Consider the following 133,195-nt stretch of genomic DNA (forward strand, 5'->3'; position numbering starts at 1 on the left):
TGTATGTATGTGGAGGATGACTCGTGTATATGTTACGATGAAGAGACCCACACATAGGACCCATCATAAGGGGGCCCGACTGTGACTGTTTGCTACGTGCTGCTGATGACGCAGAGAGGAGCAAGAGGCAGAGATCACACAGAATAGGGGGGATAGGAGTTTTTAAATAGACAAATTAAGAAATCGAGTTGGAACATGGCAACGTACTTACATGCATATTTAAAAATGTATTTCAAATTGTAGAAAATATAACAAAAAAGAAACAATTTTTTCTTGTTCTCTATAAAATCTAAATCTCGTGGCAAAATTAATGTGTCATTCGCATTTATGAGTCGTAAAAAATATTTAAAAGTACGCTTCTACTGTATACAGTACTCAATACAGTCAAACTTCTTGGAGAGGAACCACTAATTAAAAACAAAGAACTTGATCGTGATTATAAGAATATTTTAGATACAGATAGCACGAGTGCACGCCAAAAGGTCTTCTAGCTAACATTTCAGATGAATTCATATTCACATTGTCGCATAATCGAAGCTCAACTGTAGTTAATAAATATACGTAAATATAAAGTATATTAAAAATGCAACCGTCAAAAAACAGTCTTTGTTATTGTGTCTCGCAGACGGAAAAAAAAGAAAAAGTGCAAACTGAGCGCTTCATCGATAAGATCAAGTCGCAGTGAGACAATCATCTGATGGTGCGAGAATTGTATTATTGTTAAAAGTGCGCTGTCCTTTAACATAAAGGCTCTTCATGTTAAGTATATCTAAGAAATACCTTCAGTCCAACTTCAGCCAACTTTCATTGCAAAGCAGAGCAGAGCAAATCGATACACGAATAACTAGCCAAAGCAATAATCATAAAGACAGCCCACAGACAACAGACGAAGAGAAGACACCAAACGAAGCTATAAACTCGGGCATTGCGTTCGGATCATCAATTAAAATGTGCCAGGCATGTAATCAGGCTGTGCACCAGCTCGAATTCCAAATAACAGTCTCGTCCCTCTGCCATTGCCACCCCTCGACGAGCTCGACGATAGTGAAAAAGTGAGCTGATCTAGACATAACATTAATTAAGCTCCGGCCAGTATTTTCTTTAAGTGTAGCCACACACTCACACACACACACAGAGCACACTTACGCATGCGCCACTTGACAGCGCGAAGAAGAGGTAGCCAAACCGCAGAAGGAGGCTCGTCGTCGTGATCTTGGGAGAGGCTGCGGCTGCGGCTGCGACTGCGCGGTTGCTGCACTGACAATGGCCCAGACCAAGGTGTATCTGTGTAAGGTGATGCGATAGCTGGGTGTGCATTATTACTATGTAAATGTAAATGTGTAAGTCGTAAACGTAAATTGTAAATCGCTTCATATTTATGCAATATTGGATATAAACAATAGTACTCTCTGGACATATGTACCTTACTTTTGAACACCTTGGACCACAAAATGTGGAATCGTGATCGAACTGACCTCAAGTGGTCGCTGTCGCGTCCACACTGGGATGGGAGAGCCGTAAGGAGACTGGAATTTGCGCGTTTAAAGTTAACAATTTATTTGCATTATTAATTTTCATGTACCTGTACCACGTACCTCGTACCTCGTACCAGGGCAAGTTGGTCAAGGCAGGACTCGCGGACAGCCACGTCTTCTATTTTAGGTCTAACTAGTTGGCTGCCAGCCTCCTTTACTAGTCCGCCGGGGCCGGTGCTGCTTGTGGCCTGTAATTCAAGTTAGCTACAAAAATAGAACCTTAATTTATTGTTGTGGCTGGCTTTCGTCCGCAGGTAGCCATCATCTGCCCTTACATGGTCATATCATTTATATTCTGGCGTCTCTAAAGTCTTTTCAACGAAAGTGAAAACACCACAAATATGGGTATGTTATTCTGTTGTAGAATTACACAGTTTACAGATTGTTCCTCTCGAATGGTCCACATCACTCGAACTTTCGCTGCGTCTGGAATAGAGCTCCATCCTCTGTTCTTAATAAATTCTAATAATTTAAAGTGCATTCACCCCTTAGGGTTCCCTTTCACAGTTATTGTACCAGCAGCAACGCTCTATAATTTTTAATTGATGAAGGGAAATTGTTAATTACACATTTATCAACACTCAGCATGGACAGAACTTATAGCTCTAAGCAAGAGCCACGCCTAACGTATCGCCATGCCCAGCGCCTTCTGGGGGTCAAGTGTTTAGTTCCGAAACGAAATATTGTGTTAAAAACAAACGCAAACAGCACTAATTGAAGAATTCCAAAAAAATAGATTGGCGGTAAGTGTCATCTCAGCGTTCGGCGAAAAATTGTTGCCAAAAAAAGAGAAATAAATAAATGTAAATAAAAAATTGACGGGCACATGCTAATGAAGGTAAGCGTTCGCCATAAATGAACCTGATGAGGTTTATTGGGTTTTTGCTTGATTGCCGAACAAAAAATAAATACAACAAAATGAACAACTCGAAAACGCATGAAAACGTGTTTAAATAAAAATCACCTCCAATATGGCTGTCACGTGAGCGGCTGTCAGCGGATGAGTCAGCCACACAGTCAGTTGCCCCGAATCGATTTCATTTCGCGGGGGTTCATACATAAATAACAAAAATATTCGTTTTCAGATATTTGTATATACAGTTGTAGGTAGTACAGTAAGTGAGTAAGTATTATGTACCGCTGGCGTTGCCCTTGACCATGTTTTGACAAGCGCAACATTAGCACATGGCCAGCAGCCGAGCAGCCGACAACGGTAACATACCTGGGACCGTTATGCGTCGGGACAACCGATCTATTGTGTATTACCAATAATAATAAATCACTTTTTGGCATGTGCTGATTGACGGACAGATGTTTTAACCGCACACGGCAGAGGGACGGGACTCTGTTCCAAGTCGCTGTGGCCTCTACCTGGTTCTGGTTCCGTTTAGATCTTGCCAGATTCTGCCGGCTTGTTTACGAAGTAGCGCTCAAAGCATAATGGCAAAATGAAATGGAAACATGAACCCTGCCAGGGCCGCCACCAAAATACTGAGTACACAATTGCAAATGGCTAAGAACCCTCCGCCTGATGATGATCTCTAATGATGAGGAAGTGCCTGGCAGTAAGGCACGGGATCATTCAAAAGGGAAATAGTTAAATCACAGTAGACTTTCTTTCTTTGCTTGATACTTTTCATAGTCTGCTCTTTTTTTACACACAAATCGGAAAGCAAACCAAATTTAGGGCTGGTAAAAAATGCCATATCTGTATGGCATTGCGGACACCAAGTTTCTGGTGAGGAAACTCAAGAAGAAGGTACGCACCAGTGTGCCACCCATCAAATTTCGACGCAATGAGTTTCTCAAGGAACGCCCCAAGGTTGATCTAGACGATGTTCCAATTCAGTTTCGTGCCACGCCGTCTTCCCTCGTGGAACTGTGCGTCAGTGTGGTGGATAAGCTACCGATTCCATCGATCTATGAGTGGAACGAGATGGATATAAGGCGTTGGATCAAGAGATATGGTTATCCCGAATATATGGTAGGTCTCGGCACAAGACAAGATATACACAGAATGCTTGATCCATCTTCGGTATATTTTAGAACACTTTTCGCGTTAACATGATCAGGGGGCGAAAACTGCTGCTGTTGGATGCTTCCGCCATGTCGGCGATGAATATCAAGGACTTTGACCACATTCGTCACATTTCTTATGGCATCCGTAGCCTGTTCCACTTCGAGCTGGCCAAGTTCTCGCGCAGCATCACCCTGCCCGATGAGGAGCCGAATGAGCTTTACCTGCTCTTCCACACACAGACAGGAGTCAACTACGATGAGGTGCGTCGCTCGGATTTGTATCGCCGCATGCAGGTGATACGCCAGCGCTCCCAGAACCTGGACCACTGGGATCTGCTGGAGCTGTGGCTGCGCCGCGAGCGTGAACACAACTACACGGAGCTGCTGGGCATGATACCGCGCTTCAGCATGTACAAGTGCAAGAAGGCACCGCCAATGGAGCCACCGGAACTGCATCCCGAGGATGTCATGTGCAAGGAATGCATTCCGCCCTGCGACTGTGACTGGACGGAACGTGACCTGTGTCTTCCCTGGCGCCTGAACGTCCTAGCGCCACAGCTGACTTTGACCCGAAGCAAATGGATCGCCATGGAGAAGATCTGCACAGCCTGTATTCCACCTTGCGAGTGCCGCTGGCCACCACGCTACTATCTCACCGGCACGGTCATCAAGTGTCTGCAGCAGAAGTTCCCCGAGAAGTTCTGTCCCATCTTCGACGAGCGGATGAGGGCCTCGGCTCGACCCAGTCTTGTGGAGCGTTGGACACGTTTCTCCATTTGATCTTGCTGCTTGTTGTACAAACATATTTTATAATTCTAATTAAACTTTCATTGTTTCAGTGAGTGTGGGCTTAATGTAGCTTTCTGCCCCTCCGCTCCCTGCATGAGCAAAATCATCATTCTGCAAGGGTATCCAAAGCTTTCGCCCCGAAACTAGCCTTCCATTCATGTCGTTAATTATATTTTTGCAATCAGATCGATCTGGATAATTATCGGCGCATTGAGAAAGTGAGCAAAGGAGAAAGAAACAGCGAAGGAGAGGGAAGAGATGGAGAGAAGCAATCACAGGGGCACCGTAACAACAGCGAAAAGCAGACACAAAAAATAAGGTACAGCATAAAAATAAAATAAACGGCGCAAGAATTTGAATTTTGCATCCCACGAACAACAACCAGCAGCAGCGACAGCGGCGGCGACTACGTAGACGCCGACGTCAGCCGAGGCCCCAACGCAAGAGACACTGTAAATGGCCCCATCGGAGCGGAGCCGAGCGAAGCGCCAACGGGCTGTCAACTTCGTCGCCGTCGTCGTCGTCGCACGACGCTGCTGCCGCTGCTCTGTCTGTACGTTTCGGTGAGCAAAGCAAAGAAAAAGCCGCTGCCGCGCAGGCAGCACTTTCAGTTCACTTCCAACGCTCCGAGTGAGCCAGCCAAGAGCAACAGCAACAACAGCAGCAGGCAGCAGGCGATTCGACTCTGTGTACGAAATCTAAAAGTGTCTGCGCATGCGCCAGAAGTTTCTGTTTCAAAAATAATCAACAGCTGTCTGTACAATACTCCAAAATCTGTTTTGTTTCCCGGAGTGTGTGTAGTGTGTGATTCATCTCGGGTTTCTTGCTGTCTTCGAGTTTAGTGTCAAAAGTGCCCTCGAAAAAGTGTTTTCTAAACTATCAAACAAAATCAACAATCGTGCACGTGCATTTCATTTGTGTGTTTCTCGATTTTTTTATGCAAATCGCTATAAATATAATTATATTCAGATACAGATTGTTAATCGGTTTGTGTTGAACAAATTATATAATTTGCCATAAACAACTTCCATTTACAATTTATTATTGTCGTCCAGTGCAAGGTGGGTTCATTTTCGATATCTATAGTAGCTGCTAACACATTGTTCTGTGTGCGCTACATTTATTCGAACTACGAGTAGCAATTAGTCTTAAGATTTGTAACATATAAATGTACATTTATTCAGCAGTTAAATAAGTAAATATTTAGCAAATCATAGAACTCTTTGTGGAAATAATTAACGCATCAACGCAAGCAATTTAAAATATCCACAACAATATTTGAGATAAACAAACACTGAAACCGATAGGTGTATCAGGAAGTGTTGAAACTAAACAACACAAAGATACATTACATTTGTTTCTAGATTTTTTAATAGCAATTACATGTTATTTTTCATGACTAATATTATTGGTTAGCTATTATTGTTTTTATAAGTCATTTACCCGATACACTGAACTCCCACCACCTCAGGCCAGAGCAAAACCGCGAGAAAAGTGGCGCGTTATGGCTATGCCTGATTTTCACTTGTCGTACATAGGAATCGAAACAAGTACAGTTGGAAGATGACGTACAAGCATGTGACCATATAGAAGTCGTATATAGTCAATGCCCAAGTCAAACGCACATTTTTCTCGCTGCCAGATGCCGCTTTTCATTCGCTTAATAACATGGCAATATGCAAAGGCAAGGCTAATCATGTCAGCCGGCAAGGACAATAATTTGGTGTGTCATACGAGAAACAGGAAAATATATGTGCCACATATGGGTTTTTGATACACTCACCATTTTGCAGGATCGGTTAGCTGACATGTTAGCGATTTACCTGACATTCGTTCATTTTTGTATCTTTAGCCAGGTAACAAACCCAAAAAGGGGCTCCAAAAAACCGTACAAACCCGAGCTCTAGAGCTGAACACTGAAAACCAGCAATTAATGTTCTCCTAGCTGCAAGGGTATATAATTTTCGGCACAATTATAACTAAAACTAGATTCCTTGCATTTTATGTTGTTGCCAAGACGCCTGCAAATATTTGCACAACAAATTGGTCAGTCATTAAAAAACAAACCGCAGTTAAAGCTAATTGATGGGGACTAAGCTTCTCATGCTCGGGTAACATGTTGCCAGGCGCTGGCTGGGGCTGCTGACTTATAGACTTGCATACACGTGTCCGTCTAGTGGGAATTAGCATGCAGAAATCGCATACGACGAATTTCTTCGACCGATGGGTTCAATCATTTATAGCGGCGCCAGCAGATTCAAACAGAATAGAACAAAAGAAATGAGCAACACTCTCTTGCAGTGGCATGGGAAATGGTTTCTCTTCGCTCTGGTCTCTGGTCTCTGGTCTCTGTGGGTGTGTGTACTGGGTGGGTGAGTGCGTGTAGCGGTCCCATATTATATTTAGCATTCCGAATTTCGTTTCTGTCCGTATGGCGGCGGCATTTGAAGACACACACAGACGATGATAATGGAACGAACAGATAAGAGACAGGGAATTCGGTTAGTTATGAATGAGCTAACGCAAACGCAAACGCGAGGCCCAGTCAGTGTGATATAACTATGCACACCTTGAGTCATGGGACAGACAATGCCCACACTGGCGCCGAAAGTTCTTTGCGGACACGTTCAGGTACAAACACGAGACGACAGCGTTCAGATAAGATAAGCGATAGGGGGACAAGCCGTGAGTTACTCCGGAAAAAGTTTCATTAACTTTCCAGACCAATAATATCTCTTTGTTAGATCTTTATCACTGTCACTCGTCTCTAATTTGTTGCTGAAATGGTTGCTCATTCTGGTATATTTCCACTTGCAGAGCGGCTGCGGCGTCATGTCTAACACGGAGAAAGGAGGCCTGCACAGAATCAGAGGTAAGTGGAAGGCAAACCAATTGACTTCATGCAGAACATTGTCCAGTATCAACTTACCCAAACTGTGGGTCGCATCGAAAATTCCAGAAGCCCAAACGTATCCAACCGGAATCCCAACCAAGTAGAGCCGAGCCGAGCCCCTTTTTTCTGCGCGTCTAGATAACAAACAGCAATAACCGCATGACGGCTCCCAGATTGGGGCGCGCCACGGTAGGTGGCGTGCGGACGAAATGTCCGAGGTTCAATTGAAATACGCAACGCGCACGCATTGAAACTCAGTTACAATAAACAAATTGATTAGGTTCAGTCACTCGATGTTCCTAGTCGATCTCGATCCACTTTGGAGGCCAGTTGACAGTTTGACTGCAAGTTGAATTGGGGTTACAAATCAATTGGCTGCCTGAGGAGAAGATTGAATTGCGGTTCCAGACAGTTACTCCTTTGTTTATGGCAAATGAGTGGTAAATTAGTATACCCACCACAGCTGTCACTATGTATCCCTCGCGTGACTTGACACTCCTCAACTCTGGTGTCATCGATAGGGACGCCCACAACTGGTGACACCTTGACTACGCAGTTGGACGACCTTATGACGCCATTGTTATGACATTTCCAAGGAGCACGTAAAATATGCAAACAAATTAGCACAGTCACGCTAACTGAACACGTTAGTTGGGCTCCCTACCTCTCTCTATCAATCACAGACTTTCGGCTGAGTGGAAATTTTAGTTCATGTACCAACTTCTGAGTACATTTCGGCCCGTCTGTACGGTTGTGTACAATTTATGTTGTTGTGTCTAAATAAAGGCACAATTTTAATAGCCTATCAGCGACGGTCATCCGAGTGTTTACTATTTAATTCGTGCTTTCGAGCTATTTAGCACTTTAGTCGCAGACGCACTGCCACAGCCACAGACATCGAGGAGCGGGGCAATGTGTCTGGCCAGGCGGGCGGCATCGTATGCCCGAGTGCACATTTTGACGACCCCCGGCCGATAACGCCCAGCGGTTAGAACCAAAAATCAAATCTGCCAATTAGCACGGCCAAACAAGCGAATCGTTCAATGATGGAGGGTGGAGGGGCCCAGAAGTCGCAGGAAAATATGTTTCGCACTTTTTCTGGAACTTTTACAATTTTAAAAGGATTTTTCGGACTCCATATTAACCCCACTAACAACTATCGAAGGCGCGTGTTTAATTAGGAGGTACTTGACAATAATTGCTGCTAATTAGAGTGCATTTAATTGCATTTTTAATTTTCATTTAGTGAAAACAAAATAGAATGCATTTCGATTAGAGTCAGCAGCGACTCGTGCAATTAACACCCACGCCCCATTCCGACTAACCCACTTTATCGGTGCTTATGGGATATATGTAGGGCAGGTGTGATTCATAAACCGATTTATATGACTTTTTATAGTGGCTTGTCATTGCAATTGGTTTTATAGCTGAAGGTTTTGTAATGGCATTAGGCGAATTATAAATGAAGGACTTGATTAAGGTGCTATAATTTGTGTTCATAAACGACAGCCAGGAGGTGTACTGCGTCATTGATGGTGGCAAATAATTGAACTATAATTACCCTCCCCCCAATTTCACGACATATCCATTTCATTTTTTTACCAATTACAAAATAATTAGGTTATAAAAAGAACAAAAAAAAAGCTTTTAAAACCATTAAAATAATTCCCATTTCCTATTTCACAATCAAAGCAAAATAAATGTACCCCAAATGCCCTTATCAGAGCTTCTGTGTGTGTGTGTGTAATGCCCCTATAATATATGGAACACATTTGAATTTTATAGTTGAATCCGTAGGGCTATTCACCCCTTGGCAACAGAGACATCGAGTTGGAGAACAGAATTAATCAAGCCAGAATCGAGCTGAGCCCAGCCAGGCATGAGTAATGAATGTCTCAGGCAAATGCACATGTACATGTACATGTATAACTGGCTATAAATTGTTATTAAAGTTTGTGTGTTTACTCGTAGACTCGTTGCCGTTGCTCACTCCATTGTGTTGACTTGTGGGCAAAAACTCCCCCAGGGCAGGGCATTGTCTCTGTGTCTTTTCTGAATATGCATTAATTAAGTCATGCTGTGAGGTCGGGTCCAGTTTTTGATAAACAAAACAAAACACAAAGCAGAAAACTAAATTGTTATTAATTGACGTACATTCGATTCTTGGAATTTTTCGGAGTTGTTTGCGGCGACATTTGCAGGCCCCAAGTAGGCACTTCGGAGTGCACCTTGCAGGCAGCATTTATTTATAATTTCATGTTTCCCATGTCACTTCCGTTCCACATGGCACACGTTTTTTTTCGGGTTTTCAATGACACTTGTCGGCTGGCATTAATCAAATAAAAAGCGCGAGACAGCAACGAGAATTAATGCTGACTTTGAACCTGGCTTGGCCCCTAGAAGTGTACACTGATGAGATAAGACAGTACCGGAGACAGCCTCCATTGATGGACTAGAAATAATATAAATATTTACTCTGCTCCACAGTCAAGCCCCCATTCTGTGCTTAGCCAAGGCAACGCGTGTCTTCGCTTAATGGCTTCAAAGTGCCAAAGTTCATAAAATAGTTTCCGAAATAGATTTTGATAACATTTAAGCGCTGCAAATCAATACGTCCGATGCCTAGCAGGGCCCATAAAACGCGTAGTGACGAGCCCCTTTTTGTGCTATAAAAATTATACACATGCATAGGCGCACGTAGTTATGGAGATAGAGGGCGACAGGGGGAAGAAGGAGACTTGTTTACAACCTGTGGCACCTCATTAGCAGGCACGTGCACGTCTGAAATACAGCGAGGCAATGGGAACAGACCACTTGCAGATAACTCTCAGTAAACACAAGCCAAAAAGGATGCTAAGCAAACTTAAATTCGAAGAAGTTATATTCATAATAAATAATACAAAAGAAATGCTTGGGCACTGGCTTCAGTTATCTAAAATTCCACTTGGCAACTGCGTTGCCCGTGGCTCCACCTGCCATAATAAAAGGTTTCCACTTCCTGCACACTCGACAGCTGTAAACTCATCAGACAATTGCACTAAATTCCAAAGACTTATCGTCATAGCCGGTGAGGGAAAGGGAAGAGCGAATTCTTATCAGTAAGAATAGCCGTGAATCCATTGTAAATCTATATAAATCGAGTAACTGAATGATACAGATACTCAGACGTAGGCAAGTGCAGCGCCCAATCTCTCTCTCTCTCTTTTTCTCTCTCTTGGAACCAATTGTAAATTTCCATGGAAAATTTCTGTGTGCGCAAAGTGAAAGGACCGAAACTAGGACAATGCTGGGGAGACCCAACATGCAGAGACGCAGACCCTTGAGTTGGCTGGGGAAAAGGGCAATAAATAGCAACAATAAAACGCAATCAGACAACAAAAGTGATAAGCGGAGCAGACGACACACAAGATGTCTGCAACCGAATGGAGCGGGAGGGGTTTGGGAAGCAAGTTGGGGGTGCACCAAGAAATTCAACAAGTAAATCAACATTTAATCAAGCTATTGTTCGCGCTGGAAGTAGAACCAGTTTAGATTCAAATCAAATCAAATCGAATCGAATCGAACGAGGCCAGTTCCGTAAATCAGTTAGCAACGGAAATGCAGTTAGGCAGCAAACAAAGCCAATAATTGCTGCTCGGAAGGCAAGGCGAGGCGGCAATGTCATTCAATTGATAGATATGGGCAATAAATGCAACAAGTACAGTGCGGTACACAAACATATATAACTTTTACATCAGAAATCGTTGCATCAGGAGAGCTAACGCGCTGTCGGGGGCCGCCAAAGCAATCGACTTATCTGGCCATTTTATACCATTTTATAGCAATTTTATAGCAACCAATCTGGATCTAGTTGGTGGTCTGGGTGTGGGTGTAATGGATACAGCAGTGTACTCTGCCCTCGCATCTGGAAAGTGGGCTCGTGTGTGGTGGGTTAGACAGTCGCGCCCCTCCCCCCCATAACTCACGATGCAACAACAATTTCCCACTTGGCACCTTGACAGAATAATGTGACGTCGATGCTCGACAAAAACTGTCCAAATTTTGCAAAACGATAAACAGCAACGTCAGGCGCCCAATGATGGAAAATTTTCGATGGCAAATCGCTGGCCCGCCCACGCGGTTTATGAGGACATTCCAACGCCTTGATCCGATCACATGGCGAACCCGAAACACACTCAAACCACGCGGAGAAAATAAATCAGAGTCGCTAGAGGCTGGTGACGACTTGATCAACATTTTACTTTCACCACGAATCACCCTGTCTGTGCACAATTTTGAAGGTCAGGAAGCAACCGAGAGAGAGAGAGAGAGAGAGAGAGAGAGAGAGATCAGTGACACACTCGTAGACGATTTGAGATTATGGTAGGAGGGTGGTGTACCCACAGTGCTATAAATAGACACGAAAAGAGTGTAAAGGAAGCGAGATTCGTACACAGATAGAAAGCAGCCAAATAAAAGAGATTTTCGGTTGGAAAATGTACTTAGAATTTTGCATTTGCGTCAAATAAAAGTGCCGGATATGCGTCTTTCATAAAACGTTTCAAAGCCAAATATATGTTCATATCTATTCCGTTTATAAATTGTGAATTTGTATTTAAATAATTCTTTGAACTCACTTTTCCAATCAACGAACCCGAACTTCACTCAACGAACTTTCGTGGGAATTCACTTGTTGTTGCTGCTGCTGCGTCTGTGGGTTTGGGTCTCGTCTGGGTACCATAAAATGTAATTTAAGTATCACGTTTGCCCCCAAAAAAACAAAAGGAACTCTCCACGTTTATTTACTTGCGCAGCTATTTTTAATTTTTGCCGTTCTTTGATGGCCTTTTCATGTTGTGCCTCAGACCTGGAACTTGTTTCAAGTAGAGTACAAACGAAAGCCCATAAATGCTAAAGATCAGTGCAAAAAAACAATACCAAAAGGCAGCCAAAATCAAATAACATTATGCATGAGGCAACCTCAGAGACAGACAGAGCCACAATCGGCGTCTCAGCTCAAATGTTTAATCTATAATTCCGAGAAGAGTTTGTCAAAATCTCCGACTTGACCCGCCGGTGGGAAACCTAAATAAAGTTGAGCAGCTCTCCGGCAGGTTTCGGTTGTAAACATCAGCTTCAGCCTTCACATAATTTATTGCCAAAAAAGTATCCAAAATGCTTGTCGGTAAACAAAAGCAAAGCCAGCTTCCCCTCCAAGTGAAAGACAGTGTCAGGCAGGCGACAATTAATCAAGTAGTCGGCCCTCCCGCTCGCAGGCAAAACTTGTTTCAACCATTAAAATTCTCGGAAGGAGCTGCTGCGATGACTAAGATGTGCTTAGATTAACTTTGATAACTGGAATTAGGTAACTTAGGGCTAAGTATGCAAACTTTCGGCTGATTTGAATGAGAATTGTATAGGAAATGTTTCGATAAATGGAAGTCAGTTGATGGAAGTAATTTATGGCACACGCACGCTCTCTTAGCATTGATTCGAGACAAAGTGTCAGATAAATGTCTAAGAAATTAACAGAAGGGTAACTGTTAATGATCTAAAGTTTCCCACTGACGTACAGCCGCAGGCACAGCCACAGCCACAGCCGCAGTCACAGCCACCAGCCATAAATGCTAATCACAGATCCTCTGATCCACAAATTGCTATAACTCTGGTCCCGACTAAACCAATCTGAACCGATATATGAGGAACTGGTCCAAGATGAAGTTACCTTGCAGTTAATTTTGTGTCTTCTTCTGAAGTGTATTTCGGGCACGTTTTTCTGGTTATATGGCATATTTTGTTTTGTGATGATTCGCTTTGCGGTTGCTTACTTTCAAGTGCTAATTTGAATAGAAGTTGAGCGTCGCTTAGCAGGCAGTCGATGTCGATGTCGATGTCGATGCCATGTCTAGACGAGTTGAAGCTATTTTGCATGACATTAACATGATATTGGGGCAATAGTCAATGAGGTGGGCGTGTTCCGACCAGACAGCCGATAGACTGGCCCCGATAAAAGCGTTTCCTCCACCTGATAACTATGGATGGGTGGATGGGAAAGTGGTTTAGAGCGCAGCTAAGCCAGTTTATCTTCCCCCCTGCACCAATAAAGCGAACAGCTTATACATTTAGTACACACGCTCGCGCTGAATCGCGAATTGAAGTGGAGGTTCATCGAAGTTCAACGGCATTCGAAATGTATTCGGAGATTTGTGTGGCCGAACAATGCACTTTGCCACTTAATAAGCGCCCAAGAGCCCATTGACAGTCGAGATGACAGCCCAGCCAGAGGAGCACACTTAATGGCCACATAATGATCATCAAGTTGTGTGTTGCTTGGGCCCAGGTCCAGGTCCAGGTCCAGGTCCAGGTCCATTGGCCTGTCCCTTCTTATGTAGCCGATCCTCAAATCAAATTCATGTGCCATTCGGTATGCTATTGAGGTCACATTCTGACAGTTTATTGTCATTGGGTTTTTATTTGCTCATTAACATGGGTAATTAATGTGTTTATCTGAGTTGGATTGTGTAAAGAAAACAAGCGATTACATCAGATATTGTAATGGAGAGGGAACGCGCGTGATAAGGTTTCATTTTGCATATCCAATAACTAAAGAATTATAGAAATAGTTCCTCGACAGAATGAGCCATAAATGCGCCATATTAATTTAGCTATAATTTGCTATAATTATGCTTCTTCGGTCTAAATTGTAGCATTTGATGTATGGGAACGTTCTCGATTATTCCAAGAACTTTCGTTTCGAAATTAATGAAATTAAGTAATGTATCGTTATCAGGGCTTCGATCGGTTGTTGTCGGAATATTCTCTTTGGGAATATTCCACGCGAATTTTAAGCACCTAACCTTGGCGACCCAGACAAAATGAGTATTAGAATAATTTATGTACTCGCCGCACACTCGCCGCATGAGGTGACTGCCCGAAAGTTCCATTGAACCTCCGAAATAATTTCATTTCATACCATTCTTCCTTCCAGACGCTCTATCATGTCGCCAAGTACTCAATCTGCTGACTATGTTCGGCTTCATGCTGAACTACGCCCTAAGAGTAAATCTCACCATAGCCATTGTGGACATGGTGCGGCCGGCGAATGTTAGCGAATCCCTCAACGGCACTCTGGCGGGGAATAGTACAGGAAATAGTTCCTCTTCCGACGGCGTGGAGGTGTTCGAGGAGCGTTTCGCGTGGGACACCTACCAGACGAACTTTGTGCTGGGCTGCTTCTTCTGGGGATACATTCTCACCGAGCTGCCTGGCGGCCGTTTGGCCGAACTGATCGGCGGACGTCGCGTCTTCGGACATTCCATGCTGTGGGCCAGTCTCCTCACCCTGATTACGCCGCTGGCGGCGCACATCAACTACGTGGTCCTCATCATTGTGCGCGTCGTGCTCGGCTTTATGCTGGGCGCCTCCTGGCCGGCCATTCATCCGGTGGCCGCTGTCTGGATTCCACCCATGGAGCGCTCCAAGTTTATGTCCAACATGATGGGTGAGTGCAGCAGAGTAACAAACCCAAACGAATCCATGCCAATTATTCCCTCTGTCGCCTTGCAGCTTCCTCGCTGGGTGCCGCAATCACCATGCCTGTCTGTGGGTATCTCATCTCCGTTGCGGGCTGGGCCAGCGTCTTCTACTTGACGGGCGCCGTGGGTCTGGTGTGGTCCCTGTGCTGGTTCACCTTTGTCTACGAGACTCCGGCCACCCATCCACACATCACCGTGGAGGAGCGACGCGAGATCGAGGATGCCATCGGCACATCCACCTCCAAGAAGCGCCCCAGCCACGTGCCCTGGGGCCAGCTGCTCTGCTCGCCCGCCGTCTGGGCCATCATCAGCTGCCACGGCCTGGCCGTGTTCGGTTTCTTCACGGTGGTCAATCAGCTGCCCACATTCATGTCGCAGATCCTGCACTTTGACATCAGGCAGAACGGACTCTTCTCCTCTCTACCCTATCTGGGCAAGTACGTGATGGCGGTGGCCTCATCCTACCTCGCCGATCATCTGCGCAAGAAAGGAACTCTCAGCACGACAGCTACAAGGAAACTCTTTACAACATTCGCTCTGGTCATTCCTGGTCTGCTGATGATTCTGCAAGTCTATCTGGGCTACGATGCCACCTGGTCTGTGACGATCTTCTCGCTGGCGCTGTTTGCCCATGGAGCGGTCACCGCTGGCTATTTGGGCAATGGCTTGGATATTGCGCCAAACTTTGGTGGCACCATTTTCGGCTTAGCCAATACTTTGTCTTCGTTTGGTGGCTTCCTCTCTACGTGGATGGTTGGCGCCCTCACTTACCACGATGTAAGTGGCGAAATTAACCACTCTTTGGGTATATGTCTTTACTAATTGAATAACTCCCACAGAAATCTTTCCATCAATGGCAAATTGTGTTCTGGATACTGGCGGTCACCTATATTTCGGGAGCCGTCGTCTTTGCGATCTTGGGTTCGGGCGAGCTGCAGCCGTGGAACAATCCACCGGAGCGCAAGAAGATCAGCGATGTCACCCAGGAGGAGGGTGTGCCACTCAAGAACGAGAAGTAACTTCGCACAGGTTGAAGAATCGGAGTATCGAAGAACTCTACCTTTTTTGAGCATCCCACCACACATCATATGCACAAGTTACAGTAGTTTCTACTGCACATTTGAGATCCACGATGTCAGCCACACACTAAAACACTGCAACACGGAAGACACATGATACGAAAGACATTACTTTTATAAATACTTTCTCGCACACACACCCTACCAACACACCATTCACACATGTCTGCTATATGGAAATTGACTATTTTAATAAGTAATATTTACTTTAGAGCTAGCTTCGTCAAGCTAACTACTTCTTCTATGTACTACGTCTATAACTTAGCATAAATACTTGTATGTAAATGTATGTGTAGCCTAAATGATGTATAGTATTCTGTATGTCCATGGAGTGCCGCCGTGCACGAAATGCTTTGTCTAATTTATAATTTAGTCCTTAATCTTGTTAAGTTTAGAGGAACAAAATACTTATGCTAGTAGCTAAATACAATAGACAATATGCGTGTCTATGTACTATACTTGATTATTTATGTAATTAATTGAAGCAACTTTTAAGTTCACAATAAAGCTTAACACCCAAAAGAAACCATAAACCAATTGGTACTTATTCAATGATCAAGTGTATCCGTTGCCCATCGGTTACCTACTACCATAATCCATTATGTACATTCTCCATGTGAATTGTATGTATGTTACTGAATTGGACACTGATCGTGATTTAATTGGTAATTGGTTTAAGTCAGAAGGGACTATGTGTTCATAATCTATATTCTAGATCCCTGCTGATCGAACTTTCTGTGTTGATTGCCTTGGCTTCACCGATAAATGCTTTACAAATATATTTCAGAAAATCTTCTTGACAGCGGCCACTTTTTGAACTAACAAATTTCAGTTGCTTACATTAAAAAGCTCATTACTGTGGAACTGCTGATGTCGTGCGGTCGTGTAGAAATTGTGTAAATTTGTACATGTAGTGTGTAGATGTGGTGATCTTTTGGTACGGGATAAGTGTACCTTCTCGTAATCGGTAGAATGTCCCCGATCCGATCGAACATTCTGTTTAATTAGTAAAGATTTGTGTTTATTTACAGAGAAAATTGTTAAGCCACTATTTACAGATTGCCTAAGCTCACACACAAACATATATATGTGTGTGGTAATTGTATCAATTAGTAACTAAAAATTGTGCACAACCTAAGCCTCCGTCTCCAGGCTGACATCCATGAGCTCCTTTGTGATTTCGCTCTTGCTCCTAGCCGGACCAATATTGTTTAAGGCGTTGGAGTCCTGCTCGAGCGCGGGCGGTGGCAGCTTGAACCCACTGGGGCCACCCAGTTTGAGGGCACCACCCGCATAGGACGGAGGCGGCGCTGTGGTGCTGGTGCTGCTGCTGCTGCTGCTGCTGGTGGCCATCTTGAATAACTGTTGCAGCTGCTGCATGGCATTCTCTTGAATTTGTTGCTGCTGCGGAAGGTTGGGGGCCTGGCTTTCTTCCACCGGACGAATTGTACCACGACTTGTACCCTTCGCCGTAGGCTTCTGTGGCTGCATGCCGTTCGACCAGCTCTCCAGCCAGGTGGCCCCATTTCGCTCCGTAGAGGTCATCAATCTTTCGGCCTCCTCCTTCAGTTGCTGGCGGTACTGCTGGCGCAGCAGGGCCTTTTGCTCGCTGGGTGTCACCTGACGTTTGCTGAACGACATATCGTCCTTGTTGGGCTCCCCAATGGGTTTCGTCTCCTTCTGGGGCCCCAGCTCAAGGAGCACTTGGAAATCGGCATTTTCGCCAAGACGAAAACCAAAGCCAAGACGCGAATCGGTTCCTGTTTCAACAATCATTTAATTTATTATAGAAAGTAGCTCGAGTCATGTTTCATACCTTTCTTGAGCGCTGGAATGTTGGAGTACACTAAGGCCAATAAGCTGGGTAATTCATTTGGCACAAGGAAACTGGACGCATTTTGTGCTGTAACGAAAAATCATTTTAGGTGAATTTCGTGTGCCATAAACAGAGATGAGAGACCAGTTTGCCAAGCCCTTAAGCACTTAAGCTGTAGGCCTGTTGCTTATGTAAGCTTTTGATGACTGATTTAATGGCTTACAATGCGGATGCATGTAGGGTTAGGCAGTATCAAATATATTTAAATAGTGTAAAGACATCTCCCTATTGAAGGTCATACGTATAAGATGAAACTTTTGTATTATACGCATAAATCCTGTGACAATAATTCTCTAAACTCTTATAACTGTAAGGTATTTCCCAAATATTGAAACACACACAAAGATCTTTCTTATAAAAACTAAACTAAAACCTAAACCTAAACTTTGAGCTTTAGCTTTACTAATGTATTTTTTATGCTCTTCATAAGCACTTTGATCAAGAATAAATCCCAGACTTTGCACTATAAAAATGTAGACAGAAACCCATGTGAGGCATTCAGCCGCATTCAGCTATGTGAACAACCAAACATCGCTGATCCAGCGACCTTGACACAAAGAGCAAGACCGGCAAGCGCTTGGGTGCCTGGTGCCTGACCAGGCCAAAGTCTGTTTTGAAGCCAAACCAAACTCCAACAGAGAGAGAGAGAGACAGACTGTCTGTCGATGGGATCTGTTGATGTCGTCAAACCGGTTATAAAGCTGTGCCTCTGGGCTTCGATAGCTGCAATCTAATGGACCGATTTTCGGTTGTCTGTACTTACTGTAGAGCAGGCTGAGGAGCAGCGGCAGCAGGAGGCTAGCAGAGCCCGGGCATTGTTTTGGCCAAAACATGATCAGCAGTCAGCAAACTTGGGCAGCTGGTTGCCTGCATTTAAATGTTCCAGCTAGATTGCCAAAAGTACGGGTAACTGCAACAAGAAACACAGCACACAGAAACGATTACTTCATGCCATAAATTGGTGTTGCGTTTTTTCGTTAACAGAATTTTCGTTAAGTTTGCGCAACACTCAGTAAATGACCGACTGCCGAGTCTTGAGGTTGGTCAGTTGCCCCGCAGCAGGTGCGTCATTTGTACCAAAAATATTTCAAATATTTAGTCAAGTTTTTGTTTGCGCGATTTCGATATGCAAACACAGAGACGAGGCGGTCCTCATGCATAGGCATGTGAATGTGTGTGAGTGGCGGTTGATGGCATGGCGTGAATAAAATCCACAACAACAGCCACAGTCTGTTTGGAAATCACTCTCACTTTTGTTCAATGAGTTTGTTAAGGTTGTTTTTCGGTCTGAGCGCTAACTACTGGGCTCGCCTTGGGCTCTGAGTTTTTGTTTTTTATTACAGCTTTACTCGGCCTTGTCTTATTTCGTTTAAGATTGATTTGCGGCTTCTTTCGTTGTAAACTTTACACTCCACTCGACTTGGCGCGGCTCAAATTCCCGCTAATATGCAGGGCAAACATCGCACGCAGCTCCGAAATATTTTTGATATTGTATAAAAAAAGGAAAGTTACTTTGATGGAAAGCTCTGCTATTGCTTGCTATTTTTGGCAGTGTAATTTCTGTTTCAATTTAGGTTTTGCGTCTCTTTGGCTTAAACACAACACACAAAGCACATACGAATGGCATAATTAAAACTAACGTAGGTAAATATTTCGCTCTATCGATTGCTGTTCGAGTGCAGCGAGTGCGTTGACAACCTGCCCGATGCGCGTCTGTGCCGCAACTGAAATGGAGAGTGAGTGAGTGTCTCTCAGTCATGCCTGCTCCCTCTCAGCCAGAGTTTTGGAGCTAAATCACGTAACGTTTCTCTGCAGCCGCGCAGGCGCACGCTCTCTGCGCTCTCCCCGCTGCTCCGCTGGAGACCGGCTGTTGGTGTCTGCTCCATTAACGTCATCTCTGACTCAAATTGGTGTACTTGGCCTGGCTCTTGCCTTCTGTGGTCTTTCATAATTTGTTGTCTTAAAATTATTTTTTTGTTTTTTGGCACATTTTTGTGGTATTGTGAAAGGTGACTACAGGGCTGGGTGAGCCGCTCATAATCGGATCATCTTTTATGATCTATGAGGCAGTACCAAATCGGACTTCATTGGAGCTACAGTGGAGATTGCTTGCAGGTAAACAAATCTAGCAACGAATTTAAATTTCCAAGCCCATTCAAGCTGATTTGTCGCCAATATATCAGGTTCATTGCACCCCATATTACCATAAGTACCGCCCTGCACTTAAGTCCCTCTCTACGTATTATTGTACTCAGTGAACCCCGAGGTACATATTGATGTACATATATTTCTTAGGTACGAATACATATATTTTGCATAACTCATGGTAGATGGCGGGCTAACTAAATTCCACACGCCCCCTTTAACGACAGCCAGTCTAATTAACAAAGACACACGACGTTTCTTTATGGCCATACACTTTGTTTAATTACCCAAGCATAAACCATACACACACATTATGGTACATTATAGCACAGTACAGTACGAGTACAGTCCGAGAGCGAAGCAAACAATTTATGTAATAGGCGTTACCTGCCACACCACACTCTAACAGAAAGCAGCTGTCCGAAAAACAACAACGGTCAATGCATGAAAAATGCAAACAAAATGTCAAACTGCGTCTGCATATTCCTAATTGCCATTTCAATGCACTGCCTTGGCTCGTGTATGTTTTTTGCTTGGCTTTTGTGCTGCTGCATTAAGAAAACACAAAAAAGAAATATCACAAATACTCGTATGCAAAATATTTACACTTTTACAACGTCTTCGACTCTAGCTGAGTCTCGTGCTTCGTGGCACACCAATGCGTATGGGCAGCGGTTGACAAGAAAAAGTGTTAAGAGTGTCGAGACGTTGTCAGCTGCAATATCTACTAGTATATATAAAGTTGTATTTAGGTACCTTATATGTATGTACAACTACTACCTAATGACAAGTATGGTACTTTTTTGGTACATTTTATGGTACAGCATATTTTTTTTGGGTTTTGGGTTTATTTGATTCGTATCCATACATACATTTAACATTTAACAAATTGTTTCACAGTTCAGCGACATTATTAATTGTAAATAATTAATTTAGTTGTATTTTATTTATTTCTTATACTTGTTGTAGGTTTGTTGTTGTTTTTTGTTTGGGTTTTGCTTTTGGTTTTGTTTTGTTTTGTTTTGTTTTGTTATTTCGACTCACACTACACTAACAACGATGTGTAAAAATAAATGTATATTTCTAGTATAATATTCTTCGTTTCGGTTCTGTCTCTGTGTGGGGTTTCCTTTTAGAATCTGTTTAAATATATAAACTCTCTTATATAGACAGGCTATAAGATTATTGAAATTCCTTTCTCTAGTTTTTTGGGGTCGTGCTGTTTCGGTTCTGAATGGTTTTCCACCTCGATCTGCAGCTGTTGAACATGACGAGCATATCGCATATGTGGTACAGTTTCAATAGGTAACGAGGTAAAGTGCGCCTTGTTCCGAAATCGACACAGTCAATTCCCATCCACGCTGCCCAGTGCTGGGTTGGCTGTCCAGGGGCCCTTCATCAATGCCACGCGAACAGCGAGTGCGAGACCAGCAGATAGCCCGTGGCCACAATAATGCTACCAATCATGATGGGAAAGCCCACTCTGTGGATGGGAATACGTGATTAAATTGGGAGGAACTAGATAGATGCAATGAACATACTTGAAGAACTGCAGGAAGGTGAACTTGTAGCCATGCTGCTCGGCCACTCCAGCACAAACAACATTGGCCGAAGCTCCAATCAGTGTGCCATTGCCTGTGTGCGAGAAATCATTAGAAATTAGAGTAAGGATTGGAGGACATGCTGCACTACTAACCTCCTAAACAGGCGCCCAAGGCCAGGGCCCACACCAGTGGCTGCAAGGGCAGATTCAAAGTGCTATTCTGCGCCAATGATATGGTGATCTTGACCATCATCGTGGTCAGTGGGATGTTGTCCACAAAAGCCGAAGCCACAGCAGAAACCTAACGAGGGTATAAGCAAACATTTGGCAAGAGCAACAAGCAGTACACATGGCACAAAACTCACCCAAAGAATGATTAGAATGGCCACCATCAAGCGACGATCTTCGCCAACACCCAGAATGATTCCCTCCGTCATATTGCCGATCCACTCAATCAGGCCCAGCTCCGTCAGGGCCTCCATGAGGATGAATAGAGCCGCGAAGAACAGCAATGTGGACCATTCGACGCGTGCCAGTATGGCCTCCATGTCCTCAATGTCGGCTAGGATGATGAGGAAAATGGCACCCAGCAGGGCGGTCCAACCCAGGGACAGCCGCTGCAGCTCTGGCACCGAATGCAGAAAGAACAAACTGATCACAAAGAGCAGGGCAAAGGAGCACTTGACAAGCAGCTGCTTGTTGCGTATGGGATACTGCAAAACAGAGAAAGAGAAAGAATTAGCTTCAAATTCGGTCAGAATTAGTCTAGAGATTGGTCAAACCTTTGCCTGAAGATTGGCCAGTGTTTGCTGATAGTTGGGTGCCGGCTCAATCACAGCAGTCATTCGCTTCTTGAGGCTCCTCTTCAAGCGGTTCACCTTCTTCATGAGGGTCTGTCGCACCAGCTCCTCGTCCTTGGAGTAGGCTGACAGACTGGCAGCAGCGCGCTTCCACACATGGATCTCGTGGCGCAGCTCCTCCACCTCCGGTGAGTCCTTGAACTGCAGGTCGCTGATGTTGCGGAACTTGAAGCGCAACTGGATGTAAGTCTGGACCATGACCAGCAGCACGCCGGGCAGCATGTGGAGCGTGAAGACAGCAAAATTGACGCCCTGCAAGGGGAAGGCAGTTCAGTTCAGAGTTCAGTCATAAAGTTTCCAACTTACATTATTGGATATGTAGCTATTGGAGGCAATGATGACATTTGGCGGATCACCAACTGGTGTTAGGGCACCCCCGATGTTCGAGTAGATGACCATGCACATCAGTATGGGCACCGGATTGAGGCACATCACCTCGCAGAGTCGTATCGTGACTGGCGTCATGAGCAGCACTGTTGTCACATTGTCCAGAAACGAGGAGAGCACCGCCGTGAACAGGCACAGGCAGTTGATCAGGGGCCACACATGTCCGTTGGTGATCTTGTAGGCGTACACAGCCAGATAGTCAAAGACGCCCGTCTCGGAGAGTATGGCCACCAGGATCATCATGCCGAAGAGCAACAGCAGCGTCTCCACATCGATCCAACCCATGATGGTGGCCATGGAAGGACGCGAATTGAGTGCCGCCAGAATACCCACCGATAGCGTGGAGGCGATGATCGCGGCAAATGTTCGGTTCACTATCTCCCAGATAATCATGATGTACAGTCCGCAGAGTACGGCTGCCGCATAGATGACACCATCCCGCTTGTAGATGGGCGACTCGTCCACGTTCAGCTGCAACGGCAGCTCGCCCTCGATGCTGCTGACAAACTCAAAGCTCAGCTCCGTCCTGTTGGACTGGGCCAGCCACAGGGGATCCGTGGGATTGAGCTCGAAGGTGCGCTGCTTCTTGGTGTCCACGGTGCCGTCCATCAGATCCGGATAGACCACATCCAGCTGCCACAGCTGGCTGGCATTCTCGATGTACACCTCCAAGCCTTCGGCATCGAAGTAGCTGCGCATCACCTGCACCTGCAGCAGCGGCAGTGGCACACTCTCGTTGATGGTCAGCTCGTTCTCCTGCAAGCGGAAGGGTCCACGCAGGCCCAGGCCTATGCGCTGCAGTGTGGATGTGGCAATGGAAAACACTAACGGGAGTGAGAAATTCATGAATATTGGATTAATTCCGATGCATTTCTTATAGCTACCTCTGGTAGAGCCATTTCTAGGAACACTTATAAGGCTCAGCTGGTCCACATGCTCGTTGTTGGACATGAGGAAGGCGGTGAAGACGCCCCAGACCACCAGGAGCACAGCTATCTTAAACCAAATCAAATACTTGACGAGCTGTTGGTAGATAAATCAGATAAGTAAATGATAGATCTAGAAGTAACTCCAGGCTCCACTCACTGTGCTCTTGCCGTGCGTTTCCACATCATCGTGCTGATCCTCATTGTTGTTCTCCAGATCCCTGAAAGAGCCGGGGAATCACAGAAAACTGGTTGCACTAATTACGTAAATGACAATCAAAGTGCACAGAACAACGAACCTGCCATCGATCACTCGCACCTGACCCGCCTCATTGGTCACATTGATGCCGATCTGTGTAAAGGCATGGGGGTCCAGTTGCGTCTGCTCCTGTGGCCCGTTCTGTGGCTGCTCGACTGGCTCCCCACCAGCCCCAGCCCCAGCTGCCTCCTCTGGCGGCACAGGATCACCATCTGCAATAAGGAATATAATTTCCAATTTATGTGTCTCAGCCGGAGTTGACTTTACCCGAGCCCGGGACCAGGGAGATTGGCAAATATTTGTGCGTAAATTGCCTCATTCGTTGTTCTAGCAAGGACACCGCGCGGACAACTGTCGCAGGAGTTTCCTTCAACCTGCCACTTGCCACGCGCTCACAATATTTTATTACCAAGTCTAAAAATACCTATAAATGGCCATGGCGAAGCTCGTGGACTCGCCGAGTCAGCACAAATGGTGCGAAAATCCTTTTCAATTTGGAATATGTTCGAATTGAATTTGAATTTCTTCTGTTTGCTGAAGGCTTAAATAATCGTCTGCATTGTTTTCTTCTAGACAGTCACATAATCTGACGGAAATAGGCTAGACCCATTCATTACCATAATTTAGTACACCTCAAATAGTGCGTCCATCACAGACAATTGAAAATACCACTTGGCCGCAAGTCGACTTGGGCGTTTTGGTATGCAAATCAGGCGGAACCCAGGCCCCGGAGTGGACTTGCAGCAGCCCAATGTCAATGGCAATAAAAAATTCTACAATAATTACAGCAATAAAAGAGGTAGCAAAAGCAACAACATGTGGGGTGGGCATGCTCGTAAAAAAGGGAATTAAGGCAGAGAAAACCACTTACCGCCATGTAAACGCTCGTGTTCCTGGCGAAACGAGGCTAGACTGGGATCCTGGCGAATGCGCTCGGGCAGTGTTCGCCAGACTTGTAAGGCACCTTCTGTTACTTCGCTGCATGTGTAGAACGGGAACGGGAACGGGAGCAGTATACGGAGTAGGACCAGCATCAGCCAACGGCAGTCGCAACAGTTCATGGATGGTGGATTTTTGTTACACATTGGGGAGCAATGAAATGGGCGGCGCCACCGAGAAAGAAAATAAAAATAAGCGGAGAATAAGGATTTACTAAGATTACTTGACTTGTGCAGGAATTTGTTTGTACAGGTGCATGGGCGTGGCACGTCTGCCAACGCCAAAGATTCAATAAACTTTCAAGCACTTTCATATTGATTTTTGTGCCAAGTATTTTTGTTTCTAAGTTGAATTCCGCTCGCGTCTGTCTCGCTTCCTTGCGCGTGCAACAATTTGTGTCTATTTGATGTGACTCTTATGTACACTTGTGCAGCCTTTAAATTGTTTGGCCCTAAAGGGTTTGCCTTTTTCCCGGCTTCCCAGCTTATGCCCCATGAAGTGGAAATTCAATTGTGGTTAAGGCAAGTGGTGCAAAATCTTCTTAGTGTGAAATCTGATTGACAACAAATCTGTGAGAGCGCCCACAGAGTTTGCAGAAAAAATTAGATATAAGTATGTATATTTGAAGAGTCTTTTAGAGTAAAAGGATAAACAAATTGGGTGTGGGAGAGTCCTAGGAAATGCTATCAAATGGGGGATAAGTGAGTCCCACAAATGGTACGGAAAACAAACTTTTTGACTACCAGAATAGCCAACCAGTCGAGAAGCTTCTTAGAGCAGAGGATATGGGGAAAATTTAGTTTCTACTTTCTAAGTTCTAAGTCGTCCACAATGATACATTACCAAGCCGAGTGGAGCTATCTCCAGAACAAATTTAAAAGACATTCGTAGACCCCCAATTAAATCGCAATGCCAGACCCGCTTTAAGGTCAGAGCAGCCCCAACAGCGTTATCACAGCCGACCCGGCACGCTCCGGCTCGGCACGGTCTGCTGTCTATTTATAATGGCAATAAAATACTGTTTTCAGTTTTATTGCCAGAGATTTTTCCATTTCAAATGCGAGTTTAATGACTTTTTGCCATAATTACTGAAGACCTAAGCAGCTGAGCACTGCCACTTGTTGGGTAAGGAAAACCTTCATTGCCTCCGCTCTGCATTCGTACGAGAATGAATCCCCCAGCTTATCATTGAGTGCATTCAGAGTCGCATCACGTGTGCCGACTGAATAAATGCAATTTGTGGACTTGATTCAAGTGGCCAGACACAAATCTTAATTCAGTATGTTCAACTAAATTTACTTAACTCTCTGTGTTAGAACTATGGAAAAGTGTTCGAAATAAATGTACTGTGCCCATAAATTATATTTACTTAAATTTAAATTAGCTTTTTTGATGGGCACGATGTTGACATATGCACACAGAAACAAAGACAAGACCGCCAAAGTAATGCTGACACTGATTTTGCTGAGAGACTCACATGTACACATGTACATACATATATGTATACCCAATGATCTATGTATTATGTAGGTCTGGGAAATGCTAAATATGAAAGAACACGACACTTCATCTTGAACTTGCCTCAATTGCTGCTCGACTTAGACTTAGTTCTCGTGCTCGTACATCATTAAAATGGGGTTAAACCATGTATTGTTTGAAAGAGAATTTCTAGCATTTGTACATTATTGAACATTATTGTTTCTTCTAGAGAGATCGCATTCGACCTACATGCTATTTTTTTCCTAGAGAGTTGCAGCTGCTACAATGACAAGCTTCCGGGACTGAGGCTAAATCATCCGCGCAGATTATTCATATAAAGTTCTATACTAAACAAAAAAGATAAGTCGGCAGATCGATGGAGCAGCTATGGAGCATGCAAATATAAATGAATAGTTGGATTTCCAAATTTCATAAATGTCTATGAATCTCTCTGAAATGTTGTTCTTTTGTTCTTTTACAAGCAACAATTTCTGTGGTACTGTAATCCATTTTATTACAGTATTTAACTGAAAAAACAATCAAGTAGGCAGTCAGTCAGGCCCAATCAATGATTCAATGTTGATGATTCTTAAGGCATTCAATGGCTACTTTATGTCACTGATTTTCACACTCCAACACTTCAGGGAACTTCAGCGCTCTTCAGAACACCGACTCTCTCTCCGGCTGAAGTGGTCGTGTCACAGATTGATTCGATGTCAGCCCAAACAAACACCAACTCCCACACATACAGACATATATGGACACATTGTGGAAAGGACTATCATTAGCAGGAGCCAAACGAGTTTTCTACTCGAATGCCTGCCCCCGACAATTTGTCGGTTTTCAATTGGGTTTTTGGGTGGGCTGTGGGACGGATGACAAGGTTCTTAAGGCTAGAACACAATTCATTTTTTTCGCTGTCGCTGTAATCCACCAGAACGACACATACTCATCCTCATATGAGTAATCCTCGGAGCTGTTGTTGTAATTAAATGACATCCTTAACGCTGCTAGGCCTGAGACGTAACAACAAATACCGTAACCGTGCTCAGACGACCGTCAGGTTGCCAAGGCTGGGAATATGACACTCGCGAGTCCCGGCGGCTCCTGTCTGAGTGTGTGTGTGGGTGTGGGAGGTGCCAGGCGAGAAAAATAACAGAATTTCCGAGTACAGAACGTATTATTACGTAAATTAATATTTTTGTACACACACACACAAACACACACGCGATGCGAAGCAATGGGCGAATGAGCTTTAATATGGCAGCCGAAAAAAATTGTAAATTTCCTTTGTTAATCGCATATTTTGCCGCTGTGCGCTCAAGTCGACTTGAAAATTAATACTGTAAGGGAGCTTCAATTAAAAGGCGCGCCTGTCTCTTGACTTTTCCACTGCACTGTGTGATGTCGCGTGCCCTTTTTCGGGTTTCGGTCACTTGCTTTTTATTGTCGCTTTACACGCCGTTGATCGCGTCTCTGTTGATCCCCTATACTCGCAGTACTAACTGCCATGCACCGTTTTTTACCCTATTTTGTAGGTTTTAATGTCGCAGCTTGCTCAGCTGCAGTCGCAGTCGCAGCAGCGCAGAAGCAGAGCGCAAAAGAAGGTACAAATAAAGAATTTCCTGATACTCTTCATCAGTTATCTCTCGCGAGTCGCGCTTTGCTCATTATTCGCATTTATGCTTTCGCTCCCGCTCCCACTGCCCACTGCCACTGCTATTACTGTTGCTGCAGAGTGCACTCAAAGCTCCAACAGTCAACCGTTTGGCGGCTGAGCGTCGGCTTTGGCTCGACGCTACCTAAGTAGCGAGCCGAGCACACTCCGCTCACAACCCACCCCCTCTCTCTGCACCGTTGGTGCCATTCTATTCTTCATTTTCGGCTTTCGCTTTGCTTTCGCTCTCTTGTTGTCGTTGTTGGCGTTATTTGCACTTCTTTCAATTACACTTGATTTATCATATTTGACAGTTGCGCAGCGATCAGAAGCAATCTTGCGATGCGCTACACTCGGACTAGTGGGTAGTATTTGGATATACATATTAATGATTTAGTGATTAACATTTGGTTACACAGTTTACTTTTTGTCTACTAAGTATTATAATCTTGAGGGAGATAAATATAATTGTTTGATTTTGTTTTTTTAATATCTGACTTCATCCATTAATAACAATTAATTCATAATAATAATTTCTTCCATAGTTTAATCGTGTATTTATTTATTTGTGCATATTTTGATTGAAATCATCTCTCATTGCTTATTCTCAAAGTCGTCAGAACTATTCCGAGTAACCCCATAAAATGTTCATCAATTTGATGCGCTCAACAACACGATTTTATGACACGAGATGAGCGCTGACATCAACGCGTTTGCGGCACATACAAACACACATATGCACATATGCTTTATGTACATAATGCAATTTGAAGAAGGAATCAGCTGAACAAACGGACTTGATACATACCATAAATACGCTCCTGTGCCAATTATTCAGTTAAGGAGTGTGGAAATTATGAAATAATCCATGTTCTTGTGAACTTTAGTCTAAATTGAAGACCTACACACATATGTGCTTAGTGGCTTCTTGCAAAGACCTTGAAGTTCAAGGGTGTTTTCAATTCCCATGCAAATTCGGCAAGGGGGGGAATGGGAAATGGAGCCCAATCAGTACCGCCAACACGTGGATGGAAATTCAAAAAGCTACAACACGGAGATGAGTATGGCTCCATCTCCGGCGCCTAGTCACCGCCTGTCAAAAGTTTGGCAGACGCATATCAAAGAAATGTTTCTTGCCAAATAAGCAGAAAATATTTTAAGCTTCAAAGTTGCGCTCAGCTTACTGCTGAGTGAGGTATGGCAATCACCTGTGCTGACGTCACAGGTGTATTCTTGCCAGCTTGCATAATACGGAGAAGGTAATGTAATACTTTTCCCGTTGCGTTGCCCAATAGATTAGAAAATCATACCGGGCCAGGGGCAGAAGCTACAGCAGCAGCAACAGCAGCGCTGGTTGCTACGACGGAGACGGAGGAGGAGGAAAGTGAAAACCGACACCGCTAGCAACCTAATGATAGCGATTCGCCGCTTGGCTAATGAAAAAAAGTCTTCAAGCATGAAAATAATGTCTCCAATGTTGACCAAAGTTGTCTCCGCCACTGTTTGCCATACAGGCATACGGACGGGCAACAACAACAACAAAAACGACAAAAAAAGTGCAATTTAATTGAAACGAGAGCGCGCGCTTGAGAGTCTCGCATTACAGCGGCACGGATGCGATAATTCTTCGAATGTCAGCACAGCTATGGATAGCTATGGCTTAACCTTGAGATCGAGTTCGTAACGGGAATGGTCAACATTGACAGCGGTATGAAATGTTTCTGGATTAATTCATTAATCCAACTTACATTTATGAATGTATATGTATGGTATATGTATGTATGTACATCCTTCCACGAGTGTAGGAATTTAATTAAGTATTTTTTATCTCTCTCCCCTATCACTTATAGAGCCATTCTTTCGTGTAACTAGTTAATGTCATACCTCTATAAATATTTCCATACGTCATGAGCTCGTTTAAACCAGCTGATTGATTCGCCCGACTAGACAGAAATAAACGGAAGATTAAACTTTTTGCAAAACATTCTAATGCCACCCACTTTCCTGTTAATTGCTGCTAATTTCAACCAGAACTGTTTTATTGTTTGGATTTATATTGTAATGAAATTCATTTATTTTATTCAAACCCACGTCCATGTTTGTTATGATTAAACAAGGGAAATGTGATGTGTATGAACTTTATTTATTATTCACATAACATTATTGTACTATTCATATTCAAATTTAAAACAGCCAGAATAGACACTCTATTAAGGAGATTCGACTTATATTTTAAAATTAAATGCACACTCTTTTGTCCATTTACGGGTAGCAAATTGTTAAAAAAACAATATGTTTTGCCATACACTATTCAAGTTAAAGTCTTTTTCAGAAGATAATATCTCGAGAAACTATTAAGTTGGCAGTTCTACGAGTTAAGCTACTTGTCAAGTAGATCTTTGAAGATTAGCCCATTAAAAAATCAATAACCTTGAGCTAACTGGTCTGTCTCCCTTTTATGTATAATAATTTTTAAATTTTAAGTTTTTTGCTGAAACTTTTAGTGATTTTGTTCAAGAAAGCTTTAAATCGCACAGATCTTAATGTTTTTTGTTTCATCTTATTTTATGTTGACTACATTTGATTATTTTCCAACAAGTAAAGGAAGACATCACCCAAGCCATTGCGTGGCTTGAAAAATAATCGAGATATTGCTGCTCAAAGGGGCTCGTGATCTTCATCTATTCATAGAAATCAATATCTATAAATAAACTGTCAAAGAAAATATTCTTTACTTCAAGATGATATTGAAGCATCCCGAGTCGAGTGCACGCACTTTATCCATTTGTTAAATTAAATGAACACGCGCTCATCAAACAGTTGTTCTCGTATTCTTCGGGATTACTCGTATATTAAATCAACTTAAACTTACTTAAGCAAGGCGTTCGCACGCTCACACTACATACATGCATGCAGATGTACATATTATTATCTGAATAGGCTATAGTTGGGACGTGCTTCTATATACATATGTAGGTCATTGTGCGACAAAGTTGATAACAAAATTACAGACCCGAAAAAAAAGTAATTTCATCCAGTCGGTCACTCGGAGGTCCGCCTCTCGTCGCGTCCAAGTCCCGTTACTTTCCGTTCCGTTCCGTTCCGTCCTGTCCGTTCCATCAGTGGGGGGGGATGCCATTCATGTGGCGCTTTCAATGCGACACGCTTCATTAATTTTTTCGAGAATTGAAAGCCTGGAACCGCACCGGCTAGCTGAGTGGATTGTTCCCGCAGCCGACTCATGTGTTACGTTGACTTTAAAGTTTATTTATAACCTCAAGAGCCTCAAGAGGAGAGTGGCAAGGAGGAGGGCTATACAGCTATACAGTTGAGCCTTTCTCAGCTCTCAGTCCCGATTAGCATGTTAAATCTCTTGACGGCGCGTCTCGAGTCGCGACGGTAACTTTCCACTGCTAGAAATGTGAGTTAATTAATTGAACAAAGCGCATGGCCCGACACGTTTCAATTGCCAACCCAGTGAACCGATCCAATCCGATCCGATCCGCCCCAAGCACCAGCACCAAGCACCAGCTCCACAGAAGCAATTCGCACACGTTCCTAATGACTTCATAGTCACACGTTCGCATCGACTGCGCCACCATAAATATTAGAACTGTGACTGGGAATAGCTATTCCATCTACATATGTAAAGGTACCCACACAAAGGGAACAACATGCAGCGGGGAATATACTCGTAGTATGCAAATAGCTGGCATAACAGGAGTGCCGCCAGGCCCAGGCCAGCAAAGAGTTCATTTGAATATGCAATTTCCACATATTCTCTTAGCTCTCGTGTACTTACAGCATCGTGTACAACAAAATGCAGTTATTGAACGTATAATTTATGCATGGGAGTTTTTGATTATGGCCGTTCACTTGCTACACCAGCAGCACAGATTACTGGGAACAGATCAGAGTAGCTTACGCTCGGTATATTGATTCATATGTTTAACATTTTTATTTATTTAACATATAGTATTATAATTGAACATGAGAGTACCATGCAGCTGTCGCCTAACCACACCTGACCTTTCCTTTGTCACTCAATCAGGGTTGAACCAGCTGGCCGCTCGCATGTGGCCACTGCAATGTGCCTTAACCCAATTTCGGCATTAAATGTTTTAATTATTCAAGCGCCATGTTTATGGCACTTGCTGTCGTCAGCAGAAGCACTCACGCTCACGCTCATATCCTTCCAGGCGGCTCATAATCACATTTTGAATGTGCTAAGAACAATGCAGAATTACATGTGAAACGGGGATGGGAGATTGAGGCAGGGGCACACTTAGCGCCCACGACCTTGGCGAGGTCGTCGCGTTGTCCGCGTTTTGTGCAAGAATTTGTACTCATGGACGGTGCAGAGACTGTCTCCCTCCCATCACTTTTGAACGCAACATTGGAGGGCTTTGATGGTCTCCCATTTTTAAATGTTTACGAGAAGAGCGATGTGGCAGTGCAGCTATTAGGCACACACACAACTGTCCCATTCAAATTGGTTACCTCTTATAGGCATTGGGTCAACATTTGTCGATTATCCGCAAAAAACATGGAAGACAAATTGTGAATTAATTGCTGAAGTCAACGGAAAGACTTCGTTTTCCCTTCTGTTTGTTGATTTTGACCCAACAACTTTCACTCTCCGAAGCGAAATATATTTTTCTATTTAATTCCAGGCACGTTGCCAGGACACTTTGAGGACGCAACAGCATGCCCCAGTGAGCTGCCTGATTGATGGCTAGATAGATTTGCTTGAATGCCAATGCGAGTACCTGATTGTCGATGAGTTCCTTTCAAATACAATGAAGTATTTTTTCGTTTCTATCATATTGAAGCATTAATGGTAGCGGAAACCAGACATGCCACATTTGTCCTGTGTGTTTCTGGAAACGGAAATTAAATGTCTGGCATTAATTTCGTTCTGGCTTCTGGCTTTTGTGTTCACATATTGTGGGCACACATGTTGCTGGCATTCGAAGTAAATTAGACTCAAAGAGAGAACGTTTTTATGTTCATGTTCATGTTTATGTTGTGGTCGAGGGTAGGCCTGCCGCTACCAGAAATGGACCCAAAGCACGTGCCTCCTACTGGGCATCCAATAACACACAAATAAACATATAAATATGTACGAGTATACGTGTTTTTATGCTTTCACGGAAATACTCGACTCGTTCCAGGTTCTTTTCGCAGGATTGAAACCTTCTAAGACATCAAATAAGTAAAAGGATATAACTAAATCCCATGTCTACGAGTAGTTTGTACTAAGAAAAAGATGCCTTCCCTGTTAGTTCAACAAGACCGAAAGCTTTCTATACCCCAAGAGGGGTTTATTATTATGGTTTTGGTGCTCAGTCACTCTCGTCATGGAACAAGACATTAGAGTTATAAATCTATCAAAATATATCTACAAATATTTCAATTATAAAATAATGTTTATTTAATCTGTTGATGGGGAGAGAGACAGCCGCAAATATTTATATGGATTCAATATTTATGCATATATATCTCCAAGTTATCTTTAATCCTTCAGTTTTTCTTCATCAACTATTTATGTACAGGTATGTTAAGGCTTTTGTCATACGGTTATGATTCACTTACTTTGGCTGTGGAAACTTGTCGCTTTTGGTGGAGGCCTGGCGGTGCGGCCACAGCCGCTTGCTCACCTTCACCCGCATCTTGAAGGGCCAAATGTTCTTGCGCTTCTTGTGGACACTGGGCACACGGACACCCACCGAACCGCTCCGGCGCCGCGACACCGTGGATGCGGCACTGTGACCCACTGTGGCCGTGTCTGTCGTCTGGCTGTGGTGATTGGCAGGGGGCTGAGACTCCTCCGCCAAGGTGCTGGGTGCGGCGTGAACCCGAACTGGCGCAATTTTGACGTTTTGTTGAAGGCCAAACGACACAGTGGGGATTGGTTGGTGGGTGGATGGTGGCAGGAGGGTGTTAAATTAATTAAGCGGCTGACGGTGTTTGTCTACGCGTAGACGTTCACACGATTTCGATGTTAACTTTCGTTTGGATAGAATTTCTTCTATTAATACTAATTATTATCGCGAGTCACAAATATGTTGATGCTCTCCTCATATGCTGCAAGCCAAGGTTGCTCTCTTAGGTTCAGGCCTTTCTCTTGTACATTTTGATGTGTGTAGCCGTTTTGTGTCTCTTTTTCATGGAACCGAATCACGCATACGCAGCGCTGTCTGCTTCAGAATTGGAGGGTACATTTGACCATTTGTTAATAATATGTTAATGGATATAAATATCCCTGAAGTGTGCCCACTGAAGTTCATGAATGCGTCACATGGAGAGGATTAATTATTCAGCATTTGGTGGGACAAAAATAGGCATAGGAAAAGCTACAAAGTTATGGGACACTGACAGGACTTTGACTTTCGTTTAATTGGGAATCAATGGATCAATATTCATTTAGTTTTGTCCTGACCTCGTTTCCATAATCAGCCCAATCAGTTGGCGCATCAAAAACCCGCTCGTAGGGTTGGACAGATGGTCCCCCCTGACGTCATCATCGTCACCATCATCATCCTCTGGGGTGCGCGGAGCACGTTCCTACAGCTGTTGTGTATGTTTTCAGCGTACGAGTATTAAGTTCTGTTTAATTATGCTTGTCTGTTGCTAATTAGTTTGGCTAAACTCTCGCACATTAAGCTATTTGGCTGCCGCATAATTAAAAATGGGCCCAGACCGACCTCATTTCAAATTATGGCAGTGGTCGGCCATCTGTGGGAATTTCCAACAGGATGTGGACAGGATATGCGGGCAAAGTACACACATACATTTATGTATGCCAAGTGAAACCGTGCGCTGACTGGCTGGTCAAAATGGGGTCGGAGGAGGAGTTAAAAATGCTAAAAATATCCTGTGCAAATGCGGAAATTGCTTTCAAAGATATTGCATGTCATCGCGCCTGGTTGGTCATATATTTAAATATATATTTGGGTAGAAATATTAGCTGAAATTTATGCTAAACAGTAGGGTTGTGCTACGTAATTCTTATCTGCACATAAATAATCTCTTCAGAGCGTGGAGGTGTTGCCAAAAAACAATAACTTCCTTCCTGTTTAGACACATTTCAGCTATCGTTTCAATATAAATATAAATATTGTCTACACTCTGAAATGGATACTTTGCTTTGATTGAAGGCCCCATAGATATTTTCTTTGAAGTAAAGGGACACCAGCACCACCCTAAGCTATGTGCTGGAATTTATTTTATATGTGGATACACATGGAAAAACTTTATGCAAAAAGTTGTATGAGGTCTGCAAAATATTTAAATATATTCTCTTCTCTATTCTGCATCTTGAACTGCTCTTAAAAATTCATTAATTACCACCAACTTGAACTCATTTGTTACTGCATGTTCATGGCTTTATTTACACATACTTTCATGTTATCTTTGGCTAATTACTAATTGATTACACGCCAAAGCCAACAAAGAACTCTGAGCCCAAGGGGTAATTCGAACTGACTTGACAATGTTTGTCAGGAAAAGTTTTCGTGTTCTGGCAGAATGAAATCCCTTTCCCAAATTAACACCAGAAAAGTTTTCGAGCTGCAGCTTGCCTCCAGCAAGCACTTAAAATTTATTAGAAATTTCGTTGAATACCCGCAAAAGTTCATACATAGTCATGAATGTTGACTTCAGTCATGGCAGGGTAAGCTTTTGCAGCTACCCTCGGGCAAGGGTCCTGTGCTGATGTGTGCTCCAACAGATGTGAATATTGCAAATGAATGTCAGACAAAGTTTGCCAAGCTTTAAAAAAACTAACACAAGGATGGACAGGCGGCACAAACGGTAAATGACCATGGGGCTATGTGTGCGTGCTCACATTCTGTGTTGCCTACTTTTGTGCGCGCTCTTTTGAGCTAGTTTTCGGTTTTCTGTTTTCATTTTCATTTGCCCACCCACACTGACACCCACGATGATGTTAGAATACTTTATGCCATAGATGACACTGCCTGACAATTATATATTTGCCCAGCCTAATGTATTGCTTATTTGCGTGGTCTCTCAGAGCTCAATTATTGATTGGGTTGCCTGTTCCTGGGCTAGGTGCGACCCGGAATACCGTCAATAAATAATGAAATATTTGCCAGCCACTGATAGCCGCATTCCTCGAACGTGTCTCGACCTCTGGTAAACGACAGCCATTAGTGTGTGTCCATTGAAATGGAAATTTTAATCACGAATTGTGTAAATACTGCAACATATGCCAGCCAGGTGCCAGACACCTGTCCCTCCATCTAGCTGTTCTCACAATTTATATCCATGAAGTGCAGTCAGTCTGCTGACCAGTCACCCAATTACTCAGTCAGTCAGAAGCAGACTAATTACCTACACTTAATGCAAAGATATTGCCGTCACTTAATGAGTAAAATTATCTCTCAGCAAAAGGAAACTCTGGGGTGCCGCTGAAATAAGAAACGGCTGGCTCTCCTTCAAACAAAGGAAAATTTCCATGATTAAATGTTCGTTTTTTATCTCCCTGCTGCTGCTGCTGCTGCTGCATCCGAATGAACTCCAATGGGTACTGATAGCTCACAGAATTTATTTTATTCTTTATTCAATTGTTTAGGCTCACTTTTGGTTGTTTTTTTTTTTGTTTTGTTTCTTTTATTTTATCGCATTTGGAGAATTATTTGTTTGATGTGTGAATTCATTTATTGGATTATTATGTATGTCTTTTGTTTGGCACTCGACACCGCAGCTCCGGGCACTGTCGCACGTCCGTTTCGAGCGAAAGTTGTAAACTGAATAAATCCGTGTGTACGTCGCCGCGTTCCTAGTCATGTCTCTGGGCTCTGGGGCTGGTTCGATGCCGGTTACTGCTGCTGCCGCTGTCGCTGCCGCTGCCACTGCCGACGGCTCTGCCGCAGCTGTTCTCGGTTGAACGGTGGATTGAAAGCCCCGGCCAATTGAATGGAGTGGAACGCTTTCAATAGCTGTTGAATGCCGCATCTGGTGGTTGCTTCGACTGGAATCGATTGGAATCGGTACATGTACATGTACATGTACATTCCAGTGGCCAACGAAAACTTGAACTTGAACGGCGCTTGGACTAGACACTAGAATGAACGTCAGCCTCTATGCATACACTTTTTGGCCGCAGACACAGGGCGAACTCTGTTGCGTGGACAAGCTCTCTTAAGCTCTCTTTTTATTTTGTTTATTATTTACCCGAAATTGTGAAATTAGCATTTGTAAAGATACCTACCTGTTCCACGAGTATAAACAAGGCGATTAATTAACACAAATTCAAGGCACTTGCCATGGAACCCATAAAATGCCATAAATGCCATAAACTTAGTCAAGATTCGCAGACAGTGAAAGCGACTTCATCATAATTCTGGAAAAAAGCTTTATCAGAATGGCAACAAAAAATAAAAATGGTTTATTTATAGGCCAAGCATGATAAATCCCAACAGAGCAGAGCAGGGCAGAGCAGAGCTCAATCTCCAAATTGAGATGATAAAACCCCCCCCCCCCCCCCCACACACCCACGCACATATCATGGCTGTGGCACATTTGCTGAAGGCAGACAAAAGGCAAATTTATCAAACGGAACATGCAAACAGTGGCTCGGGATGTGGATCTGTGATGTGCGACGCATCGTCTCAATTTTCTCGATTTCTTTGCATTTCCAACTCAGTTCGCTTGAGTTTTATTGAATGTACAGAAAGGAGAAGCCCCTAAATTCGCCAAAATAAAACGTACACGAGCCAAGCCGACATGTCAATGACAATGAAACAACAAAAGGAACACTCGTAGGAGGAGTGTACTCATGAGTCTACAGTGAATAGTCTCTTGGGCAGACCACTTGTAGCCTCTAAAAGATATGCTTGCGACACTTCAGCCCTTTGGGGACTATCCACTTAGGATAGCTGTCCGCCCAAGACAGCTTCCACTGTACGCGTAAATGTATCTATTAAGTAGTTCTTGGCACGAGCAGCTTGACACTTGAGCAGCTTTAAAGCGTGAAATTTACGCTCTTTTATTCTGCAATTTTCCTCACCCACATTCAAATAGTAATGATAATGCTACTGCTGAGCAGAGTGACGGGAGCAGTTGCCGTCTAACGATAATTGTGCATTGGCTCAAGGTCCATACGGTTTGATATGCGTTCTGAGGGGTGCAGCCATATGTCTGTATGGATACGAGGACACAAGACTGTCTGGGGTCAGCTGCTGCTGGGACAATTTTCTATAGCCTGCAGTTATGGTAGAGGAAGGTTCTCTCTGCTCAACAGGTTGAACGTATCAATAACGATATTTAGATATCCTTCTTCCAACTTTCAGTGTGTTATTTATTTATCAAGGGAATTTTCTGCAGCATTCCCATTGAAAGACCTTAAACTTTTCAGCTTGAACTTTATTACTTTGACTGTAAAGTGGAACAAGTTTGTCCCTTAAGTATTCCTCATTCCCCATTTCCCATAACCCATTATTAAGTAAATCCCTTACAATAACAACTTATACATAATTCATTCACACTCGAGGCTAACGCCTGGATGTCACTCTATGTATACATAATATATATGGAAATGCTTGTACATATATGCAAAGCGGAACTTTTACAGCCCCTAAGCTCAAACCATTGGCCACAAATAAGTATTTACAGTTGAAATGAGAATTCTTCGTCATGGAAAACCCACATGTACATACCTCCTCCCTCAAACTATGACAAGTATCCGCAAACAACACACATGTGGCCATTCCTAGCCACCAATGTCATCATTGTCCGGCCACTGAAACCGTGTTTGATGTTCTTTTTGGGTATCACGTGGTGGTCTGGGCTCGTATGTGTGCCAGGAGGTCTAAAATTAATAGCAAACACTATCAAAATTGTCAGCTGTCAATGCCAAGGCCAGTTCCACACCGGACAGTCTACGTGAAAGTCGACAGAACTTGAACCAATCCCCAAGCCCACTCGCTCCCCTCGCTTACTAATGACCATAGACAATGGCACTTGGACAGTTGGCTATTATTGATGTATGATATGTGGCTACCGCTACTTACTACAAATGCTAATAAATATGAATACGAGTGTAGACACTCGTAGGTACTCGATCTCGTCTAAGAATTTCCCAAGCTACAAGCGAACTCACAGTGTGAGTTAATAAAAAATAATTATGTAAATAACGAGTGCATACTAATGAGATTTGTATTTTGCCAGAGGATAGGAACGAGAATACAGGGTGTCTACTGCAACATTCTGTCAGGCAATTAAGTGATTAATTTTTATAAATTGAATTAGATTGTAAAACTATCATGTGGCTAAGTGATATTTATTTGTCCATAAAGGCCATAGAGTGGCTAAGCCAAATGTTGTTTGTCTTTAATCTATTTGAAACCCAATCTTACATAGATTGATGGACTTTTTAGGTGTTTGCTGTCTGTCAGTGCTATTTGTCTTTAATCTACAATATATATTTACATTAAGATAAAGCCAACAACGTTGCTTGATTGACCGTACAGGGTGTACCAAAAATATATCTCTTCATAAAGATACCCAAAACAAATGCTCAGTTTTATGACACGAATACGCGACACCCTTTATTATGAAAAGTTCCTTTAACTGCGTTGTAAGAGAACGAAACTCAGTGTGCTTCAATCTCAAGCAGTATTCCCTTTAATTGTTAATTAACAAAGCGGAACTTCTAATTGAAGAGCTACGCTGTGAAAGTGTATTTAGTTTAGCATCTTCGCTGATAACGCCTGACTATGTGTGGGAGTGTTTATGGCACCGTCAATTATGCGTTTGGTTCTGTGTGAAGTGGGGGAAAACCCAGCTCAAAGTTCTGCTGAGTTACGTATTTGCTTTTGCGAATATCTGTTTCTTTATGTGCCTTTACTTTTCTTGCTACTTTGTTTTGCTCATTTATTTGCTATTGAATACGAACAAAGCATACTCGAATATGCATTGGCAAACTCTATTCCCCGAATCGCTTATACAAAACAAAAGATGTCAGCAGGCTTGACAGGTGAATAGCCAGCAGGCAGCAGCAAAGCAAAGCAATATGTACACGAGTATATTTTATTCCTAGAAATTTGTGTGCTCTTACGTATATAGTATATAGTACCTGAAGATTCAATTACTTATTGGTAATGATTCTAGTACCAGTTACGTGACCCACGAAGTAGCAAAAAATAGTTATAAATTAAGTGTTCCATTGACAGCTTGTTTTTGGAAATGACTCGTACATAAATGAAGTTATTGTCTTTTGCAAAAAATCCCCTGGGCAAACAATAGATTTTTGCTTACTTAACGTTAGCTTAAACAGTCATTTTTATGGTATATAAAATTGATTTATTGTTGGGTCAACTGTTGATGAAATTCGCCCCCTATTAGTCTCAATAGGAATCCATCTGTTGAAATTCACATAGACCTAATACCCATGAAATTGTGTTCGAAAAGAAACACACAAAACAAACAAAAGCGGCACCGATGGACCATAAGTAGACGTCGCTTGGAAACGTTAAAAGGAAAACTTTTTGGGCCGACTGACCACAATTATATATCTAACAAACAACATTTGCTAATGAGAAAAAGGAACCAAATAAATAAACAGAGGAAGAGAACAAATAAGGTTGCTTGTGGCTTGGGTAAAGACAGCATCCCCTGCGGCGTATACTTGATGTTTGTGGACTTACCATTTGCGTTGATGCTTGGCATTCAGATGCAGCCAATTGATGATCTCCTGCAGCTTGGAGTGCCGCTCCACATCCACCTCCGCATCGCATTCATCCTCCTCGGCAGCCTCCTCCACATGCAGATGGTAGGGATCCCGAGAGTGGTCGGTTATCATGAACGTGGGCTTGGAGTAACCATAGGGAGCAGACATTTTTCACTTCACACACACACACACACGCACTTTTTGGACAACTTTACACACAACTTTTGCGCTTCTTTAGGCTTTATCACATTTCACTAGAACTTTTCACCAGAAGAAAATTAATTAAAATTCTTCGTTGACTGTATCTGTCCCATGCCGCGTCCAAACGGTTCAATTTTTCTTCTCAGTTTGCTTTTCCCTCGCTCGTCTGCCATAAAACTGCTGGCGGTCCTCTCTTCACATGGCTGACACGTCGTCTGCGCTACGTAAAACTTAAAATACAATTTAACCAATGGAAAAAACAGTCTATGGAAAGCGTGGAAAGCGCAGCAGCAGAGGCAACAGCAAATCCCTTGTTTTCTATTCTAATTTTTTGCTTCGCACATTTATTGACCAGCGTTTGTCTTTCTATGTACTAGAAGCATATGCTTTATGTACTCTGGTTCCTATATGTGTCTTTCCCATTCCGCTTTGCAATGAACTTGCCGATGGCCAGTTTTGTTTTGCTTCCTAAATGCAAACGGGGAACAAGTTCAGGAACTCAGATATGATGTGGTTTCATGGATAAATCAAATATGAGTGCAATAAATCTAACTAGAGAGCATTAAAAACATTATTTAAGTTCAGCTCAAGACATTTTTGAGGCTCTCTTATAAGTAGAAAGAAAAGTACACATAAAATGTCATGCATCTACAATCAAACCAATCCAGTCTATATTTAGTTCACTGTACTTTGGACGAGTATGTTGAGACAACCTTGGGAAGCCCGAAAAGTTTGTTTCAGCTGTCCAGCCACCAGCCACCAGCCACAGCGTGTGAGTATATACTCGGACGCGCAAACAAACACACTTCCATCATCATTTTTGTATATTTATATATTTCCAAATCACAAATAAACACTTAGCTATATATTATGGAAATACTCACACATAAAACACACACAAAGAGATGATTCAAATGTTAGAAAAGGGAGAACCACCATAAAATATTAATTGAAAGATAAAATCACTATTAACCACACATACGAAACGAGTACTAGTCGGTTAGTAGTTATAAATAAATAGCCATTTATGTTATATATACTTCAATGCCAACCAAATACGATGTGTGCCACCAGCAGGTAGACTGTCATCAGTGTGATCTGTCCTATCATCATGGGAAACACTGTTTTCAGGTATCTGGTGAAGGAGAGCTTGTAGCCATGCTGTTCGGCTATGCCCGCGGCAATGACATTGGCCGAGGCGCCATACAGAGTCCCATTGCCGCCCAGAGAGGCGCCCAGGGTCAGAGCCCAGACTAGAGGCTGCAGGGGCAGGCCCATCGATGGTTTGGCCACCAGCGAGGTGACCAGCTTGACCATCAAGGCTGTCACGGGTATGCTGTCCAGTATGGCGGAGGCCAGTGCCGATGCCCAGAGTATAATGAAGATGGCCATGGCCAGGCGATGCCGCTTGTCCACCGACAGGATAACATGCTCGGTAAACTCGCCAATGCAGGAGAAGAGTCCCAGTCGCTCCACGCACTCCATCATCACGAACATGGCAGCGAAAAAGAGCAAAGTGGTCCACTCGATGCGGTGCATCAGATGCTCCATGTCGTCACGATTGAGGATGATCAGCAGCAGAATGACACCCAGTAGAGCTACCCAGCCCAGGGGCAGAGTCCTCCAATGGGGCACCGACTGGATGAAAAAGCAAACGATGACAAAGATCAGAGCCCCAGCGGACTGCAGCAGGAGCGTCTGATTCTTGATGGGATACTGTGGATTAGGAAGTTAGCTTTAATGCCAGGGGAAATCGATAATCAATGCTAACCTTTTGCTTCAGCTCATCCAGCGTGTTGGCATAGACCTCTGTGGAGCCGACTCCCCGCTGCAGGCGTCGCAGTGTGCGCTTCAGCTGCTTCACCTTGCCCTGGAGTGTGCCTCGCACCAGCTGCGCATCCTTGGAGCAGGAGCCAACTGCATTGAGAGCCCGCTGCCAGACCTTGATCTCGCGTCGCAGCTCGCGCATCTCCTTGGGTTCGTTGAGGCGCAGGGCGTCAATGTTGTGGTAGAAGAGACGCAGATACAAACAACTTTGGATTACGGCCAGCAGGACGCCGGGAAAGGTGTGCGCCACAAAGGTAAGGAAAGTTACATCCTAAGAAGAGAAGTTATTACACAAAAAAACCCAAGAAGAGGGAAGGGATTAACTCACATTCTCCACAATGTTGTGATTGGTGCTGACAATAATGCTGATGGGATCCCCGATGGGTGTCAGTGCCCCACCAATGTTGGCATGCACAATGATGCCCATGACGACCGGCAGCGGATCCAGCTGCATTACCTCGCACAAGCGAATGGCCACCGGGGTGAGCAGCAGGACAGTTGTCATGTTGTCCAGCACACTGGACACCAGGCATGTCACCAGGCAGAGGCTATAGATCATGGGCCATATCTTGCCACCCGATATCTCAAAGCAGAACACTGCCAGATAGTCAAAGACTCCAGTCTCTGTGAGTATGAGAATGAGCAGCATCATGCAGAAGAGAAGAGTGAGCAGCTCCATGTCCATCCACTGGATTATCTCATCCATGTTTGGACGATCTAAAGTAAATAAAATTAAAGTGTATCGTGCGGGACCTGCTGCTACACTCACCATTGAAGCAAGCCAGAGCCGTGACCGACAGAATCGAACAGATCATGGCTATGAAGGGTCGTTCGAAGAGCTCCCACACCAACAGCGCATAGAAAATCAGCAGGATGAGCCCTGCCAGAATGCTGCCCAGCCGAGCGTTGACTATGAGCGGATTGTAGCTGAGTACAACCGCCAGATCTGTGGCTGCATCGCTGTAGATGTGCAGACGCATCTGACTCCCCGGCTGGGCCAGAAGATCGCTCAGTTCGGAGCTCATTTGATACGTACGATTCCTGGACACGGCCGGTGCACGTTCCAGCTGAGCATCAGGCAGCAGCGGCAGCTGCCAGGCATGCAAAGTGTTCTGAAAACAATGCCCTCAGTCGGTATGAAATGGAATGCCATAACTTGAGAGCTCACCTGAAACACTTTAGTGCGATTCTCGCCAATGTAAGCCGACACCTGCGGCTGCACAAACAGATAGCTATAGCTAATGGTTTCGTTCTCATCATGGTCTGCTGGGGAGACTGCTTCGAAGGCGCCTTGGATCTTTAGGCGAAAATCGCCAGCTGGTTTTTGCACCAAAGTGAAAACTACGTCAAAGAAAATGTTAATAAGAAATTCAAAGTTTTCTCTCCCTGTCGGAGCTTACATTTCCCTTGCTCGCCCTGCGGCACATCGAGCGTTTTGTCCAGCAAATGTTTCTCCCCCACAGAGATGAGAACGACGGCGGCCAGCAGCCAGAAGAGCAGCAATCCCAGACGCTTCCACAGCTTATCCCACTGGCGCTGCTCCTTGGAACGCGTGGACTTGTGGTGTATGCGTCGGGCCAGGGACTTGGCATTACCCGGACCATTGGCCGGATCGTGATCCGAGTGCGTTGTGGTTGCCTCATCATCGGTGGGATTCTCCTCCTGTACCGGCTTGGACTTGATTTCGAGGAAATCTGAACCAGCAAAACTTGAACCAGGCTCATCCTGTAAACGCCCAACGTTGTTCGCCTCATCGACGTCATAGCCATCATCGTCCTCATCATCGTAGTCATCGCTTGCACCAGCAGAGGAGCCTACAAATTGGCAGCAATTGAATTAATTATGAGACTTTCGGCTGACCTTTCTCAAGCACTTGACAGGTCGAATTGATTGGACAGGCAGCACACATGAAGGCATTTGTAATTGCACTTCGACTCACCGTGAACGCGTTCGTTTTCCATTTGAAAGCTGGCCATGCTGGGATCATGGCGTATCTCCGCGGGCAGGGCACGCCACACCTGCAGCGATTGCTCGGTGACCTGCACGGCACCCACCTGATTCTGGTGGCAACTGCTCCTGGCTCTGTCAGCTCTGTTCTGCAGCTCAATGCTGCTGCTGCCCACGCGCGAGGGGCTGTCCGGACGCAGCTGCCGGAAGGTATCCCGCAGACCCATGTCCAAGCACAGAGTTATCCGGATAAGGAGAGAGAAAGGTGTGCGACTGTGTGTGTCTGTCTGTGATTTCTAGAGGCAGCGGCGAGGCACTGACATCGTTGCCGCACACGAGTCACGCTGCGACTGAACAGAATCTTCTTGTGCCAACAGAGTCCGAGACCGACACCGAGACCGTGCCCGAAGCATTTGCGGGGCTTCGGTTTCCATTCAGCCGATGTTTGCTTTCAATATTGAAAGTGAAATCCGCCCCCGCGGGAGGGTTCTGTGCATTCCAGGATGGCGCAGGCGCAGGCGCCGACGCCATCTGCTTCTACCTCAATTCTGTGTTTTGTTCGGCACTTTCGCTGCTCTAGATATACACACGAGTATTTATGTGAATGTAAAAAACTTATCAACAAGTTTTGCATTTTCCGCAGTCCCACGCTTGTCGCTTGTCGCTTGTCGCCTGACGCTTGTCGGCACTCTGCCAGATTAGACCTTATTCAAATGCTTTCACTTGACCCATTAATTTCTACCCCTTTTGATGCACCACTCGCTCATTGCTCATACGACGCGTCGTCTCTCAACTACTGCACTATATATTTTCCGAGCGATTGATGGTCACCCACGTACCAGTCCCGGAGCGAGTGCACATTTTTTTAATCACCCGGTGACGTGCTCCTAGCTTACACACCAATTCTACAGGGAATATCCAGCACCAGGCCAGGCCACCGCTGAGGCCTGGATCGAGCAGAAATAACCTGGCTGAGTGTGTGGAAGAAGAATTATTGGAAATATGGATAGATTTTTGATGAGCCATAACTTACTGAGTGATTAATTTATTGCCTTTAAATCTTCTAGTGGGAAAAATATGAACGAACATTAACGATTTGACGTTTTAAAATATAAACTAATTTTTTTTGTCAAAGTTGAAGAAACATTAAAATTTGTAGAAAACTTCAACTTTGAGTCGCAATATCTTGAATTCTATTCATTCTATCAACAAGCATCAAAAATCCTGTGAAAGATGGAACAAATTTCTTTCAACATAAATTTGTATGCCAAATTTTGTTCAAAAAGTTCTCCATTTGTCGCACAGTGTAATTACAGAGAATCGTCTATTCGATGAGCAGCGAAAAAGGAAAAACCAAAACGAGCTACGGCCATGGCCGACCCATGGTCAACCCATAATTTGTTGGTAATTTATCAAAATCTAGATTATTATCCTACTGATGGATTATGCTGTGTGGCTCGATTAGTACATATGCCTGTCACCCACCGCCACCCCATAAGGCCACCCTCAAAGGACGTTCCTTCAGGTGAACTTGCATTTTTGATGGGCAATGACCAGATGTTGACGTTTTTATGCCCAGTACACATGGCAGCCAAGGGGTGTTTGGCATTCTGCAAGCCATTGGGCACACAGTTAATATTATTTAAAAATGCTAACTATATTTTCAAGCAAAAAAAAACTTACTCAAAATTCAGCTATAGTAAATCAGAGCAGTCCGTCCCTTAAATTTAGTTTGGGTTGCTCCAGCTCGTGTTGTTGTTGGAATTACTGAGCATAGTGTGCCAATTCAGAACTTACACAAACTGAGCCACACAAAAAACAACAACAACAACAAATTGGAAAACAAATACCAACCAGCTTGTTGACAACTTGCAGACACACACGCGCGAGCGCGCAACTCCTACGGCTCCTGCCACGTGTGGGGGGGGGTGGCGTTCTAATGGTGGCCCCACTTAATGGTTAGCGCGAAAAATATTGTTGTTATTGTGTTTTCCCTCATAAGTGGACACAAGGCAAAAGCTCAGTCAAACTTTGGCAGGCGAGCGTGCAAGGACGAAACCCAACGAACGGACTTGGCGCGCTACTTCTGGTCGGTGAAAATTGAGCTGGAACATGTCATCCCGGTTTGGACAGGTTTGATACCTTCGTGCAATGAATGATGGGCTGCGGTTCGTCCATGGAGACGCAATCGGCCAGCACAGAACTGCGACTGCAACAAAATGGTGTAACGGTAATTAGACGCCGCCATTCGACTGTCAGCAGCAGGTGAAATCAATATCAATATCAATATCAATAACCGATTTCGATTCACAGAACATTATCGATGAATATGTGAGGTTGGATGAGCAGATCAGCAAGTTGGAGGGCAGTTGTCCGGGTCCCAGAATGGCCACAGCCGAGGCCTGGATCGAGCACCTGCAGGGCAAACATGATGCGATGTTGGGGCTGGATGGCATGGAGGTGGCACAGCGGCGACAGGAGGAGCAGGACACCCCCGACATAGAGGCTCTAACGCTGCCCAGCTACCCACAGAGACGGGGGGAGCGTAATCAAATTGTGGCCAGCACGCCCACCAAGGACCTGGCCCAAGTAGGTGCCAACGAAAATTAACACCATGAATGGAACTTCCTTTAAGCAATTACTCTTAATGTTACCCTCCAGCTTGCATACAATTTGGGCGTGATTGGCGACACACGCAAGGCTTCCATGCACGAGGATTTCTTTGCCAACCTGAGCGAGTCTGCCCTTTATTTGCTCAGCATACGATACTATGGGGAGCTGTTGGAGCACACCAAGGAACGCCTGAAGACGCTCGCCGAGAGTTATGCGGAGCTGAACGAGCTGTATGTGAGGCAGGATGGTATCATAGCGTACATTAGTGGCGGCACCTACATGACCCGCCTGGAGGAGACCATCGATGAGCAGCTGGAGACGGCACGCGACACACGCGACAAGCTGGGCAGCACTCTGGAGCAGTGGCGCATCTGTGGCCTGCTGCTAAGAGCGGCAGCCAACTCCTCCACGCAGGCACTGAAGCAGTGGCGTCAGCTTAGCAGAATTATGTGGGTGGAACGAGGAGAACACAGTTGAAAAAACATTCGCTGATCTTTCATTCTCTTTTGCAGTGATCCCAAGCAAAAGCTGCAATGGGCGCTGGACTGTCGAAGTCTTCTACATGCCTCAATGATCTCCCTGGAGGCTGCACAGCTGGCCCTGCCCCACGTGGAGCTCAAGTACATGAGTCACCGCCAAGTGCTGGCCGTCAAGCACTGCAATACCTACCTGATCACGGACATAGCCAACAAGGCGCGGTAAGACAAGTCTGTCCTTTAGCTAATAGAATTCATCCTTTGAATCCTTTGCAGCTATGAGCACACCAGCCGTGTCTTTGGCACCTACGAGTCCAACATGTCCAAGACCTGCACGTGGCTCTACGAGACATTCAACAACACGCTTCGCCTTGACTTTGACAAGGCCGAGCGCACTGTGTCCCGCTTGTCCAAGACACTGCGTGACCATCGTGGTGAGGTCTTCATTACAGTGCGCAAATGAGAGAACAATTTGTGTTTTGTTTTTGGCTTTACTCTAATAAACATAAGGATAGTTAGTACCAATAGCTCTTGGCTGGCGTACGTTCCTCTTTGATGCCCATTTCATCCATAATGTCCATTTCGAAGGTGGACAACTTGGGCTGGAAGGTAATCTCACCCACCACAGCCGCTGCAAAAGAACACAAAATGTATTGCTTAAAATTGTATGTCACTCATTTAAGCTTCTACCTGGCGTATCCTTCTCGCGTTCTATGTAGGCATTTGGTGTTTTGTAATCATGCGTCTGGTTGTTTGTCTCCGGGATGGGAATGATACGCCCAGAGCGCATGGACACGCGTACCTTTTCGCCTTCCTCCGTGAAGCGCCATTCGAATTCGGTGCCCTGCAGATCGGAAGGGTCGACCAAGCGAATATCATTGAGTACATGAAGTGGAGCCTCGGACTTGATAATGATGCCGGGGAAATCCTTGTCTGCACCCACACGTCGATAGTGCCAATTGAGACCCTCCACAATAACCCAATTGCGCTCGGCAATTACCTGAGTGACAATGCCCTGCTTTCCCTTGTCCTTGCCCACCAAAACCTCAATGCGATCGCCACGGAAGAAGCTCCAATCCTCTGAAATGGAAACCAAAAGTGTTTCAGTTGTGTCCGGGGATACCCTCACATTTATTTGTACTTACCTACTGGCTCGATTAGCACCTTCCGACGCATTGTTGCGGGCATATTCTGTTGACGGAACTGGCCAGTCCATGGTCGGTTTGTGGTGTATCGAAATCGCTTGCGCTCCACAGTGCGTGGCAGGTAATTAGTTTCCCGCGGTGTTTGCCAATACACCTGAATAAAGTTAATTAAGAAAATTAATCAATATCGAACATTAAACCGGCAATATTTCCATGCTGCTGTTACGTGAGCCCCCAGTACGAGGAGTGGTTGCAGTCAAGAGAAGGAGAGAGAGACAGAGGGGGAGTATTTCCTACCTGTTTTTTGCTGCGCTCAATATATTCCTTGGGCAGATTGGAGAAGTTCTTCAGTTTGCTGGCCAAATATTGTGTTATGCGCATTTTGAAAGAATAATTGAACTAAATGTAATGTTTAAATGCGCTTCGCGAACAGCTGTTCCAGGTTTCTTCTTATGCCATTCACACAGAGCCGCATACATAGTTATGCGATAGTTGAAAACAGGAAAATTGTAAAAACTTTGAAGGCAGAGGTAACTTTATTTATCTTATTTTAATATTCAACATAGCCACAATAATTATTGATTTTGTTATAAAGTGCACAGAAACTTGGAACAGACACATGATCTCCGCATGTACCAGCTTCGTTGTGAGTGGCATAGCCGTTAAGAAGAAGCAACTGTTGGTTTTTTTTGCTCTTCTGGGGTTTTTTTATCGTTCCCGAGGCTTATATTACAATGCAAACCGGCTTATTATAAATAAAAGGTAAAAGATAGACTATTTAAATGAGTACACGTGCCGGCGCACCGTCATTTAAAGCGCACTCTTGCTCCGAGCGTGTTCTTAGTAGAATAACCGAGAACACGGCCACGGTCGCTTAGTCATAACACAAGAACACACAAAACACACACACTGATAAGAAGTTCCTGTCCAGAAGTTACACAAAAAACAATAACCACAATGTCCTGCCACATAGATATGGAAGACAAGACAGAGCCGGAGCCCGTGCTGCTCTCGAAGCATGCCAAGAATCTGCTGCGTTTCCTTAATATGCTGCCGGCGCGCATGGCCTCGCATGATAACACCAGGTGAGAGTGAGCGACGAGCGGTGTGACAGGATCGGAGATGAATCCTGCCAGTGCTACAATCATTTATTGCTGTTCTCACACAGGAGCACCATAGTGTTCTTTGCGGTCTGTGGCCTAGATGTGCTTAATTCATTGAACCTGGTGCCACCGCAATTGCGACAGGACATTATCGATTGGATCTACGGCGGTCTGGTGGTGCCACGCGACAACGAGAAGCGTTGTGGCGGTTTTATGGTAAGCATAAATGACAGTCTGTCTGATGAGCAAACAAGATGTGAGCATTCGCACCTTATCTTTCTACGTGGCCCAAACGGCAGACGCTGCGACAGACCTTGCCGCATCCTCAATGTCCCCCAATGTATTGGTTTTGCGACATTTTTGTTGTTTACTGTGGGACAGATGATACGCGTCTTGTCGCTCTGTTTTCCCAACGGCTGAAAATATACAATTCTCACCGAAAAGGTTTTGTTTTCACATGTTTCGTATGATATATGGCCTGAGCCCACGCTGTTGGCACTCCTCCATTTGCGCAGCAGCTCGATTTACAACCAACCTTTTTCTTTTTATCAGTCCAGCGCCTTATCAGCGAACAACCACTTTGAGATAAATCAATTAACGAATGGATCTTCTCTCTTTTTCAGGGCTGCCGTGCCATGGTGCCGCTAACCGAGGACGCAGATGTATTGGCATGCATGCGGAAGTATCAATGGGGTCACCTAGCCATGACGTACACCAGCATTGCAGTTCTGGTCACACTGGGCGATGACTTAGCCCGACTGGATCGGAAGAGTATTGTGGATGGTGTGGCGGCGGTGCAGCGGCCAGAGGGCAGTTTCAGTGCCTGCATTGATGGCAGCGAGGATGATATGCGATTTGTATACTGCGCTGCCACCATCTGCCACATGCTCGACTATTGGGGCGATGTGGACAAGGAGGCCATGTTTCAGTTCATCGCGAAAAGCCTTCGCTATGATTACGGTTTCAGTCAGGAGCTGGAGGGAGAAGCGCACGGGGGGACCACCTTTTGTGCGTTGGCTGCACTGCAGCTCAGCGGTCAGCTACATCGCCTGGATGCGGCCACAGTGGAGCGCATAAAGCGCTGGCTTATCTTTCGCCAAATGGATGGATTCCAGGGACGTCCCAATAAACCTGTGGACACATGCTATTCCTTTTGGATTGGCGCCTCCCTCTGCATACTAGATGGCTTCGAGCTGACCGACTATGCCAAGAACCGAGAGTACATACTGAGCACGCAGGACACGCTGGTTGGTGGCTTTGCCAAGTGGCCACAGGCCACACCGGATCCGTTTCACACGTACCTTGGGCTCTGTGGCCTGGCATTTACCGGTGAGCCCGGCCTTAGTGCTGTGATGCCTAGCTTGAACATGTCCATGGCCGCCTATGTGCATCTACAGCATTTGCACGAAGTGTGGCGAGCCAAATCGAAGGAGGGAAGTGAAGATAACGACCTTGCCATATCCAGCGCCGTTCAGCATCAATTGAAGCTGACCAAAGACGGCGAAGCGATAGCAACGACGACAGCGACTACCTCAACCTCGCCATTGATATCCGCACAATGATGGGAAACAAAATAGGGAGGAAGTAATGCGCAAATTCACACTATTGTATTTATATTTGGCCGTATTTTAGCCACGCTTTTTATATATTACGTAAATATTTTATTGCAAAGGGTTCGTGGAGGGGAGGCACTTCTCGATGAACTTCTCGCTTTTTATAGGGAGTATGTAGAGGAGTAAATACGTTTATTGTACAGCCTAAATTAATGTTAACATTTTGTAAGATTAAGCCTAAAAGTAAATTAAAGCGTCCGATGCAGTGGCATGTATTTACACAGCAAATCACTTCCATTTCCATAGCAGGAAGTAGCCTCGAAAGCCTCCACAGTTATATTATTGGTTCGGATCCTCAGACCTGCAGAAATAGCCGATGATTCTGGCTGGGTTGCAAATTGTAGCCCATGCTAGGACGATCCAGGTGCACACGTCCACGCAACGGAGCGAGGACCCGCTCGGTAACCAGAGGACAACGCTGCACCATCAGCGATTGCAGCCGCGTGCAGGTCTTCGTCAGTGCACTGCGGGAAAGGGACGAGAGAGAGGAGAGAGCAAGATGTTGGACTAGTAAACAAGGAAGTCGCTGGGATAGAAATCATTCAGATTGTAGGCATTGTGGGCATTGTCCTGCCATGGCCGATCGATATACAGGCGTCGCTGGCGCAGCGGGGCCAGAGAATGCTCCGTGACACGCGGACAGCGTCGGATGAGCAGTGTCCGCAGACTCAGGCAGTGTACTGTCAGAGCGCTAGAAAATATGCAAAAAAGTGCAGTCGGCAGCCTCACAAAACACACACAGACACAGCACACATACTAAGAAAACTATGGGAAAAAGAAGCCCCACAATGGAGCATATGGAAGGGAAAACGCTGCATGGAATTATTACTTACTGCACTCCATAGTCGGAAATGGCCACGCAGCCCATTAAGTTAATGTGCTCCAGCTCCCGGCAATAGTTTCCGATCTGTATGAGCACCTGATCCGTCACACTGGGTGTATGGGCCAGCGACAGGACGGTGAGTTTGTTCAGCTTACGGAAGAAGATGATCAGGCAGCGTTCGCCAATGGCACCGCAATGGGATATGTCAAATTCCACCAGCTTGCTCTGATGCAGGGTCAGGGCATCCACGGCGCCGGTGGTGAGCCACTGGCACTTGGACAGCTTGAGAATCCGCAAGTCCTTGCACTCCACTATGATCGGCTGCAGCGAGAGAGCCGTGATGTTGACGCATTCATTGAGATTTACGGCACAAAGACGGTGCTTATTGTTGGTCAGCAAGGGGAGCAGCAGGTCATCGGTCAGCCACTTGCAGCAGGCCAAATGCAACACCTCCAACCGCCGGCAGCAGCGGGCCACTACCTTGAAGGCCAGCCCAATATTGCTTGTATTATTTCCAGACAGATTTAGCTCCTGGCGTTTTTCCAGCGAAGCCTCGGCAAAGCGCCGCGCCGTCTGCGAGCAGCAGCGCAAGTTGAATAGGTCCTTTAGCGACAGATAGGTCGACATGTGTGGTAGGAGCACATCCTCCCAGCAAATGTCGAATAGTGCGATGTTAGCTTCGTGTGACCTTGGCCTTGGGCTGGGCGTTCGTGTTCCGTCCCCGTTCCCACCCATGGCCGCCAAGTGGGCCTCCTCCTCGACATGTAGGCTGCACATGCGTCCGATTACGTGATCTCTCTTCACCAAAATGCACTTTCAATGCACTCCTCCTATGCACTTCGCTTGCAACGTAATTCCACTCCGTCACCTTGTGTTTTGTTGTTTTTTTCTTTTGTTTACATTTGAACAGCTGTTGCTTCAGCAACTTCGATACTATCCCTCGAAACAATCGGAATCTCAAATCTCAGTCGAATTACTTTAATAATTGGCAGATTATAGAGACTGAGAACGTATACAGATCGGTAAATAGTACATACAAAACATATGAAAAGGTTAAAAGCATGTCAGTCTAAGACAAAGTCATTGTTAATTATTAAAATCAGTTGATTAAAGGGATTTATAATATTAAGAACAGCAAATATGTTTTTTTGGTTGACTTTTCAGTTTTAACCTTATTATGCAATCAATTGAGGAAAGATGTATCATAAACTCAGCAAATCCTGAGGAGAATTGAATGATGATTTGAGTAAAATTACATTTTTAAAGCTGAGAGTCCTAACCTGCTGGTAATATTAAATTGAACATCAAAATCGAGGAAAATGATTTTAGATTCACGGTATATTTACTGTATATTTTGAAAATGAAAAGTATATTTCGGTATATTTGATCGATAATTTCGCGGTCACACTGCTGTTGACATCATAGCTGTATAAGCAACAACAAAAAAATGAAATTTTTTAAATCAAATCAACATAACAACGATGTCTGATGACAATTGCATTTTTTGCAATATTGCCAGTGGCCAAGATGCCGCAACGAAGCTAGAGATTGAAACGGATGAATTTGTTGTTTTTCGGGATATTAAACCAGCTTATACGCACCATTACTTGGCAGTGCCAAAAGAGCATTATGCCAATCTGAAGACTTTGAACAAATCACACGAAGGCTTGGGTAAGAATTGTCGATCCCCTATCAAATTACGTAATGCCATTTAAGAGGAGGCGCCTCCTTTTCCTTAAAGTCACACGCATGGAAGAGGGCTTGAAAAGATTTTTGGAAGAGAAAGGAATAAGCGAAACAGATGCATTGTTCGGCTTCCATTTGCCGCCATTCATTACAGTCGGTCACTTGCACATGCACGCAATTGCGCCTCGTTCGGAAATGGGCTTCCTCTCCAGAATGATTTTCAAAACAGTAAGAACATCCTCATACACCCTATTGATACACTGCAAATCTTATATCCATATTACTCCACTGCAGACAAATGATGCGCGGCTTTATCTAAGAAGCAAAGAAGACTAAAAACGTCAACAGAAACGGGAGGCGATCTGTTTTCTTATTGTTCATTCCCCTTGTTTACCCCAAGCAGTGATTAATTGTACAAAATGTACAAGAAAATGTAAAGCTCTTCACAGAAACAAGGCCAAAAATATAAATATTTAAGCCCTTTTAGTGAAATTAGCTGAAATATAGTTAATAATTCATAATTATACGATCTCTTGACTCGTCCGCAGTGGCAAGATTCTCCACCATAGATCTGGGCGCCGCCTCGGATGCATTCGCAGTGCTCTGAAGCCGCCACAGATCCAGTTAAGATTAAGTGCGGAATATTCAAGAACAGGCGGCTTTTTATCTGCAGTGCTAGAAGGCGGGAAATTGTAATTGCCTTATTTAATGTGTGCATTTCTTATACCCATGCATGTATAGCTCGCAAAACATTGAGTGAAATAATGTACTTGGATGTGTTTGTTGATGGTTTCATTTTGAGAGAGAAAGGAGAGAGCAGCAATAAAATAATTGACATACAATCATTGCGGATGCCAAAGAGAGAGATAGGAAGAGAGCCGCCTCAGCATATTTGTGTTTTTGCGGTCTGGTCTTGCTATGCTGCCATCATTTTATTCCATTTCGTTTTGTTTAAGTTCTTCTACACATCGCGTGCTACAGCTCTTGTGTTTTCAATATATAGTATTAATAATATTTATTATTTGTTTTTTTGATATGGATCGACATCACAGGCGCTCTTTGAGGAGTTCCGCAGGTATTTATCTAATGAAAATATGGTAGGAATCATATTATACATACATAAGTGTGGTACAGTCAATGGCAAACAAAAGCAAAGGTCAAGGTAATGGTTTAGCTTGGCAACTCATAAACAATTTCATGTTTCCATATTCCCCCCTCTTCCCAAACAAACCATTAGTTCGTGTATACCTTTTCGGTCGAGAGTATTTTTCGTCAGTTTATATCGATAAGATAAATATCACCTGAGCACGGATACACCGATAATGGTCGAATGCTACCAGCTAATATGTTATCAGAAATCAGAGATTACAAAAGGACAAAAACACTTCAGAGCTGATTTTTGTAAGCAATTCAACAAAAAGAAGTCATTAAAACGAGCCAATCTTGTGGAGAATTAATTGTTGAATCGAATAAAATGATTAGTTTATTGCTGAAAGTCGTAGCTAACCGGTAATATTAATCAGAATATCAAAATCAAGAAAAACTATTTAGAATTTAAGGCACATCGGTTATATATTTCGCTTTATTTTTGAGGGTCGTGCGGTATATTTTATTGATAAATCCGCGGTCACACTCGTCGATATACCATCAACAAGTGCTGGGGTTTCTTCTATTTTAATATTCATTAAATTCAAACGAAAGCGAAACGAACAACTAAAAGCGTATATTAACTTGGCATTGTTTTGGACCAGACTGCAGTGCGTGGGGAAATATTTATTGCGACATAGATGCAGACACACACACACGCACACAGGCATATGACAGATGTGCGACGTGCTTGAATAAAATACATATAGACGACTGGCACACGCACACACTGACAGGCACACACACGTAGTGCGGATGTTCTGATTTTATGCAAGAAATCGAGCTATAATAAGAACCTCTGAAAATATATTAAAAATATAATGCCAAAGAAAGCAGGCGAGCAACGACCACGGCGAATAATGACAGAAGCAAAAAACGAGAAGCGTCTGTAAGCAGCAGCAGCAAAAAGGGACAGAAACGATACGTAAAACAAATCGGGAACAGACGGGCAGCTCGCTGCGGAAAATAAGACAAAAATTCGTAAAAATACGGCTAAAGCAGAGCCAGAGCAGATCCGATTCGACCCGGCTGACGTGCAGCGTCAAGTGTTTTTACAGAGTACGTTTTCTCAATGGGGGTTGGGAAGCACAACCCCTAGCAAAATGTTTTCTTTATTAATCTGTGGTGTTCCTTCATTTCATCCCTTCCCTTTCAACCACAATGCATCCTCATAGCTGATTCCATCGCTTATACGGACCACCAAACCATCCGCGACCTACATCTGAGAGACAGCCAGCATCAGCGTCAGCCCTTTCCATGGACGACGAACTGGAAGATAAGGTGTTCTATCAGACATACGTTTCCCACATGAAAATCCTATCGAAGTTCGCGGTGGGCTTCTCCTCCATAAATTCCCCACTGGCCTACATATGGAAGCTATGCCGCCTTTATGTCCTCCGGCCGGAGGTTGTTTTCTGCGGCCTCATTCTGTTCGTCTTGTTGATCTATTTGCAAGCGGTAGATGTGTGGGGTCGCAGCATTCTGGGTCGCATCCAGGCCTCGTTTGGTCGCCAGAAGGCTGCCAAAATGATGGAGATGTCCGCCATGGCCGGGGACCACCAGAGCTGGGAGGAAGTCAAGCAGCAGAGCTCAGCCTTTGCTGTACTGGGACGCAGGCCACGCATGGAGGATAGGTAAGAATCCTAAATCAATCCTTAAGCCAAACCAGCTAAAGCTCCTCTTTGTTAACCAGATTCATTCTTGAGGAGAACATCAACAACAACACTGGCATCTCCTTCTTTGCCGTCTTTGATGGCCATGGTGGAGAGTTTGCCGCTGATTTTGCCCGGGATGTGCTCGTGAAGAACATCTACAACAAAATAATTGAAATGTCCAAGCTGCTGAAGACTGAGTCTACCGGCGGAACCGGCGACTATGACAAGAGCCCCTATCTGGCACGCAAGCAAAGCGGCCGGAGGGATACCGCCAACAAGGAAAACACAGAGCCAGGAGCTGTATCTGTTTTACGTCGAGACAGCTTGCGTAAGGCACACAGCACCACGGCCGATTGCAGCGCCATAAAGCAAAAGACAACGGAGGCATCCATTGCCGACATTTACACGGCCCAGCTGAATGTGGCGATGAGGGCCAGTGGCAATGCCGCGGCCATGGGCTCTTCGTTTCTCAACAACAACAATAATGCACAGAATGGAGGCACCAACGCACCACCACCCGATCTCGAGGCCAAGTGCTACATCGAGAACGGACGCATTAACTTTGGGAAGCTCATCACAGACGAGATCCTGTCCGCCGACTACAAGCTGGTGGAAAAGGCCAAGCAGACGGTAAGTGAAATTCCCACCCCCCAGTAGCTGGGTATTTAATCTTTCGTTTCCATTTTCAGACGAATATTGCAGGCACCACAGCATTGATTGCCATTGTTCATGGCACCAAATTGATTGTTGCCAATGTGGGTGACTCCCGGGGCGTCATGTACGATTCGCGTGGCATCGCCATACCGCTGTCCTTTGACCACAAGCCACAGCAGGTGCGTGAGCGTAAGCGGATACATGATGCCGGTGGATTTATTGCTTTCCGGGGGGTTTGGCGCGTGGCTGGAGTACTGGCCACATCGCGTGCAATGGGAGATTATCCGCTGAAAGATAAGGTATGTAGGAAATGATGCTCATCAAATGATTATTGTGCTCTAATCTGAATCTTTTTACTCTAGAACCTAGTAATAGCCACGCCTGACATACTGACCTTTGAGTTGAACGATCACAAGTGAGTGCCCGCAGATAATGACTGATTGGCATTCTAATTCACATTCCGCTCTCTCCAGGCCCCACTTTCTGATACTTGCCTCTGATGGTCTCTGGGATATATTCAGCAATGAGGAGGCTTGCGTCTTTATACAGGAGCATCTTAAGGAGCCGGACTACGGCGCCAAAGCCATCACAATGGAATCGTACAAGCGCGGCTCTGTGGACAACATAACCGTCGTCGTAATTGTCTTTAGGAATGGTGTCTATAAAATTGGCGGCTCATCAGCGGGAAAGCTAGCAGACGCTCCTGCAGCTGCTGCTGCTTCACCATCGTTGGCCAAATCCCCCTCCGTCGCTGCTGTGCAACGCTCTAATTCAATCAAAACCAAATGAGGAGTGCTACAGAGTGCCTGCTTTAAAGGAATAATTAGCTTTCCCCCAGCCGTTGGCCAGGCTTCCCTTTATCTAGTTAGGCGAGATGTAAAACTCTTCGTTAAATGTTAAATGAATCCAATGGCACGCACCCACATACACCACAGACACAAGCATCACATACGTTTGAGGTTCCTTTGGTAATCCCATTTATTGTTGTCCCATTACCTCATACCCCTACACTTTGTTTCCCACCCCACACACACACACACACACGGTACACCACCCATCTTCGGACGTAATTATTTATTTAAATTATTTGTTATACGATAATTGTAAAAATAGAAACATTTTCTAAAAGGTGTTTACAATAAAGAAAGCATCGCAGAATGCAGCCGAGTCTTATGTTGTCTTAAAGGGAAGCAAGCGAAAGGAGGAACTGTAATAGAGTTTCATAGCAGGCAGCTTCTAGCTCGCAACCAGTTTTGTTTCATACAAAACAACAATTGACAGTTTCACGTCATATCGTCTCCTCTGGCAATAAATCTCTTCTCTCCTCACTGTTTATATTCATTCTCCCACGTTCTCAACCATCACGCAGCACAAAAATAACCACATTCCGTTTTATAAAGGACGCTTAATATTTTATTTTTGTTTTCACATCAACAAATTAAATGGGCGACCAGAGCATAGACATAGTCCAAGAGCTTAGTGAGCTGATACAGACACTTGCCAGACGCGAATGGTGTTGTCAGAGTAGCCGGCGAACAGAGTCTGGCCGTCAGTGGACCAGGCCAGGGACAGGCACTGGGGCTGATCGGCCTTGGAGGTGGGCGAGACGACCTCGGGGCGCAGTTCCTCAACGGTCTTCTTGCATGCCAGATCCCAGATCTTGATGGATGGGCCGTAGGCGACGCACAGCCAGTAGCGGTTGGGCGAGAAGCACAGGGCATTGATGATGTCGTTGTGCTCCAGGGTGTACAGGTTCTTGCCGTCATTAAGATCCCACAGCAGAGCCTTGGAGTCCTTGCCACCGGAGGTGCACAGGGAGCCGTCGGGCGAGACGGTGACGGTGTTCAGGTAGCCGTTGTGGCCGTGATGGTTGTTCTTCAGCTTGCAGTTGGCCAAGTTCCAGACCTTGACGGTGCGATCCCAGCCGCAGGACACGATGATGGGATTCGAGTGGTTGGGCGAGAAACGCACGCACGACACCCAATCGGTGTGGCCATCCTCCTGGATGGTGAACTTGCACTCGGCCAGGGTGTTCCACAACTTGATGGTCTTGTCCCGAGAGCCAGACACGATCTGACGGTTATCAGCCGAGAAGGCCACCGACAGCACATCCTACAAACCAATGGAGAAAATATATTATTAGTCGTTGAAACACAATTTGAACGTTCTTAGGATCAGCGGGAAAGATTTTCATAGGAGAATATTTTCAGTGTATTTTGCCTACTTACGAGAGAGCCTCGAGCAAATGAGGTAGTACGCTGACTTTGCGTTGAACCGATCGTACAGATGTCAACCAGGAATTCTGCCTCGCATAGGCGCAATATATTCGATCTGTACATGGCTTGGCCCCACCCCTCCCATTCCTCTGCCTAAGCACACTCCTAACCTTACACGGAGCCATTTACCAGTACAGATCTGATTTTTGTTTCACTTGCAAATCTCATTTCCCTGAGAAAACTATATTAATTGGAAACTTATCCCACCTTGGTGTGTCCCTCGAAGCGACGAGTGGTCTTGCCGGCAGCCAGATCCCACAGGCGAAGGGTCTGATCCCAGGAGCCGGACAGAGCGTAGTTGCCGTCGGACGAGAGCACAACATCGCTGATGAAGTGGGAGTGGCCGTAGAGGCGCTTCTGGGGATAACCGTAGTTGGTGTCCTCATCGCGGGTCAGCTTCCACACGATCAGGGTCTTGTCTGCAGATGGGTAAACACAACATTAGATGGGTCCTTCGGATGGCAGAGATATCGGCGGATTTTTTCCGGCTTTGGCATTCGCAAAAGCGGCTTCCGAGCACTTGCCACGGGAGGCCGAGATGATGGTGTCTGGATCCTTGGGGTTGGTGGCGATCTGGGTGACCCAGCCATTGTGGCCGATCAGGGTACCACGCAATTGCAATGTCTCAGACATTTTCAGTCAATTATATATTTGCAACGGGAGCGCAATTGAACACGTCCAAAGGCGCTGCTAGCTGGCAGAAAAGAGGAAGAGCTGGCAGAGGAACATCCGGCCAGTGTTTGGCAACTTGGCGAATGTCAAACTGCGATAAGTGCTGGAAAACGTTCGGAAAATACTCAAATTATTTTTGGTATATTTCTGTGCTCAAATTGAGACGCAAAAATGGGGAGAGAGAGTATCTTACTCTCTCCGCTGACCTAATCCTCTCTCCACTGACCTAATCCGCTCTTTGGGACGACCTTTTTAAAGCTCCCATCCTTTTCGCACCTGTTTAAAGTATCCGTAATAGTGCATGCGAGAGAGAATTTCCCTGACCGTTTAGACACAGGAGAGGATTTCCTTAACCGTTTAGACACAGGAGGGGATTTCCTGAAGAATTAATTTAATTTAATTACAATTTTTAATATTTTCAATTAATTAACCTTAAAGCTCTTTTGGTTTGTAAAGGGAGTTTGAAAACTCTTTTCCTTTGCGAAGGGAATTTTGGAAATGATAACAGATAAGGCCATGCCGGGCCAAGTATATCGGTATTCAGAGTCCCAGTTCAGATTTCTAAGGGCGCATATAAAAATCGTTTTTGAACGGATTCAACAAGAATGTGTTGCTCCTTGTATGGAGGACTACACACACACACAAGAAAAATACTCCAATATCGGGCGGATATATCTGAGTTTAGCCCCGATTATATTGTGAAGATAAAAGAACTGCCACCCAAAGCACTCCCAGCCAATTAAAATATTTACTGTTATCGGTATTACATGATATTAGTTAACATACATGATACACACATTTACATACTGAACACAAAGCTGCATTGCTTCCACAAGGGATGATTTATATGAAAAATTCAAAAACAAAAATCTAAAATATAAGGTCTAAAGGTCAATAGAATGGTGTAATTCTGATAAGCCACATCGAATCTTCAAACTGATATAATTATTGTTCCTTTGTAAAAATTCTTTACAAGCTAGTAATATCAAAAAGAACATAAAAATCGTGGAATGTCATTTAAGACTACGAAATATTTACAGTGTATTTTGAAGATGCAATGGTATATTTTATCGATAATTCAGATTTCACACTTAGGGTTTCAAATATTTAATTAATATATCTGTGATATATTTTGCTTGGAGAAAATATCAAAATATTATAAAATATATTGTAATATATTGATAAACACAGATCTTACTTTTTTTATGATCGATCTATACATAACCAGTCAAGCTCGCTTGCAGGAAGTCCTTGCAAAACCAAACTTGGTGGTTTAAGGAAGAAAACACAAGAGTGTTCGTTTTTCAGTATTCTAAATTTCAACATAAAGTACCTGGTCAATGCGGACTCATCGTCTGCGACCAACGAATTTAGCTGTAGCGATTAAATTAAAAAAAAAAAATTACTTCAAAAATATCGATATATTTATTAAAATTCAATTCAGTGCACATCGAAAATAAATAGCTCCCATAAAGAAAACTGAAACCTTACATATGTTTTTAACATCTTCAATCCTTATTCCACATTTCTGTGTTTTTTTAGTTTGACTTATTCAACTATTCTTCGCATTACATACATAATTCTATTGAGTAAGTGGTTTTCGGCTCACAACACACCTCACAAAAACCATACTGCTGTAGTTAAACATATTAATGAATTGATATTTTGGGATAAAAAAATCATGATATGAATATATTTTTATTTTAAAAAATATCGATAAATTGATAGTTTGATATATGTTTGACAACCCTAACTGCAGAAGGTATGTTTTGTCCATAGATCCGCGGTCACACTGTCGTCGTCGTCGGGAACAAAAAATACGAAGAAAATTGCTTTATTCAACGAAATTTTGCATCAAATTATTGAGCGCAAAATTTCAGACGAGAGCAAGTGAAATCGCGGCCAGCAATCTAATTTGCGCGGATAGTATATTTCTTTCTTACCCCCGGTTAATAAAAAGGCGTCAAAATTGAATCGACAAAGATTGACGAGTCTTTTCCTTCCACCACAACTGCGATGGAGGATAAAGCGACAACAAAAGATCTTGATCAATGGATTGAGCAGTTGAACGAATGCAATCAGTTGACAGAAACACAAGTTCGCACTCTTTGCGACAAGGTAAGGGATTTTAGTTCGCCCTAAAATCAAAGGTTTAAAAATAATTTTCATCATTGCATGCGAGTAATTTTTTTTGCAAATGGTGCTGCTGCTGCTGCGTGCCTCTACCTCTCTCGCTTGCACTTGCGGTGGTTCATGAATCATGACGCTCTTGCTTGCTTGCACAGTAGCGGCGGCGGCAGCGGCTTGCGTCGCCATATTGGAATATTGGTAAATTCCAACAGCCAAGCGGCTGGTATAACCTGCTCGAGTAGAAGTGAGACCAACATACAGTGCGTTTAGTGTGTGTGAATGCGACAACTAGCCCAGCGCTTGGTCTAATGGGCTAAACCTGGGCAAAAGAGATATTTTTTGTATTGTTAAATTTCCCAGTTTGTTGTTTAATGATAGGGCATTGCTTGTGGTTGTTGTTGCTGCCAATGCACTTGAGGAAATAGGCAAACAACCTTGCCGCACCGCCCTCCTATCAATCAGCAATAGGTTTTTTTCGCTGAGTAAATATTACTTAATGTTTTTGTGTGTTGGTGTGCGGCGCTGCTTCTAGAATATGTATCTATGTACGTTCTTGGGCCGCATACAAAAGCAGGTCCCGTATCTAGATAAATGCATTGACAAGTGTTGGCAGTGTGCCCTGCATTTATTATTTGAGGAACATTTAATTAATCCATCTCAAGCGCTGGTAGTGAGCCGTTTTTAATTGTTATTAATTTGACAATTTTACCGTTCAATGCCCACACACACGAGTATGCTCTCAGCACTCAAAACACACACACATATGCAAACAAACGCTCAGAGAGAGTGCAAGTGGATGGAGAGACAGACAGAGCGAGAGAGAGAGACCCATACAGATAACGATTCATTGATTTGGGAGTAAGTGGGGTTATGTTTGCGTCACCCAAATATTTAGACTGTGTTCCCATTAAAGGTCTCTCCCGCCTGAGGCAGAAGAGTTCTCAATTCTTCTCTGACGTATCTTCCATTTTGTTGCTGCTTACCCCTCTCCCATTCCACCGAAAGGGTGCTGGCCGCGAGCGAAGATAGACAGAGGTAGAGAGAGAGAGTGAGCAAAGCATCCTCTGTTTAGCTGTGTAGGTGAGCGGCCTCGTGATGTGCTTCAAAATCCCCTTGCCATAGGCTTCTGGGGCAGGCGGAAGCAGCCGCCCCAAGGTAATGCATATAGCTAAATATCTAATTGGCTCACGCATAAATCTTAAATCTTACAAAGCAACAGTTCCGGTCCATCCCGGAACTGGTCTATAGGCAGCAGCAAAGAGAGCGAAGAATGGGCAAACATCTTGGCCCTGCCCTTATCCAATAGCAGGCAGGGGTCTCTCACCCCTTCCTTGTTTCTAGCTATTTTTGGCCCATCTTATATCAATGATATCATCTACTAGAGAATAACAATGAATGAATGAATGAACCCATTGACTTACTCTTGATTTCTCTCTTCGCAGGCCAAGGAGATCCTCTCCAAGGAGTCGAACGTGCAGGAAGTCAAATGTCCCGTCACAGTCTGCGGAGATGTGCACGGCCAGTTCCACGACCTCATGGAGCTGTTCCGGATAGGCGGCAAGTCCCCTGACACAAACTACTTGTTCATGGGCGACTATGTGGATCGCGGCTATTATTCCGTGGAGACTGTCACCCTGCTGGTGGCGCTGAAGGTGCGCTATCGCGAGCGCATCACCATCCTGCGCGGCAACCACGAGTCGCGCCAGATCACACAGGTGTACGGCTTCTACGACGAGTGTCTGCGCAAGTACGGCAACGCCAATGTGTGGAAGTATTTCACGGATCTGTTCGACTACTTGCCGCTGACGGCGCTGGTTGATGGGCAGATCTTCTGCCTGCACGGCGGTCTCAGTCCGTCGATCGACAGTCTGGACCACATTCGGGCCCTCGATCGCTTGCAGGAGGTGCCCCACGAGGGACCCATGTGCGATCTGCTCTGGTCCGATCCCGATGACAGGGGTGGCTGGGGAATCTCGCCCCGTGGTGCCGGCTACACCTTTGGACAGGTGAGTTACACTATAGGCTATAGACAGGCATAGACTAATCCGTTGATTTTTCGTTCTTAGGACATTTCGGAAACGTTCAACAACACAAACGGCCTGACGCTCGTGTCGCGTGCCCATCAATTGGTGATGGAGGGCTACAACTGGTGTCACGATCGCAATGTGGTCACAATTTTCTCAGCGCCAAACTATTGCTACAGATGCGGCAACCAGGCGGCTCTTATGGAACTGGATGATTCACTTAAATTTTCATTGTGAGTACATCCAACGCGAGGGATGGTAACTGGAACGTGATTCACTATAACGTTCTTCTCTCTTCTTCTTAGCCTACAATTTGATCCAGCACCGCGGCGCGGCGAGCCTCATGTTACGCGAAGAACACCCGATTATTTCCTTTAAGCTGGATTGCGCTTACATTTAAACATATTACATCGCATTATAACAACAAGAACAACAACAACAAGAAAAAAACCCAATATATAATATAAACAAAACAAACAAAAGAAATCAACAACCAAGCAACAACACAAAGTATATAAAAATAAACAACAACAAAATGGCAAATGCTGTTAATGAGAAATGATAAGAAAAGAAATCCCTAAAACCCAACAGAAAATGAAAACCTATTCTCGATGCATTTGTTCGAAACAATTCGAGAACGATGCACTAAGCAGCCTTTGATCGTTCCGTTGTTTGTTGTTTTGCCCAAGTCGCATTCGGAGGCGACAAAAGATAAATATATCAAAGAGAGGAGTGGAGCGGATGAAGGAGGAGCAGAGGCAGAAGCAGGATGAAATGATGATACAATCCAATCAAACCTACCAACCTACCAACCAACCAACCAACAACCAAGCAACAAGAACTACAACTACTTAGCTAAATTTGTTAATTTATAAAAATAACGAACTAAGCGCCGCAGCAGCAGCAAGCAGAAGCCAGAAACCAGAATGGGAGTGATGGATGGATGGACGGGTGGATTATGACATGTGTGGGACTTTTAGGGCGGGGAAGGGGGAGAGTATATGACAAAGGACGATGGACTACGAACAACTGACATACCGACCCCAGGACGACAGCAGACGGCAGCATGTGGGAGTACTAAAAGCATGAGGGAGGAAGTAGCACGAGAAGCAGGAGCAGCAGCAGCAGCAAGGGGGAAAAGCGCGGGGCGGGCCAGCGATTCATACAAATAAAAAGAAAAAAATTATATAAAGAAAATAAGGAAAAAGTTTAATATTACTGATTAAAATTACAAAAACAAAAAAAGCGAATAAAATTATTAAAAAAAAGTAAATAAAAAAAATCCACAACACTACAAAAAAGGAAACCGATTAAAAAAAATTCATTACAAATTAAGTTCATATGTAACTTTAATAATAATAAAAGAAAACCACACAAAAACACAACACGGAAATTCCCCGACATTTCAAAACGTCGCACCAAAAGTAACGGTCCAAAGGGAGGACAATGATTGTGGTGGATTTTAAGAGAGAGAGACACCTTAAGAGAGGGACTAGAGAGAGTCTTTGAATGTTTGTGAGTAAGCTTTAAGGAGAGGAAACAGCTAAGAGTTCTTTCTCTTACAATGAGCTTCCTTTGCCAAGAGCGAGCATATTATTTCGCAATGCTGGCAATGCCGCTTGCCACTTGCCCTGCGGCTAACGGTAGTGTGTATGCGAGCCTGCCAAAGATAACACGACCGAAACGGGAAGCGGAAGTCGGGCATCAAACGGCTACCTAATTGAGACCACAAGACCAGACACAGACTAGAGAGGACACGACAAGACCTCAGACCGAGACCACGAGGTATCCATCGGCATACCGCCCCCGAAAAACGATGCCAAAGTCGGAAATCTAAATCAGAGCCTGGTCCTGGTCCTGGTCTCGGGGCCGGGGGTCGCATTTGATTCCAAGGGAAAGCGAAAGCAAGCAAATCTTGGCAACTTTGTATAATTTTTTGGAATATTTTAACAGCCACACAGAAGCACACCACAGCATACGTTATGTGTGTGTTAGTGTGTTTGTTGTAAATTCAAATTTCAAAACATGCTTGGGACCCTCAAGTACCAAAGAACTTGCTCCACACACACAGACGCACACCGAACATACTCCGTACACCTACCGAGACTTGTCATCTATCATGCCCCAACGAACCAGGATTGGATGCGTGGTCGGGGGGCGGAGGTAATTGTCGCCATCGGGCCGGGGGGTCCTTGGCGGCTGCTTTGGAGCGAGGTTATAAGAGGGAGGAGGGGGTGTGGGTTGGTGTTGGTGTTGGGATTCTGTGAGGTTGGAGCAGATTGTATTTGTCGTTGGGCCAGCGACTGCGAGACTGCGGCGTATGCGACATGGAAAATCCATTATCACGAAGTGAATTTTTACTGAAAAATTTACATACCCCCACAGCATCCCAGCCCCCTACCCCACCACTACACCACTCGCTCATATAAATGTGAAAATAAATCCTGAGTGCGTGTTGTTCGGGAGGAGGATGGGGAAGGAAAGAAGGGAAGGATGGTAAGGCTGCAATGAATATAGCCCACAGAAATACAACTCTATTTGATGGCCCGTTATTAAGTTAAGGAATGCCACACAGAAAAGTTCATTCCACCTAGCAAAAGATTGTATTTAATTAAAGGCATAAATTCAAAATGTATCCTGCTGCCGTTTCCACTGCCTTTAAGGCCACTCCTAGATGACGGCCGAAAATGTTTGGACCATAAAACAAAAGTAAGTGAATCGGTATGATGGATACGGTTAAGGTTTCGGCATGCACGAGAGGATACGATTACGGTTTAGGGAGCAGAAGCAGGAGCAGAATCTGTGTGTGGAGGTTGCCTAAATATTAAAAATTTAAATGAACTGCTCACTTTTTACGATTTTGTCCTTAGTTTACGACTGAGGAGAGGCGAGGCCTCTGCCTAAACAAACGTTTTTCGTATTTTTATCGTCTCTGGGTTGGTTTTTGGGGGGGTAATTTTTGGGCTGCTGCTGTGGCTATAGTGCGTTGGTCCGGGGGGTTTATTCCTGCTATTCTCCCGTGCAAGTATCTTTTACGATGCAAATTTGTTGCCATAAAATTGAAGAGTGTAGCCAAAAGTGAGGCGCTTTGCCTAAATAAACTTTGCAGACTACAATGATGATGATGAGTTGCCATTGCCATTGCCCTGGTTGATGATGATGATGCCTCGTCCGCCGCCCGCCGACCGCCACGTGCTGCCTGCCTGCCTGCCAGTCAGTCTCGATTTTCTCTCTGGCAAAAGGTTGAAAGGTCAGGCCTGGTTAGGAGCAGCAGCAGCAGCAGCAGCACAACACTCACACGTTCACAGGAAGGGTGTAGTGTGGTGTAAAAAAGGGGAGATCCTAGGGCGAGATTGCCTCTCCGTACAGTGGCGGCAAATCAACGAAAATCGATTCCCGCTAAATACCCAAAGTTGGGGGCCACAGCCCCTCCCCCCAAGAGTTAACAACGTTAACCCAGCCTCAACTTGGCAAAATACAAAACTTTTTCCACTTCTCACACTGCCCCCGGCACCGTCCTCCCCCGGCTGATAAATCCCCAACGATTTGCGTCTCAGTCCTACCATCAACGTGCTTTATTTTTTGTGCTATTCTTTTTTCTGTATTCTGTATTTAACATTTTGTACACTTTTTATGCCAATCTCGTAATCTATGGGAATGCTGGCAAAGGAAAGGTATCTTTACCTGGCAGCTAATCTAAGAGTAACTTAAACCGAAGGCTATCTTACTCGCTGATTAGATAAGATACGAGTAATTAGTGTGAGAGTTGAGATAACTTAAAGATTACCAAGTGCTATCTACCCCAACGATGGGGGTCATACAGTCGGACTTCTTTATAAAATAATAATAAATATTTAAAATTAAAATAATGCATTCTAAAAATAAAATAAATATATTTGTTATCCCTCAAGCTCGTCCCTTCATTTTAATAAACTAACACAAAATGGTATTTCCACTGCTGTAGCAGCTGTGAACCACGTACGACGTGGGAGGTTTCACTGTTTATTAAATCAGTAATTAGTACGACACCGGCCTCTCCAGGCACATGTCGTCGAAGCACATGCTGTCTCTCTCTATCACTTTTGCTTCTAGTTTCTTCCCCACTCATCACACACACACACACACACACACATATATATATTCACACAGATGGAACCGCAGGCTGCTGCTGCTCTTTTGCTTTTACTTTTGTTTCCTTTCTTTCGTTTCTTGCTTCCTTTCCACCTGCAGGAATTACTCAAATTTATCTATGTTCCAGGGCATTCCTATAGTCACTCTATATCCATCTCACTCCTGGACTCCCCCTCCCCCAAATCGTGCTCTAGCATTGTTTTTATTTTTGTTTCTACTTTGTCGCTTTCTATTTGTTGTTGCTGGCCTTTTCTGCTGCGGGCATTGACTGCCTTCCTTCCGCCTGCCCGCTTCTTCCAGGAACACGGCATGGGAATGGGCTGGGATAAGTTCAAGGGAAGCTGGAGCTTCCTGCTTCAAAGTCGGATCCAGGGAACCTGGCGCCTGGCTCCTCTCTTCCGTGGCTCCATGCGTTGCGTGTTTCGTTTTTGTACGTTTTCTATTGCCGCTTCCTTCCGATATTCCTGTCCTCTTCTTTGTTGTATTTTTATTTTCTTTGCTTCTCTCTCAATTTTTTTGTTTTACGTTCTTCTGTCTCTACAGAATTGTTGTACCCTGGAACATGGTGATATTACTTCCAAGCTGACGTTGTTCGCCTTGCGAGGGTCACTAAAAGACAAGCGACAGAAAGGGAAGGAGATAGAAGTTGCTCCGTGGTGAATGCTTGGATCTCAGAGATCAGCAAAGGCGTCACCGAACATTTATTTACTGAACTGCACTGGGTATCCTCCAGTCCGTATCCTCCTTGCGTGGCTCCCTTGGAGTTTTTCTTTATTTCCCAGTGAATTTGGGTGTCTCGCACGTGAGCCGCATAATGAAATTTGCTGCCCCGACACGGCGGCCACTCCCTATTGTGTGTGTCGTTCGTGTCTCTCCCTGTGTTGTTGTGTGTGTGCTTCGGGGTGTGCCCAGCTGCTTAGCCTAATCTTATGTCGCCTTAAAGAGATGTCATTGGAGCTGCCTCCAGCTCCAGCTACTGCTCCAGATGCTCCCTGCTGCTAGCAACTTAATGCGAAGGAATCAGAGTTTCGGCCTGGTCTTATTTGCATTCCCGTGCGCCCAAAAAGGTGACAACACAAAATGCTCAATGTGGCAAAAAACAAGCTACCATCGACATTACCAAACAAAAAGCAAGAACAACAACAACAACCAACACACACAAATAGAGGCAGACAGCTTGGGGTCTTAGCCTGGTCCAATGTCTGACCCCATCTCCTGCCTCCTATCGTTTCACACTTTTTGGCTGCGCTGTGCTTTCAAGTGGAAAATTACTTTCGCAGCTTTATGATGCGGAAATTATATGAAAATCATGGCGAATTTGCCTTACAAGGAATGCGATTCGGCCAGGACCACGACAACGACAACGATGGACCGTATTCAGCTGCCGCATATCCTGTATACATCTGCATATGTAGCCTCCGTTGGCAGCTTTTCTCTGGCGCTATCTCTGAGTCCCGATCAAGGCAGGCACCAGCCACGCCAAGCCACACCACGCCCACAGCAGCCAGAAGTCGCATAATGAAACGAGCTTTTGGGATGCCGTTGACAACTTGGTTGAGGACTCATCCTATACTCCACTTTCGCCACGCCGGCAGCTGCTGACTGGCTCCATTTCCATTTGAATTAGCATAAAACGAGGCGGCTTACGTCTGTCTATTGTAGGATGGTGGGGCCTGGAGAGGGGTGTGCTGTGCCACTCCGAATCAAAGCCAGCCACCGTCGTCGAGTGCGGGGCGAGATATCATCTGTTGCTGTTGCTGCCGTTCCTTCTCCATCTGCTTCTGCTTGTAACTACGCTCCTGTGTTGCGACGACTTCGTTATCTTTTTAACTTGCTGCCGTCGTTTATTTAACTGATAATGATTTGATGGCAGTTGGCTAAGCTTTCGACAAAGCCCTGTCTCCCACACTAACGCCGACTCCCAGGTCCCAGCTCCTAGACCCATTTCCACGCCCATTCCTGCGCCATTTACTGAGGTCAATTACACGCTTTCGATTAAATTTGCCATGGATTGGCGATGGTGTTGCCTGCTGGGTGTTGACACGGAACAGCTGCCTGAGAACGAGGAGTCAGTCCCTGCCTCCCGGTCCGGGTTCGTGTCTTCCTTCACTCATTCCCAGCATTCATTCCGCTCTCCTTTGCCTCCGCTGGCAGGGGCATGGGAATAGAGAAGAGCATGTTGTATGTGTGGCACAAATAAAGTTGAATTATTATTTTTCTTTATGCTTACTTTGGTCGGGGGGCGGGTGCTCCTGTGGTTGGGGGAGGGCGTGGTGCGTGCCTGGAATGCTCAAGTGTTGCCAAGTTGCATATTCGCTTCGTTATCCCCCATTGGGGTTATGCCACCAGCAGCAGCAGAAGCAGCTCCACATCGTCAAGCGCGCTTTAAAGAGGGGATTACGCAAACCATATTGGATATTTAACAAGGAATTGCTGGCATTTCTGTATAAATTCCAGCACACTTATCCCATTTTTAATACGCACTGACGGTATTCCCTTGACTGGCATATAAATTTTGTGGTTTTTTTTGTGGTTTTTAGATTGTTTCGCGGAGGCTGCAAAATGTAAACAAAGATCTGCCATTTTTGATGACATTCCAGTGTGACCATTTTTTGCAGAGAAGAGCGCACATTCCAATTGAGCCGCAGCTGAAGAGAGAGAGAGAGAGAGAGAGAGTAAGAATGGGAAGAGAGTGCAAATAGCGTAAACACGCGCCATTTCTTTATATTTTAAGTGAAAAGTGCTAAATTCCTCGAAATATCAACGTTCTTGGCGATTAATAAGTGCGGCTTGGTGTGTTTTCATTTCATTTAGTCATTTGAAGTTTAGTTAGTGTTTACTGCAATGAAACTGCAGAAGGAAAATGCGAAAAGGCAACAAGAAGATCGCTCGGCATTTGCCGCTGCTCCCCGTGTTTTTTTTTTTTAGATTTTGTAAAGAGTAAAAGTGTCCAATTCAAGGTTCTTCGCGATAAATGAGTGTTGTTTGGTGTGTTTTCATTTCATTTAGTCATTTGCCGTTTATTTAGTGCCTATTTCAATAAAACGGACGAAGGAAAATGCGAAAATTTGGCTGTTGCCCCCCCGTGTTTGTTTGTTTTGTTTTTGTCTTGTGTAAAAGTGCTATGTTCCGCGAAAACGCCATCGCTCATATCAGTTTTGTATGCTCTCGTGTAATTTCCACACAAAACACACGTAAGTTCCCACAGCAATCATTTATTTAGCTTTCATCCCATTGCAAAATAAAACAAACAAAATACCAAGTCAAAATTCGAGCTGGTGCGATGGGCGAACCCATCTCGGGTCGCTTTGCCCGCTGCCTGTACAACAGTTTCCTCCTGTGCACGGCACTGAGGGCGGTGCAGCAACTGCAGCCAGAGGAGCACCCCTTCGCCTATGCGGCCTGCGCGGTGGGCGTTGTGGTGTCAGGGCTCGGCCTGCTGCGTGTCATCTTCGCCAGCGGGCAGCCGAATGAGTGCCGACGGTTGCGCGACGTGTGCCATGGGTTGCTGGAGCTGGCTCCGCTGCCGCTGGCCAATATGGATCTGTACATGCAATCCACGGGCATGCTGAGTGCCTTGACCCTGGGCCATGCCTGCTTTGTGCTGCCCCTGAGCTGCGATCTGTGCTGTTCCCTTTTCAAGGGTCGCCAAGACTGCGACACAGCCGATAGTCTGCGTAATCTTACGATACTCGGGAACATTGTGTCATTGGGCTTTCTGGGCATAATGGAGGGGAACTTCTTCTATATTCGCATGATGCTGGTGATGTTTGCGGTGCGTTATGGTGGAGTGCTGATGGACAGCATGCAGGAGGAAGCCAGCGAGGATCTACAGCTATGCGGCACGGCGCTGTTCTTTCACCTGCTTGGCAAGGCCCTCGAAGCGAAGTGAGTAACCCTCTAACAGGAGGTTAACTATGCTCAGGACTTGCGGTGGCCTCGTCCTACGCTTCAAGGGTTTCTGCATTTAATTTTCCATGAATTCGACTTTGGCCTTTCTTTTTCTGCAGTATTAAATTTCATTTGTCGGCTTTTCAATTGCTGTTCATGTTTGCTCATGTTTTTGTAATTGCCACAACACTCCATATCCGCCCCCCTATAAGGAGGCCACTTCTATGGCTTCCCTGGTGTGTCACACACACACACATTATAATGATGTATCGGCGATTACCGATGCGCAATAAGTGCACCACCCCCAACCCGTACCCTTGGTACACCCCTTAGTCCCCCACCAATTGAGACACAAAGCCATTTCATTGCTGATTCATCGCTCCATCTATCAGCGGGAGGTTCTTATCAATTGATACGCACTGGATAACAAAGCAATTGTACTTCGATACGGTCTCAATCGTTAAGTACTTGCTGCTGAAATTCCAACTGCTTTTGATGAAATGTGTGGCAGGGGAGAGATTTCAAATAGAGCCCTAACTTGCCTTGAAAATTAACAAATTATGCAGCAGTTTTGGCTGACACTCCTTGGAATTAAGATATTTTATTTTACTTTTTCTTCTTTTACTACCAAGCACTCCAAAAATCCCATTTAAAACCCGCTCCGATCGCTTCGATAATTGAAATTTTAGCACATTAACGTAGTGTCGATTATGAATGCAATCAGAACCGTGTCAGCCTGCCGCTTGGTGAGAAATGCTGCCGACATTTGTCAATTTGTAGCCCGCAAATCCCACTCCACGCTGATATGGAAATACTCGTACATTCCCCATTGCCCGCTGATTTTGTTGTTATATTTATGTGCAGTATATTTTATGCATTTTCACGCTGCCAGTCAAATGACAAACTCTAATTGCAAACGGGACAGATTTTAATGAGTGCAACACACAGCCCCACACCACAGCCACAAATGTCCCTAAAGTGCATGCGGGTGTACAGTGCGGTGTCGGCAAGCTAAAATTGTGAAATGCAAATGAAAATATATACAACATTTCATCGAATGATATTCTATAAAGAATGAATTTCATTCGGTATTATGATCGGAATTTATCTTAAGTAATTTACACCTTTTTTTGCACCACAAACTAAAATGCTATAGAATGATTCTTCTTTATGATCTTGTAGTTAGCTTATTGGTAAATACTTTGATCCTTATGCCCAACTTTCATATCGTAAGGCGCACTATCTCTATGGCTCGGCACTGTATGTTTTCATATTGAAGTTTCCATATATATTTTTGTACCATTTTTATTTTGTTTTGCTGGATTTTGCTTTATTCAACTTGACAGGTGAAGTGAGTGTGAATATTTTTTTTAGGTCACAAAACAGCAACAAGCGCACAGTCCACCTCCAAATGGAAGTGCAGCTTCAAACTCCTGTCCCTCCATCCAAATGGTACTCCGCCCCATCAGGCAGTCGGACTCTCTGCAACTCTTGCTGCTACCTGCTCGGAAAAAGCACACACACACAGCGAGAGAGAGAGAGAGGGAAAAAACACCTGAAAAAAGGTGCAAAAAGAAAACCAGAAATGGTTCGAATGCTTTTCCATCCTGTTTGGAATTGGGCTTGGATTGCGGCCAGGGGGGTGTGGGTTGGGTCTTCGGGAAATTGCAGTCAACATTTATTTCCGCAGTATGATGGAAAATTTCGAAAATAATTTGCGAGCCATAATTAAAAGGCGACAGCAGGAAAAATTGAGACAGAAACTGTGGGGAAAAACTAGAAAAAAGTTCGCCAGAAAAAGGCAGGGGTGGAAACAAGTGGCAGGGGGTGGAGGAGCTATAGAGAGTCGTCCCTCGAATGTCCTCAATCCGCTGGGGTCATAAACAATTCCATGGCATAGACGGCTTTTCGATTTTCGCCTCAATTGGCAACATATGGCGAGCAGACTCCCAAGGAGGAGGCCAAACACACACACACACACACACACACACACACCAAAGGCAGAGGCAGGTCCTTTGAGAGACTGCAGGGGGTACGTGGCTTCCTCCCACTCCCAATGTGGGCGGGGCGGTGCCGCATTTGCATTTGTGACTGCGAATTGCGAATGCGAAAATTTAAAGTTTCCCGATAAGAGGGTTGTAAAAGTACAACAAAAAGCGTATCGGAGCGGTAGAGTCCTCGGGACGCAAAAAAATGGCGACGTTTGCGAGGAAAGGAACACGAAAAGGGCGGCAGACAAAAGACGAAGACGCAGCGCACGGAGGCAGCAAACAAGAAAAATCGCTGCAGGGAAAGTGGCAGGAGAGTTGGAAGGGGAAAGGGAGAATGGCTGGAGTGCTGGGGGTGCTAGGGTTCTAGTAGGTGATGGGCAAAAGTGAAGGATGTGCTGGGGGCTGTCGGGGGGAGGTCGACGATAGAACTTTACTCATACGACTTTTTCGCATTGTAGAGCGCGCGGCATTTGCCAGAAGGTGCCAACACATTTTATTGCTTGTACACTACGGCGAGAAAGGGTCTGTGGAATTTTGGATTACGTTTGGATGCTGCTTGATAAAACTTCAGCTGGTCTTTATCTTTGAATAATAATCTTTCCATTTGAATTTCAATCTGTTTACTTCCATTTCCATTCATTACGGGCCCTGCACATCTCTCCCAGTGTGGCTTAGCAGCATATTCAATATTTATCATATTTATTTAAAGCCTCTTCATATCTCTCCCAGTGTGGCTTAGCATCATTGTGTTTGGTTTCATGTCCAGCATACGCAATTTCAATTATATTCTCTACAGTTTTATCAGCGATATAACGCAGCTTTATTTAGATTTATAGGCATACTTTACAGTCCCTTACTATTCTGTTTTGTGGCCAATATAAATACTCCCAATACTTGCTCCAAAATTGCATTCCATTCGCATTCCCTGTACCTATTTAGGGTATACATTTTACGACTTTGTAGAGCAATGTTCTCCTTTTCGTGTTTTATTGTTCGACATTTCCCCCTTCAGCGCACGTTCCCATCATCTGTTGTTGCAGAGAGTGGTCGGGGGTGATGTTTGTGCCACAGCACGCTCCATGCTTCAGTTCTACGACTCCGCAGTTTGGCAGTTCTCCTTCTCTCTCTCTCTCTCTCTCTCTGTGTATCGCACATGTCTCTATCTATAAAACGTCAACTTCATTTGCCCAACTGAGGCACAAAAATAACCATGCCATGCCGTGCCACATGTAGCATCCCCCATACCCATACCCATTCGTGTGGCAGCCACCCTCCCAGTGTTAGCAATAAAACCAGCTGTCAATTTGTTTATATTATAAAAAATAATTAGTCTGTATTCAGCGCCGAAGTCGACGACTCCATCATATTTCTATATATGTTGCATGTTGCATGTTGCATGTTGAATGTGTGTGTGTGTGTGTGCAGGCTGCAAATTGCAATTTGGGTTTTGGAAAGAAGGTAGATAGGTTTCATGTGTGTGTGTGTGTGTGTGTGTGTGTGTGTGTTTTAGGGGTTTTAGGTGATTATATCGTATGAAATTTGAAAGCATAGCGAGTGGGTAGAGTTATGTTTTGTTAGGGTTGGGGCTGAGGATTTGTCAGTGATTAATTATGTACGCTCGATAAGTGGAATAATAATTGTATGGATAATGGATAATGCAATATAATTAGTGTTGGACATTTTTGTCCTTGGATGTACGATGTTGTGTGGCTGTGAATGATGACTTAAATGCTTCTTGGATGATCCACACAAAAATGAAGAATTTAGCTATATATATTCCCGTAGGTGCTGCATACCTTGAGGCGCTTTTTACGCATACATTTATAAATATTATAATAATATGCATAATGTTGTGTAATTTATAGAATATGCCTTAAAATCCATCCATCCAAATCGCTTATACAATATCTATATCTCTGATAAATATATACTATATAATATATATTGATTTATTTTTTGTTGAATTTTCTCATTGTTTTTTTTCTTTCTTTTCGTTCGTTTTGTAACATAGTTTATTTAGGCAAAAATGGCAACAAAATTGTATGTTTAACATTTGTCTACTTTTCGCAAAAACCTTTCCTCTCCTTACCACCTTATAGTCAGTGTGTGTTCTTGTCTTTGTTTTTGGTTTTTGGGTTTTGGTTTGGTTTTGGTTTAAGTAGTTGTTTGTGTATAACTTTAGCTAACTAACAATTAATTTAAACATTTTGTGTAACTTATAATTGGCAATAAATCGTTTGAATAAGCAAACATTCAACATTTAGCAATACTTATGCGATATCTGATAACCCAAAACTAAAACAATAAATAGCTATATATGATATATCGTGTATGTATATATATATATTGTAGATGTTGTATGTATATAGATGTATCTCTGCATTGTAAAGTCATAGTGATTGTAGCCTGATTATGTAGATGTATTTATATATTTGATGTACCTTTTTTATAGATACAGTTTTGGGTTACTCTTGGCTTGGGATACTCCATACAATTTGTTGTATTCTGTTTCATATGCCCAAGTATTTGCGTCGTACCCCAATTTTGCTAGCTGGCAACTTAAAAGATACTTTTTAAAGCCCCGTTTGAACTTATGCGTGTATTTAGTGAGTGAATGAGTCGAGTGTGTCGAGTGATTTGAGTGATTTGAGTGATTGATTCGATTGGTTTATAAAGCATATACAGCGCGTTGCGAAACTATAAGTCAGCTGATGATTTTAGAAGTGATGAAATGGAAGACTTTCATGGCTGTAAGATTTAAATATCTTAAAAAAATAACATTCGGAAAAATATATTCTCAAGATAAATAAAAGTCCGAAAATAAATAAATTTTTATAAAGAATATTTTTCTATGTTATGAAAACATTTTCAGATATGGAAACTTCCTGCCTAAAAACATTATAAATTGATAAGATTTTCTTTTAAATTGATTTTAAGAACCGATTTTGATAGATTTGAACTGAGGCTGAGTTTTTCATAATATTTTTCCCTAAGTTTTAGGGCCAATTTAAGATTCATCCCCTATGATATGATTAGTACTAATTTGAGGCTCTTGCAAGGGAATTGTGTATGAAAAATTTGCAAACTGATGGACTCCCAGCCAGCATGGAAACTCACCGAGTGTTCGCTGCTGACTTATAGCTGCGTCACGCACTGTAGTTATGTTATTTATCCTTTTAATATTATAGTTAAGGTAGTTGCTTGGGTTAGTTATTAGATTACTTAAAAATTGTGTGTGTTTACTTTTATTTTGCATTTTTCCTTGTCTTGTGTGGCAGCCGTCGCCTAGTAAAATTTAATCAGTCGCTATCAAAAGATCCACCAAAGGTCTGTGTCTCTTCCTCCTACTTTTCCACTTGTCCTAAATGTTTATGATATTGTTCTTTGCTTATTTTTGTTGTGTGTGTTTTTTTTTTGGCCATTTGAATGCTGGACTTAGCTCTGGTTTCCTTTTGGTGGGTGATTGGACTGGTCCTCATTCTCCTGTTGCTGCTGCTGCTGCTCTGCTTCCTAGAAATCACTGATTTCACCCTCAGTCTCTGGATATGTGCAGGAGAAGGGTGTGAGCAGCCAGTTGCAGAGGCCCTTGTTGCCCTCATGGCGATGCCGATGCTTCTTGTGGCCGCCACCATGGACATGCCGCTGATAGTTACCCGTGCAGGCGCCTCCTCCAGCAGCTGTTACTCCCCCGCCTGATATGGTGATGCGATGTCGCTGTCCCTTGGACATGCCCGAGGCGAAGCTGCTCTCGTCCGAGTCCCGCACTGTGGCCACACTGTGGTAGCCGCTCTCCGCCCGCCGCGAGATGCCCGAGTGCTTCGATGTCCGCGGCGTGGAGTTGGAATCATGGCCGCTGTCGTACGCCTCGGAGCTGGTGTTCAGCGGCAGCAGTGGCAGCCTCGACTGTGCCGCCAGCGGCAGGATATTCGTAATCTCATTGAGCTTATGCTGGGCATCCTCCAAGGAGTTTCGTTTACCCACCGCCGCAGCCATGGCCTTCTCGTCCAGCTCGCAGATGTCATCGTGCTGCGGGGCGAAACGTTTCTCGCTTTTGGGCAGACTCGGATCGGAGGCGCCGTCCGGCTGGCGCAGCAAGGCGTAGTCGTCCATGCCCGCAATCTCCATGATGCCATTCAGACTCGGCAGCGATCCCTGGCTGGGGCTGTGCGACGGCTGCTTGGGCGGACTCGGTGTCAGGCGGTAGGCGGGCTCGCTGCAGACGCTGCTCTGACCCACATTGAAGCGGAACACGGGCTCGCTGAACACGCTGCTCACGTCCGTGCGGAAGAGCGCGGCGGAGGGCGTGACCTCGGCCATGGCCAGTTGGGAGGTGAAGATCTCGTGGAGGCGTGCCAGTTGATCGAACTGATGTCTGGAGGGAGGAGAAATGGGAGCATAAAGGAGGGGAAACAGTTTTGTGGAGGCAAAAAGGGATGCTTGAAGGATAAGTGACTGAGTTTTCGACTTACCTTGCTCTCTCGCCGCACTCGCTGAACGACTCACAAGCCATATTGAAGCTGGACACAAAGGAGAGATTATCGCAGTGGCTCAGAGCCGAAAGTGGATGCATTGAATGCTCATGTTCCCTCATGGCCATGGTGCGTGCAATCTCCTCCTCTGTCACCTGCAGACCACAATCGATGCTGCGCTGTGAGGAGGGACGATGATGTTGCTGATGATGATGCGAGGAGGAAGCGCGACTATCAGCTTCGTGCAGCTGTTCCCTTGACACGTGTCGCGAGAGCATGCGATGCAGGCTGTCGTGCGAGATGTCCCTGGAGCCCAATGGATCGTCGAACAGCGGCAGAGCGGGTGGCACCTCCGAGGGACCGCTATCCTGATCCTCATCGCCATCCGGCGGCAGCGCCATGTCCTGGGGCAAACTCTCGTGGCACTGCTGTGGCAGATCCAACGATTGTTCGGGAAGGAATGCGGGTCTATCGGGTAGGTCCAGGGATTTCTGCTTCAGCTGCGAGAGCTTCCAATGCAGCGCCGTGGGGGAATTGCTTGCCGATGCCGTGGCTGGACACTGGAAGACCTGCGACGTTTGCGTCTCCACCCACTGCCGGATCATGGTCTTTTTGTGCGAGTCCATGAAGCCATAGCCCTGCGTTTGGGCACCAGTTGCCGGCAGATTTCCCGCTGTAAGGGATCGACAGGACAGAGATTTGGGTCCATCCACCCACGTTTCGCACTGCTTTACGTGATTCACTTCGCGCATCAGATGCCGCGCCTCCGCCACCTTGGCTCTGGATACACGTGGTCCATCGATCCACTGCTCCTCCGTAATCTTTCTCATGCCAGCTTCAAGTTGTTCCAAGGCTGCGCCTGGATGTGCTCCAGCATGCGCTCTGCGTAGAGGAGAGCCCTTGGGCGATGGCACATTGGAGCCCTTGGACACCATATGTCTGGGTATGGGTATTGGCGATCCATGTGCAAGTTGCGGCTGCTCGTGCGGCACCAAAGGCGAGGAGCAAGCTCCTGCACCTGCCTGACGTTTCAGGCTGCCCATGGGACTATTTCCGGGCAGCTTTTTGACTACAAGAAAGGAAGAAAAATGTGAAAAAAATATTACAAATCGAAGACTAGAAGAGCTCTTGGAAATTCTCATTATGGGAGAGAGTTTTATCGTCGTTGGGTTTATATTTTCGATGCTTACCCTTATCCCCGGCTGCTGCCATTGCCTTCTTCATCATCATGGGACTGGACAGACCCGCCTTCATCTGCGTTGGCGGCTTCTCCAGGCCACTGCCCTTGAGGGCCTTGCTCATTATGGCGCGATTGTCGCCTGCACTGAGCGATGGCAGATACACAGGCGGATGTTCCCCGTCGGTGGCATCGTCATTGGGTCCCATATAGATGACCGTATCGGCGGAGATTTCAGAGCTGGAAGGATCCGCACCAGAGCCAGCTGAGGAGCCGCCGCTGAGGCCTTGGGCGAGGCCCACGGCCAGGGGCATGGGCACGCGGTGCTTGCGGCGTCGCAGGCGATGGATGCGCGAGGCAATCTGGATGGTGGAGAGGGCATCCTGGTAGCTCTGGTCGTGCAGGACATGGGCCACAATCGCCACGTGGCAGGTGATGGGCGCCAGGCAGTCCTTGAGCAGTGGCGTCAGTGGGTGGTCCTTGTGCGGCGGATGCCTCTGACCCGATAATATGGCCAGCAGTATGTTGCCGATGCCCGACAGGGGTAAGCCCCCGCTGCGATTGGCACAGCCGCCCAAGTCGATGATATGTAAACGGCTCCGACCGCCAGCCACTGTAAATCACAAAAAAATAAAGACGGGAATTGGGACTCAGTGGGGTGTGGGTGTGGGTGTGGGATTGGGATTGGGATTGGAGTGCCAAGGAGTTCGTGTTGGAGTAGGAAATGCGACACTTTAATGGTGCTGTTGCCTCCCCGTCTAGTGCCAGTCAAGCATTTAGCGGGCCACTTGAGTGGCAACAGCAGCAACAACAGCAACAAGAATTGAGTGTGGCAGCCACCACTTCACCACTCCAGCACAATCCTGCAACACAGCAACCTCCAACCCACAACCCACAAAGGGCTACAATAAAAATGTCCGACATTCGGTGACCGAAACTTTGAATACCCTTGCCGGTCGCTGATTTAGAATTTCTGAATATTTGACTAAACATTTTTTTGCTTTTGTTTTTTATAATGAGTTATTTTTAAATGTTTTATTTTTGAAATAGAAACAAGAGTTGTAAATGATTTCTTTATATTCTTTTTAAAAATTAATTGTTGTTGTTTTTTTTGAAATAAAAGTCACGGAATAACTCTTATTTACAACTTTGAATATAAAAATCAAAAGTAATTGTTTTTATATTTATTAAAAACATCATAAAAAACTGTTATTTGTTATTTTAAAAATTTAAATATAAAATATAACTTTTCCGTATCATTCATGTTGCTGTGACAGATTCCCTTCACATTTATTTATTTACTTTAAATTATCATTCAAAATTCTTATTTGCGGTCCCTGATTATTTTCGAAGATTTGGTTTAGATTGAAAGAATATTCTTACAGTTCGAAATTGGTTAATTCATCTTTTAGAATTCATAAATACTCTCGGCAAGGGTAAGGGTAAGGGTAAGGGTATTTGGTGATGTGAAACAATAAGGTAGACACTTACCACCCCCCTTGCGGGACAAGCTGTACTGGTAGACATGCAGCGTAAAGATGAGGGCGGACTCCAAGGGGGCCGTGGAAGTAGAACCGGAACTTTTTAAGCGTCCGGCCAGAGCAGAGTCGAGGAAAAGCGCCGCACGCTCCGCGGTGGGTGCACGTAGTTCCGTTGGACCGCCAAGGAAGTCGTCACGCAAATAAATCCCCGGGGAGTCGTCAGATTCTGTGTAGTAGCCAGAGGAGCAGGAGCAGCCGAGTAGCAGGAGTTTTGCGATGGAGTCCAGAGTAAGACAAAGACCGAGACGTAGATGTGGTGGGGAGTGAATGAAAAGGACATTAGGTTTTTATGTTGGAATAAACGCCACATTCTATGAGCACTGCCAGGGGACGACTGAGAACCAGGCAACAGGAGGAGAGGCAGGAGGTGGAGTTGGAGTTGGAGGTAATGGGAGGTAAGTGGGTGAGGCTTGGGGCATGAGGAACACTGGTTCGTTCACAGGTTAAGTTTATTCAAATTGTGCCAGTTACGACGGGTACGACCCGACCCCAGTCATCATCATCATCGCCATTCGCCATTCGCCATGGCCCAGGGGCAACATTACAACACGCCCCCTCAATGTCCATTCATTGTGCCCCCCCAACCCACCAAAGGCTGGTGGCAGCAAACAGGTGGCATGAGAACTGAGTACCCCCACGCCCCGACAGCCACTATCTCTGTCGGTGCCCCCTTGTGCCCCATCCATCTGCTTACCAGCCGCATGCGAGATGAGCAAATCCGTGGAGAGTGCATCCGGTTTGGTGGCACTGACGCCCACAGCGCTAACGCGCACTGAGAATCGAGCGCCGCTCTTCTGCCGCCGCTCCTGTATGCCCTTGTAGAGCCAGGCAATGGCACAGGGGGCGGCGCCCAGAGAAAATGCCGCCCCACTTGCCACATCGCCACCCAGCACCGTGTGCTGCTGTCCAGTGGAGGGGTAGCCCATGGCCAGCAGGCAGCCATCGGAACCCTCCAGTACCGCGGGAATTACTTCGCTGAGGGCCGATGCACACACATCCGACTGAAATGGTTGTAGAGTAAGGGGAAAGTGGGGTTTAGAGAGTAAAGAATGGAATGGAATGGAATGGATTGGGGGAAGGGGCTCGTTCTACCCCTAATGTGGGGTCTGATTGAGGGTTAATTCGATTATTCGATTGCTGATTATAACTACAACTCGTACATTTCGGGTGGGGTAGATTATATCTTTTAATTCGATTTGATTGGGATATTAGTTGTAGTTTGAGGGATCGTCTGATGAGTGATGACACTTCACGGGTCATAAACCTCATGAATGGATGTTGGGTTTGAGGAAATAATGGATGCTATGAATCGTTATACTGCAATGTTTCTAGCAATATTTGGGACTGCTTTTGGGTGGGAATGCCATTATTCATGAACCTCTCTGGAAACTTTTCCCATTCAACTTTAGAAATTTGCTGTTCTACTATTTTAAACTATTTTCTATGTCTAAAGCTCTTTCTTTTTGATTCACAGATATGGAAATGACCTCATGTGGAATTTCAATGTGAGTAAAATCGAAGGATTTATTTTCTGGTTACGTATTATTTGAGAATTTATATTATCCCAATAAATTTGTGTATTTAAAATGTTTTCATTCCTCGACAGTAACGAGAACTTTATTTTCTGTTACTTAGAATCTGAACAGATCTTTCCGTAGGAGTTCGGTCGGTCCATTGCCAAGATTCTCAGCGCTAACTCTCAACGGAAACTAATCTCAAAATATTTCTTTTGATTATTGAAAATCTTTTGAACAATTTATTATATTTTGTGGGTAGCCTTTCTCCGTTTTGCTTTGCTCGTGGTGCAACTATTCTCAAACAAAACAATTTATGCGATATTTAGGAACTTAAACCAAAACATAAACTATTCCATCACACTTAGAAAAGTTTCTCAATATATTTCTAAAAGTTCTAACCACCGTGCCTGCCGTTCTAACACTCACCTGTTTATCCTCTGCGGTGAAGAGATTATCGAATGCAAACATTTTGGGTGCGGCCACCATGGGTCCTCGCTCCTGTGCAGCCTGCGGGGGCGGACACACATTACGGGGATCGGTGAGCGTCACCTGGCGCTTCTTCTTGTCCAGCGCCATAAATTCGGGCTCTCCGTTGGAGTCCTTGTCCGGCGCTCTGTCGGAGACGCGCAGCATAACCTTCACTTTCCCCACGCCGTAGCATTCGCGGCTGCTAAGTCGTCGCGCTAGACCCGGCGGCATGGGCGGTGGTGCGCGTTGCAGTGCACCGCAGAAGCCGCCGTTCCGGGAGATGCTAGAGGCCATGGCTGGTGCTGCTGCTACAGCTACTGCTGCTGCTGCTCCTGTTCGTCCTTGGTTTGTGGATGCCACAGTTGTGGAAGTTTATGGCTGGAAGCACTTTGGTTTCCTTTTGGATTTGGAGCGGAATAAAATTGGGAGTTAATAAGAATCCCAAATGATTGGACGCCACATCCCCAGAGTTTCCGTTTTTACGACAGGGATCTCGCAAGGCAATCCTCAATTTCTACACACACATTTTGTTTGCTTTATATCTTTGGCAAAAGATTTTATGGCTCTTTAAATAGTTTAGCTAGCATCGAGAGTTTTGTGTCCCGTCATAAATTGCGATTTCGGCTACGGGCCAATGGGCATAAGTTATTTGAACCAAATAAACCCCCAAATAGAAGGGTCTCCCTCACGCCTTGGTAATGGTCATAACACTTTCTCTTTATGGTTATGGGCCATCTGTTTATTTGGCATATGCTTCACTGTACTATCATCACTTTCCACTATCATTGGGCACAGGCACAGGCCACACTGTCACTGTCACTGTCACTTAGTTGTGCCTCTAAGCTTGTGTTTTATTCACTTGTAGCATCTTGTGCATAAACTCCAGATTTATGTTGAATTTGTTTAGGGTTTTTATGTGCTTTTATTAGGCAAATTATACGCTTGGCCATCTTCAAGGGTCCTCCGGCGGACTGTTATCTTTTCTCATATTTTATGTCATTATAATGTTGCGTTTCAGCTTTATTTGTACAAACTTTCTTGTAAATTAATTTATTTGGGGACTGTTTTTGTGTGGGGTTTTGGGGTCGTCTTTCTTTTCAAATTGTATTTTTATAGCCGGTACTTAAAAGAGAAATTTCATTCTATAAAAGGCAGAAGGAAGCACTTTTGAGAGCTCTATGAATTTTACACAAGACTCTTCCAAGTAAAGATCCGTTTTAAACATACTTAAAACTTTGCTCCCAAACAATTCTATGTTTTCTCCCTTTTCAAAGTAATCCATGGACTAATCGAACTTGTTCAATAGTCTAACAATAGTCTTATAATATTTGTAAAATTAATTTTTATAAATATTCATTTAAATTTTTTTAGAATGAATCTTTTTCCTTTAACATTTCTGTGTGATTTTCCCATCTTCAAAGAATACTTTTTGCTATCATTATCGTGTAATCCAACTTAAATATGTTTTTCCCATGTAAATTCCTTTGGACTTTCTGTCATCTTCTCCTGCTCTCTGCCCTGTCAGTTCTTCTGCTGGGGGGGCCGTGACATTTCTTCAATGCCTTCATTATTATTTCAATTTGAGTGGGGAACGTGACATTTTTGCAACGTCTTTCATTAATATTGTCCCTACCCCATAGACATTGTAGCTAGTCCTGCTCCTTCCCCACTCCCTGCTCTGGCCTATGCCCCCATTCCTTTCCTTCCCTCCTTCCTCCTTTTCCATTTCCCATTCTCTGGCTGTGCTACGAGTAGTATTGCCTTCCTTCGTGAATGACAGGCAACAACTTGGGTTTGGGTTCAACTTCATTTTTCAGACTACACCTGCCACAACCTCTGCGAGGACTTTTTTTGTTTGCTCTCTTTCTGCTGCTCCTGCTTCTTGCTCCTTCTACCTTTTTGCCCCTTCCTTCAGTAGCCGCTTTTTGGCTTAACTTCGTTTTGTTTTGGAACTGTCCACCTTTTGAGTTTTAGCTTTGGGCTTTTCACACAAATCGATTGGCAATGCCTTCTAATTGTACAGCGCGACCGACGACGCACAATGGTGCGGGGGGGTTGGCTGTCAGTCAGCGGGTGGGAGGGGAGGTGAAGTCTCTCTTTGGCACAACACACACACACACAAACAGAAACAACGGGCAGCTCACTCACGCTAACGGTATAACAAACACAAACCCTTTTTTTATGACTGGCAATTTCTTGTTGCTGTTGATTTCATCTTTGGCTTTTGCGATATTCGGTTTCGCTTAAACATGATTTACACTGTACTACACACGCATCCAACACATCCAAGCTCTTCTCCGACTTTTGCTTCGATTTGTTGTTGATGTTGTTGTTGTTGGTTCATCCACTCATTCACGCGACGCGAACGACGCCAGTCGCGTGTCGTTTCCGTTGGCATTACAATGGCAACTGCCGTTAGACGCGTTGGCTGAAGTTTTGATGCAAAGAGCCCCACGTTTTAGGGCGCGCGCTCTCTCTGTTTTTGGTTGCGCACGCGTGCGAGAAAGGAGTAGAGCAAGCGTTAGCAGAGTGTTGTGTTTGCTGGCAATGCCTCAGCCAAGGGTGGACTTTGGAAAGTACTTTCAATATGAGGTAGGGCAAGACAAGATTCATTACCGGTGCCATCTTCCTAAATCATTCATCTGCTATTGTGTAGCATACACATTTTTATCGTATCAATTAATGCATTTTAGCATTCTATGTTTAAACAAAAAAGAAGACAAATCATGTTCCCCTTGAATATCTGGGAATACCTTTTAATAATAGACCTTGCTTCACGCTGAATTTCTCACGCTCTTTTGAGTTTGTTCTTTGATTTCATCAGGTTTGTTCTTTGATTTTGAAAGCTCTTCGGCTCTTGCTCTTGCTTCTTTCACACTCTTTTTGCCCTTTCTTTTCCGCTCTCCGGCTTTGCGCTCTCAACCTGTAAATTCAGCCTTCTCTTTGGGAGTGTTTTTCTCTTTCTTCTTTTAATGCTTGAAGCATTAAGGCTCAGGTAAACAAAATCAGCGGGGCTTAAACAAAAGGAACATCGCAAATGATGTTTATATTGTAGACATCCACAAGAAGCGTCACAGAACAACAACAACAAAAATGAAGGAAAAAAGAATTAGAAAGCACACTCTCACACGTGCACTCTCTCACAATGATAGTTGTTGCTGTTGGAATGATGGCTGCTGGAGCGTCACTTAAGTGCCGCTTGGTGATGTTGCATGGCAGCCAGCATGTAGGATGGTGGATGGGGGGATGGAGTGGGGAGTATGGAGTGTGGGCCCTGGCATGGATGAGTGTTGTGCGAGGAGTATAGGTGGAGAGGTGGGCACAAATGCAAACGATGTGTTTTTAAGTCCGCTTACATTTTGGGAGGCCCGTGAAGGAGGCTCTTCGAGTGAGTGTGTGTGTTTTCTGGATGTTAGTGTTTGTTTGATTGTATTTAAAAGGATGTGGATGCAAGCATATACATACGTGGGGTGGATTGGAGTGGGAATGGAGTGCGTCCAAGGGCTTACCTTTATTTCTGTTCCGTTGGAGCTGTCCTTTCGAACGTCTCAATTATAATGGACAGACCATAAAAACGATGAGAGATAACATTACCCAAAGAGGAATTTTGCACTTGAGTACATACCGAACCTTTTTGGCAAAAGTAAAGCCTACCTACAAAGGGAAAGAATATGAAGTTTAATAGATTTCAAAAGTAATTCCTACAAAAAATTACAGGTGGAAAAGAGTCATGTATGGGCAATTATACACTAATTAACATACAAATTCCGGAAGCTAAACGAAATGCGCTTTTCCGCATAAAACAAATCACATTTTATGTAAGCCCAAAAGCCAAAAGGCAACAAAATAACAACAGCATCAGAAAGCAAAGCAAACAAAGTCCAAGTGAATGGAGATAAGCAGTTTTTGAAGCATTGCACGGCTGCTGTTACAGTTTGAAAGCTTGCATAAAAGCTCCATCTGTTGGTCTGGCTTTGGGCTTTGAATGAGGTGGCAGCGCCAGGAACGTTGCATTTTGAAATTGAAGTTTTAATGGAAACTAATGCATTAAGTAGCTGAAGGAAATATTAGGATAACAAAGAGAAAACTTTCAGGGACCAAAAATAAGTTACAAAAATTATTGTTTATACTGATAATTCGTTAAACTTTTATTTAGCCATTGATGTTATCGTTTTCTAAGATATACATATCATACTTGAGTATCATTATTAATCGTTTCATTCATTTTTTTGTTGTAATTTTTTGTCGATTTCTGTCTTTTGTGCAAAACAACAGCAGCAGCAATGTCTGGAAACTTGTCTCGTTTGTTGTTCGAATTTGCCTAGTGGGAAATGCATTTGTGATAAATCAAGTATCGGTAACTGATCGATATTGCTATCGATAACTAAGGCTAGTTCGCAGTGGTGATCGAGTGTGAGTGTGTGTATAACGCATCTTTCTTTTTGCTTAAAGACCTAAAACACTTAAGACTAAACAAAAACTTTGAAACAAACAGCCTAGATGGGAAACGTTCTCATACAGATCTAGGTGTTAAGAAACAACTTCAGAGGTAAAAAATTACACAAGAAACAAACAAGAATGGGGAAGAGAACAGATGATGGAATGGGGGGAGTCCCTTCGTTGTTTGTAAGTAAACTTTGTCACACGTTATATTCTCGAGAGTTCCTCGAGATTTCCAGAGCAAAAATATTATAGATACGGTGTAATGGGATTGCCATGAGCTGGGATTGAGATTCGGCTTGTGCGGGATGTTGAATGTTCCACTTAGTGCGATGGTGCGCCATAGGAGCTGCTGGGAGCGGATGGTGCTGGTGGTCCAGCCGGGGCACCGTACTCGGGTGCTGGAGGCGCCACACTGTTGGGATAGGGTCCGGTCTCCTCCTTCTGGGTCTTGTAGCGGATGAAGTACACCTCCGGCTTGCTGGGCTGTGTGGGCGCCGGCGTCGGGATAATGATCTCGGGCTGCTCCTCAGGCTTCTTCACCAGAACATAGACCAGTGTCTTCTCCTCGTTCTGTGGATATTGCGGAATGATGGGTGCAGTGGGTGCGGGCGCGGATGGCGCCTTGATGAACACAATCTTGTAGTGCTTCTGTGGTGGTGGCACGTACAGAGGTTTCCTGACATAAACAAAGAGAAAGGAGCATGAGAGACGAGTATGCAAATGTGTGTTGCCCATAAATGGTGACCCCTAAAAAGATGCAGCTGCTGTTTCTGTAATCAGATGATAATAACGACAACGACTGTCACAATTAGGGCTTACATAAGGCGGTCTGTCTTCAGTGCTCTGGTACTCCCTTTGGTACTATGGTAATTGAGGGACTTGTCTGATAATTAACTTGGAAAATCCACACAGAGAGGGAGAGAGACGATCCGCTTAGGTAACAATCTTAGTCACGGTTTGGCGGTCTGCGCCGTGATATCATTCCCCCTTTTGGGGTAATTAACATTGCTTTCAACTCCAAAGACGACACAAAAATTGAATTGGAGAAATCCAAAGAGAGAGAGAGAGAGAGAGAGAGGACTAGAGAAAATTGCAGAGAGATTTACTTTGTAGCTTTCCTTTTAGTCTCTCTATTAAAAAGTTTCCTTCTTGAAAATGGGAACTCCTCATACCCTAAACGACTGTCTAAATACCCTTCGAATTCCTTAACGTGTTGCATATGTGTCAACATCTTCAACAAGCAGTCTCGCTGGTTAAGATGATTAGATGCTCCCCGTTTTCGCAACATTTGTCTTGTTGTAACACAAATATAATCGTTGGGATTTGCAAGGTACATTGTGGGCGATGAATTGTGAGAGAATCCGCCATAAGTGGCATGGATTATATGCCCATAACAATGTGAATCTCCTCCAGGCAGTGGATAAGTGGAACACCACAAATAAAGCGAGATCGTTTGGAGTGTCCCATTCCCTTCACATCACGCAATAAGTAATGAAGGGTTTTTGCATATAGGAAAACGTAAAATGGAAAGGGTGGGAGAAAGAGTGTGTGCGATTGTTGCTATGATTTGTTAACACATTTTTGTACTTAAAACTAGTTAAAGGTAAACATCTGCTTGAATGCTTTTATCTTGGAAGAGGGGTACTTTCTTCTGTTCATATTCTGTTTTTTACTTTTTACGAAGATCTTTAAAAGAAGAAAGTTCCTGGGATTTTTTAGCCCAAAAATATGGCTAGCTTGGTTAAAGAAAGAAGAGCTTAGATCTGCCCTTTCCATGTATCTTTTGTTTTTGTTTTTCTGGCTATTAATTTCATACTTAAAGTGGCTAAAGTTAGGACCTACTTGGAGGAGTGAACTTCTTTTAAATTGGTGTAAATATCCTTAAAATATAAGGGCTTCAAATTGAGGTTCTTTCTCCTTGAAGCTGAAACTTGTTAAACTATTATTTAATCTCTTACCTGGGTGCCTGGTACTCTGGCTCTGGTGGTGGCACATGGACGTACACATGCTTATGCACCACTGGCGGCTGCTGTGGTGGTCCGTATTGTGGCGCAGGTGCTCCATAGCCGCCGCTGGGTCCACTCGGCTGGTAGCTGCTCGACGGTGGGGCACTGTACGAGTCACGTGGTGGCTCCGGACGAGCCGCCACCAAGGCGGCTAAGCCCAAGACTATCACTAGCTGCAGAGAGGAAAACAAAATTAGAACACTGAATGAATGCTTTGGGTTCAGCTAGAAGTTATCTGATGGAAGCAGATAGCTCTCGGAGGAGGCTTAACATCAGAAATCACTTCTGATTACATGATTTTCACACACAGATCTAAGTTGGATTCTGTTAGGGATCAGGAACATGCACAGACACACGAATCGACTAAGGATCGATGCTGGATTCAAACGTACCACACAACTGGACTGCATTTTACAGGGAGTTTGTTTGAGTTTATATCCGTTTCTCGGTTCGTTTCGTTTCGTTTCGTTGCGTTGCGTTGCGTTGCGGATTTTGTCACTGGATCGTTTAGGATGGATCTTTGAATGTTGGAGCTCTTAGACGGTGTTGGAGTTGGTTTGACGCGGAACCTCTTACTGCATGCCACAACGATTGTTGCAGTTTCTTTTATAGCAGCGCAGCGCGTGAAATAAAAATTAAGTAAAAATAAAGTCGACGGCAGCGGCAGAGGCAGAGGCAGCCGCGACCGAGACCACGACGACGACGCAGTTTTAGCCGCTGTTAATGTCGCTGCCGCTGTTTCTGCTTTGGCTGCTGTCTCTGTTGGCAAAGAGCACACCGCTTAACCATGAAGCAATTCCAGCAGCAACACAGTTGGAGAGTCATCTCTGGTTGCGCTGCCTCTGTCGCTCCTAGCTGCGACTGCGACTGCGACTGCAGCAGTGGAAGCAGCGACGCCTGCTGACCGTTTCATTGGCTTTTGGTTTTTGCCGTCTCCTCTTCTCCTTCTTTCTGTTTGTTTTTTTGGCACGACAAAGGGTGCTCTGTGTATTCCAAATGCAGTTCAAGGCGAATCCTAGATTCTTTTTAGTTGAGGTCAAGATCATTTAAGTTGCCAAAGGGAAGGGGTTCATTTAATCAGTAGAGCTACACAAAGGAGGTTTCATTTTTGGAAAGTAGCAAAAGAAAAATAATATTTAATAATACCTCATAGAAAATAAACCATTTAGAAACATTAAAATAATTAATTCTGAATTTCGTAAAATTTGTAGTTACAATTTTATTTGTAGTGCGTTTGTTTGGGTAATCCTTTTCTTTTATTAAAACACAACCAAAATGTGGAATTAATGCAAAAGCCTCTCCAACCATAGCCTCGTAAATTTTGCTTGCGGAAAAGTTGGCTTTGGCTTCCTATGTGGAAAATGCTTGCCTATATAGAAAAAAGTATTTTCTAGTCAAAAATGTAGAATATTTTCCATCTGCATCCTACATCTCCCAGCATACATTTACCGCTGAGCGTGTTTCCCCATCGAATTACTGCCAAAAAAAAATACTTGCAGCTCTTTTGTTTTGCTTGTTACAGTATTATTTATAGGAGATTGCAGACATCCATAGTTATTTTTGGTCATTTAGAGGATCCAATCGTAATGTTTTTCTTGCTGCTTCGTAACCAACGTTGGACGCTGGACGCTGGACGAACGCTTTTGCGTTGAATCGGATCGTATCGTATCGTGTCGGATCGTGTAGCACGATTCACTTTCAATTTCAATGAATGTGGATGTGGTGGATTCACTCTCATCTGAAGCTTGTCGAACAGAAGGAGGGGACAAGGAGGAGGGGGCTGCCTGTGCTCTGGACTGGGACTGCGACTGCGACTGCGACAGAGATGGACGTCTGGAGATTGGGAATTGCTGGGGTCTCGGGGATTGGTACTCGAGTCTGGTGTTGGTTTTATTTCATTTCTTCATGCTCTTTTAGTCTTTTGTTTTTTGGTCTTTTTTCTTATTCACTCAACTTCTTTCTGTGTTATGGGGTGCTGTTTGTTATTATTGTTATTGTTACTGTTACTGCTAGTGCGCTGCACTGTTTTGAAGTTATACCCTGGATTTGCGATGCTTGGGGGATATATTTGTGCTGTGAAAACAATCGAAAACATGAGTGCCTCTGGAGTTTGTATAGCATTTCTCTCTATGTCAACTCTATCTCCTATTTACCAATATAATAGGTTAAAAGAAAAACCATGTCTTGGCTGATTAAACGAAGTAGCAGGGTATCACATTTGTCTTGACCATCAATCTCTATCATTCTCTTGTGTTGCTTTTGTAATTGGTGTCCGCATCTTGGCCACGAACCATCATAATGAGCTTCACGCTCTTGTTGGGTTTGTTGGGGCATTTGCCCCATCTGCAACCTTCCATCTCCCTGGCTCCCGAACTCCCAAACATTTCATTTAATGTTTTTTCTTTGCAATATTTTGAATTTTAATTTCTTTAAATTTGTTTTTTTTCCATGTTGTAGCAAATAATTGACACCCCTTTTGGGGTGTACAAATTATGATTAGCAGGAAAATGTTGCAAGCTTCCTGTGTCCTCTGTCCTCTACCTTGCCGTGGATTGGGCAAAGATTTATGGGCATAATCTATAAATGGCAATCATAGTCCGCATTTTGCATTCGTCTCTGCTTCCGATCCTCTGAGTTGAGTTCGTTTCGGGGGAGAGGCGCCACTCCTGGAGCGAAGCTGCTGCCGGAATTTGATGAAATGGCATAATCAGTGTGTGGCCAGCGGCGCCAAACGGAGGAGCCACAGTCCCCAATGATAGTGCAACAGTCAGCCCCCAAGAGACTGTACTGTCACTTTTCCTCGATGGCATCATTTATAATGCCGTTGGCTAAATGGCAACTTTTGTTGATTTTGTTGTTCATCTTCGGTGGGTGCTGGTGCTGGTGATGGTGCTGGTGCTGGTGCCGGTGCCGGTGACTCCTGCAACAGATTGCATTTCCTTAATTTCAACGCTCATCTTTCACATTCAAAATCAACATCATTATCTTCATAATCATCATGCGGGTAAATTATGCTGAATGCAGCAAGCTGGAACAGGTGCAGTTTCAGTTTTAGTTGCAGTTGCAGTACCAGCGGATCCTCAGGCAAAGTCTAATGTTTGTGTTTAAATTTTGTGGCTGCTGCAGGCAGATGCAAATATCTAATGGATATGGGCAGGCATGTGGCAAAATCGAAGCAAAACGAACATGAATTAAAGGATTACACTCCAAAGCTTCATTCTTGACTCCATTTTTGCACTTCCCCAACGATTGTTATCCCACAAATGGCACATCATAGGCCCGTGCACAATTTGCCACTATTTTTAATGAATCTGCTGCTGCCTGCCATTGCCATGCCACAACGATTCTGAGGCATATAATCAACGAGCGAAGCGTCGCGGCATAAATTCATCTTTCTGCTTTCTCCATGGTGCAAATACTAATTATTATATTGTATCTTTTCTTCTGTGTGGACTTTATGTAACACAGAGTTGGAAAAACAAAAACAAAACCAACCAAAAATCCAACAGAGAGCAGCATTTAAATGATATTATATTTACATAAAGAGGCAAAACAATTATGATTATGATTTCGGAACGGAACGGCACTTGGCCTCCCGAGTAGGTACTTAATGGGTTCGCATTGACAGGGAATGGGGGCTTGGTTCGGTTTGGGGATTGGAATGGTGGGTGCCACTTTTCAATCTTTAATTTGTGAAGAGTTGCACTTAAAGTACGTGAAAGTAAATTGAGCTAGATGGGAATCTTTTTCCCACAAAAAGATCTTCAAGAGAGATGTGAAAGATGCCTTGCATAAGACCCTTTGGATGGATCCCCATAGTCTTACGCACATAAATCTTTGAGCAGAGATCTAGTTGAGACTGCACTGAAAATGATTTCTTTATTGTTGTAAGTAATAGCCACGAACGTGAGTTAAACAACAATTAAATGTACATTTATATGGACATAGTAATATGTAATAATAATATAAGTAACGCATATAAACGGGGCCTGCGCTCTTTTGTATATTTTGTATATTTATTATCTCTTTTTCATGTGAAAACCCATTAAAGTTTTTGGGGGCCCATCGTCGTGTGGAGGTCACCACGGCCCAGAGGTTAGTTGGGAGTACTATAATTTATAAATATATATCTTCATGTATGCCCCACCAGCAGCCTTAGCCTTGGGGGCCCATTAAAACTCCAGTAAAATATTTACAATTGACTTTTGCTGCTTCTTTTTTTTGGTTTTTTTAGGGGCAAAAAAAACTTGAAAATCCGCTCTTAACCCTAGACCATAAAGGGCAATACAATACTCGTGTATATATTCGTTTTGTAGGGATTAGGGGATTGGTTTGTTCTACATACATATAGGTACATGCCACGTGCTACATGCTGCATTGTAGGTACATTTTTTGTCGCCTTGGGATTACCCAAAAAGTTTAAAATTATTGTTCTAGCATAGGAACTGCAGTTGTGTCCTTTTATATATTTTTTTGTCATTGTTTTTGTTGTTTTTAGCCGTGTGTTTGTTGGGTATTAACCAGTGTTTATCAGTTGTTGCCTTTTGCATTTAAAACCTTTGAGTGTGTTGATTCGTTTTGGGGGTTGTACCTTTTGGGCGTTGGGCTGCAGGGGGGCACACGAATGGGAATTGAATGTTAAATATGGGAAAAGTTGTGAAACTATTTTACTTCTGTTTTGGGAGACAGTTTAAGGTACTTTACACTCCTTCGAAGTTGTTGTCAGTCCTTGAAGAAAGGTGCAAACTAGCATAAAATGGTTGGAAATGTCTGAGCAGCATTCAAATGTTTCACAGGGGCTTAGAAGTACTTAGCAAGTGGTGCCAAAGGGTGCTCCATTTTCATACATTTGGCTGAGATTTTCACACAATTCCTTTTTGGGTTGCCATGGGATTGTAATCCCTTGACCATTCGCTCCTCCTCATCCAGTTCTCTGTTTAGTGTGCTCTCCCCTAAGTACTCCTCTTACGCCATTCAAAAACTGTTTCATTCACAAAACCATTTGCCCCCCCTGTAGACCCATTCCATTGTCGTCGTCATGGTGTCGTGTGGTCGTCAGGTGCTTGTTGGATTTCCTCTAATAGCGTCCATAGTTGGGTCCCATACGGGGCGCATCGCCGCCCAGCTCGTCCAGGGCGCCCATTGCGCTGAGCTTTTGTAGCCAGGCGGCATTCGAGTTCGAGTTGGATGAGCGTGGATTGTTGTTGGTGTTGGTGCCACTACCGCTGCTGCCGCTGTTGGCCTCATTGTGCAGACGCAAAAGTGGGTGTTGTTGGGGCTGCTGTTGCTGCTGTGGGTCCTCATTGCTCAACTCCAAGATCTGCAAATAGTTGGGCGAGACACAAAGATGGAAAGATGGAAAAGAGTTAAACTTGGAGTGCTGTTATGGTTGTTATAATTATCGTATAGTTGCTGTTGTTAACACGGATCGCCCCTCGAGACAGGGGGTCTTTGATGGTGTCTTATGGCAGTTATTTCAAAAAAAAATCTGTTGAAATCTTATTTATCTCAACGTGGGAAGTTCGTCACACAGTTTTTGTGTGTTCGCTTATTATTTTTGAGTTCATCTTTATGCTTTTTTGTGTATACGCTTGAAGGTAAACAAAAAATAAAAATAGATATTTAAAAAAAAAACAAAAACAAAAATTTTAAAAAATAAAAAAAACCTAAAACAAGTAAATCTTGAATCGGTCAACATTTGTGTGTTTCCGACGATTGGAATTAAATATTCAAATATTAATTAAATTAAATATTTTGTATTTTAAGTTTTTTTTTAAGGCGCCCCTAAATCATTAATTTTATTCTCGCACTTTAAGAGTATTTAAACTTCGCTTTAAATTAATTGTTTCGTTTATTTTCACTCTTTTTGTTTTTAATTTTTAAGTTTTTTGGCGCATCATTAAATCGAATGAACTTTATCTGTAACGAACGGGCTAGCGGGGTCGGCCTCTTCTCTGATGATGAGCTCTGAAAAATATGTGTTAATGGGGGGTATTGTCGTGTAATTATCAGCAATCCGCCAGCCGCGACAACCTCTTTTAATTTTCGGACTACCGCTCGTCGCATCACAACACACCGCTCTGGAGAAGATCATCTCTTTGGTGTATCTCTTTGTATCTTTTGCGAATGCCGAATGATGAGATATGCTGCGATGCTGCCTCTGCTCGTTGATGATGTGTGAAAAAAATCCTAAAACAATTTCGCGCCAAGTAATTATTTTATTGCTAATTTGAAAAAAAAAAAACTCTGAAAAAAAAACCGAAAACCAAAATACCAGTGGATGGTTTTATTTTTGCTATTTTTCGAAGGTTTTCCCTCCCTTTTAACTCCTTTTAAACGCTGATGTTAATGGTTGAGCGGCGGCTCATAAGGAAGCAATAATGGAGGGTTGAGTGAGGAGTTCAGCGATGCTTAGGGTGGGGGTGGTGGCAGCTGGGTGTTTCCTTCACCGCCTCTCTATTTGCTTCTCTCTCTCTCTATCTTTATTAAAGACTCTCCTCTTTGTCTGGCACTTTTTGGACAGTTTAATTTGAGAGTTGTCGTTAAGTGAAAAGTTATGTGATTTCCTTTCGAGTTGTCTGTTGTGCCTCTCCCTTCAGTCACAGCCTCTAAGTCTGTCTGCACATTCCAGCTGTTTCCCCAGGATGGTATTGGAACTGAAGATGGTAGATGGTTAGCAAATAAGCAGCTGCGTTTGGCTTGGGGGGAATGGCTGCTTATTGCTTAGGGGCGGCTATCTTTGGGTAATAACTTTAGATGGGTTTTGCAGCAGGGGGAACTATAGACAGAGGCATTTTTGTGTGACAAGTGTGGAATCAATTTTGCAATTAAGTGTTGGCAAATACTTTTGCAACTGCCAGAGCCAAGAATTTACGATTTTGGTATTAGTTTTTGAGCAGAAATTCCTGAACTTTTGAGGAACTTTTGCACCCTCCCTAGTCTCTCGAATTTAATCGAATAAATCCCAGAAATGTGGCTTAAAGGTTCAACATTAAACACCAATTATAAAATTATAAAGTTAACCCTGCCAGCCCTTTATTAGCTAACACAATATCCATCTAATAACTCAAGAGCATTATGAAACTGTCACACAAATGGCTTCGGGGAATTCCCTTTCGACTTCATTGTCAACCCCTGCCATGCCACATGATATGCCATCCCCAAGTATTCTTTACCATCTCATGCTCCGTCATGTTGACATCCTGGCTGTCACAGGCAATAAGCCAAAGGCTAAACTTTGTTTGTTGTCTCACGATGTCTCTGCTCTTGGTCTCTGTTGTCTCTCAGGTTCAATGCATTATTGTGTGTCAAGTGTTTTTCCATTTTCCTCAGTTGGGTTTTCCCCCCCTCTATTTGTCTGTCTTGTCTCCGCTGTGACGTAGCGAAGTCAAGTCAACCTTCATCATTGGCAGACGCCAGTCAGCAGACCAGACCACGTCATCGTCATTATTTGCTATTTGACATTTGATTTCCCTTTTCTTTTTTAAGATGTTTTTTTTTTGCTACAGTTTTGTTGCCTTTTTTGTAGATATTTGCTGCTTGTTTTGGTCTGCTCTTGGTCTTTGTCTGCGTTGCACGTCAGCGATTTATCGATTCGCAGGGCCATGACTCAGAAAAGGAGTCCGCTGGGTGTATGAGTGCTACAGATTGTCTGCCAACAGTTGCAGTTGCAGCGTTTTGTGGCAGGTTGCAGGTTGCTGTTTGCAGGCTGCAGCTGCACATCCACATTTATTTAAGTGGATCTCCTCTGCACACTGCCCTCTTCCCCTTGGCTCGCATTTAAGCCGCATTTTTGTGTTTTGGTTGCGAAAAAGAACAGGAAACTGCGCACAAAAAAAGAAACTGAAAAAATTAAATAACAGCAGTGGCAGTGGCAGAGCAGCGACAGCGACAGCGACGCTGCGTCTCCAAAAATATTGTGCAAAATATGAGAAGAGGCCAAAGTGTTGGCCAGGCCAAAAGATTGCTGGGGATTGTAGCCGAGCAGGCTTCCTCTCCATGGGAAGACCAGACCAGACCAGACCTGACCAGACCCCTCTTTAAGGCTTGCGAAATGTGTAAAAATATTTCTGAAATGGTTTTGCAGACGCACAGAAACACAGAAACCACAGCAGGAGGGGCCAGAAGTGGGTCCTCCGATAAGCAGAAATCATCAGGGAGGGGACACCCCGGTAACCTTACACTCGATGACGCAACCCATCCATTCCATTCAATTCCACTCGGAAGCAACAACAACAACAAAAACCAACAAGAAAAGAAGAGCTCTCGAAAAACGAAAACGAAAACAAAAACAAGTCGAAAATAAAACCTCAATAATTGGCGACATAATTGCAACTTAATACCACGCTTTAGCCCGCTTTGTTGTTGTGACTTCGGGTCTCTGCCTGCGTCTGTGTCGTTGGGCACTCTTTTCATTTTCATTTTCATTTTCATTTAGTTAATTATATTGACAACAGCCACAGCAGAGCCAAAAATGCCAATGCACAAAACTGAACTTCAGGGGGCACGCACACACAAAATGCCCCAATGCACAATCACACAGACAGACACTCGGAAAAATCGGAGTATAGTTTTGGGAAATTGCTTTCAAGTTTGTTAATGTGTGGTTGGAAACGGGTTTTTTCTTTCCCTACAATTTGATCGATTTAAAAATGAAAAAAAAAAAACCTTAACTAATATTTCTTGCAGTGCATTTCCACAGCTTAGTGCAGTAACTGTAGCTACCGCTTCGTGTGGTTTGGCTCACCTGCAGCATCAGTTCGCGCAACTTGTCCAAATCGTCGCCGTGCGACCTTGTGGGCAGGTAACGGCCGTCCACCATCTGCGGGGGTATGACCAAAAGCAGCAGCAGCAGCCATACAAGCCACCTGTGTCCCTGCCTCAGTTGCAGGCCCATTCCCATGATGAGGCTGCTCTCCGTTCCCGCTTGGGAGCTCCTTGCTGCCCTCATTGTTGTTGTTGTTGTTGTAGGGGTGGGCGGTTCTTGTGGCTGCGGTCGTCTGGGTGTGGCTGCAACTAGAGTGGGGGAACAGGACCCGTAATTGGGATTGCAATGGAGTTGACTTTTAAGGTGGGGTCAAACCAGAAAAAATATCTCACAGATGGCATTGAGTAATATTTTCTGAGTTTCAGAAATACATCTATGTAAGATGTAAGAAAACCCAGAAAAGAGAGTGAATTCTCTCTAGGTGGGATACATATATTGAAACATAATGGATACGAAAATTGCACTGTATGCAACTAAAAGTTAAGGACTCTTTCTACATTTCTACATAACTAAAGCCTCAACATTTCCTAAATTTCTTAAACTGGCCAAGAGTTGCACTCAAAAAAAGAGGAGCTGCAGGAGGATATTGAAACTTAATTTGCAGAAAGTCGCCTTTTATTGGCGCTAAAAATGCATTTAAAATTGACATTCAACATGTCTGAAAGTTAACCAAAATATTTTTGATACTCCAAAAACACTTTGCGGCTGAACGAAATGCTCACTAAAATAATAATTTCTTCGCGAAATATTCGCCATAAATTCACCAAGCTTAGTGCTTCATTTTTATAAAATATTTCTTCGTTGGAAAAATGTTTAATTAAATGTTAATCCCGGCTTTTACTTTGCGCAATAATTGCGATGCAGCGAATGTTTTGCTCAATTGAAGCAGGGATTTTGTAGGATTACACAATGCTTAACATTTATTATTATGACACTGACACTGAAACCAAAAGCAGAAGCAGAAGCAGCAGACGCAGCCCCAAAGCGGCTGTGGCAGCAACTGGTACGGCTGCACCTGCAACCCGCTGACTCACAATTTGTAGGAGCAGAAATGAATCCCTTGCAGGATGTTAACTACGTCACGTCCTGAATAAGTTGAATAAGTTTTGTCGCTCGCCGTAGGACACGATGTGCTGAACACTAGGATAACAATGTAAGTTTAAGCGAAGCTGCGTGCCGACATTGGTATTTATAGCCAAAAATTGCGGCACTCGGCTGAGATTTGGAGTAGATGACGCCGCCAGGACGCCTGCCTGCCTGCCTGGCCGCCAGCACTTCCTACACGACCTACACATGCGCTACTCCCCTTAGAAAGAGCTCCAATAACATTGACAGAGGAGCAAAGGCAAAGCAACGCGATGCGAAGCGAAGCGTAGGCCCCCAACCGCATCGTAGTTGGGATTTCCCTCTGCGGGTGTCCGCTGTCTCCCAAGCCGAATTCTTTTCACTTTTAGTGCGCGCGCAGGGTCAGCAATACCAACGACAAAAGCAACAAGATGTAGGAGAGGTTAAGGGTTAGACAAAGCGAAGCTGAGAATACCCTAACAGAAGGCATTACTAAGAGATCTAAGAGCTAAAGGTGTTGCTGGTTAGATATTTATAGTACCCACTGTTGAGAGTATTGTGGAACATCCATATCATTGTCACCGTACACTCGGTAGTATATATTTCGCTGTGTCCTCAGTGTCCTCGCATTTCTATTGTCCTGCTGCCTGGCTGCCTGGTGGGCGGCGACTTCATCATCATAATACAGCCCCAGCCTCCCATCTACCCATCTACCCATCTCCCATCAACCAGCACTCTTGGTATAGAATATGGCAAAATGTTTTCGCTTGGCCAACTTTCATGGTTAACTCTGGGAGTGCTTAAATCTGTTGTTACTTCGTCCTCGTGCTTGTCCTCGTCCCAGTCGTCACCATGGCTGCAATTGTTTACATTGCGGTCGCGTCAATAATGCCCGTAGCCCGATGCTGGTCCCCGTTTAACTGTGGGCCGCTTCAAACTCCACATCTTTTCTGGAACTGGCTCTGGGTTTGTAGCCCAATGGGTAGTATCAGTGGTCTGGTCCCTGTAAAATGGTACCATTTGTATACCACGCACGGAGCGATAGACCAAAATTTTTGATATAGCGCAGTTTTGTGTAGCCATTGGCTGTGATTGAATACGTGACGTGCATCGGGTAGCAGTGTGGCAAGGGCTTTTATGGCCCTGGCTATGAGGAATAGGAATATCACACCCTCACTCCCTCCCCAGCACATATTGCTCCTTGGTTTATTTATGAGCCAAGGCATAAACGCTTTATGGAACAGCCCGGAATTGTTCATGCCCAGTGCGTTTCGACAGAAAAATATGAAAACCCCCACAAAAAAAAAGGGAAATAAAAAAAAACAATTACTCCAATTAACTAAAAATGAAAAATAAATGAAAGTTAAAGCTGCTCAGAGCGGGATTCGAACTCGCCATTTATTTTTCACCACATAAAAAGCTTTTCTATGGCTTGAACTTGCGACGGGAGCTTGCAGAGCCGACACTGAGCTGTTCAGCCATGAAGCATCGGTGGTTCAGTGGTAGAATGCTCGCCTGCCACGCGGGCGGCCCGGGTTCGATTCCCGGCCGATGCAGCAATAACTTTTTTTTTTGTAGGTTTTTTTTTTGGAAAATGGTTCTTCTATGCATTATAATGTTTGCAACTTAACAAAAAAGCAATGGATTGTAGTGTGCAAGCAGTTAGAGCATTCTGATCCATTCTGATATCATTCTTGAACAGAAAATCTAAGCAAAAATAGTTCCAACCGCAATCAAAGCTGATAAATCTCACAAGAAACCTTCAAAGGTTTGTTTGAAATCCTCACCTGTATGCTAATTAAACTGTTATACAGTCATACAGTTCGTAAACCCCGAAATTCTTATTGACATTTGCATAGACTTTATTCACTTGATTCATTTTACGATTACAATTACGATTACAGTACAACAACAAATGGAGTTTTGAGTTATCTCGGATGTGTTTTTTTTTGTTTGTTTACGAGTAGATGGAGGGGCGGATATGGCTCGTATTAAACCTTAACTACATGGAAGCTACCAAGAAGTGGATATATGATCTACTTAACAACAACTAAAATACATTCAGTGGCATTCTACCTACAATTATACTCGATGCTCATTATATATTATGCTCAGACACGGCACTCGTCTAGGGATTACATCTACAGACACAGCATGAAGGAAACAGGAACCAGTCCATAAATATGCCCTTGCAATCGTTATCAGGATCATAGGCCAACAGTCGATGCCATTTGTACTTTTGCTCGCATCCGCACTCTCCCTCGCAGCGTGATGTTTGTGTATTGCTATTGCGGATTATAGAAAAAAGAGAGTTAGACGCTTTTCTTGTATGGGTAAATCTATGGTTAGCTCACCTGCACACCTCCTGGTGTATGGCCTGCTCAAAGTGCTGTGTGTTGACAATGGCCCTGATCTTGCCTGCTGAGTTCGATGCCCAATAGGGTGTCACAATTTCGATTTTCGATTCGCAGGCATCGAGTCTGCCTGTGCCGGAGTTCGCCTGCCCAGCGCCACTGCTCCCAGGTGTTCTGCTGGCATTGCTTCCGGTAGAACTTCCAGCACCACTGGAACCACTGTTGCCTGCTCCTCTGTTGCGACTGCCACCAACTGCCGCCTGACGCTTCTTTCTGAGTTGTCCGAAATAACTGTCGCCCGCCTCCACGGCCTCTCCTGCATGGGCTGCATGGGCTGCATGTGCTCCGGGTGGTATAAATATATCCGGCTCGTCTATAAATCTTCTTTTGCGCACTTTTGGCTGTTGATTGCCGCCACCTGCAGGTCCCTCCATATTCATCTCAAAGTCTCCATACATGCGACGCATCAAAGCCTTGTTGTCATCTATAAAACGTTCAATCTTGTCGCTGTAAGTTAATTGGAGGGAGATGCAATTTGATTAGTTTATTTATTAATTCTTTTAATTTCAGTTAACAGTTTGCACATCCATCGCTTAGATCTATCGCTTGAGAGGCCTATTGGGCATCCATCATCTTGAAGAGTGATGAAATTCTTCTTCCATTTCGAGAGGTTCAAAACCATTCACAGAGTCTATGAGTCTATGAAATCCGCATTAGTTTTTCTCACTTTGTCATGACTATGCTAATGAGAGCCGTTAAGTCACGTAGTCAGTTAGTAGCTAACAAAATGTGAATCAGGTCAGTTCATCAAGAAGAGACCAAATCCAAAAAGAAAACCACAAAAAAGCAAACTTCCTTGGAGCCAATCAGGGGGAATGTGCGAATTTTATTTCGCTGGAAAACCGCATGATGCACCATTCGTTATCCGTTTTGTAGTTGGAATTCCCTAGATCCTAAATATAGCAATGGAATTTAAATACTCACATGGGATAGCTGTTGCCGGCTGTGGGGCAGAATAGCTGATGAAAGCGCTTGATGCATGGCACACCCTTTATCACATCACCTCTGACATCCAGACCCAGAGCCACCGACAGGGCCGTCCACCAGATCTGAACGAGTGTTTAAAAGAGAATTTTAAGTTTAAGTATTTAAGCATTGGAGGGTACTGTACATTAAAGATTGAAGGAGAGGACCATAACAAAAATGATGGCCGGTGTGTGAAAATGACTCAAGTAAGTCATAAACATAAAAAATATAATTTCAGCTTGATCCCGGGGGGGATATCTGAAAGCCGAGATCTTGGCAGAACGGAGGAGTTGGCTTCTCGCTCTCTCCATTCGTCGTCACACCTCTTAATGAAACGAACTCGCACGACCTTCGTGCACGCAAAAAACAAAACAACAAAAACAACAAAAACAACAAAAAATAAATAAAGTAAAAACAGAAAATCGTCAAAGTTATTTCCGCAAATGAGCAATCTCGATCGATATCGAAACGAATTTAGAACCTGAGATGGAATTAAAGTGAGCGCGTGCCTGCCTGCCCAATAAGAGTCCAAGTGTTGGGGCACTTACCGGAATCTGTAGGAACGATCCGTTGTTGAGCTTCGGATAGGAGAAGAGCGGCACCACCGGCACCGTGCCGTTCTTCAAGTAGATTGGTCCCTGGATGGGTGTCACAGTGGGCATCTGATTGCTATTCGCCTTTGCTGTGAATGGAATGTAAATGGCAATTGGTTATTCGGGTGATTCATGGCAAGGACAGGGACAGTGTCGTTGTCACTGCATTAATCAGTGATCGCTCTCGGTTAAACCCCAAAAGTTGTTGGAGTTGCAAGTGCATTGCCAGTGCCTGCAGTCTGCATATAAATGGGAGTTGCAGTTGACACATGCGAGTATAAATTTCATGTCTGTCTGGCATTTGTAATGCCCTCCCAGATCCGGATCTGGGCCATGCCAAAAAAAAACTTTCCCTTTTGCTGCACACAGGATGCAAAACGAGTTGAAAGCGGGAGCCAAGGAAAGGAGATTGCACTGGGCCCAAGAAGCGTTAACTATTTGAATCATTTGCCCTAGATTCTGGGGCAGCTTGTGATGAAATAGAACCAGCATATCTGAGAGCTGACATCTCTTGTGGTGAAACACAAATCTGCTGCGAGTACTCCAAAGACAAAAACCCCACGAAAAAAAACCAAACAGAAAACTTGTATATGACTTTGTTGTATCTTGTGGATGGCTGTGGCTGGCTTGCGTGTGCACACGTCTTTTCATATGGAGAGCTGGTTCATGAGCGACTTCTTCTTGCATAATAGCAGCCCCGTAACCGAGTTGAGTACTTGAGGTCTCTGGCAGGCAGGCAGGCAGGTTGCTCGCTGGCTGGCTGGCTAATGCCTCAACGAGGCAGAGTTGAAGTTGGATTTTTGGCTACAACAAAGAGGCGCCACAAAAGTGAAACATCTTTAAAATGTAAAGCGCTGACAGTTTTTTTGTGTGTGCGGACAACAAGAGCAGTGCGTACTTCAACTAACAACAGACAGACAGTTAGACAGATGGATGGATGGATGGATGGATGGACCTATGGATACACCCAAAACTTAGATACCAAAACCTCGGGGAATTTGTGGCATTAATCGTGCTGCGTGTTAGTCCGAAATGCGCTTATAAAACTCAAACACTGACCATTACTGTCTTGAGAATTGGTGACCTTGCCTATCGGTTTGTAGACCTTTGACCTTGTCGCTTGTTTACCCCCTCGTTGGTGGCTGTTGTTGCTGTTGCTGCTCCCACAAATGTGCAGAAGTTGCTCCCAATTGGAAAGATACACACAACAAATAATACAAGTAGCAGGCAAACAACAACTAACAGTGCGAGTGACATGACTTCGTCTCTGAATCGTGTGCAGACGTGGGACTCGACTTGACTCCTCTCCGCTTATCGGATCTACATGCCCCCATTAAAAATTATACAATAAACATTTGTTTCTTTTATTTGCTAATTGTTCAGTTCAGGAAATGCTCGATATGGAATGTCTGAGCAAACACTTTCGGGGTTTCCTTCGTTTCGTTCAAATGAGGAAGTACATCTTGGGGGATTTTGACTCATACGTAGGAGATAGCTCTGGAAACGCTTTGGTAAAGAATACTTTCTGAGGGAACTCTGCCTCAAGCACTTCTAGGACTGAAAGACGGAAATGTTTCTGGTGCAACTTCCCTAAGACACTGAAAGAAACCCTCAAAGAATGCTCCTTTGAGCTGTGGTTTCTGTACAACCAATTTGAGGCTTTAGCTTATCCCACTCACCTGCCTTCTCCTGCCCCTCGTAGTACTGTCCATCCTCGTCTTCATCCTCCTCATCCTCCTCGTCGCCCTCCTCCACATCATAGTCGAGAACGGCATGCACCTGAGTGCGTGAGCCCTGTCCTGCCTGCACCCGCGTAAAGCCCGGCGCTCTTTCCGGATAGTTTTCGGGCGCTGCCACGCCATAGGTGGACGCAGGCTGTGCCTCAGGCTTCGATTGTCTGGTGCGCGGCTGCTGCTGCTGCGACTGCGGTGCGGGCGGGGGTGGCTGCTGCTGCAGCTGAGGTGCTGGTGGTGCTGCCTGGGGCTGTGCCTGTTGTTGTGGTTGTGGTTGTGGTTGCGGCTGCTGCCTGCTACCGTAGCTGGTAATACTGAAGCTGCCGCTGTTCTTGCTAAATGTGGCACTGGCACTGCCGTGGGCATTGAAGAATTGCTTCTGCTGCTGCCCCGGAAAGCGGCTGTACGAGCCCTCGCCCGGGCCTCGGCCAGTCGAGTGGTGGGTCTGCGTCAGCTGTATGGTGCTCTGGCCGGCGCTGCTCGACCTGGAACTGGTTGAACTCTGATAGGAGACGCTGTTCTCATTGTTGGCCTCCTGCTGCTGTTGCTGTTGTGTCTGCTGCTGGATGTGGTACACAGAGTTACGTGCCGCAGCGGGGCCCGTGGGTGGCAGATAGGCATTATTCTGCTTGCGTCTGCTCTGGTATGGATAGCCTGCGCTTGCCCCTTGTGCTTGTGGCACACTTGTATGCTGCGGTGGCGCATAGGGATTATTCTTAAAGAATTCAGAATCTGTGGGGCCCTGCTGCTGGGGGTGCTGCTGTTGATGGTCCGCCGGAGAGTACAGCAAATTGTTGGTGTTGCTGGCCAGCTGATGTATGGGGTGCAGGGGTGCCAGGGTGACGCCCCAGGGCTGGCCGAGCGCACCGAAAGGCAGTGAGAAATTGGTCAGAGCCATCGCTGGGCTTTAGTTATAAACGCGACACAAAAGACTTAGGCAACGAACTGAAGCTGCCACACGCCTGCCGCCGGCGTTGAATGCGGCAACATCTAGATTTGAAGTGCAGAACAGAACAGCGAAATCCAAGCTGGAAGTAGCCCGCTCTCGAAACTGATTTATGCAAAAATAACAAATCCGTCAGAGCTCCCCACTGCTGCTGCTCCACACAGCTACACACACACACACACGAACACAAAGTAGCGAGTTATGTAGTATACATGTACATATGTAGTTGTAGTTGTGCCAAAGTTGTTGTTTTAATAAGTTAAGTGACGCTTCCAGCCGTAGAGTTTGGCTTTAGCTTTAGCTTTGGGTTCGACTTTGGCTCGGACTACGTGGTCGAACGTTCGATCTCTCGTACTCGTAATCGCACTCGTATGCCGCGGATCTTGTGCTAAAAAAACCATTCACGACAAGCTGACAATCGAGACTGAGCCGTTCTCGCCGTGCGCCTTTAAAAAACTTAATGGGAGGAAAAATGTTTCAGCACCAGCCCAGACTCAATTCAAAATCGAAATCTCAAATATAAAAATATATCTCTGCCTCCGTTGAGACTTCAAAACAGTTGCCTCCTCTGTTACGGCGCTCGAGACTCTTGGCGGCAGTGAGAGGCTTTGCCCAGAGCAGAGCCCCCCGTGCACACACTTTGCTCAGCAAAAGTCTCTCATGTGTTTTTGTTGCTGCTGCTGCTGCTGCTGCTGAATGGCAAATCGAAAAATAAAACAAAACCGGAAAATAGTGGAAGGCAGACATGAACGAAGTGGGAATGCTCTTTGGGTTAATGTTTTGTGTGTGCTAAGAATGTAGAAATATAAAGAGAGCCGAGCACATGGATTAACTGGGAAAATGCATCAATAAATATCCAAATGTTTATGTGAATATTTTCCATTATTTGTAGACTCTAAAGAAGAATCTTTTATATTCTTCAAACATTTTTCCGCTACATTTTGAGTTTCAACAGAAGTTCTGTACATTTTCCCAGGCGTTTTTCTTGCAACTAAAAATCGTTCAGGCTTCATCCGTGACTAATACTTCCCACTAATTAGAATGCTTGTAAGATCTGAAATTTGTGACCTAGGTCAATGCCTGGCTGATGTTTGTTATACATTCCGTAGCCGTTACCGAAAAAACGCATATTAATCACAGTAACCAAAATCGTTGTCTGCGCTGTTTTATATTTTTTCTGTCGAAGGCAATGAAAAGCAAAAGTGGAGGCTTTCAAAACTGGTTGTGTGTGTGAAGAGAGCAACGAGAGTCGAGCGCCGTCCGTTATTACACACACATGAGCTTAAGAGAGTCTTAAGCCCCTCTCTCTCTCTCTCTCTCTCTCTCTAGCGTTCTCTCTGCTCGCCGCCTCTCTTAGTTGTTACAGGGTGGGTGGAATGGGAGGGGGAGCTCTCAGGTATGTCGTTTGTAATGCCGAGTGCAGTGGTGGCGATGAGCCAGGCAAAAATTGACTGGCGATGATGCGCGGCTATGAATGAATACAATAAACTGATGGCTGATGGATAGCCGCGGCTATGACGTAGTCATATCTTGGTGTCTCGTTGGGGTTCACTTTGCATATTAGCACCTCTTAACTGGAGCTCTCCGCCTGTAGACTGTCCGCAGGCGGAAACGGATGCAACAGCCGCTGACAGGTGGTCGGATCTTATCTTTCTCATGAATATGTCAGGGAAATACGCCCTTAAGTGGTTGTGTCTCCTGTTGGCTAATGAATCATTCGTAATGGGAATTATTTGGAAACCTTGTGGGAGTGATGGGAGGAGACTTGCATTTTTAGTAATTGCTCCCATTTCAGGGCCAATCGTGGCACCCTTTCCTTTTTTTTTTATCGCATTCTTACATGCAAATAAGTTACACTTCAAGTGGCAGCACTTGGGGGTTTGGCCAGCAGCTGCCCGCCACCGCTTGAGTGTTGGCCAAGAGACTTGTAGACATAACCATGGCCATGGCTAATAGCAGGCTGGCTGGCCTTTGTTCTATGTGGAGCTGCTGGCTGACCAAGCCCAAAACAAATATGCCACCAGGGATGGAAATTAAGAGTTTTCAGATGAATTAAACTTTCCTACTTTATGGGAGGAATAATGCTCTATGGATTACTTCTTTTATATGAACAATTCCCAATGTTAAATGTATTTTGGATGTGGCTAGACATATTCCAAATAATATTCTAAAGATCAATCTTTAAGGAATGTTTGAAACTATTCCTCCACCTCTTAGCTGTTCTAGAACATAGAGGAGTTCAGTGCCAGTCCCTAGTCATTCCGCTCGCATGTTGCATATGCATTATGAACCTATTTCATAAGACCAGAACAAGTTTACACTCTGCTCATAGTTCAAGTCAGCAAGCGCCAGTTTTTTGCCTTTCCCTTTTCATGCGACACAGAGACATTGAAATTGAAAACTTCTTGGTTGAATTTGTTGGCCACGAAGCATAGCGAACCGAAAAAATCCACTCGACAATCAAATAATTTGACAAGAAATCGAATTGAAACCGAAATGACATTCCTGCTAGCGCCTAGGCCAGGGATTGGAGCCAGGAATTGGACTGTATCGCCTCGGGCCTTCGTCGTCGTCTGTCAAAAGTAAAACAATTTGTAGACCTTATCGAAAGGTGGGCTCTCAAGCGTTGGCCTTAAGTCGGTAACAAAATTTTAACTGCCAATCTTTTGTGCAGCCACAAATAAAATAAAATTCAAGTGTTTGTTGCTGCCTGCCTGCCCGCTGTCATTGTGGAGGGGTTCTCTCGGAAATCTCTCAAATCTCTGCCCCAAGACGAATGACAATCCGCGAGCCAATTGATCGATTCGATCAGCATACAACAACAGCAAAAAAGAGCTTTAATTAGAACCAATTTAGAGCGTGGACCAATTTATCAGAAGCATTTCGAAAAGTAGTTGGAGAACCAGTCGAGAGCAACTTCAGCGCTAGATTTCATTAAAATATTATTATTGTTATGGCTAGAAAAGTGAACTGAACTGAACTGAAACACACAGAAATAGCCAAGACAAATCGCCTTTTACGCATTCGTTTTCCTTTGTCAATTGTGTGGCAGTTGGCGGGTGGCTGCTGGCTGCTGGCACTGCTCGAAAGGTGTGGAATGGACCCCAACCCCGGGCTCAGGTTCAAGTGCACATGGCATTCATATACACATACAAATATACATCGTGGATCTGTAACAATATGGAGCACTCAATGCGAGAGTTGAATGTTTTCTGGCTCTTTCGATCCGCCCGCCCTCTGGCGTTACACCTACGAGCAGCAAACGAGTTAATTAATTTGGTTCTTTGCCAAAACAGTTTTCTTTATATAACAATTCATTAATTACCTTTCGATTTCTGGTTTTTACCTTGGGGCAGTGTCATGAACCCGACCGACAACAGCTCGCGGCTCACACCTAATGCCATTAGCTGTGGCGGATCTGGGATTACAATGTTCGATCGAGGAAATAGTTTTATTCCAGCTACAAGTCTTAGTATCTATCGTACTTTGCCTTTGAGGGCACACCTGGTGCCTGGCTCTGGCTGTGACTGTGACTGGGTCCGCTGCCAGCAGCACTTCCTGTCGCGGCCAACGTGTACACCTCATAGTCGCTGATGCTGAAGTTGTAGTCCCCGAAGAGCGTGAGCTGAGCGGCATTGGGGCCGTCATAGGAATGCGGAAGATTCGAATACGAGTCCATGTTTGCATTGCAATTGCTGGAGATGAGCAGATCCGCACCAGCACCGAAAATGGGACCACAACTGCAAGGAACTAAAAGTTATGTAAACATTTTAGGGAATAATCCAATCCCCACTCACTCTGGATGATAGCAGATGGCATAGGGTTTCTTGACAATATCAAACTTCGATGGTTGCTCTCCATTTGAGGGATTCAGCGCATAGAGAAAGGCCCGCTCCGACTGCACGTAGCCACCCTTGCGACTTGTATTGGCCCAAGCGACGTCCGTGTAGCCGCCGCTAATCTCTCCATGTGACCCGAGGCCAATGACCATGCAGTGGGCGACCCCATCGCAGTAGCGATGAAAGGAACTCGAGTCATAGCCATGGGTGGAGGCACGATAGACCAGACGCCACGATTGTTTGGCCACGCCAAACCAGCCATTGAGTACGCTCTGCAGCGGCAGTTTATCGTTGAGAAGGATCTGCGAACCGGGAAACATGTTGACGGCTACGGTGAGGCGTGGCTGCAGCCGCTTGTCGTTCTCCATCATTTTGTTGGCATGCAGGGCGGCATAGCGATAGCGTTCGAGCGACAGCTCCATGGGTACGGCCCCAGTGGGCTCCACTTCCTCGGCAAAGACTTGGCTATCGATCAGCAGCAGTCGCACATGGCCCATGACGCCACTCAAGTGCTGACAGACACGCGCACGCTCCTCCTCAGTCCAATGTGCAGTGGGTTGGGTGACGCCCGCCTGGTACTTGGCCCAGGCCAAAACGCAGCGCCAAACTTCCTCCTCCTCCAGGCAAAACTGCAAAGGAGATTAGGTTAATTTTTGATGGACATTTTTGCTACTCTGCTGCCATACATAGTCGGAGGAGATGATCTTGATAATGGCCTCCTTGGCGAGCGTTAGGAATGCATTTGTTTTGACGCACTCCCCGGCATTCTCCCCTATAAAGATGATGCAGCGCTCCATGAAGGTAGCCGCGCACTTGGCACCTGCAACAAAAACCAACAAAAGATTACTCCAAAATCAGGATTCAACCCTTTTACCTGAAGGCAGCTCCCAATTGAAATGTTCGGGTTTAAAGAAAAGATATCCATTTATTTAGTTTTCATTCGTTTTGAGGCTTCAGCTTTACAGTCATGATTACAACTTATGGTTACGGCGTGCATCTATCGGGAGGAAAGGTAATCCAATCTACGCCACTAATCCTTGGACGGGCTCACGTTCTGTATCAGCGTGATGTTGTCCCCTTTTAGCATAATGCGGCCCAGACTCTTGCGTTGGCGCGTCTTCACGTACACTTCTTCGGCATCGTCCAGAACCAGATTCATGTACTCGTCGAAGCCAACAATGTGGCCCTCGATGCGCAGCGAAATGTTTTCGTACAGCCAGACTTGCACGCGCGAGCGATTCTGCAGGTAACGGAAGATCAGGTTGATGGGCTGCACCATCACCTTTTGCACCTTGGGATTGCTTTTGAAGGACATTTTGGCTACTTTAAATCGCTTTTAATTAAAATTGAAAATAATTTCGTTTTTCGCTTTTTTTGCCGGCGTCTGTAAAGGAGTGTGACCGCAGACCCTCGGAAATATACCGAAATATACCCTTGCACTTTTCATACTGTGAACATACCGAAATCAAAAATCATTTTTCTCGATTTTGATATTCTGCTTAACAGCTTCTGCTTTCTCAGCACTATAACTATAGTATTTTCCGATTGATGCACCAATTCTCCACAAGATTGGCTAGTTTTCACGACTTCCTTTATTTGGAGTGTTTACAAAACTTATCAATATATCGAAATTGCATTTTTTTCTTTTCTTTTGCATGCCACAAAACGGAACTATGTTATTCCGCTGTTAAGTGAATATTTCGCGTCTAGCAGCACTTAATTATTATCGAGTGGCTGACTATATCGATGCATATGTGAGATCGATACTTAACAGCGACATCGGTAGTCCACTTTAGCTGTAACACGAGCATAAGTTGTTTTCGCAATTTTTTTGTTAAGTTTCTATATAAAAAACTCATAAAATGGCCATGGATAGTGCGAAGAGGGGCGAGATCATGGAACTCGCGAAGCAACAAATTGCCGTAGCCAATGCCCAAGAGATGCTCTCCAAAATGACGCAAAGGTGCTTCAAGAAGTGTGTCGGCAAGCCCGGCTACTCGCTGGATTCCTCAGAACAGGCAAGAATGGAATAATATAGGAATACGTGCAAGCCATAATTGTGATTATCACCAAACTTTGTTTAAACAGAAATGCATATCAATGTGCATGGACCGGTTTATGGACTCGTGGGACCTCATCTCGCGTGCGTACGACCAGAGAATACAGCGCCAGCAACATAACCAATAGACACACACAGTAAACCCTGCATTTGTGGCAGACACATCAGCTACCTATTGATTAGTTGTTACATTCACATTTTAAATGCAATAAACAAAAACATGCATTACATGTGTTACGTGATTTCGATAGCACAACGTGCACCACACCGATTGGCAGCGCATTTTGCGCGTAACAGACACTTTTTCTGCTGTTATCTCAGCTTGCCGATGTTTCCCCGCGATATTTGAAATTTGTTATGCCTACCTGCTTTCTCATGGATATCCATTACTGCGGTCAGAAAGGTGCACGCATTGTCCACGGAGAGTGTGGAGATGACATGATCCTCGCAAGCGGTGCGCAATTCCACGACGCCCATGTCTTGGGCCATCATCATCATTTGAAAGACCTGCGAGTCCTGCAGCACCAACTGTATCAGGGAAATATGTGTTTATATATGTGATAATAGTAATGTATTTCCACCGTTTACCTTTGCTGTGTAGACATACAATATAAATTGACGGAAAAGATCTGGATTAACGTGTGGCAGACGTATAGTTGTGGGCGCGGAGGCACCTGGAGCGGCCGGCGACACGGTGCAGCCGGGAATGCGGCACACCTCGCCGCGCTTGGCCGTCTTGAAGCTCTTGCAGCTGCAATCAATGAATGAAAATCGCAAAGTCAATTAATTGTCTTCCCCTACCCCCCCTTTGTTGCATGCCTGGCGTGCCAGCACGCACCTTGTAAGGTGCCTCAGAATGGCAATCATCAAGCACTCACCGGGCCATCAGCATCAGCCTGTGGGCATAGATGATGCGCTCATCTCGACCGCAGATGAAAACCAGATCGGCGCTATCCTGGTCCTCGGAGAGGCGCTGCAAGTCATCGATTAGCTGTGGCAGGCTCATAATTGTCTTTGTAAATATTTTCTAAGTGAATTCCAAAAATTTGTTAATCACGTGTTCACATTTCTCCCCTCGGATCTTTGCTTTTTGCCAATGTTTTGTTTATGTTTTCACTTGCGTTCAGATTCTCTTTGTTGGCCAACACAAGAGGGCCGCCAGAACCGGTTACTGCCTGAAAATTCTTTCCAAACAAAGCATAAATTGCTCTAAGAAAAATAGAGTCGAGAATTACAAGTCTTTAATTTTGTTGGGCTTATCATGGAACAATTTATGAAGTTAAGAACTTTATGTATACTTTTTATAAGTCACTTTTAACACAATTAAATATAGAAACTCCGCTTGGTGTGTGCGCGTCGCGTCGTTCTCGCGCTGGCGTTGAAAAAGAGAATCCAGCGAAAGAACAACCTGACGATCCCTGCTTCACCTGAGCAGGTAAACGGAATTGAATTTGGTTTGTTTTGCTGTGCTTCTCTCTCGCATCCGCTGCGCTCTCTTTTGGGATGCTTCATTAACCCCAACCCTACCATTCTGGATTATTATTAGCCAACATAAAAGTCAAATCTACAATTTCTGATTTATTTATTGGAGGAACATTTGAAATTGTATTTGCCACGGTATATTTGGTTGGGTAGGGTCACACATAAAATACTGCTGGCCAGTGGAAGAGGCGAAGTGTGTAGTACCAGAAACGGACGCGGGCGTTGAACAGGCGCCACTAAATCATTTTAATCTGGTTTTGGCCTCAAAGTGATGGCATACTTTTAAGGATAAATTCCGATCAGGATCACAGGATTCAGATAAGTAATTGTTCCATTACAATTCAACTTTTCCACTGTAAAGGACTGAAACTCTGCCAGTAAATAAAAACTCCCAGCGATATGTAATATTTTGCATAATTTATCATTTTTTATTTGTTTTCTGTTTTTTGTTTTCTTTACATATGTAATAATCTGTTTGTTTGTGTGTGTGTTCGTGTGTGTGTGTGTGTGTGGTTGTTTATTTGTTTCTGCACTACTTAATATGAAACGTTGAAGTCAAATGTTGTTCATTATGTTCATTAACTGTTTAATTTGATTAAACTTTATTTGCCCTTGTTGTAGTGTGTGCAATTGTTGTTTCGTGTTGCGGCTCCCCTCTGCACTTCCGTACCGCCCCCTCCCACCCCAATATTCTCACTACATTTTCTATCGTTTATTTGCTCCACAATTTGTACATTTTATTTCTGCGTTTCTGCATTTCTATGCCTCTGAATCGTCTTCGGGACACACACAAGTATATATAATAATCATTATATATCCAATATATATTTGCATGTGTGTTGACAAGACGCGGATTTGTTGCTGCTGCTGCATTTTCTTTTAATATAAACTTATACCATTATTTTGTAATTATTTTTAACAATATCAAGTCGTTTCTTTTTAAAGCAGGGCAAAGATTTCTTTTTTTTTTTTTGGGCATCGCACTTTTTTTTTTGTTTTTTTTTTAATATATAATATGTCGTCGTATATAAACACTCGGGTTATGTAAAATTTGTCAATATATTTTACTCGTTTAATTATAAAAATGATTGTTTGTTTTTGTTTTGTTTTTGTCTTTGGGTTGCTAGCAAAAATGATACAAAAAATCTGTTTGTTGGGTTTTGCTCATTTGTTTCATCGTTTGTGTTTTGTTCTCAACTGTTTTCATCGCTTGTAAAATTTGGCCATAAATACGAAATTTGCTGAAAACCGTTTTGACGCTTTTGATTAACCATTTTATCCTCCTCTCCATTCTATTCTGTTCTATGATTTATGAAATTTATTATGGTTCTGTTCTGTTTTTTGTTTGGGGAAAAAATTAAACTCAGAATTGAAAACGAATTCATTTACAATAATTTGTATATATATTTTTGTCGTTTTTTATTTCTTGCATAGCAATTGTAATTGTTTTTATTTTTTTGTTGCATATAATTTATATAACTTTTTTCTTTAGTTCTTTTAAAATATGCATAACAGTTTTTGTTTTTCGTTTTTGTCGCTTAATTCCTCACAATTGAAATCGTTATTCATAAATGTAAGATTTACGCTTTAAATGTTTCGTTTTTTATGGGTTTTAATGTTATACAATTTTACACAATTTTTAGCTTAAAGTCTAGACAAATTTTGGTTTGAATTTGTTTTGTTGAATATTTGTTGCTTTCTTTGTAATGTTTTTTATATTTTAAAATTTAGAAATAGAACGAAATGTTTTCTTTTAGAAAGTTCAACACACACACAGGCATAAATAATTTATGAAATATGTTTATGTGTTTTTTATATAACAAAAGTTTATAGATTTTTGAAATCTCTGCGCTTTTTCGCTTGGCTCTTGGCTTGGGTTCGGGTTTGGGTTTTGTTTTGTTTCGTTTATTTCCAGTTGGTTATCATCATCCAGACGAATATCTTCATAGTACATCATATCTACGTGTTTCTCACAAAGTGTTTTGTGTTGGCAACTGAAATCCATCATCGTATCATCGAAAGAAAATAATATATACAAAAAACAGAAGGAGTAGAAGTAGAGAAAAAGGGTCGCGGGCCTTAACATCTAGTTAGCAAATGGTATTACGATCTAGGAAACTAAATGCCTACAGAGCAAAGCTACAGCTTACAAGGTATACAATCGAAGATGAACAGAACAAGAGACTATACTCGTATGTAGTTAAAGATCTACTCGTACTCGATTTAGAACTAGAAGCTACAATAAATATTAATCTTTATGTGTATGCGTATGTGGTTTTTGTTTGTATATGTTTATGCTTCTTACTAATCCATAGAATCGAATAATTCTGCGCAGATCTCTAACGTTATCATATATCATAAGTAGATAATTATTTATATTCTGTATGGTATAAAGTTTAACGCGGCAACTTTATCTGTTTCGTATTTATAAAGTATTTTTGTTTTTTGTTTAAGATTTATATTAGAATTGTTTAGCATTTCTTTTACTTTTTCTTTTGTGGTGGGTTCATTTTGTGTGTAATTCTGCTCTACCTCTAACGCTCTCTCTCTCTCTCTCTCTCTCTTTGTCGCTGTCTGTCAAACTTAAAGTTAGAATTAAACTAAATATAATTACAATGGTGTCCAGATGGTTTATCCTTCCACCTATAAGAACCAGCTGCCTTCTGTTTGTCTGAAAAGTAGTTTTCTTTTTCCTAAATTTTGTCTTCGAAGCTTCGCTTTGAATATCATATTTTGTTGTTGTTGTTGTTGTCTTGCAGAGCTTACAAAATTATACAAAAAAAAGATCTAAATTAAGTTTAAAAAGTAAAAGTATAAATATACATATATAGTTTGTATAAACACACGGATAAATTGGTCTCAATGTTTAGGGTTTTTGTTGAACAATATACACAAAAATGATTTTTGTATTGTTTTTATTTAAAGCTTTGGTTTCAATCATAATTTCTGCAAGCAAAGTCAAGAGAATTTCGAAATATCTTTAGAGGGGAAGTCAAACGAATTTAGTTTGTTTTTTGTTTTGTTTTTGTTGAGATCAAATCAAGCTAGGTAAAAGCGTAAAAAGTTATAAAACATTTAGAAATTTAGAATAAAACAATTCATTTGGTTTTTGTACTACTGTTGGACGATACGTTTTCTGCTGAGCAAATCCAAGGAAAATAAAAAGATAAATGATTAATGAACATAATTCTTGATAATTCACTTTGACTTTTATAAACCTAGCCTAAAGCGTCGGTGAAAAACATATCGTGCGACAGCAGCTTGAGGTTCTCTTCATGCCATAGAGTCCAAGGATCGTGTGTAAAAACTCTGTAGTCTAAAAAAAACTAAATGGAAACTGTTATGAGAAGAGACTCCATTCCGAATGGAGTTGTGGAGCTTCCAAAATGTTTTCACAGATATTCCCAAAGTGTCATCTGTGGGATACCCCCAGAAAAGGTGTGGGGCAATGTGCGTGTCTAGGCTTTGAGCTTGAATTTGTTTTGTGGACTCTGGTTTCCCATAGCAGAATTTATGTGGGATAGATTTTACTGTGTGCTTGTGTGTGTCGCTTTATCCTTTGTTGGGGCAGGGACTGAGTGTGGAAGGATGTGTTGCCTAGGCTATTTCCGTTTTGATTTGTATCTCGCAGCTGGTTGTGGTGGCTGTTATGATGGGTAAAGCACCCAGGGATGGTGGCGTCTGCTTCTTGCTCGCCTTGGTGGCCATCGGTGGTGGATGAGGCTGAGCTGGAGCAGGTGCTGTGGCTGGTGCTGTCGCTGGGAGGGGGATGTTGGCTTGAGGCGCCGCTGCCTCGTCTTCATCTGATGCAGAGGCAGAGGCAGACCCCGATCCTTTGCTGAAGCATCGTTGGCGTTGTCTTTGCTGCTGCTGCTGCTGCTGCCGCTGGCGCTGTTGCAATGGCATTTCATCGTCCGAGGAATCCTCTTCATCCTGTGGCCGCTCATCCTCCGCCTCTTCCTCCTCCTGACTCTCAGCTTGCTCCGGCTCCGGCTCCGGCTCCTGCTCCTCCTCGTTGTGATTGTTGTTCATCTTGGCCAGGGCATGGCAGGCGGACATTTGTGCCTTCTTCATCGATGACTCGTCGCTGCTGTTGCTGCTGTCGAACAACTGTCCCGCAGTTGCCGCCGAATCGGGGCTAATGGGCGTCGTGGCTGTGGGTGGCGTGGCCAGAGCACTGCTATGCGGCGCCTGCACCTGCTCCTCCTCCTCCTCCTCTTCTTCCTCCTGCTCCTCCTCCTCCATGTCCTCCTCCTCGTCACTGGAGGCAGACTCTTGACTGGGAGCAGGACTCTTGGCACTGCCATTTATCTTGATCTCTCCATTCGCCTTCTCCTCCGCCACTTGCTCTGGCTGCAACTTTGCTCTTTTGGTGGCAGGCTCCTCCGTCTCGGCCTCCGCCTCCTCTTCGGGCTCTGCTCCGCAGCAATTGAGGGGCGGGGGACTCCGTCGGAGGCCATTGGCCAGCGGCTTCATCAGCTGCTGCTGCTGCTCCTGCTGGTTATTGTTGTTGGCCCGATCCTCCTCCTCCTGCTCCTGCTCCTGCTCCTGCTCCTCCTCCAGATCCTCATCCTCCCCGGCATCGAGCTGCTCCTCCCGCAGCTGCGTCTGCTGCTTGAATGGCACCACCCGCCTCAGCTCCACCTTGCAGTCGAGATCCTCGAACTGCCGGCGATAGCGCTGCAATTGTTCCGTCAGATCTGCTATGTGGGCATCCTGCTTGTGCAGCAAATCGCTCTGCTGCATGCTGTTGTAGCGGAACTGCTGGTTCTCCTGCAGCAGTCGCTGCAGCAGCTGCAGCACCCGCTCCCGATCCCTGGGACGCGTCTCGCGCAGACACTCCACTGCCTGCTCCCAGGGCGGCAGCATGGCGCTGCTGTCGGGCTCTCCGTTCAAGCTGTCATCGTCCGTGTCCGTGGACAGCTCGAATTCACTGCCCAAATGGGGTTTGCCATTCTGCAAATGGACACCTGCTGCTCCTGCTGCAAGTTGCTGCTGCTGGCGCGAGTGGTGCAACGTCTGATGGTGGTGCTGCTGCTGCTGCTGCTGCTGCTGCTTTGTGGCCTGCTGCTGGTGTGGAGAGCTAACCACATTCGAGGAGTGTGTGCTCAGATTGAGGCCCGCACTGGAAGACTGCGTGGGTGAGCTGCCACCTGTAAGCGAAGTAAATGTTAATAAACAAAGGGTAAATACTTAATTCGGCTTTTGTGGTCCTACCCATTGCACCCGCCTTGTAGTAGACACCGCCCATGTGATGTCCTAGCGCCGCATAGTGATGATTGTGCTGTAGATTGTGATGTGGCAACGAGGGAAGTGGTGGTGGCGGCTCCGCTGGCTGGCTCATCAGATTCTTGTTGATCCGAATGCGACTTGGTTCGTTGGCGTTGCAGTTTCCACTCGTGACTGAAATGGAACTGGAGCTGGGCAACAGTTTTGCATGCTGATTGACGGTGGCAATTATGTGCTGCTGTTGGGTGTGTGGATGCTGATGCTGATGCTGCTGCTGCTGCTGCTGTTGGGTGTGTGGTTGCTGCTGCTGCTGCTGTGGCTGTGGCTGCTGCTTCAGTGGCACGGGTGATGTCGAAGAGGTAATCTCATTGCTGCCCGCGGAGAACTCCTCCGGACTGCGTGGCAAGGGCACATGTCTGCTGGCTGCTGCTGGCTGTGGATGTGTTGCGGGTGCTGCGGCTGCCGTTGCTGCTGTTGGGGCCTGGGGCCTGGGGGAGTTGCTGCCACTGGAGGAGCTACGCGGTGGCTCCACCGCATGCAAAGTTTCGCCCGCCGGCGGTGTTGTGGGCGTGGGTGTGTTGTCGTCTCGCTCCTGCTTGATGTGCAGATGCAGCTCCTTCTCCCGCACCCTCTGCCGCTCCATTTCCCGCTCCATACGCTCGCGCTCCCTCTCCCTGTCCCTGTCCTTGTCGCGCTCCTTGGAGAGTATGCTCTTGCGCGGTGCCAGCGCCACATTGGGCTGGTATGTGCGCTCCGCGTACCGCTTGTCCGTGCTGCGGACCACACGCTCGGGATTCTGCAGCTCCGGCGGCTCCTGGCAGGCGTAGGGCAGCGAGGAGAGCGTCGCATTGTAGGCGTGCAGGAAGGCCTTCGTGGTGGTGGGTCCCCACGGGCGGAACGCGGACGAGGAGTTCATCGGCTGGTGGGGATGTGGCGGCTGATGCGGATGCGGATGCGGATGCGGCGGCGGTGGCTGCGGCTGCCCCACCAGCACTGCCCCACGTGGGTGCTGCTGCTGCTGCTGGTGATGCTGTTGCTGCTGCTGCTGCTGCTGCTGGTGTTGCTCTCGTTCCCGCTGCTGCTGCTGTTGCACACAATGGGCGTACATTATTTGGTAGTGATACGCATCCAAGGCGGGCGCTCCACCCGCTCCAGCGGCACCCTTTAGCATCTTCTTGCCTGGAATGTCCAACTGTGGATGCGCCTTGAGGGACACCTGATGGGCATGGGCAGCCACAAGCGGCACAACCACTGGTGCACCCACCAGGCCATGTGGCGCCCCCAGGCCAAGCGGCACCAGCAGCGAGGCATCATCCATGAGCATTTCCGCCTGAAAAGAGGCAAAAAAATGGTTAGAAAATTGATCGGCCATAAAAATAGAAAGATAGAAAGAAAGGAAGAAAGAAAGAAGCTGGCTCGGAAAACCAGTAGCGATCATTAATTTGAATTGCGGGCCAGAGCCCAAACCCCAAACCCCAAACCCCAAACCCCGCCACAGACTATCGACCATCCGCGATGGCTAATTATAAGCAAACCGAGGCGCAGACCGATCCTCGCCAGACTACCAGAGGGAACAGGAGGAACGACGACAACGCGCCCCGGGGCTATGGCGCCAATTGTCATTGAGACTGGGGGGGGGTGGGGGGACTTCGACTGGGTGCTCCTGCTGCTCATTTTGCATTATCATCATGGAGTAGGGTAAAGCCGGTTATTTCGCTGCGTGTTTGTGTAGCTGTTAAAATGATTGGCACCGCGTCCAATTATGGACAAGGCGAGCCCGAACCCGAACCCGAACCCGAACCACGAGACAGCGTACCTCAGACGCGCCAGAGCCATAAAGTGATTTTTGAATGGAGGCGGCGCCATTATCCATTACCCCATCGTCCGCGTACTCCGCTTGGACATGGACTTGCAGCTACCAGAAGGTGTCACTGCGGCAGTTAAGCAAATGGCCAAAAGCAAACGACTGGCGATGATCGCAAACATGTCTGCGGGATTTGGCCCCCGACAGTTGGAAGGAATGCGTTGGAGAGTTCTCTCTCAAAAGGAGGGGGACCGAGAGCTGAATGATGATGATGGGTAGCCGCGCTTACAGCTCCAAATCGTGTCAACAGCAGCAGCTCTCAAAGCTGACTCTCATTACAATAATCATGGGTTCGGCAGGTACTGTGGAGCAGATGGACTTTTGGCGGTTAGAATTCATGGAAGCTAGAAGAGGTGGCCCGATTCTTTATGTGTTCACAGATAGCCCCAATTTAATGTGAGAGATCCCAGATATCAGTTGACTCTGCTCCTTTGCTCTGTTCTGCTTGCACGCCATAAAGTATGCAACATAAATTTAACCATCGAATAGAACCACAGAACAACACACAAGTGGAGCTCTTTTGTTTGTTTGGTTTGGTTTCTTTTTTAATGCTACTCTGAAACAGCAGCATGAAATTCATTCGGGCCATAACTCTGGACTTGGTCAGTGCGCACATTTGGGTAAACAAGTTGGCCCCAAAACGCTGCTGGAAAAACGCTAAAGCCAAGGAGAGAAAAAAAGGGGAACAAAAGGAATTGTGGCCCGTGGAGAGAGAGAGAGAGAGAGAGAGAGAGAGGGAGAGAGATTAAGCAGCGCAGACAAGCCGCAAGCCCACTGGCGACAAGCAAAATATAACAACAAAATACTGCTACTAAAACTAAGACTAGAGAAAAATGGAAAAAAAAACAAACTAAGTAGATCTAGACGGAGCGATAAGAAAACTGGAAGCCAGGCACACATAGTACACCCCGCGTGGCCTCGTATTCTCCTCTACATGGTCGAGGCACACAAATGAACCATTAAACAGCAAAATCATAAAAATCAAGAGCCATAAAGAAGTCGTCGAAGGAGCGCCAGGCCAGCCTCGCCACAAAACGCAGCAGGAGATGCCCCGAGTCGTCGCCAGTTGCAAGTTGCAAGTTGCCAGTTGCCAGTTAGCTGCCTGCTGCAACATTTGAGAGTTTGCTTCCAAGAGTTGCGTTAACTGTAAGCAGATGGCAGCCAGCGATAGATGACGAGGCAGTGCAGCAAGAGGAGGAGGAGACAGAGCTGCCTCGAGTCTCGAGTCTCGAGTCTCCCCATGCTGGCGCACGCGTCGTCGCTGACGGTGCAATGACAAATTGCACTATTGGACGCGGAGGAGGCGGCTGGGAATCAGTGGCTCGGGTGGAGGATCTAGAGTAGCGGCATGGCCGCCTGCCTCTGGGCCAAGTGAGGGTGCAAGATGCGCGGCTACGGCCCGCTGGAGTATACATATCGACGAGGCTAGTGCTTAAGTCCAAGGTCTTTTGCCATAACTCAGCGCCAAAGATGATGTGCAGTCTACGAAGGGAGAGGCGCTGCAGCAGAAAAATGAGCGACGAATGCCGATCCAAAGCGAAGAGTGAGTACTCTTTCGGGTGATGAAATCTACACAGAAAACAGAAAACTTTGATGCAGCTCAACCTTCTCATATCTAAAATGCCCAAGTAAATGTTAGGGTAAAAATATAAAAATCTCTCAAAATAATTGCACCCAAGTGCAGCCGGTTGCTGTCGCTGCTGCAGCTCAATCCCAGTGTGGAGAGGGAAGGGTGAGAGAGAGAGAGGGGGAGCCATGGCAGCGACATGACTTTGCTTGACGATAAGATCATGGCAAATATTGACGACGACCGAGACGGACATGGACATGGAGATGGAGATGGAGATGGAGATGGCGATGCCGATGACGATGGAGAAGGCGAACGGCAATGGCAACGGCAACGGCGTTGACAATGAAGTCCGACAGAGTCATGTATGGGTGCAACAACAACATGCAACATGCAACACAGCGGCAACTACTTGCGCCCCATTGATTTAGACTGGCAATTATGCAGCCAAAGATCGTCGGAGTTGTCCTGTTGCTGCTGCTGCATGTTCGGCAATTGATGAGGCTGAGGATGTGGCACTGGCACTGGCAGTGGCGTCCATGTGGAAATGGAGCAGCGACCCATATGCAACTTTAGCGGCGAATGAACACCGACATCGTCGGTCGTCGGTCGTCGGTCGCAGCTTCAGCTTCATCTGCATTTCTTGGCGTCATCTTGTGGTACCCTTTAAAACGGGGTATGATGGGTGTGAGATAAAGTTTGGCAACACTGCAGGCATAGAGTAAGGATCCGTTTCTTTTCTTGACACTTATTTTGAAGAAGAAGCTCATAAATTTTCACCTGAAATATTATTGCTTTGCATCTTATTGGGCATATAAAGATGCAACCCCTTCCAGCCAGCATTCCTCTTCTTTTTTTTTGTTTTACTCTTTGTTGTAGTCGCTGTCTGTGTCTGGCGCGGGCCGTAAACTTGTTTGCCCCCACCGAATCGGTATCGACATTGCACTCCCGTTCCCCTTTCCCCTTTCAGACGACGACATTTTAAAATTTTCAATTCGTGTTGTTGTCTGCACAAGGAAGAGAGAGACAGAGAGGAGCGGCAAAGACAGCGCCAAAAACAGCAACAAAGTAGTACCCAAGTCTTGGCGAAAGAAACAACAACAAAAAAACAGAGCCAACTATTGTCAAGAGCCTCGAAGCATGACCATGACATACCCAGGCATCTCTTGGCCAAGTCTTTGGGACTCTACTCCTACTGCAGCTCCAGCATTTTAGCAGCAATGCAGTCAGACAGTCGGAGACGGCGGATTATTTGAAAGAGTTGCTCAACTTTTTTTGTTTTGATCTTCTTTTTGTTTTGTTTTTCTTTGAATTAAAGTGCATCTCGAGGTGGTTGGGAGCCTCTCGACAGCAGTAATACCTTGTACTTGAAGGGTTCTCATGGTGGACCATAGATTAAAAGTGTATCTGTTAGTTTTTTCGGTTAAAGTAGTTGGTCTGAGAAACATGGCAACCAATGTGTAGCAACACCAAGAGCTTCATTCGTTACCTGTCGGAGATTATGTAAATGTAGGGCATTAAAAGCTGTCGAGTCAAGCATCAAAATGAATGGCAATAAGCAAATAAAAGCAAAAACAAATCATCTACGCAGCAACGTAAGGTCCCGTTAATTATTTGTTATGCTTTACACTAGGGTGCGAATGTGCATAGAGAGTGCTTGGGGCCGGAGCGCGAGAGTGTGAGTTGTTATTGTTGCAGAGAGAGAGCGATCGAAATAAGTGCGGAGAGAGACGCGAGCATGCTGCTGGAGATATGTGTGCATGTATGTTCTGTGCATTGTGCGTACGGGAGAGAGTATTAGCACGATTGAAAGAAGAAGAGAACCATAAATTGCGACTCAATAAATGCATCGTATACATTGCATCTCTTATCGGGCTGGTTTTGATGTGTACAAACATACAAACATTTGCATGTGGAATCGAATAAGTAGAAGCTGCTGGCTCTCTCCCATTAATACATATTCATATTTCTTTTTATTTCTCTCTTAAAGTAATGCACCTGATTTTGCATTTGACACACCCTCCTCTTTCCACACTTTTGCAGACTCTTTCGTTCCTCTGCCATCTCCATGTAAAATCTTCAAAGTTAATGACTAATTTAATTAAATAGCATAATACTAGTAATCATCATCAGCGCAGCACTGAAAAACAGTAAAAACTGAGATGGAAATGCAAAAAGAAATAAAAATAAATTGAACAAAAAAAGTGGGCAGGAAAAATGTGCATTTAGAAAAATATTTAAATCAACTTTAATGAAGTCGAAAACAAATTCCAACGCTAGTGTCCGCTCTGTTGAATTTTCATTCGCTTTTCTTTTGCTTTTCTTTTTTTTTCCATAATTAATGAGGAAAAGGAACGAAATTCCGAATCGAAACACAACACATAAATGAAACTAAAACTGCGCGTAAAATAAATAAATAAAAAAAACCAAAGGTCTTGACTACTAATTCATGTTGGGGGTCGCTTCTTTAACAGGGGAATTAGTGTTGCGCGTTGCACGTTGCATGAGGCTGGGAGCGGCTCTAAGACTAAATATTTCCATGCTTTAAGCTCTGGGGCAGGCACTACTCTGCAATTTCTCTGTCCAATTAGCGTGCGACGTTTTGAGTGATGGCACAAAGTCAGACAATGCGCAGGCGCAACAGCCACAGCCACAGCAGCAGCCTCTAGAACGTATTCCGCCTCCTCCCCCCAGTTGGATGCTAATGTTATGCAGAGAGAGAGATGGATAGATGGAGAAGGGGCACAGCAAATTGCAACATTGCATTGCATTTTTATGACAGCTGCCGTGCAATATTTTTGAAATTTACGAGTGTGGCCGCAGCACAGCCTTTGGCCCAGCTTCTGCTTCTGCTTTGAAGCTTCTGCTCCTCTAATCAAGCACTCCATTGTGGTGCTCCCCATAGTCATTCCCGTACCATGCCATCCCCATCCCCATCCCCATTCCATGCCATTTCTCTCTTCCAGAGAATCAAATTTATTGTCATTAATCATGGGGACCTCTTTAGAGTCGGGTTTTTGGCTTTGACTTTGACTTTGACCATGGTCTTGGGACATGGACAATTTGCTCTATGCTGCACATTGCCATTATCATCGCTGTGGCCCACTCCCAGCCCAGTCCGAGTCGACTCTCCTCTTATTGATCAGCAACATGTTGCCGCAACATGGCAATTAAGGCTGGGCACACTGCTCTGTCCGGTTGGCGGTGGGGCAATACGAGAAGTCAGTTGGCAGGACCATCCTGGGACTGAAATTTATTTGTTTCCAGCCAAGGCTTTATTGTCTGTGCCACCGTAGAGAAGAGGCTGACCCATGATGATGATGATGATGATAGGGTTGCATGCCTATGATATCGGGTTTGTCAGGTAATAATATTCGTGTTAGAGTTAGATATTCGTTTCGTTGCTAACAGCTGCCAATAAAGTGGCTTAAAAATCAAATTTATTTTGCTCTAATTCCTAGCGAAGAAAGAGCATTACAAATTCCACTTCTCTGTACCCGCTGGCGTATCTTTCTCCATTTCGGACTTCCCTCAGCTTTCGTATATGGCAAGATAAATGTTGACTTTGTCAGGTTACCCAAACTGCAACAGCAGCAGATGGAGATGGAGCTGCTGCTTTTCTGCTTCATTATGGGTCATTTGTTTGCTGCATAATTGGCTCGAGCAATTGGCCCACAAAATGTATGATTTGTTTTTTTGTGGGAAAACTGTGAGAAAACGGTAAAGCCGCCCACCAGCCATCCACCCCCTTTTCTATTATTCCTCAACTCTGAGAGGGAACTCCCCCCCAGACTGCTATGAGAAATTTGTTGTTCTTGGGCTAATGAAAATCTCTTCTTTTGGGGCCTGGCACCAAAATCAACATGAGCATGATGTCCCTGCCACGCCCCCAACTGCCCATCAAATGTCGCTTGTGTCGCCACACCCCCTATCGCTGCTCCACCCCCTGTTGCTGTCTTTTTCTGGTGCATGTCATTTAAATTAAAAGGTTTAACCGTAGAAAATGAGAGAAAAGAGTTCTGCCAGAAGCAAGAACTTGTGAAGAGAATCCTAAGACCGCTTGCCTGCACCTTGAAGGCGGCTCCAGTCAGTCAACGTATCAGGAGGAGGTGTTGCAACAGAGCAGGGGGCATGCCTTATATGCATATGCCACAGAGAGAGAGAGAGAGGGGGGGGGCAAATCCTGACAAAGTCAAAAACTTGACTTGGAATATTTAACAGACACTCTAAATACAACTTTGACTGACAGTTAGAAAGGAACAAATAGCAAATAGCGCAGTTAGAAGCTTCTCAAACCTCTTCGCAATGTTTGTAAAACTGTGCGGAAGGTGTTTTTTGTGGCATTTAGTGGTCCATTGTTTTTGGGGGCTACCTACTTGACCTCCGCTATTCCTCCCCCCTCTCGCTACACATTTTTTGTGACAGAGTTTACTGTTAGAATCGAAGGAAACTTTGCACAAAAATGCCATAAAGAAAAGACACAGATTGTAGGAGAGAGGAAGAGATTTATGAAAATGTCTGTTTTCTTTTCTCTTCTTTTCGATTCGATCCGCTTCGCTTCGCTTTGCTTTGCTTCGATTTATTTATTGCCAACATTTCCATCTACCAAAGATGGTCAACCCATGGATCCGTGCAGAGAGAGAGAGAGAGAATGAGAATGAGAGAAGGAGTTGCCACTAAAACTTTATGACCGCCAGCTGATCTCTCCGCTCTAAGAAGCGCAACTTCGACTGCTGGCTGGCTCCTCTCTAAGATCCTCGCATGACATGATGACAGCAATTGAATGATTCGCTGGCCAAATCATGGGGGCTACTCCGGCTACGCTGTCCGTTTATAAGGCGGCTTTAATTAGGAGGCACAGGAGGAGCCACATCTCTCAACAAATTCTCTTTGCTGAAAGCTGCGGGCAAATGGGGTTTGTTGCCCCTTCGTTTTGTCCGGCGTGGCATGGCTTTGGGTGTAATTTTTTGTGTGTTGCTTGTTCGTTTTTTGCGCTTGTCGCCCGCTTCAGCTAGAATTTCGTTTTATGGACCTTGAGATGCGAGAGCGAGAGTTGGAGAAATGTCATTGAACCGAATGGAGTTTTGTTGCGGAATTAAAAAAACCCTCCAGCAACAACATCAGCAGCAGCAGCAGCATGGAAGCATGGGAGGAGCAGTGGAGAGAGTGTGTGGGGGGCAGTGTCGACTCTACAAAAGGCAATGCCAAAAATAAAAAACCCGGAAACATTAGGGAATATCTCTTGTAGGGTAATTTCTTAGAAGTTTCCACTAAAAGTACTGCAATTTTTGTGTATTTCAAGTTTTCTCTGTTTTCATTTTATTTATTTATTTTTATTTTACCTTTCGCTGTGGCGCTAGCTGAAAAAAGCGTACTTATTTTGTGTTTAATTCATTATTAATATGCATACATAAATGTACTTATAAATCTGTACATAAAAGCCTAGCAAATGCCAGAGGAAAGCATTGTGCCAGCGCCCGAAAGTATACAATGCAATTAATATGAGGCCCACAAGCGTGCCAAGGGACAACTCAGAGAACAAACATAACAATGGAGATGAATGGAGAGAGAGAGGGAGAGAGAGAGCTCTTAGGAAATCGCATTTCTTTCATTCATTTTTGCCCAAGAACAATGCCCGTAGGCTTAGGCTTCCACCCCCCCTACCCACTGGTCGTTCGGTCTTAGGCTTACCCTTGAACCGGCTCATGTTCGAGCGTTGCACAAATATCCTTGCATACACACCCATCCAGGATCTCTCGCTGCAGACCCTTGGGGGCAAGCCAACAATTGGAAACTTTTCCTTTTGGATTGGGGGGGGGGGGTTTCCCCCATGGAGAATTTTTTGTTGTCTAATTAAATTTCAGCTCCTGCTGGGGCATGCGGCAGCATCAGCAGCAGTTGCATACAGCATTTAAACAGCAACTCAAGCGTCAGCAGGCCTCTGGCTCCGTGCCACATCCCCCCCTCCCACATCCTTGGGGAACAACAATCCGTTGAGCACTTGAGGAAAAAAAAAAAAGCAGCAGGCAAAACCGAAACCCCTTCATCGTTGTTGCATTGCTCCTGCCACAGCTCTCGCTCTGGCCCTCTGCTGATTTTCTGCCGCATTTTGTTGCATCCTTGCGGGAATTTCAAATGAAAGTAGCAGTGGAGTGGAAGAGGCAGTGGCAGCAGCAGGAGGGACTGCCAGCAGCAGCAGAAAAATGGTGCAAAAAAAAGTAATAAAGTCATTTAGATTTGCCAACGCTTGGGGTAGATATGCCACAGCAGCAGCAGGTCCACCCCGACCATACAGTTTTACAAGGACTGGGCAGTGTACCTGCAGTTGGTGGCAGTTGGGTGTGTCGTCTCCTTCTTGCTTGTTTTTGCTCTCATTTTGTTTGCCGTTAAGTTTGGATGTTAATGAACTCAGTCACCGGAGTGTGGGGGGAGGACTGTGAAAAAAAATATATATAAATTTTTTTGCCATCCTGCCTCCTGCCCCTGTCTACCACTTGAACATTGGGTTTTGGTCGAGAGGTTTATGCAATTTCGCTTCGCATTTTCTGGCACTTCATTTGGTTGCATGCCTCCAGTGTGCCTGCGCCGTGACTGTAGAGCACAGCACAGCCTCCCAGCCTCTGCCCCATCAGATATGAATGGACGCTCTTCCACTGGGTGGCATCCATCCATCCGTCCATGCATCCATCGGGGCCTGGGCCTGGGCCTAGCCTGTTCTGCAGCTCATTAGCACGGACGGATGAAGTAGATCGACCTGGATGGGCCTTCATCCCGCTCGTTCTTCGCTCCTTCGCCACTAGAAAACTTCACTTCGGTTGCTGTTATTTTAATTTGAGGGCAGAGTTTGTACGGATAGTTTCTAATTATTTATGCACAAAAGAATTACTCTACCACTGGCAGGTTAAGTTAGAGGTTTGATTATTGAAGTTGCAGCTAAAGTTGTGTTTCCTGATGGGCTTCGTTTAGGGGCAGGTGTTACAGACTCTTGCCAGCTAGCAAATTGTCTTCTCCAATGAGTCTGGAGCTGTCTTTAATTCTATAATTATGTATTGATATTCAGCCACTTTTGATCACAATTTGTGCACAGTCTCCGCTCTAATATTTCTCACCAGATCTCTTTCTGCTGCCCCACTCCAAGCCGCTCTTTCTCCCACTCCTGCCCGCAGGCCAAGTGTTTGTTTGGGGCGTTTGCCATCGAGTGTGGATGTATGTATGTACAATGTACATATGTATACATAAATATGTATGTATTTATGTACTTTGTTGAGGCCGCTGCTAGTGTAGCTCCTCGCATACACAAATTAGTTATAATTATAGAGCTAAATGCGAGTGAGAGGAGAGCTCGAATGAATGAAAGAAATTAATTTCTCAATTGCATTTTGCCACGCATTTTATTGTCGGAGTTGGAGTTTCGCCGTTTGCCGTTTTCGGAGGCGGCAACCGAGACGAGGTGCAGGCGGGTTGTGGCTGAAGTTTAGGGAGTCATTGTCGGCTGTGGCCTGCAACGGTGGTGGCGGCTTATTTGGTGTCTGTAATTTGAAACGCTTCTCTGACTCGGAAAAACTGCTGCCGCAAATCATGGCTTGGCTTGCCTCCTGCCTCTTGGTTGTTGGCTTTAATTTCAGCTTTGCTAGCCAAAAGCGCCGCTAAATGTCTGAAGAATATTTCAAATCCACACGCAGTTTTTACCCCCCCAAACCCTCCTCCCCTTCGCTCTAACTCTGGTGGCAAGAACTCGGCGCTGCAGTTGCAGTTTCGCTGCATTTCCGCTCGCATCAAGAATTGCACCCGCGGCTATATTTTCGCCAGACGGCGGCCATAGACAGGGGGAATGAGGAGGCTTCGGCTACGTATACGACGACCACTATAAATGATGGTTATTTTATAATTGTGGAGTGTTCGGTTCGCTTAGGTTCTGTTTCTGTTCTGTTCTCTTCTCTTTGGCCATTGCATCCGCTGCAGTCGAAAAACGCATTTCGTGGCCATTTTTAATAGTCAAACATCAAGGGAGAGGAATAGAATGAGCAACGGAGATTGATGGAGTTTCTGTTTAAACTAATAAAGACGATAGGATACCCTGGACGTTACAGTTAAGTAAGAGCTAGAAAAGGAGAGGGTAGAGAAAGACTCCCATTGCCGCCAGCGACGTCAACAACAGCGGCGGGCAGTTAATCCATCAAAGAGTTAATTGCCGCCAACTGGCGATTGTTTCTGCTGCCCCTACGGTTTGGCCAGTTGCAGTTGCAGTTGCAGTAGCCAAATGCCCAACAGGCAAACGAAACTCTTTGCATTTGGCGGAACCAGAAACGGTAGTCACCCAAACCCAAACCCAAGCCCGAGCACCACCCCCTGCGGCAGACAGCTGAAAAATGAGACGTACAGTCTTAAAGCGTTTTGTGTTCTCCTTGGTAGAGTTGGTGTTGAGGATCCCAGAAACGTTGATTGAGATGGGAGAACCGGCAACCTTCTGGTGGTCCCTGACTTGATGCCAAAACCATAGAAATCGCAGTGGAAGATCGCAACTTAATTTGTAGATTTTTGTAAAGATTTCTGAGGGGAAATTTATGAACAACTGTCAAACTTCTCCCTCTCCCCCCCTTTTTCACTAGCTGCTCTCAAGCACCATTCTCATTGTCTTTTCGCTCTTCATTCGATTCGAGGCAAATTTCTTTTTGGTCGTCACACACTGCGTATGAGTTATGCCCTCCCCCTTGCCACAGCACTTGACCCCCTTTGGCACCCCCCCCTGTAGCATTCCATGTGTCAAATGGCGCATGGCAGAGAAAATATTATTCGCATTTGGATTTGGATTGCTTCTGGCAGTCGGCAGTCGGCAGTCCTCATTCGCATTCGCATTCGCATTTTCTATTTTCCATTTCAGCAATGCATTTGGATTTGCATTGAATGGCAATTTCAGCATTATTCGCCTCTGGACTTTGGCCCCCATAAAACACGACAGGGTGGAGCAGGGAGGGGTGGTGGTGCTGCTGGCATGCAAAGTGGGTGAATTGAAGTGGCACCTTTGCGGGCGACGACTGGCAGCAGAGTGGAGGAGGAGGAGGAGGAGGAGGAGAGGACTATATGCTCATAATTAGAATCAAAATTGTAATGGCCGAAGTGGCGCCAACAGCCAAAAGAAGCAGCAGCCGCCTGGACATGGCCAAGTGAGTCTTAACTATTTGTTATTGCTGCTTCCACATTGTGTCTTTCCACGCATTTGGCTTCCGTTTACACTGGCAGAAAGAGAGGTAATCGCTTCTATGGAAACTCTGCCAAAGAAAATTCCCTTTACATATATCCCCGGGGGAATCCCTTTCATTATTGTACATGTCAAGATGGGTTAAGGGTCTTATCTGAAGCATTACCACAAGCAAAAGCAAGAGGCGCTTCTAGCACCCATTTTGTTGGCGGCACTTTGTTTATGTAATTGAAACCCAACTTGTTTTTGCCTTGTTTTTTCCGCTGTTGCTGGCAAAAGCTTTCGGTGGAACTACAAAGGACCCTCTACCGTTAACCCCTTCCTTCCCCTCTATTAACCCTTTGTTTGCCTAGAGAAGCCGCTGCTGAGAAGGTAATTCAAGAACCTTTTGCCCCGTCACGGGGTCATTGACAGGAAGAGCGAACTGCCTTTGATGTGACTTCTTGCTTGTGGGGCGCACCTTTTGGTCAGTTTATAATTTTAAATACTGTGCCGAGAGAGAGAGAGAGAGAGAGAGAGAGCCTTAACTAAATGATTGTTCTCTGCTGTTGTCACATTTGTCGGCACCGTTTGAAGCCGCCTCAAATGATATTTGATACGTCTCGCTGCCAGGGCGCCAGCCCCTCTCTCTCTCTCTCTCTCTCTCTCTCTTCCAGGCTACAGTCATGTGTGATTAAACTAAAGGTAAACAATTGACCAGAAAGGAAGGAAGACAAGCGGAGGGAGAGTTCAATAACTTGGCCAGCAGACAGGACGGGACAGGACAGGACAGGCAACCGCAGACATGCATCCAAAGACAAACACGGGAGAGGAGCCACCGAAAGATGCCCGAAAACAACAGAAAATAAAGCACAAAACTAGGTGTGTCTGGAGAGTTCTGGCCATAACTGGAATGTGGCTCGATGGATGGTTGGGGGCGTGGCTGGCACAAAAGGGCGCAGCCTGCCTTGTCTTCTGCTCCATGCGTTTATTTCCTTTTGGCAACCTCGTGTTCATTTCCTCGATTTGCTGAGTCAGACCTTGAAATGCCGCAGATGTCTGAAAGGTAAGGCCTATAGACCCATGCCCCCCTCCCGCTCCCGAGTCTCTTCTCGCAGACATGCTGCAAGGCAAACCAGATTGGGTTCGCTTTATATCTGCTTCCTCGGCTTTTTATGGTGCTGGGGCCGCCGTCTCCATCCTGTAAACAAAAATCAGGTTTGCCTTTTGTACGGCAAGGTCCTCTGCCGCAGTCCGTCAACCCCGTCCTTCGT

General features: G+C 44.8%; 22 protein-coding genes and 1 non-coding gene across 39 annotated transcripts in view; 10 read left to right on the forward strand and 13 right to left on the reverse strand.

The window, feature by feature from the left end:
• Positions 1-3,174: 3,174 nt before the first annotated feature.
• Positions 3,175-4,396, forward strand: LOC117581844. Its single transcript, XM_034269299.1, has 2 exons — positions 3,175-3,519; positions 3,582-4,396. The coding sequence occupies exons 1-2, from the start codon at positions 3,235-3,237 to the stop codon at positions 4,332-4,334; spliced, it is 1,038 nt and encodes a 345-aa protein (XP_034125190.1). The 5' UTR covers positions 3,175-3,234; the 3' UTR covers positions 4,335-4,396.
• Positions 4,397-4,951: 555 nt separating this feature from the next.
• On the forward strand, positions 4,952-16,362 carry LOC117582603 (sialin). The gene is made up of 5 exons (XM_034270472.1): positions 4,952-5,404; positions 7,161-7,215; positions 14,204-14,716; positions 14,782-15,527; positions 15,590-16,362. The coding sequence occupies exons 2-5, from the start codon at positions 7,176-7,178 to the stop codon at positions 15,767-15,769; spliced, it is 1,479 nt and encodes a 492-aa protein (XP_034126363.1). The 5' UTR covers positions 4,952-5,404; positions 7,161-7,175; the 3' UTR covers positions 15,770-16,362.
• Positions 16,363-16,828: 466 nt separating this feature from the next.
• Positions 16,829-19,453, reverse strand: LOC117582604. Of its 2 annotated transcripts, none has more exons than XM_034270473.1 (4): positions 19,346-19,453; positions 18,469-18,615; positions 17,646-17,732; positions 16,829-17,589 (listed from the first exon to the last, which is right to left on the reverse strand). In XM_034270473.1, exons 2-4 carry the CDS (start codon positions 18,536-18,538, stop codon positions 16,964-16,966), a joined length of 783 nt encoding a protein of 260 aa, XP_034126364.1. In that variant the 5' UTR covers positions 18,539-18,615; positions 19,346-19,453; the 3' UTR covers positions 16,829-16,963. The 2 variants fall into 2 exon arrangements, with proteins under 2 accessions (XP_034126364.1, XP_034126365.1); XM_034270474.1 differs by having other exon boundaries at positions 19,218-19,437.
• Positions 19,454-20,672: 1,219 nt separating this feature from the next.
• On the reverse strand, positions 20,673-40,777 carry LOC117582601 (P protein). 5 transcript variants are annotated; one of them, XM_034270465.1, is made up of 12 exons: positions 40,572-40,777; positions 24,697-24,803; positions 23,866-24,037; positions 23,727-23,787; positions 23,525-23,663; positions 22,560-23,464; positions 22,176-22,505; positions 21,759-22,106; positions 21,547-21,694; positions 21,392-21,485; positions 21,235-21,333; positions 20,673-21,193 (listed from the first exon to the last, which is right to left on the reverse strand). In XM_034270465.1, exons 1-11 carry the CDS (start codon positions 40,760-40,762, stop codon positions 21,249-21,251), a joined length of 2,580 nt encoding a protein of 859 aa, XP_034126356.1. In that variant the 5' UTR covers positions 40,763-40,777; the 3' UTR covers positions 20,673-21,193; positions 21,235-21,248. The 5 variants fall into 5 exon arrangements, with proteins under 5 accessions (XP_034126356.1, XP_034126355.1, XP_034126358.1 ...); XM_034270467.1 differs by lacking the exon at positions 40,572-40,777 and adding exons at positions 33,496-34,103; positions 36,503-36,660 and having other exon boundaries at positions 20,674-21,333; XM_034270464.1 differs by having other exon boundaries at positions 20,673-21,333.
• Positions 33,290-44,922, reverse strand: LOC117582602 (P protein). 2 transcript variants are annotated; one of them, XM_034270471.1, is made up of 8 exons: positions 44,562-44,922; positions 44,023-44,436; positions 43,791-43,963; positions 43,392-43,734; positions 42,951-43,339; positions 42,567-42,893; positions 41,836-42,511; positions 33,290-33,301 (listed from the first exon to the last, which is right to left on the reverse strand). In XM_034270471.1, the coding sequence occupies exons 1-7, from the start codon at positions 44,794-44,796 to the stop codon at positions 41,837-41,839; spliced, it is 2,556 nt and encodes an 851-aa protein (XP_034126362.1). In that variant the 5' UTR covers positions 44,797-44,922; the 3' UTR covers positions 33,290-33,301; position 41,836. The 2 variants fall into 2 exon arrangements, with proteins under 2 accessions (XP_034126362.1, XP_034126361.1); XM_034270470.1 differs by lacking the exon at positions 33,290-33,301 and having other exon boundaries at positions 41,803-42,511.
• A 1,361-nt stretch (positions 44,923-46,283) lies between these two features.
• Positions 46,284-48,223, forward strand: LOC117581887. The gene is made up of 5 exons (XM_034269354.1): positions 46,284-46,799; positions 46,883-47,158; positions 47,231-47,631; positions 47,695-47,880; positions 47,935-48,223. The coding sequence occupies exons 1-5, from the start codon at positions 46,725-46,727 to the stop codon at positions 48,119-48,121; spliced, it is 1,125 nt and encodes a 374-aa protein (XP_034125245.1). The 5' UTR covers positions 46,284-46,724; the 3' UTR covers positions 48,122-48,223.
• Positions 48,130-49,259, reverse strand: LOC117581889 (probable 39S ribosomal protein L24, mitochondrial). The gene is made up of 4 exons (XM_034269358.1): positions 49,101-49,259; positions 48,804-48,957; positions 48,349-48,738; positions 48,130-48,289 (listed from the first exon to the last, which is right to left on the reverse strand). Exons 1-4 carry the CDS (start codon positions 49,182-49,184, stop codon positions 48,174-48,176), a joined length of 744 nt encoding a protein of 247 aa, XP_034125249.1. The 5' UTR covers positions 49,185-49,259; the 3' UTR covers positions 48,130-48,173.
• A 181-nt stretch (positions 49,260-49,440) lies between these two features.
• Positions 49,441-51,747, forward strand: LOC117581886 (geranylgeranyl transferase type-1 subunit beta). Of its 2 annotated transcripts, XM_034269353.1 has the most exons (4): positions 49,441-49,565; positions 49,777-49,888; positions 49,972-50,122; positions 50,530-51,747. In XM_034269353.1, exons 2-4 carry the CDS (start codon positions 49,779-49,781, stop codon positions 51,466-51,468), a joined length of 1,200 nt encoding a protein of 399 aa, XP_034125244.1. In that variant the 5' UTR covers positions 49,441-49,565; positions 49,777-49,778; the 3' UTR covers positions 51,469-51,747. The 2 variants fall into 2 exon arrangements, with proteins under 2 accessions (XP_034125244.1, XP_034125243.1); XM_034269352.1 differs by lacking the exon at positions 49,441-49,565 and having other exon boundaries at positions 49,681-49,888.
• LOC117581888 (F-box/LRR-repeat protein 15) lies at positions 51,635-53,283 on the reverse strand. 2 transcript variants are annotated; one of them, XM_034269357.1, is made up of 2 exons: positions 52,353-53,281; positions 51,635-51,983 (listed from the first exon to the last, which is right to left on the reverse strand). In XM_034269357.1, exons 1-2 carry the CDS (start codon positions 53,117-53,119, stop codon positions 51,815-51,817), a joined length of 936 nt encoding a protein of 311 aa, XP_034125248.1. In that variant the 5' UTR covers positions 53,120-53,281; the 3' UTR covers positions 51,635-51,814. The 2 variants fall into 2 exon arrangements, with proteins under 2 accessions (XP_034125248.1, XP_034125247.1); XM_034269356.1 differs by having other exon boundaries at positions 51,845-52,210; positions 52,353-53,283.
• Positions 53,284-53,773: 490 nt separating this feature from the next.
• Positions 53,774-55,042, forward strand: LOC117581765 (histidine triad nucleotide-binding protein 3). Of its 2 annotated transcripts, XM_034269168.1 has the most exons (4): positions 53,774-54,013; positions 54,084-54,256; positions 54,323-54,388; positions 54,478-55,042. In XM_034269168.1, exons 1-3 carry the CDS (start codon positions 53,824-53,826, stop codon positions 54,362-54,364), a joined length of 405 nt encoding a protein of 134 aa, XP_034125059.1. In that variant the 5' UTR covers positions 53,774-53,823; the 3' UTR covers positions 54,365-54,388; positions 54,478-55,042. The 2 variants fall into 2 exon arrangements, with proteins under 2 accessions (XP_034125059.1, XP_034125058.1); XM_034269167.1 differs by lacking the exon at positions 54,478-55,042 and having other exon boundaries at positions 54,323-54,440.
• A 635-nt stretch (positions 55,043-55,677) lies between these two features.
• On the forward strand, positions 55,678-58,650 carry LOC117581763 (protein phosphatase 1L). Its single transcript, XM_034269164.1, has 6 exons — positions 55,678-56,233; positions 56,350-56,808; positions 56,868-57,459; positions 57,519-57,782; positions 57,846-57,898; positions 57,957-58,650. The coding sequence occupies exons 2-6, from the start codon at positions 56,432-56,434 to the stop codon at positions 58,270-58,272; spliced, it is 1,602 nt and encodes a 533-aa protein (XP_034125055.1). The 5' UTR covers positions 55,678-56,233; positions 56,350-56,431; the 3' UTR covers positions 58,273-58,650.
• Positions 58,651-58,868: 218 nt separating this feature from the next.
• On the reverse strand, positions 58,869-60,467 carry LOC117581764 (guanine nucleotide-binding protein subunit beta-like protein). The gene is made up of 3 exons (XM_034269166.1): positions 60,284-60,467; positions 59,967-60,178; positions 58,869-59,595 (listed from the first exon to the last, which is right to left on the reverse strand). Exons 1-3 carry the CDS (start codon positions 60,390-60,392, stop codon positions 58,960-58,962), a joined length of 957 nt encoding a protein of 318 aa, XP_034125057.1. The 5' UTR covers positions 60,393-60,467; the 3' UTR covers positions 58,869-58,959.
• Positions 60,468-62,218: 1,751 nt separating this feature from the next.
• Positions 62,219-65,754, forward strand: LOC117581933 (serine/threonine-protein phosphatase PP2A). The gene is made up of 4 exons (XM_034269414.1): positions 62,219-62,549; positions 64,004-64,567; positions 64,628-64,818; positions 64,891-65,754. Exons 1-4 carry the CDS (start codon positions 62,448-62,450, stop codon positions 64,961-64,963), a joined length of 930 nt encoding a protein of 309 aa, XP_034125305.1. The 5' UTR covers positions 62,219-62,447; the 3' UTR covers positions 64,964-65,754.
• A 6,168-nt stretch (positions 65,755-71,922) lies between these two features.
• Positions 71,923-72,759, forward strand: LOC117581923. Its single transcript, XM_034269397.1, has one exon. It carries the CDS (start codon positions 72,000-72,002, stop codon positions 72,606-72,608), a length of 609 nt encoding a protein of 202 aa, XP_034125288.1. The 5' UTR covers positions 71,923-71,999; the 3' UTR covers positions 72,609-72,759.
• A 5,243-nt stretch (positions 72,760-78,002) lies between these two features.
• Positions 78,003-86,163, reverse strand: LOC117582170 (kinesin-like protein GA13060). Its single transcript, XM_034269771.1, has 7 exons — positions 85,943-86,163; positions 83,729-84,167; positions 82,480-82,786; positions 81,736-81,951; positions 80,258-80,857; positions 79,068-80,136; positions 78,003-78,970 (listed from the first exon to the last, which is right to left on the reverse strand). The coding sequence occupies exons 2-7, from the start codon at positions 84,062-84,064 to the stop codon at positions 78,109-78,111; spliced, it is 3,390 nt and encodes a 1,129-aa protein (XP_034125662.1). The 5' UTR covers positions 84,065-84,167; positions 85,943-86,163; the 3' UTR covers positions 78,003-78,108.
• A 2,052-nt stretch (positions 86,164-88,215) lies between these two features.
• LOC117581910 (proline-rich extensin-like protein EPR1) lies at positions 88,216-90,786 on the reverse strand. The gene is made up of 3 exons (XM_034269379.1): positions 90,612-90,786; positions 90,172-90,392; positions 88,216-88,889 (listed from the first exon to the last, which is right to left on the reverse strand). The coding sequence occupies exons 1-3, from the start codon at positions 90,627-90,629 to the stop codon at positions 88,535-88,537; spliced, it is 594 nt and encodes a 197-aa protein (XP_034125270.1). The 5' UTR covers positions 90,630-90,786; the 3' UTR covers positions 88,216-88,534.
• A 3,383-nt stretch (positions 90,787-94,169) lies between these two features.
• Positions 94,170-100,173, reverse strand: LOC117582369. 2 transcript variants are annotated; one of them, XM_034270028.1, is made up of 3 exons: positions 100,021-100,173; positions 98,966-99,228; positions 94,170-95,539 (listed from the first exon to the last, which is right to left on the reverse strand). In XM_034270028.1, the coding sequence occupies exons 2-3, from the start codon at positions 99,167-99,169 to the stop codon at positions 95,297-95,299; spliced, it is 447 nt and encodes a 148-aa protein (XP_034125919.1). In that variant the 5' UTR covers positions 99,170-99,228; positions 100,021-100,173; the 3' UTR covers positions 94,170-95,296. The 2 variants fall into 2 exon arrangements, with proteins under 2 accessions (XP_034125919.1, XP_034125920.1); XM_034270029.1 differs by having other exon boundaries at positions 98,966-99,234; positions 100,021-100,158.
• Positions 100,174-101,536: 1,363 nt separating this feature from the next.
• Trnag-gcc lies at positions 101,537-101,607 on the forward strand. Its single transcript has one exon. It is a non-coding gene; the product is annotated as a tRNA-Gly (tRNA).
• A 299-nt stretch (positions 101,608-101,906) lies between these two features.
• Positions 101,907-106,842, reverse strand: LOC117581924 (protein spaetzle 3). 2 transcript variants are annotated; one of them, XM_034269399.1, is made up of 5 exons: positions 105,708-106,842; positions 103,980-104,114; positions 103,390-103,514; positions 102,406-102,912; positions 101,907-102,336 (listed from the first exon to the last, which is right to left on the reverse strand). In XM_034269399.1, the coding sequence occupies exons 1-5, from the start codon at positions 106,653-106,655 to the stop codon at positions 102,180-102,182; spliced, it is 1,872 nt and encodes a 623-aa protein (XP_034125290.1). In that variant the 5' UTR covers positions 106,656-106,842; the 3' UTR covers positions 101,907-102,179. The 2 variants fall into 2 exon arrangements, with proteins under 2 accessions (XP_034125290.1, XP_034125289.1); XM_034269398.1 differs by having other exon boundaries at positions 103,980-104,113; positions 105,704-106,841.
• A 627-nt stretch (positions 106,843-107,469) lies between these two features.
• Positions 107,470-114,040, reverse strand: LOC117581925 (BTB/POZ domain-containing protein 9). 3 transcript variants are annotated; one of them, XM_034269401.1, is made up of 8 exons: positions 113,480-114,040; positions 113,190-113,352; positions 112,967-113,129; positions 111,229-111,362; positions 110,501-111,171; positions 110,189-110,443; positions 110,029-110,121; positions 107,470-109,952 (listed from the first exon to the last, which is right to left on the reverse strand). In XM_034269401.1, the coding sequence occupies exons 1-7, from the start codon at positions 113,605-113,607 to the stop codon at positions 110,046-110,048; spliced, it is 1,590 nt and encodes a 529-aa protein (XP_034125292.1). In that variant the 5' UTR covers positions 113,608-114,040; the 3' UTR covers positions 107,470-109,952; positions 110,029-110,045. The 3 variants fall into 3 exon arrangements, with proteins under 3 accessions (XP_034125292.1, XP_034125291.1, XP_034125293.1); XM_034269400.1 differs by lacking the exon at positions 107,470-109,952 and having other exon boundaries at positions 109,975-110,121; XM_034269402.1 differs by lacking the exons at positions 107,470-109,952; positions 110,029-110,121 and having other exon boundaries at positions 110,136-110,443; positions 113,480-114,038.
• Positions 111,448-111,956, reverse strand: LOC117581926 (probable small nuclear ribonucleoprotein E). Its single transcript, XM_034269403.1, has one exon. The coding sequence runs from the start codon at positions 111,855-111,857 to the stop codon at positions 111,573-111,575; it is 285 nt and encodes a 94-aa protein (XP_034125294.1). The 5' UTR covers positions 111,858-111,956; the 3' UTR covers positions 111,448-111,572.
• On the forward strand, positions 112,312-112,831 carry LOC117581927 (mitochondrial import inner membrane translocase subunit Tim13). Of its 2 annotated transcripts, none has more exons than XM_034269406.1 (2): positions 112,312-112,555; positions 112,626-112,831. In XM_034269406.1, exons 1-2 carry the CDS (start codon positions 112,405-112,407, stop codon positions 112,727-112,729), a joined length of 255 nt encoding a protein of 84 aa, XP_034125297.1. In that variant the 5' UTR covers positions 112,312-112,404; the 3' UTR covers positions 112,730-112,831. The 2 variants fall into 2 exon arrangements, with proteins under 2 accessions (XP_034125297.1, XP_034125296.1); XM_034269405.1 differs by having other exon boundaries at positions 112,324-112,560; positions 112,631-112,831.
• A 3,049-nt stretch (positions 114,041-117,089) lies between the features above and the next one.
• LOC117582593 (ski-like protein) overlaps positions 117,090-133,195 on the reverse strand; it is an 83,748-nt gene continuing 67,642 nt past the window's right edge. Inside the window, exons 2-4 of one of the 3 annotated variants that reach the window (XM_034270451.1) lie at positions 119,656-120,642; positions 119,301-119,580; positions 117,090-119,236 (exon numbers count right to left, since the gene is read on the reverse strand). In XM_034270451.1, coding sequence (XP_034126342.1) covers positions 117,681-119,236; positions 119,301-119,580; positions 119,656-120,642 — 2,823 coding nt within the window. In that variant the 3' untranslated portion in view covers positions 117,090-117,680. The remainder of the gene's footprint in view (positions 119,237-119,300; positions 119,581-119,655; positions 120,643-133,195) is intronic. The other 2 variants (XM_034270450.1, XM_034270449.1) reach the window with 2 other exon arrangements.

Source organism: Drosophila guanche, unplaced genomic scaffold (genome assembly GCF_900245975.1).
Source record: "Drosophila guanche unplaced genomic scaffold, DGUA_6, whole genome shotgun sequence".
Lineage (NCBI taxonomy): Eukaryota > Metazoa > Arthropoda > Insecta > Diptera > Drosophilidae > Drosophila > Drosophila guanche.

What these genes read in the sequence shown, in the direction of transcription:
- LOC117581844 (XM_034269299.1), top strand. Translation starts at nt 3,235, where the DNA reads ATGCCATATCTGTATGGCATTGCGGACACCAAGTTTCTGGTGAGGAAA. An exon ending in ATGGTTATCCCGAATATATG is followed by an intron (nt 3,520 to 3,581) that starts GTAGGTCTCGGC and finishes GGTATATTTTAG; the next exon opens with AACACTTTTCGCGTTAACAT.
- LOC117582603 (XM_034270472.1), top strand. Translation starts at nt 7,176, where the DNA reads ATGTCTAACACGGAGAAAGGAGGCCTGCACAGAATCAGAG. An exon ending in AGGCCTGCACAGAATCAGAG is followed by an intron (nt 7,216 to 14,203) that starts GTAAGTGGAAGG and finishes TCTTCCTTCCAG; the next exon opens with ACGCTCTATCATGTCGCCAA. An exon ending in GTTTATGTCCAACATGATGG is followed by an intron (nt 14,717 to 14,781) that starts GTGAGTGCAGCA and finishes GTCGCCTTGCAG; the next exon opens with CTTCCTCGCTGGGTGCCGCA.
- LOC117582604 (XM_034270473.1), bottom strand. Translation starts at nt 18,538, where the DNA reads ATGTTTTGGCCAAAACAATGCCCGGGCTCTGCTAGCCTCCTGCTGCCG. An exon ending in GCTCCTCAGCCTGCTCTACA is followed by an intron (nt 17,733 to 18,468) that starts GTAAGTACAGAC and finishes TTTTCGTTACAG; the next exon opens with CACAAAATGCGTCCAGTTTC. An exon ending in CATTCCAGCGCTCAAGAAAG is followed by an intron (nt 17,590 to 17,645) that starts GTATGAAACATG and finishes TTGTTGAAACAG; the next exon opens with GAACCGATTCGCGTCTTGGC.
- LOC117582601 (XM_034270465.1), bottom strand. Translation starts at nt 40,762, where the DNA reads ATGTCTGCTCCCTATGGTTACTCCAAGCCCACGTTCATGATAACCGAC. An exon ending in ACACGAGCGTTTACATGGCG is followed by an intron (nt 24,038 to 24,696) that starts GTAAGTGGTTTT and finishes TCCTTATTGCAG; the next exon opens with ATGGTGATCCTGTGCCGCCA. An exon ending in TGGCCAATCTTCAGGCAAAG is followed by an intron (nt 22,107 to 22,175) that starts GTTTGACCAATC and finishes TCTGTTTTGCAG; the next exon opens with TATCCCATACGCAACAAGCA.
- LOC117582602 (XM_034270471.1), bottom strand. Translation starts at nt 44,796, where the DNA reads ATGGGTCTGCGGGATACCTTCCGGCAGCTGCGTCCGGACAGCCCCTCG. An exon ending in ATCACAACATTGTGGAGAAT is followed by an intron (nt 42,894 to 42,950) that starts GTGAGTTAATCC and finishes TTCTCTTCTTAG; the next exon opens with GATGTAACTTTCCTTACCTT. An exon ending in TGGATGAGCTGAAGCAAAAG is followed by an intron (nt 42,512 to 42,566) that starts GTTAGCATTGAT and finishes CCTAATCCACAG; the next exon opens with TATCCCATCAAGAATCAGAC.
- LOC117581887 (XM_034269354.1), top strand. Translation starts at nt 46,725, where the DNA reads ATGATGGGCTGCGGTTCGTCCATGGAGACGCAATCGGCCAGCACAGAA. An exon ending in TGCAACAAAATGGTGTAACG is followed by an intron (nt 46,800 to 46,882) that starts GTAATTAGACGC and finishes TTCGATTCACAG; the next exon opens with AACATTATCGATGAATATGT. An exon ending in GACATAGCCAACAAGGCGCG is followed by an intron (nt 47,881 to 47,934) that starts GTAAGACAAGTC and finishes AATCCTTTGCAG; the next exon opens with CTATGAGCACACCAGCCGTG.
- LOC117581889 (XM_034269358.1), bottom strand. Translation starts at nt 49,184, where the DNA reads ATGCGCATAACACAATATTTGGCCAGCAAACTGAAGAACTTCTCCAAT. An exon ending in TTGAGCGCAGCAAAAAACAG is followed by an intron (nt 48,958 to 49,100) that starts GTAGGAAATACT and finishes AACTTTATTCAG; the next exon opens with GTGTATTGGCAAACACCGCG. An exon ending in GGTGCTAATCGAGCCAGTAG is followed by an intron (nt 48,739 to 48,803) that starts GTAAGTACAAAT and finishes TTTCCATTTCAG; the next exon opens with AGGATTGGAGCTTCTTCCGT.
- LOC117581886 (XM_034269352.1), top strand. Translation starts at nt 49,761, where the DNA reads ATGTCCTGCCACATAGATATGGAAGACAAGACAGAGCCGGAGCCCGTG. An exon ending in GCCTCGCATGATAACACCAG is followed by an intron (nt 49,889 to 49,971) that starts GTGAGAGTGAGC and finishes GTTCTCACACAG; the next exon opens with GAGCACCATAGTGTTCTTTG. An exon ending in AGCGTTGTGGCGGTTTTATG is followed by an intron (nt 50,123 to 50,529) that starts GTAAGCATAAAT and finishes TCTCTTTTTCAG; the next exon opens with GGCTGCCGTGCCATGGTGCC.
- LOC117581888 (XM_034269356.1), bottom strand. Translation starts at nt 53,119, where the DNA reads ATGTGCAGCCTACATGTCGAGGAGGAGGCCCACTTGGCGGCCATGGGT. An exon ending in ATTTCCGACTATGGAGTGCA is followed by an intron (nt 52,211 to 52,352) that starts GTAAGTAATAAT and finishes CATATTTTCTAG; the next exon opens with CGCTCTGACAGTACACTGCC.
- LOC117581765 (XM_034269168.1), top strand. Translation starts at nt 53,824, where the DNA reads ATGTCTGATGACAATTGCATTTTTTGCAATATTGCCAGTGGCCAAGAT. An exon ending in CAAATCACACGAAGGCTTGG is followed by an intron (nt 54,014 to 54,083) that starts GTAAGAATTGTC and finishes TTTTCCTTAAAG; the next exon opens with TCACACGCATGGAAGAGGGC. An exon ending in CCAGAATGATTTTCAAAACA is followed by an intron (nt 54,257 to 54,322) that starts GTAAGAACATCC and finishes ACTCCACTGCAG; the next exon opens with ACAAATGATGCGCGGCTTTA.
- LOC117581763 (XM_034269164.1), top strand. Translation starts at nt 56,432, where the DNA reads ATGGACGACGAACTGGAAGATAAGGTGTTCTATCAGACATACGTTTCC. An exon ending in AGGCCACGCATGGAGGATAG is followed by an intron (nt 56,809 to 56,867) that starts GTAAGAATCCTA and finishes TTTGTTAACCAG; the next exon opens with ATTCATTCTTGAGGAGAACA. An exon ending in TTTGAGTTGAACGATCACAA is followed by an intron (nt 57,899 to 57,956) that starts GTGAGTGCCCGC and finishes CGCTCTCTCCAG; the next exon opens with GCCCCACTTTCTGATACTTG.
- LOC117581764 (XM_034269166.1), bottom strand. Translation starts at nt 60,392, where the DNA reads ATGTCTGAGACATTGCAATTGCGTGGTACCCTGATCGGCCACAATGGC. An exon ending in CATCATCTCGGCCTCCCGTG is followed by an intron (nt 60,179 to 60,283) that starts GCAAGTGCTCGG and finishes ACCCATCTGCAG; the next exon opens with ACAAGACCCTGATCGTGTGG. An exon ending in GCTTCGAGGGACACACCAAG is followed by an intron (nt 59,596 to 59,966) that starts GTGGGATAAGTT and finishes ATTGGTTTGTAG; the next exon opens with GATGTGCTGTCGGTGGCCTT.
- LOC117581933 (XM_034269414.1), top strand. Translation starts at nt 62,448, where the DNA reads ATGGAGGATAAAGCGACAACAAAAGATCTTGATCAATGGATTGAGCAG. An exon ending in TTCGCACTCTTTGCGACAAG is followed by an intron (nt 62,550 to 64,003) that starts GTAAGGGATTTT and finishes CTCTCTTCGCAG; the next exon opens with GCCAAGGAGATCCTCTCCAA. An exon ending in GATTCACTTAAATTTTCATT is followed by an intron (nt 64,819 to 64,890) that starts GTGAGTACATCC and finishes TCTTCTTCTTAG; the next exon opens with CCTACAATTTGATCCAGCAC.
- LOC117581923 (XM_034269397.1), top strand. Translation starts at nt 72,000, where the DNA reads ATGGGCGAACCCATCTCGGGTCGCTTTGCCCGCTGCCTGTACAACAGT.
- LOC117582170 (XM_034269771.1), bottom strand. Translation starts at nt 84,064, where the DNA reads ATGGCCTCTAGCATCTCCCGGAACGGCGGCTTCTGCGGTGCACTGCAA. An exon ending in GCTCATCTCGCATGCGGCTG is followed by an intron (nt 81,952 to 82,479) that starts GTAAGCAGATGG and finishes GCTACTACACAG; the next exon opens with AATCTGACGACTCCCCGGGG. An exon ending in CTTGTCCCGCAAGGGGGGTG is followed by an intron (nt 80,858 to 81,735) that starts GTAAGTGTCTAC and finishes TGTGATTTACAG; the next exon opens with TGGCTGGCGGTCGGAGCCGT.
- LOC117581910 (XM_034269379.1), bottom strand. An exon ending in CCAGAGTACCAGGCACCCAG is followed by an intron (nt 88,890 to 90,171) that starts GTAAGAGATTAA and finishes TGTTTATGTCAG; the next exon opens with GAAACCTCTGTACGTGCCAC.
- LOC117582369 (XM_034270028.1), bottom strand. Translation starts at nt 99,169, where the DNA reads ATGAGGGCAGCAAGGAGCTCCCAAGCGGGAACGGAGAGCAGCCTCATC. An exon ending in TGCGCGAACTGATGCTGCAG is followed by an intron (nt 95,540 to 98,965) that starts GTGAGCCAAACC and finishes AACTATTTGCAG; the next exon opens with ATCTTGGAGTTGAGCAATGA.
- LOC117581924 (XM_034269398.1), bottom strand. Translation starts at nt 106,655, where the DNA reads ATGGCTCTGACCAATTTCTCACTGCCTTTCGGTGCGCTCGGCCAGCCC. An exon ending in GCCGGCAACAGCTATCCCAT is followed by an intron (nt 102,913 to 103,389) that starts GTGAGTATTTAA and finishes ATTAACTTACAG; the next exon opens with CGACAAGATTGAACGTTTTA. An exon ending in ATACACCAGGAGGTGTGCAG is followed by an intron (nt 102,337 to 102,405) that starts GTGAGCTAACCA and finishes AATCCGCAATAG; the next exon opens with CAATACACAAACATCACGCT.
- LOC117581926 (XM_034269403.1), bottom strand. Translation starts at nt 111,857, where the DNA reads ATGTCCTTCAAAAGCAATCCCAAGGTGCAAAAGGTGATGGTGCAGCCC.
- LOC117581927 (XM_034269406.1), top strand. Translation starts at nt 112,405, where the DNA reads ATGGCCATGGATAGTGCGAAGAGGGGCGAGATCATGGAACTCGCGAAG. An exon ending in CTACTCGCTGGATTCCTCAG is followed by an intron (nt 112,556 to 112,625) that starts AACAGGCAAGAA and finishes AAACTTTGTTTA; the next exon opens with AACAGAAATGCATATCAATG.
- LOC117581925 (XM_034269401.1), bottom strand. Translation starts at nt 113,607, where the DNA reads ATGAGCCTGCCACAGCTAATCGATGACTTGCAGCGCCTCTCCGAGGAC. An exon ending in GCCATCTGCTATCATCCAGA is followed by an intron (nt 110,444 to 110,500) that starts GTGAGTGGGGAT and finishes AGTTCCTTGCAG; the next exon opens with TTGTGGTCCCATTTTCGGTG. An exon ending in GGTGTGCCCTCAAAGGCAAA is followed by an intron (nt 110,122 to 110,188) that starts GTACGATAGATA and finishes TTGTAATCCCAG; the next exon opens with ATCCGCCACAGCTAATGGCA.